Source organism: Vicugna pacos, chromosome 13 (assembly GCF_048564905.1).
Source record: "Vicugna pacos chromosome 13, VicPac4, whole genome shotgun sequence".
NCBI lineage: Eukaryota > Metazoa > Chordata > Mammalia > Artiodactyla > Camelidae > Vicugna > Vicugna pacos.
Window position 1 is genome coordinate 49,143,487 of NC_132999.1, and position 127,176 is coordinate 49,270,662.

The 127,176-nt window shown below is 46.7% G+C and overlaps 6 protein-coding genes across 40 annotated transcripts; 2 read left to right on the forward strand and 4 right to left on the reverse strand.

Annotated features, from left to right (window-relative positions):
• Positions 1-1,539: 1,539 nt before the first annotated feature.
• Positions 1,540-5,190, reverse strand: HMGN2 (high mobility group nucleosomal binding domain 2). Of its 2 annotated transcripts, XM_006196820.3 has the most exons (6): positions 4,973-5,189; positions 3,938-3,982; positions 3,719-3,748; positions 3,310-3,360; positions 2,797-2,892; positions 1,540-2,394 (listed from the first exon to the last, which is right to left on the reverse strand). In XM_006196820.3, exons 1-6 carry the CDS (start codon positions 4,985-4,987, stop codon positions 2,359-2,361), a joined length of 273 nt encoding a protein of 90 aa, XP_006196882.1. In that variant the 5' UTR covers positions 4,988-5,189; the 3' UTR covers positions 1,540-2,358. The 2 variants fall into 2 exon arrangements, with proteins under 2 accessions (XP_006196882.1, XP_015095673.1); XM_015240187.3 differs by lacking the exon at positions 3,719-3,748 and having other exon boundaries at positions 4,973-5,190.
• Positions 5,191-6,265: 1,075 nt separating this feature from the next.
• Positions 6,266-34,429, reverse strand: DHDDS (dehydrodolichyl diphosphate synthase subunit). 6 transcript variants are annotated; one of them, XM_072975054.1, is made up of 10 exons: positions 34,315-34,429; positions 33,700-33,815; positions 31,881-31,997; positions 29,367-29,509; positions 26,501-26,617; positions 25,567-25,668; positions 18,369-18,483; positions 16,106-16,213; positions 10,667-10,719; positions 6,266-8,621 (listed from the first exon to the last, which is right to left on the reverse strand). In XM_072975054.1, exons 2-10 carry the CDS (start codon positions 33,760-33,762, stop codon positions 8,552-8,554), a joined length of 888 nt encoding a protein of 295 aa, XP_072831155.1. In that variant the 5' UTR covers positions 33,763-33,815; positions 34,315-34,429; the 3' UTR covers positions 6,266-8,551. The 6 variants fall into 6 exon arrangements, with proteins under 6 accessions (XP_072831155.1, XP_015095659.1, XP_006196878.1 ...); XM_015240173.3 differs by lacking the exon at positions 10,667-10,719 and having other exon boundaries at positions 6,266-8,618; XM_006196816.4 differs by lacking the exon at positions 10,667-10,719.
• Positions 34,430-37,251: 2,822 nt separating this feature from the next.
• LIN28A (lin-28 homolog A) lies at positions 37,252-81,806 on the reverse strand. 5 transcript variants are annotated; one of them, XM_072975057.1, is made up of 7 exons: positions 81,551-81,806; positions 78,975-79,121; positions 64,600-64,794; positions 49,265-49,449; positions 39,706-39,890; positions 38,854-39,076; positions 37,252-37,432 (listed from the first exon to the last, which is right to left on the reverse strand). In XM_072975057.1, exons 4-6 carry the CDS (start codon positions 49,340-49,342, stop codon positions 38,860-38,862), a joined length of 480 nt encoding a protein of 159 aa, XP_072831158.1. In that variant the 5' UTR covers positions 49,343-49,449; positions 64,600-64,794; positions 78,975-79,121; positions 81,551-81,806; the 3' UTR covers positions 37,252-37,432; positions 38,854-38,859. The 5 variants fall into 5 exon arrangements, with proteins under 5 accessions (XP_072831158.1, XP_072831156.1, XP_072831157.1 ...); XM_072975055.1 differs by lacking the exon at positions 37,252-37,432 and having other exon boundaries at positions 38,113-39,076; XM_072975056.1 differs by lacking the exons at positions 37,252-37,432; positions 81,551-81,806 and adding an exon at positions 80,284-80,431 and having other exon boundaries at positions 38,113-39,076; positions 78,975-79,138.
• On the forward strand, positions 74,772-88,150 carry ZNF683 (zinc finger protein 683). 23 transcript variants are annotated; one of them, XM_072975048.1, is made up of 9 exons: positions 79,143-79,393; positions 80,247-80,344; positions 80,450-80,568; positions 81,567-81,591; positions 82,464-82,591; positions 83,228-83,432; positions 84,851-85,545; positions 86,619-86,747; positions 87,758-88,150. In XM_072975048.1, the coding sequence occupies exons 5-9, from the start codon at positions 82,478-82,480 to the stop codon at positions 88,079-88,081; spliced, it is 1,467 nt and encodes a 488-aa protein (XP_072831149.1). In that variant the 5' UTR covers positions 79,143-79,393; positions 80,247-80,344; positions 80,450-80,568; positions 81,567-81,591; positions 82,464-82,477; the 3' UTR covers positions 88,082-88,150. The 23 variants fall into 23 exon arrangements, with proteins under 23 accessions (XP_072831152.1, XP_072831138.1, XP_072831148.1 ...); XM_072975049.1 differs by having other exon boundaries at positions 82,467-82,591; XM_072975039.1 differs by lacking the exon at positions 81,567-81,591 and having other exon boundaries at positions 82,467-82,591.
• A 1,315-nt stretch (positions 88,151-89,465) lies between these two features.
• On the forward strand, positions 89,466-117,110 carry CRYBG2 (crystallin beta-gamma domain containing 2). Of its 3 annotated transcripts, none has more exons than XM_015240154.3 (22): positions 89,466-89,819; positions 91,832-91,901; positions 93,462-94,201; positions 100,237-102,712; positions 103,137-103,184; positions 103,284-103,396; positions 103,563-103,692; positions 105,588-105,727; positions 106,542-106,668; positions 106,909-106,944; positions 107,312-107,448; positions 107,608-107,734; positions 108,013-108,152; positions 108,250-108,376; positions 108,623-108,655; positions 108,779-108,891; positions 111,859-111,988; positions 113,252-113,391; positions 113,769-113,892; positions 115,515-115,673; positions 116,668-116,827; positions 116,932-117,110. In XM_015240154.3, exons 1-22 carry the CDS (start codon positions 89,704-89,706, stop codon positions 117,018-117,020), a joined length of 5,475 nt encoding a protein of 1,824 aa, XP_015095640.3. In that variant the 5' UTR covers positions 89,466-89,703; the 3' UTR covers positions 117,021-117,110. The 3 variants fall into 3 exon arrangements, with proteins under 3 accessions (XP_015095640.3, XP_072831161.1, XP_031539727.2); XM_072975060.1 differs by having other exon boundaries at positions 100,237-100,336; XM_031683867.2 differs by lacking the exons at positions 115,515-115,673; positions 116,668-116,827; positions 116,932-117,110 and adding an exon at positions 114,736-115,508.
• Positions 117,111-118,511: 1,401 nt separating this feature from the next.
• Positions 118,512-120,200, reverse strand: CD52 (CD52 molecule). Its single transcript, XM_072975825.1, has 2 exons — positions 120,046-120,200; positions 118,512-118,870 (listed from the first exon to the last, which is right to left on the reverse strand). The coding sequence occupies exons 1-2, from the start codon at positions 120,097-120,099 to the stop codon at positions 118,733-118,735; spliced, it is 192 nt and encodes a 63-aa protein (XP_072831926.1). The 5' UTR covers positions 120,100-120,200; the 3' UTR covers positions 118,512-118,732.
• Positions 120,201-127,176: the final 6,976 nt, after the last annotated feature.

The window sequence follows — 127,176 nt, forward strand, 5'->3', positions numbered from 1 at the left end:
ATTATTTTTAATCCAGGTCAGGACTGCCACTGATCATGCTATTATGGCTATCTTAAATGTTCATACCAGGTTTTCATGTCTGGCTTCTTGATTTTGGTCCCGAGTGTAAACCAAGCATTCTAATGGTCCACAGCCAGTCGAATCAGTATTTTCCAGGAAGGAGAAAAAAGTCTAAGCTCACCCTACTCATCCTAATTTCTAGGTAACAGAAAAAGATGATTACTACTGAGTATAACCTCAGCTAGTCACTACACAGGATTGATCCAAAGATTAAATGAGATCATGTGGAAAAACTCCTACCATGGTCCACGGCTCAACACATCTCAACAATCTGAACTCTTATACTGACAAGGTAGCCCCAGCTGTGGCTTTCTCAAATTCTGCAACTTCTGGGCAAATATCAAACTGCCACATCCCTACTTCTAACAGCTGTAATGGGCTCCACTCTGGAAGATGACACCATCCCTAAATAAAAACTAACAACTTATAGCCTAGAAATATTTCAGCAATAACAAGAGGTAAATGCCTGGAAATTGCCTAACTGGGCAAATTTTACTTTACCCAAAATGTGCCCCCTAAAAGAAGTCAATGTCAGAAATTATTTTTCACTAAAGTTGGGGGTTTGAACTGGGACCTTGCTACTCGTGAGATGTACACATAACCGCTTTTCTTTAGATGTGCACATACCCTGGATAGGTTTCTTCATCTGAGCTGTTTCCTCATCTGTAAAAAGGGTGTTAACGCTTACATTACACAATTGTCTCAAAACTGAAGATTGGAGATAATCTATAGAAAACTTATCAAGGAAGAGCTTACCTGATATAAAAGCTCCACCTTTTTGATTAAAGAGATAAACAAAGCAAGGTTTTTTTTTCAGTCTCCAACTTACTTTACTCCCCTCAAACAACAGAGCTGAAAGCAAATCCAAATTGCAAGCATCAACTTATTACAAGTTCTGTTTCCTAACAGATAACTTCTTGCTTCCTAGAGGAAAGAGGTTTTCTGCAGGGTCTCTAAACTAAAGCAATCAGAAAAGTCCCCATTAACACTTTTGTTTCTGGTACAGAGCAGGTGACCGTCAAGGACAAGAATTTAACTAATTTGCAGGAGAGCAGGGTGCCATCTGCCTTATAGATCTTATGGCCATTTGTGTAGACAAAGAAGCACTTTCTCCTCAAACAAGAACTAGAGCCTTATCTATTAATTTACTAATATTACAGAGGTCTTCAATGTGAATGAAATGGAGGCCCTTTTACTGATAGCTACCAGGCCAAACCCTCAGATCAACCAAAAATCTGCACTTAAAAATACGCTTCACGGAGTGCTGCAAAACACAGAAACCACTTCTCTGCTCCCAGCATCTCACCATCTGTCCACTCCTGGGATCTTTCCTAACTTCACATAGCACTGTGTTCTACAGATGGACTATAAAGATTGACTGAACATGGAATCTCTACACCTCACACCAAAAAGCATCCTGTCCCAAGAGACTTGGAGAAACCAGGCTCCCCCACTCCTGGGAAAAGATTAGAAGCAGCATTCCAAGCCAAACTGTATCCAGCTTTATTAAAGATACTTTTCATAAACAATCATGGTATTTCAGGCAGGACATGGGCAGACAATCGTTAACAGTATACAACAACTTTCAAACTCCCTTTTTCAATGGACTACCAAAATCAGAAAGCCACTATAAAACCCAATGAAGTCTTCATGTGATGCTCTGAACAGGGAAAGTTTAGAGTGAGGGTTGACATTTCACATTTAGCATGTTGTTTAACAACTTTTCACAAGCTGACCCTGACTTTCAGGAAATGGAAATGAAAATGTCAGAATTATCAATCTGAAGATCCACAATCTAAAAAAGGAACTGCTGCTCTTTTGAGGGATGCCATCTCAATGGTGACACTGTAAGTCCAGATTGCCCGACATTACTGATAACCAATTTTTGGGGTCCGGTCCCAACAGGTCTCTGGGTTCAAGGGAGTCAAGTCTATGCTGAAGGAGAGGGAGAAGAGGACATAAAAACTAATTTTAGTTTTTCCACACCATAAGGCGTGTGTGCCAAGATGGCTAATGTGTGTCAACATCAAGGAATCCCTCCTTCCTGGGAACCAAGAGGCAGTCTCTCAATACTAGACAGGAGAGGTGTTTTTCCCCCAGCAATCCAGCTTTGGAGACATTCTATTAGCGACATGTGCCCTTCTCCAAAAAACAACAATGAAGTGTTCTGTGTGCTAACAACATAGCTTAAAAAAAAAAAGTAAAACAAAATTCTGCATTTTTATAAAACTTGATAAAAAATAGTATTTCAAACTGTACAGTCACCAGAAGTACACAGTTATCAAAAATGCACACACTTCACTTGGCATCTCCAGCACCTTCAGCTTTCTGTGCCTAAAAGAAAAATAGACAGATTAATACAAGATGTAACTATCTTCATTCATGTTTCATTTATACCATTATCCTGCCCCCAAGCCAAAGTTGAGGTTTTAGGTACTTTGACACTGAGACTCAGTACTTCTCTTGAAAATAACTTTGTAGGTCACCTCCCCATCTGGACCTTACTATAAAACTGGAGAAGAGGGCACACATCAACATTATAAGATCTGAGGTTATTCCCGGCTTGAAAACTATGGTGTAGTATGAGTGTGACACCTAAAGACAGGACGAAGATCTCACACAACAGCTCTCTTTATTGGATGGCAGACTCTTTCAAGAATCCAGATTTAAACTCAGAAAAAAAGAGAAGCAAACGCTGGACTAAAACGCACAATGAAAAAGCAAAATAAGTTATACCTGGTCTGTTTTGGCATCTCCATTTTCTGCAGGATTATTCCCATCCTTGCCAGCATCAGCTTTCCCCTTTTTCCCTTTGGGTACCTTCTCTCCCTTCTAAAATGGGTGGAGGGGGAAAAAAGATCTGTTTATTGTTTCAAATCACCAGGATACAGTCTGCCAAGCTCTGTACAAGGTAGAATTATCTATCATAGATAAGACACTGATAAACTACACATCCTCCCCCAATGATAAAAAAACAACAACTCATCAAAACTAGGCCAAATTATCTATAATTTGCTGTGGTCTTCAATATACAAAAATTTTTATCTGAGCATAAATGATAAAAGAACAAGACAGCTTAAATGCTGGAGTGTTTAAAACGCAAGCGCAGAGTTTTCTATAAATTGATGACCAAGTTCTTAGTTAAGGTCCAGTCCTACTAACTTTTGTCATATATCTCACTTTGTGCCAACAGATGCGCTCAGGCTTTTATGTAACTCCTAGACACACGTGTTTCACTGTCCTGCTCACCTTTGCAGGGGCCTTTTTAGGCTTGGGCTCTGGCTTTGGAGGAGCAGGTTTCTTTTATTTGGGGGAAAGAAAGGAAAAAGAACATTAGTACAATGGACCAAAGAAGACAATCCACAACCAAACCACAGTACCACTGGCACATAAGTTTCTCCTACTTTGTAAAGTCTGTGGCAGGCTTTCCATTAAAACTTCCTATCTTCGGAAGCCCACTCAAGTAATATTCAAGTGTCCCCCTTTGGATACAGTCATCACAATTTCAGAACCAGCAAATTCCAAATGGGCAAGAGTCCAAAGCAAAGTCATTCAATACCAACCACTGAACATAATTCATGGGAAATAAAGGGAATCGTTTTTCAATGCTTCTCAGTTTCAGAGATAAATATGAAAATTTAAAAGCAGATATACTTACAGCAGATAACCTTGCCGATCTTCTCTGTGGCTATTAAAAAAAAATAAATAAATTACAAATAGGACAGTTGAGCCACTTAAAAAAAGTTTTGGTGCCAATTTGTTCTAGACAATATGAACTGAAGAGAACTTACTTAGGAAAATTCAGGACTAAGGATATGGTTAACTATCACTAAAGGAGCCCAAGGCTTTGTGAGACTCCAAAAGTGAGAAGACTTACTTCGTCCTTCACCTTGGCTTTATCTCCTTTAGCATCCCCTTCAGCCTATAAAAAAACAGACAAAAACTAAGAGTTGCAACTTCTGAAGCAATTCTTAATGATTCACTAAGCGTAACAAACTCCTAAGGGAAAAATATCGAAGGGAATCTTGTACACAACTTTTCAAGGACACACAGATCGCCGGTATGTAGCATTCCCGGCTCCTATGCAAAAACCCAAAGTACTGAGAAGCTCTAGGAGTGCTCTTTTGTGTCAGCGTCAATCCGGCCCAAAGCGCGTAGGGACCGCTAGTGTTGGAGCTCCAACCGCCCCGGGAAGCGCGCGCAAAGCTGGAGCAAGGCGCGCAGAGAAGTGCAGCCCGCGCCGCCGCGCCAGGCAGAAGCAACAGCTGCAGAAGCAGCAAACAAACCCCTCCGGAGGCGGGGCCTGAGCACCGTTGCCATGGCAGCCGTCGAGGGAGGGAGACAGGAGGAGTACGCAGCCGGGGAACTCGTGGGCGGCAGCGGCGCGCACCGGCGCGAGTCTGGCGCGCGGGGGCCGTGGGCGGTGCGCGGGCGGAGGTGGGGCCACACCGCGAAGCCCCACCCCCAGGGGCGGGCCCCCGCCCCCTCACGGCGGCGGTTTTTTGGCGGCAGCGCGATCCCCCGCCCGCCAACCCCAAACACCGCCTTCCCGCCCTTACGGGTTTGAATTGCCCGCCCGCGGGGAGGGGAGGGGACCTGGAGACGAGGGGGAGAGGGCGCGGGGCGGGCACGTCGAGCCCAAGGGGAGCGCGATAAACAGCCGCCAACATGGCTCCTCCCGCCGCGGCCGCCGCTCCTCCAATATGGCCTCTGGCGCCCGCGGGCAGCCAAGCTGCGGAGGGTTAGCCCCGGGCCGCCTGACACCGCCTCGAGCTACCGCGCCGGGCGGCTGAGTCTGCTCCAGCTCGGCGCCAATTCTTGCGTCCTAAAGCCGGGGAAGCGGCGGCAGTAGCATTGGTGGTGGCGGCGGCAGCGGCGGCGGCCCAGCGCCTGGGGCCCTCGCGCCACGTACCTTTCTCTTGGGCATGGTGGCGACGACGGTGGGACGTAGACACTGGACGCGGGGATGCAGTGGCGCGCGGGCTTTGGTCGGTCCAGGGGTCGCTCTCGCCTCTTCTTCACACTGCTCGGGCTCCGGGGGGTTTATAAAGTTTTTATAGCGCTGGGAGCCCCGGACCGGTTAGAACCGGATTTCACCTCCCGCCGCCGCTCATTGGCCCAGCTGGGGTCACGTGGGCGGGGTTTAAACTCACCTCCTCTGGAGGGAGTGAGGAGGGGGGTATGGGGGGGAGGGCACGCGAGAAGGCAGGGCGCCTAGGGGGTGGGGGCGCAGTGGGGGAGGCGCGCGTCAAAGGCAATAAATGAGCTGGGGGTGGTGCGAGTCGGCTGGCTCCGGGTTTCGGCTCCCGCCAAGAGCTGGCTTTTGCAAACTACCAAGTTCCTTCCACCTTATGCAACCGAGCTACCCACTTCAAGCCGTGCGACACTTAGGGCTCATCTCAGCAGCTTTCCTTCCTGTTCCCGCTGGGGGCCCCAGAAGAAGGGTTTGCTAGGCCTGGCTGCACTGCCCTTATCCGCTGGAGGCGGGAGGAAGCGCGCGGCTTGGAAGCACGGCTGCAGTTTCCAGCGCCAAGGCTGACGCTGAAGTGGGGTAAAAAGCAAGGAAACCAGCTTGGCGCAGCCGGACGTGCATCCTTCCAAACTGCCACTCGGAGGAAGCCTTTCATGCACCTCACCTAGAAGGCGGTCCACTCGAAGTTGGTTGGGGGGGGGGTTCGAGGAAGAGACTTTACACGCGGAGGTGCCTTTCGGGTGCAGTGGGGCAGGTAGGAGCTGTCCCTTCAGCACCGTTGCTCAGCCGCCTCCCCAAATGCCAACGAAGCCCCCCACAAGCCTGTCGGGCGGCTCCCTTTTGCCCCTGTATTCTCAGACCTCAGAACCCCGCCACAGAATGATGGAGAGTGGCCGCCAAGAAGGCCTACTGGCACTTCCCTCCCCCTAAGCTCCACCCGCTTCAGAGACTTAAAGCTCAGCTGCCCCCACCCGACACGGCCACCAAGCCTGGGAGCTGCAAACGCAGCTGGCGAAATCCCTCCTTCCACACTGGCAGGCTGGCTTCCTTTCACTTACGCGAGGAAAAGGAGCGTGGAGGAAAGCGTCCGGGGATTAGGAAACAAGCAGAGGAACAGGTGTTGCGATGGATGGCAAAAGGGCTCTTCCAGGGCTACCCTGTCCCCAAAGCTAGGGATCCTAGAGGTAGCCTAGCGCACCTGAGGGAGGGGTAGACAACAGCAGCAAAACACGGTCTTCTTCTGTTGCACTGTTAGCAAACAAATTTTACATCTAAGAATTTTTAAAATTCTCTTTGACACCCAAGAGAACACAAGAACAGGATAAATATCCTCAAGTGGGGGGCTTGGCTCACAGGTGGGAGGACATTTAAATAGGACCCACCTAATTTCTTGAGGCAAGGGTTTAGCTGGTTTGTACAAATCACATGGGTATAAAGTAAGCATAATGAGTTTATATTAACTATTTGCAGTCCCTGTTCCTGGGCAGCAATGCTCCCTTAGCCTTACTACTTTCCATTACCTACCGTGCCTCTTGGGGCAGCCCCTCCTCACCCCACCCGACTCTGTACCTTTCCCAGAATACAGGTCCTCAGGCTGAAGAAAGATACCAGCCCCATTAATCACCTCTGCTGTACCCTGATCGTATTAGGGAAAGTCAGACACACAGAGGGGATAGGACTCAACAATCATGCTCACAGGACCGATTCCATTTGCTGCCTCCAGCCCCTCATTCCCGCCTTAATTGTAGGGCTCTGCATTATAGCGGCATAATTTATGCCTCCCTAATTAAGGCTGTCAACAGCCCCATTGTAAAGCTGGAAAATGTACAGCACCTGCTCTCTGGGAACCCTGTGCCAGGGATTGGTAGTGGGGAGTGCCAGGTGTGCACGGGGGACCTGCCAAAGGGTGCATTGATTGGCTTCTCAATCGCAGTGTCTGGCATTTATGCTAGATTTTAAGAGCAGGGATGATGGCCAAGGGGTCTCTTGTGCCAGGTATACAGGCATAGGAAGGGGAGGAGGAGACTGGAGTATATGGAAGTTAGGGGTTTTAGAGCACGCTCTTAGCACTGCTTGCAAGACCCCAACTCTCCCCTAGAGGGAGGTGCTGGGAAAACAGTTTGCAGAAAGTAAAATGGGAAGACCTAACAGAGTAGCTTTTGGTTATTACTGGCTAGTGCTCGCTGCTCTGGGGAACCTGAAGCACAGAGTTGCTCAGGCAGACAGCTCTTCAAAGACACTAATCCTCTCAGCAGCTCTGCAGCGAGGCCTGGCTGGGAGAGGTAAGGGAAAGGACACAACCCTTGACTTGGTTATCTTGTCCCTGCTGGGCAGCCTTGGCCCTCACAAGCTGAGACCCTGCCATGCTGAGAATAAATTGTCTCAGGGCCTACGTAGGGGGCCAGGTCAAAAGCCAAGAGAAGCCTCAAAGCCTGAGGAGGTGGGAAGCAGAGTCTGAGATACTGAGGGCAGGAGGCAGTAATTTGGGAGAAGTGCTTGTTTCTGTGCTCTTGGTCCTGATGTGTTCCAGGGAAGGAAGCCTGTGCTGGATTAGATGCACCAGGGCCTATAGGCCTTCTGTTACCCTGTAGCCATGGAGGGGGCCAGTCTCACAGGGGAGTGGAGCCCTGGCCCCATGCCCTGCAAGAGGAGGAGAAAAGCTTGTGTGGGCTGAGTCGACAATAGGTAATTGGATTGTAATCACCCGCCTGGCTTCCGCGCGCCATTGGGGGCGCTGAGCCTTCCAGTGAGCAATCAGCACTGCGTGGTGGGAGGGGGTAGAGATTCAATAGCAAATCCCAGGTGGAGAGCCAAGGGGGAGGAGCAGCAGATGGGCAAATTTTCTTTCTGTCTCTCCCTCCCCTTCCTTGCCCAGATAATGCTGGCTGTCTATTAGCTATTTACCAGCAGATCCAAGGTGGAGCCACATCTTTTGTAGAGGCTAAGATGGATGGGAAAAGGGCTAGGGTTTTGGGGAGACTTCTCTGAAATTCTGTGTGTTGAAGGATATGCTGGTGGAAAAAGAAACTGCAGCTAGGAGCACTGGTAGAGGTGGAAAAGATGGAAGGAGCAGGCAGCAGAAGTGCCGGGTCCTCCTGCTCTTCAAACCTATTGGTGATGAGAGCTGGGTTTAGTGTACTTGTGGGAGACTCTCACCCTCAACCCTCCCCAGGGCACTGTCCCAAGCAGCCCAGAGGTATCTATGGCCAGCAGATCTGGCCTTTGGGGCTCCCTTGCCAAGCAAAGGAAACACAATTCATCATCAAGAGGGAGGTGCCTTTCACCAAGAAAAGAAAGGGGAGTGGGGCCCTGGAGATAGAGGGCAGGGCAAAGTGGCAGGAGGCCAGCCTCAGGCTGATGCAGTGCCCAGACGTGCCAGCCAGTCAGCCCGCTTGAGCTCCAAGGCCTGCAGGAAGCCTTGGACCCGCTCTTCCCGTCTGGCTGATAGTTTGTGCAAGCGTGTCCATCGGAGCTGAGCGTCCCCACTGGCCTGGAGCCCCTCTTGCAGCAGCTGCTCTGTCACTGCAGCCTGGTCCCTCTCCAGCTGCTGCCTCTTCCGCTCCTCTGCATACATGTCTCGGGCCTTCTGCTAGAGAAAAGTGGGGGTTGGGGTAGGGAGATCATTTTTAAGTGTGGGTGGAATTGGGATAGAGGCGGGGCATAGGACTGGCCAAGTTGAGTGGAACAGTGGGGAGTTTATACCAGATTTGGAAAGGTTTGGAAGTAGGTGTGTAATGGGTGGTGCCCATGTTGTACAGGCAGGGCTGTGGCAGTTTTGGGTCCATCCTGGTTTGTTTTGGTTGGGAGCATCTATATTTCTTGAAATTCTCAGGTTTGTACTTGGAAGGGAACCAGGCAGATATAGGTCTGACTTCTGGTTCCCCCACCACCTAGCTTTGTAGCTTTGGGCAAATCCTCTCCTAACCTCATTTCTTCATCTGTAAAGTGGGGGTTGTGCCTACCTTAAACAGTGGTTTTAAGGATTAGAGATAATATATGCAAAACCCCTCTGGCATATTAGCAGGCTCTCAAACAGAAACAGCAAATTTACAAGTTATTACTGCCCATTCTCTGATGCAAGGAAGGTCCTATTCCTGCCTGGGGCACATCCATTAGGTCATTTCCTTGGGCTTCCTAGGTTGCTCTAAAGGTGCCATCTTCCCAACTCCCTAAGTTATTTTTCAGAGTTTGGCTCCAGAACTGCCTCTCATATGGAGACCAACCTGTTTCACCCAGCAATTGACCCTCCTGTGAACATTCTGTGAAGTAGGTTCAGCTCTTTTAAGCCACTTACGACATTCTGCCTCTAGAGTAGGCATTAGTGTCGATAGTCCACTTTTTCTGTTAGGAAATGAGCCCTTGAACGCTCAATAGAGCCCTCAGGGCTCCTGGAACCAGTTCTGACACCAGGTGGGTGACTATAGGCTGGGCAGCACTTCTTATACCCTGTGTGTGTCTCCAGACAAACCATAACCTCCTAGAGGATAAAGACTGTGGCTTTTCCTCTCTGGTACTTGGAGTGCCTGTACATGTGAAGTACTCAATCAACTGACCATGATACCAGGAGGACAAGGAGGATGCTCCTGGTACAGGAGGGGGAAATCCCTTTGGAGAAGAACCAAGGTCTTGCTGTGTGCCTCACCAATGCTCTCTGCTGCTCCTGCTGCTCTAACAGGCTGCAGAGCCTTCGCACCAGAGTTCCTCCTGCCAAACCTATTCCATGTGTGAGAAACTCCCATTTTGCTGTGGACTTGGCATTCTGTATCCTTGAAGACCCTTACCACATTCTACCCTGTATCGTGGTATTTGTGTACCTGTCTGTGTCCTACTCAGCCTGTAAACACCTGGATTGCTCTGTTTTCACCCTTGAAGGAATATCTTACATATGCACAAGCACTTCATCTGTTGTCTCACTTGACCCTCACAATACATCTAGGGAGGTACTTCCCATCTGTTGGAGACAAATATGGAGGTTCAGAGTAGTGAAGTGATTTGCTAAGGTCTCTCAGCAATAAAGATTTACTGCATGAATAAAGATGACAAGTGAAAAAAACTGGAAAATCTCCCCTCTAGGCTCTTGAATGATTCAGGGGTACTCTTCTGCTATGATAATAAGCTCACACATATGGAGCTATGAAGACTAAAACAAGCTTGAGAAGTTGCTGCTAAGGGTCTCCATCTTGCTGGAGGGGCTTCATCCTGGCTTTGGTCAGGAAGAACCCTGGGTCCTACACACAGGACTTTATCGGGGGTGTGAAAATGCACATGATACAGTCACCACAATCCATGAACTTACAGGCTGAGTGGGACACGAATATGTACACAAATACCATAATACCAGGTAGAATGTGGTAAGGTCATCAGAGAGGCAAGAGAAAGGGACATGTAGTTCAGAAGAGACAGAAATTGTGATTGATGAAGGCTGGGGGCAGTGAAATCTCATGGACAGGCAGAATTTCATCTGAGCTTTAACCAATGGGGGTGATTCAGATAAAGGTAGAGGGTATGGTGGGAGGCCTTCAGGCAGGGGAATAATGGGCAAAGACTCATAAAATCAAAGAACGTGATCAGGCCAGTGTGAATATGCCTGGAGCACTAGGGTTTGAGAAGTTCCTATCCACAGGACTCCCTTACCTCTCTAAGCCGACTTCTTCATCTGCAAAATGGGGATGATAGTATCCATCTCTCTGGGTGGTTTGAGGAAAAATGAGATAATGAATGCCCAACCTGATGGCTGGCTATTAACAGCTGTTCTTCTATCACCACTGCTTATGGCTAGGGCAAAGTAGGCTAAATTCTGGCTGGACAGAAAGGATGAGGGCATCCAGCCACAGAGGGAGGAAATGTGGAGCTGATTAAAATTGCTCCATGAGGCTTAGGCTTCTTCCAAATGGCAGCCCTGGACTGAGTGCTGAGCAGGGAGTGGGTAGCCAGGCAGAGCCTTGCTCCTATTTGCCAGGAATCACTGATTCACTGGTAAGATGACAGAGTCAGAGGAACTCGTAAAGACCACTGGCTCCACCTCCTACTATACAGACAAGGACACCAAGGCTGAGGCAGGGAGGGACTTGGCCTATGTCACTCACTGGGTTGAAGTTCCCTTGGTTCCTCCACAAAAGTGGCTTCTTGAGAGATCTATGAAAAATGTGTTTTGTGCCTCTGGATAAGCTGTATTTTCTAGGAGTGAAGTGGGGAACCAGTGGCCTGCATCTAGAGGCCTCTGTGCAATCTCCACATGGTCTGGATCTACCTCCCCACCTCAGAGACATTCTAAGTTCTTCTCAGGGACTCAGCCTCTGAAAATCTAGGCTAACAGAAGTCCTAATGGTCAATTTCTCTCTTCTGGACTATACTGTCTACTGTCTCTTTAAAATGACCGATCAGAGGTGAGGGCTTTAATACTTCCTGTACAGACCTTATGTGGTCTTGGTGTAGGGACTCCATGGAACTCATTTTGAGAAATGGGGCTCTAATATACTGATCTAAACCTCTCCTGGGCATTAAGCCTCTGTTCCTGTTCTCTCCTCAGCAGAATTAGGGAACAAGATATAATAGCCCCTCGAGTACATAAATCCTCAAGCCCTCTGACCTCAATGGGGGGTGGAGAGAGGATGCATGTATTGGGCTTCAAAACATTCATTAGCTAATGACAAGCCCTCTCATAAGTCCCCATTTGCCATAATCAGTATGCCCAGGTCAGTAGCATGGGGGATGCATTTCGGAGGGTTATCTGAGAGAGAGCACCTCCTGCTGGAAATATGTTCTGACAAGCACCCAGAGTCTCCCTGCCTAGGGAATTGTACTAGGGCCAGGACACCAGATGAGCAGGGCGCTACGCGTCTATGGCTGCAGACAGGTGAAGTCTGATGAAGAGCCCAGAGACACACATGGTGAACAATACTGGCCACTATTTTCTGAGAATAAACTCTGTTCCAGCACCACACTCAACACTTTTAGTGTATTAGCTTACTGAACCCTTATAAACCTGTAAGGCAGGTATTATTGTTATTATTATTACCCCTCTCATTTCACAGATGAGGAAAATGATGCTCTGAAGGGTTAAATAGTTGTCCAGTTAGTCACAAAGCTAGTAGTCAGCACCTTGAGGAAAAGATAGTGACTACCTGAAGAGCACTAGAAATAAAATGGTCGATTGATCCAGCCTGGTGTTTAATCTCTGACAAATGCATCAAAGGATGTTTACTCGGGGCACGTATCTTTTCCCTCTATATCATTACAGATTTTGTGGAGCATTTATTCCTCATCTGTCAATGACCCCTCATGAACCTCCCATACATGCATCTTGTAACTGAGGATCAGTGGCTCTGTACTACGCCTACTCCTTCCCTGCCCTGATTTTCTGTCTGTTCTACTGTTTCATAGTTGAGATTTCTTCCCTTTGCCAGCCCCCATTCTCTAAGACTAATGGGTGACCACCTGGAGACTCATGGTCCCTTTAGATACCAAGGTCTAGCCTCCCACGATTTGTGGCTGAGTCCCTGCTTCCATTAGCATCTGCCCTCATCCCAGTGAGCTACTAATGATCAAGAACCCAACTTACTCTGGCTTCCTGCAGGGAATGGGGACATACTGGGCTGGACTTAGAGACAGAGCAGCTCAGAATTTAATAATGGGAATTGGGAGACAGGGCAAGAACCAGATGGAGAGGTTGACAATGAAAGGGTATGGGCAAAGGAACTGTGAAGAGTCCAGTCTGGTGATGATACACGATATATAAAAGGGAGATATCAGAAAGATAGCTTTCTGGTCTGAGGTCAAACTGGCCAGGATGTTGTTAGTCTGGATTGTACCCTTAGTGCTTCTGCGGAGGTGCTAAGATTTCTATAAACAGAGTTTGAGGGCTCCTGGGTAGAAAAAGCCTGGCCAGAACTCCATGAGGTCTGCTGAAGAAAGGTTCAGGACAGTCAAGATCACTGTTATTACTTTGGTTTCAGCATTCAAAAGAATGGGGGCAATTAATAATAGTATCTACCTTATAGCACTATACAGAATCTAAGTAAAGGATTCCTGACACATGGTAAGAGTTCAATAAATGTTTTAAATTATGATTCTTGGGTACCAAATGGAACTCTTTTTGTAAATTTTTTAAATTTTATTTTTGGGGGGAGGTAATTAGGTTTACTTATTTACTTATTTTTAGAGGAGGTACTGGGGATTGAACCCAGGACCTTGTGTACGCTAAGCATGCATTGTACCACTTGAACTATACCCTTCCTTCTCAAATGGAACTCTTAAATGGTTATCCACAAACACATTCCACCTCATCCTAGAAAACAGCAGAACCAACTGCCCAGGCCAAAACCTAAATGCTTTGTTTCCTAATAACATTAATATTTGTACTCATTTATTTTATCCTACAAGATGCATAAGAGTTTCAGAATTACATCATCGACATTCCCACTAATAAACCTCTCAAGTGATGTTTAAGAGTTTGCTTTCCAGTTTGTATCATCCTTAGAACATATCCCACTAAAGATGTATAATCAGAGAACTGTGTCCAGGTAACTTGAATTAATCTCTTTCTCTGGGGGTTATATTATCAACTTAAAGTTAGTTTCGTTTGTTTCTGTTTTAACATTTGTTTTTCCTCCACCTCCGTCCACACAGCCCTCCCGTTCCCGATAGCACATCCTCTCACCTGGACTATTGTAGGAGTTTGGTCTCTAACTCCTGCCCTCTGAAAATCCTGACTGACTTTTACAAAATATAAGTCAGATCCTGTCATTCCCTTTATCAGAAGCCTTCAGATGTGTCACCATGGCCTACAAAGCCCTAAGTGACCAGAGGCCTGACTCCTATCCAGCCTCATGTTGTATCCTTCTCTCTCATGTATGCTGGACCTTTCTTTGTTCTTCCAAGACCTAAAGTTTATAACCTTAGTATCCTTGCACTTGCTGCTCCCTCTGCAGAGAATAATTCTTTTCCCCCAGATTTTTACATGTCTGGCTACTTCTCATCTAAGGAGGGCTTAAAAAAGACCTTCTTAGAGAGGCCTTCCTTGACTGCTGTATTCAGTACCTCTCGTTCTCCTCAATACTTTCTAGCACATTGCTCTATTCTTTACTGCCTTACTACAATCCAAAATTATACATATATATTTGTTTACTTGTTTGTTATCTGTCTCCTCAAGTGAAAATATAAGCTCCATGAAGGTAGAAATGTTGTCTGGCCAACTAACTGCTGAATTTCTTGTGCCTAATACTAATATAATACTAATACTAATATAATATTATTAGTGCCTGACTCAGACCAGGTACTCAATAATAGATATTTATGGAATTAATGAAAATTGAGGTAACTCCTCTGACAGCCTTGTGGGAATGTATCTGAGAAACCTGAAACTACTAAAAGGCTTCTGAATAGCCAAATTAGAGACAAGAATACCCATACACAAAAAACCTCGTGCACCAAGATACTCTGGGCTTCAGACAAGGCTGGTTTACTCTCACTTTACAGAAATCATTCTAACAAGTTGATTGACTGGTTTCCTTGCCTGTAGCTGATTTAAAATAGTAAATAGGAAGAGAAGGGAAGAAGGGATGCTGTCAAAATGAGCCATTGACCATGGCTGGGAATGAGAGGGAAGGCACAGAAAAATTTACAAGAAACCCCAAAGCCAATTATTTTGGGACCATCTAGCTTAGACAAAGAGTCCCACCATTCAAGGCCACCCTGTACAGTAAAGTGCTTCAAGATGGCAGTTACTATTATCATTATCGGCTTTCTTAGAATGTGATTATTCTAGTCATCATCATTATTAGCAAGTGCCTGGAATACAGTAGGTGTCCATAAATTATGCACAAAATAGATTTCAGGAAGTTTTCTATCAAAAAAGGATTAAGAAAAAGTTTTAGTTTTTAAAGGGAGATTTGGTCATGTGGAAAAATCTGATACTCATTCCTCACTGATGGTGGATAAGAGACTGCTGTTTTTCCCTTCACTTGAACTCAATTTCCTCATATTCTGAAACTAAATGATTAAGCACACGAGCAAACCTTCATGATCTGACTGACTTATTCTAGCAGTTGTGGACTTGGGATTCCTGGAAAGATTTCAGGGGTTATGTGAACCCCTGGAAGTATTTTATGTGTTTCAGTGATTAGTGCAATTCTTTGCAAAATGCCATGTGTTAGAGTGACCTGTGAAATTTTTCTAGGGAGACAGTCTATGGCTTTCATCAAATTCTCCAAGGAAGCCCTGATGTCAAGAGGACGAAGAAGTCCTGATTTACATCGTAATTTCCTCCTGGCCATTATCTCTCCAGATTCAAGAAGCAGTGCCAGCTTTTAGTTTAAAATTCTGTGGCCTTGGGACAGTTACTCTGCCACTCTGTTTCCATATCTGAAAAATGAGGGCACCAAACCTGCTATATTGTTGGAAGGGTTAAATAAGAAAACTTACATGAAAAAACTGAGGTGACTTAGTAGATCTTCAATATCTTAGTGCCACCACCACACACCATTATTATGAAGAGTCCTAATCTAATGCAGGTGACTCTGCCTCCTAAGGAAGCCTGTTTCAAGATCCGGTGATCAAAACTGTGAGCGGAACTCCAAACCTTGGCAGAACATAGTTTTATACAACAGAAAGACAGTGCTATTTTGTTCTTAATCCCTCTGGAAGAATCTTGGATTTTGTATACTTTCACTTCTACAATCTTTTATTAGGCTAATTTATTCAGAGAATAATGGCCAATCTTTCTGAGAAGCCTTTCCTGGGTTTCCATAGTAAAGAGATTAAAGACTTGTAACATGAATCCCAGGTCTGTCTTTTATTGGTTATGTGTCCTTAACTAAATAATTTTGATTTATTCATTTGCATAAATGGGGCCAATAAGACCCACCTCATTGGGTTCTCGGGAGCATTAAATGAGATAGTGCATATAAACTGTTCACAGTGCCTGATATGTAGTAAATACTCAGTAAGTGGTAGCTACTGTCATTATCATTAATATGCTTATTAGCAAGTTCCTGACATATATAGTAGTAGGTGGTCAATCAATGCTAACCCTTTCTTCCATCCCATCCAGTCAGGCCAGCCCTGAACTCTTACCTGAAGCACACTATGGTTCATTTGGAACTGCAGGATGGCCTCACAGAGGTTCCAAAATGTATATTCTGGCCACAGAACAGGCTGGAACACCAAGCAGGAGTGGGAGGTCTGGCAAAAGTGGAGAAGAAAGAGTATGGTTTAGTAACATGATACTGGAACATATCCCTGGTCAGGCTCCAAGGAAGAAGTAGGCTGATCACACTGAGATGAGATGGCGCAAGCATCCTGAGCTGCAGCTGCTGCTGCCGGCCCTGATTCACTAATAGGGGTAGGGATCATCTGAGGCAGTAAGATCACCTGCCTGTAGCAAGACAAGACTAAAGGGAGGCTACATCAACATTTCCACCAGGATTTTTCTAAGAGCCAATTTTAGGGCTGTGAAATAACATCTGGATTATGTTATTGGCTCTTGGCCCTTAGAGGTCATCTGGGAGACACAGTGTCTGATAAAAGTCAGCAATGAACAAATGGTAACTGCCTTTGTTATTTTTAAGTAGCAGAGTAGGCACAGTGGTTAAGAGCATGGGCTCTGGGGCCAGACTGCCTGGCTTCGAATTTTGGCTCCACCACTTAACATCTATGTGACTTGAGAGAAGTTACTTAACCTCTCTGGGCCTCAGTGTCCTCAACTATAAAACTGGGTAATAAGAATATCTAGTTTTTAAGGTACTGTGAAAATTTAACAAGATAACATACATAAAGCACAGCACAGAGCTGGGTAAGCTTTTAATAAAAATCATCCCTCTTGGAACATTCTTGACAGTCACTGCTTGATACCTTTAGTGATGAGGAATTCAGTGCCTCAAGGGGGATAATTTTAGTTGTCACATAGCACGCTAAACCAATGTCACCTTCTCTGGAACTTCTACCAAGGTCTCAGGTCTTTTCTCTGGAAAAAGTTTATTTCTTCTTCAAAGTGACATTCTTTCAAATATTTGAAGGCTAGATTAGAGCTGCTTGCTATCTGTTCCCAAGGTTGTAATGACTTGTTCAGTTTGTCTTTGCCAACAAAGTTTTAAGATAGGAGGGATTATTTCTAAGTTGGTCACTGCCATATTCCCAGCACAAAGGAAGAACTCAGTATTTTCTTCAAAGGGAATAAACTGTCACTATGCTTCTCTTCTCCAGACCACTATCCTTCACTCATTTCTTTTACAGGACATGATTCTGTGTCATCCAGGTTGGCCTCTTCTGCTAAGTCCTCTAATTTATCAGTGCAGTCTCTTAAAACTCAGTGCTCGGGGTGGGGGAGAGGGTATAGCTCAGTAGTAGAGCACATGCTCAGTATGCTTGAGGCCCTGGGTTCAATCCCTAGTATACCATCAATCAATCAATCAAATCTAATTACCACTCCCCAAAAAACCAAACAAACAAAAAAACAAATTGCTGTGAGATATTTCCAAATGTGAAATTGTGACTAATGAATTAAAAATGGTTAAAAACAATAAACAAAAACAAAAACCTCAGTGCTCAGAAGAAAACACTCCAGATATAATCTAAGCAGCAGAGAGGGCCATAGAACTATAAGCTGCACATTACACTTCCTTCAATATAGCAAAAGACTGAAAGTATCTTCAATAGCTAAATATCGTTAGTTCACTTTTAAGACTGTGGTCCATTAAAATTTCTGGCACTTTATCATGTGAATTGCTTCCAAGCTGCATCTCTCCCTCCAGTTTCTTCTTGAACAAGGTTTCCCCTAGCCAAGTGCTACCCAGGAGCCAAGTTAATAGATGATGGAGATTCTCAAGCAGAGATAAATTTATTTGAATAGGAGCTTTTAGAGGACTACCTACACTGGGATAACTGAGCTGAGAGGCAATGGCAGGTACCTAAAAAAGAGTCTGCATATAGTTTATATCCCTGTGGACTGTGCCTGTATAGATACAGCCCCTTTATTCTGAAGGAGAGAGATTAGTAACTGCAAGGCAAGGTTCTAGCACAGAGGTGCTGAGTATGTGGCAGGTTACCATGGCAGAAGCTTATGCTCAGGGACATTAGGCAGAAGTCCAGTTCCTTGAACAGAGGGACAAGCAAAGTTTTCACCCCAGCTAGATAGCCTTGACTTTTCCTCTGGACACTTTAGAGAGCAAGAACCACACAAGCTCACAAAGCAAGGGACAGATGAGGAAGGGACAGAAAATGTTACCAGGCATAGTCTGGAGACATTTCTCTGGATTTTAGCTCCCCCTCCAATCTTCTATGGGTGCAGTCACAGTTTTCAGTTCTGACACAAACAGAACAGTGGTTGGAAACTACCTACCTGCCAGAGGAGGAAGTCGCTGAGCCTCACTTCCCCAGAAGTCCGGATCAGGATGTCAGGATGAGGAGAGTGGTTGGTATAGAGGCACTTATCGAGCAGAGACTCAGAGACATCACTAAGGTGAGTGAGGAAGAGACAAAGATAAGCACATATCTCTTTTTGGATGATTCTCATGGTGAACTTCCTTATATAAGACTTCCCAGTTTATAGAACACCATGAAATACATTGGTCAATACTACCTGGTATGCAGAAGGCCCTCAACAAATGCTTGATAAATTAATGAATGACTTTAATTCTCACACTACATAAGGTATTTTGATCCTCACTTTATAGATAAGGAAACTGAGGCTCAGAGAAGATGAGTAATTTGCCCAGTCATTTTAGTAGCAGGCCTAAAACAAGATGCATCCACTAGAACATGTGTTACCCTTCACTTAGAACATCTTGTTTTTAAAATGCATACACCCTAAGACCCTGCAATTTAATGAAATACTATGGAACTGGTTTTTAATAAAGATAAATCTAAATGCTCTGATTTGGAAAGATGTCTAAGATCTAATATTAAATGAAAAAGCAGCAAGTTTCAGAAAAATACAGTGTGGAAAATATACACACAAACTCTAATACTCACACATGTGAATTCATGTAGTCTAGAAAGACATACACCATACTAATAACAGTGATTACCCCTGGAAGGTTGGATAAGTAAAGGAAAACCATCTCTTTTTATTTCATGTATTTCCATTATTGTTTGAATTTACTATAAAAAATATTTTTAAAACCTTAAATTTAAGTCATATGGACCCTGAAACACTGCAAAAATCCACTTTACTTAGGATTTAAAAAAACAGCAAAATGATCATCCCTCCTGTGTGCGTTAAGAGCTACTCGCTCAAGCAGACACTCATAAAGAAGATGGAATGAAGGAAGAATGGGGACTGGCAGCATTTATTTGAACCTTCTTTTAAACCTTTGTATCCATGGAAAGATAGTATTTGCAAGACTGGTATCTGGTGGTTCCAAGAACACTGTTTATCAATCCTACCAAGTACCCAGAGGCAGAATTTGGAATCTCCAAGTAGTAAGAATTGCATCTTGGGAAGGGAACATTATTCTGGGAGCATAGTAAAAAAAAAAAGCAGACAGATCTGGGCTGAGTGTTCCAAACAAGGCTCTACACTCATTAGCTGTGTGCCTGTGGGTAGGTTACTCCATCTCTCAGTTATCTGTTTGCAAACCACAGAGGAAGCTTTATTTTCTGTACTACCACATGAGAAACAATACTCACTTATGACTGGGCAATAAGAAGGACTCTGGTTCAGATTTCCCTGATAATCTGAGTCTTGTCTTGGCAGAATGGTCTTAATTCTCTTAATAAGAAATGTAAAACTCTGTGTAATCAACATAATTTCTCAGCTCCCTTATTTTTGAAATGGGCACATTTGTCCTATCTACTTATAGGTTATTGTGAGGGTCAAATCAAATGAAATAATAGATTTGAGTGTACTTGGGAACTATAAAGTGCTATATAAATAAGGAAAATAAAAATTATCTCCAGACCCATCACTTTGCTATGGGACTTTGGAACCCCGCTTAACCACTCTGAATTTCAAATGTTCCTGCAAAAAGTTTGTTCTATCTACTTCATGCAGTGGGCAGAATTCTTTTTGAAAAGGAGATAACTCTAAGTGGGTAAAGATAAAACTGACAAATTGAAAATTAAACACCTGTGCTTTGGCCAACAAAAATCTACCAACTAAACAGCAATAGCTGTCTAAGTGAAAACTTCTAAGAAATAATTTGTTACATAAAAGTAAAATACCAATTTTCACCTAAAAATTAGAAGTCTACATTAAAAAAAAAATCTTGGCAAGAATGAGGTGAAATGAACACATCCAGACCCAGATCCCAAAGAGACAATCCAAAATGCAGACAACAGTTAAGGTTATATATTTCATTGTAGCCCTATTTGTAATAAGGAGTAATTAGAAACAGCCTGCATAAAGAGAAAAAAAAAAAAGGCAAAGGAAGGGCTGCAAATGGCAAAATATACTTCTTATGGGTGAGTTGTATTCCATTACATATATATGCTGCATCTTCTTTACCCATTCATCTATTGATGTGCACTTAGGATGCTTCTGTATCTTGGTAATTAGAAAGAATGTGGCTGTTAACAGAGGGATGTATGTATCTTTCTGAATTCTTATTTTGCGGTTGACTTTATTCCTTTGTTAACTATGTAAGAAAGCTAAAGCTCTAAACGTTCTTAGACACAATGAATAGTACATATATATAAATTTTTAAAAATGTGCAGTATCCTGTATATATGTATTTATATGCAATATATTGTATATGTGCAGTCAAATTGTAACAATTCTACCTAATAAAACTGAAAAATGAAAAAAAAAGAAACAGCCTACATAACCAATAGCAAAACAGTTAAGGAAATTAAAGCAAGATATATTCTGTAGCCATTAAAAATAATGATGTGAAGAATTATTAAAACATGGAACATGGAAAAGTGCTCACATTACAACATTAAGCGAACAAAGCATGATTCAGGTTATTAACTGTTCACAGTGTGATTTTTTTGTTATAAATATTTATGTCATAATTAGATTTGTGTTTTAAAAAATGACGCTGGCTTAACTCCCAACCATAGTTGATGACCACTTTTTTCAGTACCTGCTCTGTACCCTAGATATCATATCCCTTACTGTGTTACATGGCATCATGGACTAATTAGTGTACACAGATCAGACTGTGAGCTGCTTGAGGGCAAACCCTTATCCTGTTCTTTCACTGTAGGACCTTCCTGTGACAGAAAAAGACTCAATATATGTTTGAATAAATTAATGAATGAACCATTAAAAATAGATCTCAGAAATACATATTGGTTTTATGAAACTGAATACATACAGGCTAAAGAAAGTCTTTGACTATGTACTTTCTTAACAACCTAGAATCCAAACACAGGTAACAGACATTGTCACAACTTGATGGGAAAAATCAACATAGTAATTAAACACACACACACACACACACACACACACACACACACACATACAGCCACACAGGAAGAGCTGGAAGGAAATACCTAAAATCAAAAGTGTTACCAGGGTTGTTGCTGAGGATAGAATCCTGGGAGATTTAATTTTTCATTTTTATACAGCCTGCAAATTATCTCTAATGAACATGAATGACCTTTATAATTATAAAAGTGTGTATGTATTGGAGGGAGGTTGTATTCTTTTTAAAAGAAGTATTTCTATTTGGGATAATGAAAAAGTTCTGGAAATAGATAGTGGTGATGATTACATAACATTCTGAACGTACTTTATGCCACTGAAATGTATACTTTAAAATGGTTAAAATAGTATAATTTATGTTATATGTATCTTATCACAATTTTTTAAAAATGCATCTTCTGGAAAGATACAAGCATTCAACAAGATAATAGCTCCTCCCAGGAAATGGCCAACCTAAAATAAAATCAATTAAAACCTATAATGGAGATATGGCAACAACTTTGGGAAGGGAGACCTGGCAACAGTGTAAGGGAGAGTAAGAACATGTCGGTGTGTTCCCAGGACTGTCTTGGAAAGACAGATCCTTTCTAGAAGGTACAAAGATACACAGAAATGTGCCCTGTGATAACAACATAATACATTTCTCTGGCATTCAATTTATAAAGAAGATGGTGAAGTACATAGGCTTTCGAGGTAGATGCACCTGAGCTGGAGTCCAGGCTATTCCACTTAGTAGCTTATTTGACTTTGGGCAGGTCTTTAAATCTTTAAATCTTAGTTAACCGGTCTTATAAAATGGGACAAATACTCAATATCTTACGAAAATCAGATGAGAATATGCATGATTAAGCTCTCAGCCTTGTGCCTGCCTCATAATAAGATGATAAATATTAGTTATTGATTTTTATACTGTGTTATTATTCATTTCAATCGTCTGATAAGGTAGTCAGTATACTACAGGCCCTGGAGCCAGGCTGGAAATCCTGGTCAACTATGCGAACTTGGACTAGTTATTTAACCGTGCTGTGTCTTAGGAGTCTCGTCTTTAAAATGAAGATAAAAACAGTATCTACCGCAAAGGGTCTAAGGATTAAATGAAATAATGCACGTGGAATACTTAGCAAGTTCCTAGCACAGAGTAAATGCTTAGTAAATATTAGCCATTATTATTAATATCATTATTACTGTTTTAAGAGGAAGGCAGAAGTCTATAGGGAAGGTGAAGACCTGCTCTAGAGAGTTTATTAACGCAACCTAATTCCTCCTTCTATAATTCCAGACTCAATCCAATTCCTTCTTCTATAATTCCAGACTCAAAAACAATCTATTAATTCGACTGCTAGAAAAAAAGAATACCCTGGAAGAAAGAAAAATGAAGAGTTATTAGATAGTGATGAGAGAACAGAAAAATTCCAGTTATGGGAAGGACTGTAATTAACTCACCGACTGTTATAAATATGGATTTGTCTAAAATCAAATAATGTAAGGAGCCCTGTTTGGGGCCCTGATTAGCCCAGTCTGAGCTGAGCACCAAGCTTCCACAGCAGGTGAGTTGAGGCATCAGCCTTCTTACCTTAGTAACCTGCCCAGCCCATGTATGTCTGTATGACTAACCCCACACAGGCAAGTTACTAAACTACACAGGGCAGAGAAAATGGATATGAGAAAACTTGCTGGGAAAGAAGCAGGAGATAAAGGTCAGTGGCCACTGCAATGTGGTATGAGTATAAATCACACTAGTCCCAGGCATGAACGTATATTAAATGTGCTTGCAACACAGCTTTCTTTCTTTTTAGCATAAATATTTTCCCCCTATTATTTTAACTATATTAGTTAATTTAAACAAAAATTATATAAAACATTAATTGTAAAGCACTAAAAATATAATGAGCAACTATGAAATCATCCTACAAGCCAAGAATTAGAAAATCACCAATACTTGCATCTACTTATACATCTCTCATCTCCTTGTATCTCATCTTCCTGCCCAGCTCCCATGCTGCCAACCTAACCAAAATCTTAATTTTTTCCCCCATAGCTAATTTTCAATACGCATATTAACTGATCTCTCTACAGCTTTTGACACTTGCTTCCAGCAATGCCCATGCCCCACCCCACCTGCATCAACCAATGCCCTTTCTTCTTGGCTTCTGTAATACTGGCAGTCCTGGTTTTCCTTCTACCTTTCTGGTTGTTCATTATCTTTTTTCCTTAAGGCTCATTTTCCTCAACCTAGCCAGTAAAACTTCTGAGTTTCTCAAAACTTCATCCTAGGCCCTCTCTTCTTCTCACTCCAGACTCTCCTTAGATTCCTCATGCCTTCTCTTAGCTTCAGTTACCACCTAAACACAGATGATCTCCATACTGATACCCCAACCTCCCCTTTCAACTATTGAACTTATATCTAATTTCAATATCTACAGTATATCCCAAACCAAACTCCTGAACTTCCTCTTCAAACTGCATCCTCTTAGGGTTCTTGGCACAGTGAAGGGCACCACTATCCACTCTTTTATAAGTAAAAAACCCTGGAGTCACCCATAATACATCCTTTCCCCAGAGTCAGTCCATCAAGTCCTCCAGTTTTATCTGCTTTGTAGCTCCTGATACAGTCTATTTGGTTTATTCTACCATCACCACCATAATCCAAGCTCCCTTCCAAATACTCTCTACTTGAATTATTCCAACAATCTTTGTGCAACCAACAAGCTCCTCATTCTACTGCCTCTTTCCCCAGTTATTACTTATCCTCCCCTACTTCTTAGGTCACTTATCATTTCCTTTGGGGAGCCCTCCCTACCAGGTCCACTCCTTTTATTATAAATTCTTGTTGTACCATGCACCAATGCCTTTATCACACTTATCATCATTATAATTTTATGCCAATTTGTGTAATCTTGATTAATGTTTATTTTCCTTACTAGAGCTCCATGAAAGCAGGAAATACGTGTTTTTCTTCTTACACGTATGTGCAGCAATGTGCCTGGCATTTAGCTGGCACTTAAAAAATATTTGCTAAATGAATAAATGATTGATTAAATGAATAAACTATCTGGCACAAAAAGATCACCCTGCTGTTGGAGGAGAGGGATTTATAAAATAGCTTTAAAAACTGTCTGCTTTTCTTCTTATTTTCATTATCATTGAAAAAACTTCTTGATTTTTAATTTAGTTTCCTAGGAAAATCAAATTATACCCTTGAAGGGAATCAGAAAAATTCCTGGGTCCCAAGATCCCATATAATAAAATTCAAGGCAAAAACTCTGGAATCGGGGTATAGGGGTGGGGAGGGTATAGCTCAGTGATAATCCTGGGTTCAATCCCCAGTACCTCCATTAAAAATCAATAAATAAACAAACAAACCTAATTACCCCCCCTCGAAATAAATAAAACATTTTAAAAAAGAATAAAGGGAATTAAAAAAAAGCAGACTGGAATCAGACAGTTTTTAATATGAAGCCCAGCTCTGGCACTTACTAGCAGGATGACCTTGGGAAAGTCATTTCAATGTAAGCTCAGTTTTCTCAACTGTAAAAGGGAGAAAAGACTTGAATCTTTTACACATGAGAATAATGACTTCATACAGAACATAACACACTGCCTGGGTTATTTTTGCTACTATTATTTTACTACTGGTGTTGTTAGTTTACTAATATTATTACCAAAGGCTACACTAATAATGACAGGAGAGGGACTGAGTAAACAGATGGCTTCTAAAGTCTCTCCTAAGTTCCGATTATTCCACTATGTTGCTAATAATTAACAACTTTCTTTTTGAAAAATACCTGAATCTTGCATGAAACTGCAATGCGAGGCCTAAAGGACTAAACCCCTCAAAAGCTGCATTCCTGAAAAATCATTAGAAAAATTCTGCCAAGGGGCCAGGAGGGCATCATTTTTTAATTGAATGTCACACTGCTGCTACCTGGTATACTGTTTTTCTGGGGCTTCTTGGTGAGTGGTGAATGCAGAGAAATTCTGAAGCAGGCTACAGCCATTCTGAAGCACTAAGTGTGGGGGAACCCCCACCACCACACACACACACAAATCTTTCCACATTCATTCCTGATTTGACTTCTGGCCCAAGTACAGGACTTAGAAGGGATTTTTATGTTTTGGAGTATGCTCGTTTCCGCTATCAGTTACCATGCTGAACAACTGTGGATACCTGGGATCCAGCAGGCCTTGCTCTACTCCCCAGGCCATCTCTCTGACAGCATTGCTGATCTCATGACGGGATGTGTATGCAAAGCAGACATTCAGGAAACACCTGAGAAGGGAAGAACAGAATAATTTACCAAAGGGGGACAGGGACTAACAAGTGAGTCAATGATTACAGAGCACCGCTTCTGTGGCAGAACAAACACACATCAAATGTTAATCATGGATATCTCTGAAAGGTGAGATTATGAATTTTTTATGTTTTCCAAGTTTTCTTGGAAAAAACATATTAGTTCTGTAATAAGAAAAATACTAATTGACCCTTATTACCCTCCTAATCCTCTTCCCTTCTGCTAACACCCAGCTTTCAGAGGTTGTGAATTCACTGTGAATTAGCACATGCAAAGGAGAACAGGAAAGAAATTTGATGTGAAACAAATCTACTGCCAAATATACATTATATGCCTAAGCCACCTATAATGAAGTTTGGATTATTGAATTCTGTTCCCCTTTGCATCTGCACATCTTCCCAAGGTCATCCCAACCACTGGTTAAAGGAGTGGGACAGAAAAATAATTCCTTTAAGGATCTGTCTTCAGAGACAGGGATAAAGTCTGCTGCATTCCCATTCCATCTTCTGTCAATTAAAAAAAAAATACACACATATATTTACATATTAAAATACACATGTTTGGGGAGTAGGCACATAAAGCAGAAAGATGAGAAACTGTATGTGTGAGTATATACACATGCAACATGGTATTGCAGAGCCATCTCTGGTCTGCCCTGCAGTTGGAGGAGAAAGTCTCTAAGCATTCAAAACCACCTCTTCATTACTTCTTACACCAAATGCAGACCAAGGAAAGCCCAGGAAGTCTTCCTAAAGCTGGCAGGGAGTCAAAGATTGATACAGGTCCCTGAGGGGAAATCTGAAAACTTACTTGTTATAGTTCTTGGTGGCCTGCACAGCCTGTGCAATCAGCTCCTGAAGATCCAAGGGCAACAAATGCAGATCACCCAGGACCCGGATACATACCCCATGCTTCTGCAGTTTCTCCCTGATCAGGGCGGAAAGGAGGCAGGGTTGGGAGATGGGACAGAGCGCCTGCTGAGCTGGAGAGAGCAAGGTGCTTAGATGATACTCAACTACCAGTTTTTGTGTGTTTTCCTGTGTGTCAGGCACTATTCTACATGTATTATTTCACTGCACACCCTCAACAACTCTGAAAGGAGTTTCCTACATTCCCTTTTCTATAGTAAGAAACTGAGACTCCAACAGAATAGTCAGATAGGTATTGCCCAAGGTCACACAGCCATCAAGTGCTGTGTAAGGACTGAAACCGAGGTCTGTCTGATTTGAGAACCTAAACTCTTTACTACATATTACACAACCTTGTGTGTCCTTGTTGACAAGTTGCTTTTTCATATTCTGTACTATGTTTGTCCCATCTTGACAGGTGAATAAACTCCTCAAGGGCAGGAGTTATATTATTGGTTACTTTTGTACGCAGACAGCTGGTGAGTAGAAAGCCAGAAACTGAACCTAGGGAGTCTGGTTCCATGGCCTGTCTTTTTAATTCAACATTACACTGCCTCCATGTAATAACTCTCAAACTCTGCTCAGTGACCATGAACTCACTGTTACCCAGCCAGCTTCCTTCACCTGGGAATGCTATGGAGAAACTGAATGACTAATGTTTTGAAAATGGGAGCTTCACAACAAGAAGTATACTGTGGGGTAGGGGCATCTGGCAGGTCCTAGAGAACCCTGATCCAGAGCTGAAGGCTGCACTCGCAGCCCATCCACACTATAACCCTCAACCACATTTCTTCAAGGGTGAAGCAAGATCTAATCATCAGGTCTGAGAGTCTACTGGAGTTATAGTAGACAAATGGATACTCCAATCAAGGCAACATTTGAATGAGAACACCCAGGTTCAAGCCCTAGTGCCACTGCTTACTAGCTGACCTTGAATACTCACTTAGCCTCTCTGGGCCTCAGTTCCTCTTACCTTGTAACTGGGAGTGATAACCATTCCTGCCATGCTATTCTCACTGGCTTGTGTTAAGTGAGACAAAGTACATGAAAGTGTTTATTTTAGACATTAGGCGTGTGACTTGAGTGAGGTCTATAGAGAAGGAGCTTCAAAAACCCTGGAGAGGAGCCAGGAGACCTGGGTTCACATCCTGACTCAGCCACTAGCTTGCTGTGTGACCATGGGCAAGCCTTTCTCTTCCCTTCACCAGGGTTAGTTTTCCAATGGATGAAACTGAACTAGGTCAGTGGTTTTCCAAACTTCATCTAGCCAAACAACTTTTTCTTCAAACCAAATCTTAAACAGAAACCCAATATATAAAACAGATAAATGCAAACCAGCACTGTACACCCTATTCCCTCTGGGTTCTTTGCATGACCATTCCTCAGAACTCTGGGGTTCTGTGGCACATTGTTGGAAAACCACCACTGAAGTTTCTTCTCACTCTGTCCAGGACTTCATAACCTAAGAACATTTTCTCTACTACTGACTTGATTAGAACAATCTCAGTACCACCTCTGTTGCCATGCATTTTGATTGTTCAGGGACTGTAAGATTGCCTCCTGCCTCTTGGAGTACAGCATAGTAGACACCAGCTCAGCTCTAGAGTCAGAAAGAGATCCTGTCTGTCTGACAGCTGTGTGACCCAGGATACACACCTAAACTTCTCTAGTTTTTACTTTCCTCCTCTCTACAATTGGGATAATAGTATTTTTCTCACAGGATAATGTGAATGTTAAATGAGAATACATGTTAGGCTCAGGGCCTGGCACATAGTATAAGCACTTAACAAAGGTAAAATTAGTGTGAAGTACAGAAGAATCTGAATATGTGGAATGTGCCCCCATTATGTCCATCCCCGACCCCTTGAGTGTGAACTCTGAGCCACACAGGAGGGAGTAATGTCTGTGGCCCATAGTCTCATCATCCTAATATGGACAGAGAGAAGCCTGGCTACGCTTCCCTGACCCTGACCCACACAGGGACAGAAATAACAGAACTAGTCTAGGCCCAGCTCTGCTAGAGTTCTAAGATCTCTGTTCTCTCATCTTCCTGATCCTGGCATGGGAGGAGCTGGGCAGAGAATGGTTGTAATGAAGACTTTGGGGCAGTCCTGACTCGAGAAGTTTCCATACTTCAAAGTAAACAATTTCCATCAAACTTCCCCTATCCTCATTCTGGCTTTGTACCTTAAGTTAAGCTTAAACTTAGTAACAGCTAAGATTCGTCCCCATCAAGACCTCTATGCATCATTCTGTCCCTTCCAAGTGAATATGCAGGGAAGCACAGTAGATTTTTAGGGATGACTGCAAAGCAGAAAAAGAGTTTATCAAAGTTTCTCTCGCTCTATGCCTCTGGTCACAGTTTACTGGTCCTGGGGTAGAAATCTGATCTAAGGTGGGCCAATTAAGGGTTTTAGTTCATTCTGGGTTGGGCTGCTCTCTTGAAGGAGACAAAGCTAGTCCACAGAGAGAAGTAAATGTATGAGGAGGCTCCACCTAATTGATTTCAATTCCTGGCTTCAGTTTTGCCTGAGGCTGGCTGTACTTGTCCTTGAATTCTGTGAAATACTTCTATATCCTCAAACAAATGCCCCCTTAAAAAAAAGAAAGAAAAATGAAAAGAAAAACTAGCTTGCCATATTTGCCACTGAAGAGGTCTGACTAACAGTAGAAGGGGTTAGAGTCCCTTAAATAAGCCTCAGAGAAGTGAGTTAGGGTAAGGCTGGAAGTGGTGGAAGAACACGCTCGCCCCTCTGACAGCATCTTACTGTTCTTCCATCAAGCGGCTGAACTTCTGCCGTGCCAGATCCATTAGCCCGTCTACCTCACCCTTGGAGCGTTTGAAGTTCTCAATGCTGAACGCGTAGACCGTCACCTCTAGGACGCCCAGGTTCAAACACCAACGCAGAGTCTGAGAAGGGAGAAGGCAAGGAGCTAGGGTACAAGGAAGAGCAAGAAGGGGAACGGGAGATGCCTCAGCCCCAACTCAGTGAGAGACAGACTTTTCTCCTCCCCAAAATGGGTGAGGCTAGGATAATACCAATACTTCTGTCAGAATAATGAAACAAATAAGCAGAAAGCCACCACTTGAGAAACTGAAAAATGTGGACTTAATGAGTACTACTATGCTAATACTGTCGTGGTTTTACAGGAAAGAACTATTCACAGAGAGAGTAAAGATCTAGGTTGTAGTCCCTGACTCTGTCATGCACTTGCTATGTGACTACAGGCATATCATTTAACCTCAGGGCCTAAGTCTCCTTATCTGTAAAAATGGAATCACAATCCATCCCTCACAAGGTGGCTAAAGAACAATATAAAAACACAAGGTATTATTACTCACAGCATAACATCATTATTCCAGTAGACTGAAAGGCCAAAGAGTTATAAGAATAAAAGCAACAATTGCATAGCTGTGCAGCATTTAAGTCTGTAAAGGGTCACATATATTATTTCATTTAATTCTTCAGACAACCTCTTGAGAAAGGCATTATTGTTTTCATGCCTACTTTATAGATGATAAAACTGAGACTCAGAAAGCTAAAGAAATGTGTCAAAAGTTCACAGCTTTACTTTATGGATCCATTATATGAAGTTCTAGAACAGCAAAAACTCATCTATAGTGACAAAAATCAGAACAGTGGTTGTCTGGAGAGGGGAAGAGACAGGACAGGGTTTGACTGGGAAGGGGAACAGAGGAACTTTCTAGACAGATGGAAATGTAACTGTCAAAACCCAAAATCTGTGCATTCCCCTGTATGATATTATACCTCAATGAAAAAAGAAGTGAAACTCAAACTCAAACTTGGTTCTCTGGTACTGGTCTAATCCAGTATCACTAAAGGTAGAGAACAAACTAGAGCTGAAAATAACTGTTGAGATGGGGAGCCTGGAGGATAAAGGTAGGGGATAGAAGACATTCAAACAGAACTGAAGAAACAAAGCTGAAGAGCTGCCTTTCTAATCCCTTAGCAGACAGATACCCCAAACAATTCATTGCCACCTTAGGAAAATAACCAGTGAGAACCTGACACTCGAATAGGCTTGGGCCCTGCAGATCTTACTAGGCAGCCAACTTGGAGGATACATCTGGGTTGGAACCCACCACTGACTTCAGTCAGTACATATGCTAAAATAACAATAGCTTCAATTTTTTGAGTACTTCCTTTATGACAGGTCTTGTGCCACATGCTTTTCCTTGTGCCATCTTGTTTAATCTTCATATAATCCCATTTTACAGAGGAAGAAACTGAGGCAAAGGAAAGGTATGTCATTTGCAGCAGGTCATAGAGCCAGGAAATGGAGAACAGGGGTGCCAATGAGCTCTGAATGACTATAGAGCTTAAGCACTAGGCAAAACCTGCCTCTTATTAATGAAAGAGAAAGTGAAGTCAACAAAACTAAAGACCTCCATAGAGTGAAGGAGAGAACCCTACAGCCACTCACTCAAGGCAAAAAATATCACTGTCCTGGATTCAGGCCGTGCTCTTATGCCAGGAAGCTGAGATCTGTGGGCTACAGATTGTATTTCCATTCTTGTTAAAGTTAGTTTCACAAAGATTGACATATTTCACTGTTACTGTTAAATTTAATGTTCCCGATTTGCAATGTGTATTAAAACCATAGAATGTTGATGACCTTTGCTTGGAGTGATGACCTGGTTTATGTGGCACTTTTCTTAGTTTAAGAAGTAAAGGCCTGTGTCCTGAGAAATGCCTCAGCCTCAGGATGGGTCGTCACCCCCTACCATTGCTCTCAAAATGGCACATTCAAGAATTAATTCTAAAATAGTACCATTTATAATGTCCAACAATAGCGGAGCAGCTAAACAAACTATGCCAGATCCTCAGGACCTAATATTCTACAACCATTAAAACATAGTTGAAAAGGCTATATATCAACCTAGAAAAATGCTTGCCAAAATGTCAAGTAAAAATAAGGTTATCAAAGCTCTAGATGTAATTTTATAAATGTTAAGTGATGTTCAACATATAAGGACTGGGATGAGGCACAGAAAAACATAAACTGTTTATTACAGTGGTAAGAGAAGACAATTTTGTTCTTACTTCTAATCTTTTGTGATGATTCACTGGATGACTCAATTTTTTGTTAATGTTGACATCAGACCAATAGCTAGCAAACAAGCAATAAAACAGACAAACAACCATTAAAAAACCCCCCAAAACAACACTCTCAAACCTCAGTAAATACAGGGCCTGGTTTTCTAGCTATAATCCAATTCTCCACAGACCATTCACCGGGGGTTCTCCTGCCCAACCTACCTCAGCGAGTTTGTTGAAGCCCTGTGAGTGGCCCTCCTGCCGTTCTACTTGGCACTTCTTGGCATAGCGACGGTTCCCATCCATTATAAATGCAATGTGTTTGGGCATTGGGCCTGCCTGTGAAGTAAGAAGACAAATGAACATATCACATGCTCTTCAGGGAGAAAGGGAGACAATACCTCAAGCTTATAGGCTTGACCTATATGATAAAAGCCCTGAGGAAGGGAATTGGGTATTTTCCACTTCTAGCTCAATATATAGGTATTAAGCACTTTTATTTATTTTTATTTATATGTTTATTGAGCACTTACTACATGTCAAGTACTATGCTGAGCTTTTTACATTTCATCTTAGATTTTTATCATACAAAGATTAATATTATTTTCATTTTTACAGGTGAAAAAATTGAGGCTCAGAGAGGTCAAGTGACTTTCATAAGTCACATAGCCAAGGAGAGGCAAAGTGGGGATTCAAACTGAGGTCTATATTCCTTCAGAGCTCATCTCTTAAGCATATGACCTTAACTACCACCTTGGTTTCATTAGCCTCCAAATGGAAGGCACAGGAAGGATAATGATGGATGTAGTCAAATGTAGAGGACATCCTTTACGTAAGAGAAGCATCCATTCCTCAGTTTTATCCAAGTCCTGCCACACAGGGATAAGGGCCTAATGTTGTTGAATCCTCTTAGTTTACAAGAGAAGCCAGTCAGGATTTTTATAAAAATTCAAGTGTCAGGAGCCATTTCAAAACAAACAAAAAAGACATTTTGGGGCAAACAAAACTTATCTGGCTTAGAGCAGCATTTTGTTGTGTATCATAGCAAAAATCCACTCTTTAGCCTATTTTCTGTCACTCGAGGGGCTCTTCATAGACCGCTTCCCCCGCTCCTCTCTAACGTTTCCTATTTTTGTCCCCTATATGTAGGCATTAAAAAAAAAAATTCTAGTCAAGTCATGCAGCTTGTTCTTCCCAACACACGATGCAGTGGTTCCCTGAGGAGATTATTTCCATTTCCTGGCCTGCCTGAGATCACTTGGCATTTATGTGTGAGAGTGTGTGTGTGTGTGTGTGTGTGTGTGTGTGTGTGTGTGTGTACAAGACTTACTGACTCATAAATTCACTGCTACCTGCTGCTTGACAGCCTGTGGCTGAAAAATAAAACCAAGCTGACTGACTCCAATCTCAAACCTTTCATAAACAGGATATAACATTTTTGTCATTCCTAGAGAAAAAGCTGAAGGAAGAGCTGGGGAACCAGAGGGAGTGTAGTAAACAGAGTGACTGTAGTCTTCAAATGGTTGAAAGACAGCCCCAGTAATAGTAATTAAGAACTGCTAGACACTGTGCTGAGTGCTTTTATGTAGTTTCATTTAACCCTCAAAACTACCATATAAAGTCACATGGTTAATAAATGATAGGACTTTCATTCATGTTTGCCTCCAAAGCCAAATTCTTAACCATTATGCTCTCCTGCCACATTAAAGATGAATTATTTTATCTAAACTTAGAGGACAGTACTAGGAATAATAGATCAAAGTTCTAGGGAAACAAATTTAAGTTCTTTATAAAGAAGATCTAACAGTCTATGATGCCTAATGATATTAGGAGGTTCTGGGCTTCCTGAAAATTTAAGTTAGAACAATAATCTGCCAGAAATGTAGACCTGAAATTTACCTGCAATTCTAAGACTCTTTGATTCCACTGCTAAAGTTTATCACAAATCCGTAAACATCATAGGTTACTCAATCTTAATAACAGGTTTTGACAGATTACCCAACTGACCCAAGGCAAACTGGTGCTGTGGGTCACTGCTCACCTTTATGATGTTGGCACAGAACCGCTCCCAAAATGACAACTCTCCTTCCTTGATCCATGACATAGTTCTTTCCCCAGCAGAAGCAGCACAGGACAATTAGACACCAGCCAGACAACCTTGTATAAACAAGAAAGAGAATTAGAGGTCACCAGGGCCTGCAAACAACGATGGCTGACTTGCAGAGATTCACCAAAACTGTAGGGAGCAGCCAGCATTCGAATCCAAACACAATTGTCTAAGCCTCTAGTCTTTCACTTCCCATAGTTTATAAGCCAATGGGATCTTTAGGGCAGAGGCCATGCCTTGGTTCTGCTTACTTGGTGGACCCCGCTCCCATCCCCTTTCCCTCAGTATATGCACTGACTTTTTCTGAACATCTAAGCTGGCTTCCTGCCATATCGTAGTGCCTACATCCTGATCCTTCACCGCTTCTTCCTGCTCTATCTTCACCCATTTCGGCCCTCCGGGTCACTAACCCCTTCAGTTGTAGCACCCGTTACCTCCTACCTCAGAGGTCTCTCAATTATTTACTCCCTCACTTGTCTCTTCCACTGTCCCCTTTGTCTCTCTCACAGCTGCCTCTCGCTCAGTCATCTCTCTCCTCCTGGTTCACACCTTGAACCCAGCACCTTGACAGGCTCCTCCAGCACCTTCCAACCGCTCCAGCGCGCCGACACTTCTTCACGACGTGGCGCTGGAAGAACACGTCATCGCTGGGCGCTGTGACACGCCCCCTCACCAAATGGGCAGGGCCGGGTTTGCGCCTGCGCACTCAGAGGAGTGGCGCGCCAGAGTGGCGCAAGCATTCTGGGAGGTTCGCTTTCCCGGGTTGGGGCGGGGCGGAGCAAGAGAACAAGGGGAAAGCATGTGACTGGGTGTGGCGGGCGTCAGGGTTCTGAGCCACGTGCTGGGGACCCGGCGGGGGAAGGCGGTGTCCAGACCACCTGGGAGAGCCAAGAAGTTTGTAGACCGTCCGGCATGTTAGGTTACAGGGCAAGAGTTCGGGGAACTCCTCAGAAATGCAGGGATTTCTCTCAGCTGCTGGTGGCAGTTTAGGACTGTTGAGAAAAGGGGTAGGGGAGCGTCTCCTAGCCAGAAGTCCGAAGAACTGGCTTTAGCACTCTGGAGCAAGTCTTAAAAATTCTGGTTTTATACTGTTTTGTTTTATTTAGAGGATTTAATCGTTAGCGAATTTCTTAGCCCTAGTCAGTCTCACAGAGGCATTTAATACCAGTATTTTGTGTTGACTTAAAGCACTCAAGATTTTAGGATTTTCATTCTCAGGACATACCCAAAGAACTCAAAAGGGTTAAGGCCAGAAAGAACTCTAAGAATGACTTCTAAAATATCAGGAAGACCTGACAGAAAAATCAGAGGCATTCGTTCTGTACCAAACCTTTAAGGAAAAGGGTTGCAGGAGTTTGAGTCACAAAAGAAATTGGGAGTTTAGTTTTCTCAACATTAAGAAATATAATTGCCATTTTCAAAGAACCTTCTTGTAGTTTCTTACTTTGGGTTGCAGCCTCATCAAGGAAACAAGGCAAAGAAGAGATACTGCTGTGGTGACCCGCAATTCATTGGGTTTTCCACTTTCTGATGAAAGGGCTACTTTTGACAGAGTAAACCGTCAGAGAAAGCCCTCTGGAGGTGAGTAACCCACCCACGAATAGCCTTAAGCTTTTCCATCCTTTCTGCTTTGCATCTGGGTAAGTTTCTGCCTAGCTGATAACTTCAATTTTGCAGGAAAACCATTTACTGAAGCCCAGTATTAGTTTGCTACTTTTAGCAGCTTCCTTGGTCAGCTTTTGACTTTTGGTATGAAGTCCTTGGAATGATGTATGAAACTTGGCCTTGTTCTGTTAATGTTTCGTTGCCCCTTGTGTAACAATTAGTATGCCTCCAATTAAGTCTTTTTTAAACCCTCCTTCCCTTAGGGGGGGCTAGGTGTTTAAAAATACAATGAATGTTCATTAGAAGGCTAGCAAACTTGGGTTCAAACAAAATGTTAACATGTGTTTATAGCTAGTCGGTATACCTCCACTGGCCTCAATTTCCCCGGTTCCACATATTTCCTTCCCTGGGTTGCTGCACGGGGTTAATTAATTAAGATTTGTAAAGAGCTTTGAAGAGCAGGGGACAAAGTATTATTAGGGTCTCATGCCCCAAACTATGGCCCCATCCTTTCATCCCAGCCAGTGGCACAGGCAACCCCATTCTTATGCATGCCAAGCCTTTAATCCCCTCTTGAATGTGGCAGCTTCCAAGGAAAGGACAAGAGGCCTTAACTAGAAACAAAAATCCACTATAATGAGGTACTAAAAGAACTAAACTCTCAAAATTCACTCCTGACAAAATGGCTGAATAGGAAACTTAATGGTTCTTCTGTAACTTCTGAGTCCCAATCCAAGAAGGTGGGAATAATGGGGGGAGGAGAGCACCCTAAATATCGAACAAGGAGATGACAGTTTCAGTACCAATAAGTCTTTATTCATTGTATTTTCCCAGGGAAAGAGAAGGGAAGGGGAAAAGGGTCAGCATATGTGTTACAAAATGATAGCAAATGGGAAAGGAAGTACCTGGCACAGCAAAATCAACCATCAAATAAACACTCTCCAGATGGGGTCGCCAAAGCCCAGGGGGCTTAGTCTCCCACAGTTCAGGAATGAGGGGAATGGGCGAGGGAAAGAACAGACAGGTACATGCTTTCCTACCCTCCCTCCCTCCCCATAAATTCAAGATTTCACACAAAGCTTTGGTTTCTAGCAGTAAACATGGAGTTACATTCGTCCGTCTCCTATTAAACAATCTTGTGGCCACTTTGACATAAGTTTCTTACACCTGCATAAAAGTTCCTGAGTGACTTGGATATACATTCATCTTCCCTTTCTTGGTCTCCCGACCCCACTTTCTGCATGGAAAGCCCCCTCATTGCTTCTCTCTACCCTAGGATTAGAGATTAAAGTAGGTTTAATCCATTCTAAAGACAGCAGTATGTTTATTTGGCATGAATCACATCAAGGAACGGTCTTGACTCAGAAGATTGGGAACAAGGGATGGACAGTTCTTAGCTTCTTCAGGATTTTTGCACAGATCATTCAAGAATTGCAGACACCCCACAAATTAAATGTATAGGCATATGGGCAATTTTCTAGGGGATGTAGTGAAGGGGGAAATAGAGGAAGGGGTAGGAATCTAGTTTTTAGGACGGGAGTTCTTGTTCAAAATAGGAAATAGAGGAAGGGGAACACAAAAGAAAGTGTGCTTCAAGACCCCTCCTTCAAGAAGAGGGGCCCCCAAGCTTATGTTTCAGATCTTTTTGCCTGGTGCAGAACCTTTTGTCAAAGATGCTTTGGCTATTTTTCTCAATATAAAAAGTTTGTAAACAATAAAACCCCAAAGAACATGGAGAAGACCACATATTATATTTACACAAACTAGGCCACCTAGCAATCACCAAATCAGCTACTTGTGAAGTCCTACAAAGCCCAGACAAATACAATAACTAGGGGGGGCAGCAATTGGGGGAGACAAGAACCCAGGATCAGACACACATCACCCAATGCGTTCTATTGCATTTGCCCCGTTACAACACAGTGAGGTAGGTTTGCAGTGATCTCACAGCATGTAAACGAAACCCCCTTTTCTCCTTTAGTTACCATGACACTAATCACCGCTGCAGCAGGGCAGAACACTGGCTCTGGGAATCACAAAGAAGCCATCACTGATGGTCTCTCTAGAAGCCAAAGAGGAAAAGCCCAAAATTGTTAAAGGTTAAGGATTTTGTCTTTGCTTCATAATATCCATCCCTGGGCAGCTCAAGATGGGTACAGAGGTACCGTTCTTAAAACCTATCCTTACCAACTCACATTTTTCTTCCCCAAAAACACACACATACACCCTGTTGTGCATGGTAGGCCTAGCCCAATCCAGTGAAGGATGGATCTGGTATGTAAATTGAGTAACATGCCTGGGATTAGAGGTCTGGAACAGGAATCCTTTATCACATATACAGATGACCTTTGCCTAATCTTGGCTTCCCCTCTCTGCACCTTTTACCTGGCCTAGCCTCTCCTAACCTCTGTGCACCACATTTTCCTGTTCAGACCAATTTCCAATCTTTCAGTACAAGGAGACCAAATCATGAGGTAACCCAGTTAAAACTTAGTCTCCCATGAAACATTGAAGATGGAGGGGTTTCAAGAGGACACTATGGCAGAAAAGCCAGCTCTAATTGGCAAAATGAGGTAGTTCAATAGGCTATACACTCCATATAGTTGTTCTCTCTGGTGATACAGCAACAAAAAATATTCCTGCTGTGCAGACCCGGAGCTGCTGCCAACTTATCCCTGAGATTGCTCACGTACCTGAGAACACAGTGCAGGAATGAGGGCCTTAGATTAAAATACACAAAAATACAAAACCAGAATATTTATATTACGAAAAAAAAGTTAAAATGCACAAGATACGTCATTCGCACACAACTAGTGCAGTTGGCATCCTGGAGAAAGTGGGACCCAAGGTATAGTCATCCAAGGGAGCAAATAAATAAAATTGTATTGGCCCAGAATGGGGTGGGAGTGAGCTTTGAAGCAGCAGGTCTGCAGCTATTACCTCAACCACCCCTTTTGCCTATCATCACAACCCGCTGCTTGGGACAGTTCTCAGCACGCCATCCCAAGAGTGGGTTATGAGAAGACAAAATGTGGAAAACCCTGCCTTACCCCTGAGATACTCCCTCCCACAGAATGTAGTGGCTTGTGGGCTGGGTCCATCAATCTTGTCTCATGCTGAATCTTTTCACTCTGGCATGGGAAATATTATTCCATATCCTTCTTTAAGAGTGAAACAACTTCCCTATATCCAGGCTGCTTTCAAAAGCTGGAGATTCTTGGGGTGGAGACTCAGATAACTATCATGCAGGGAGGGGCTACCCCTAAAGCCCTCACATGCATTTGGATAGAGCATAATTGGAGTTCCTTTGCCTCACCCCTTCCCCCCACCAAGAGGGAAGAGGGGGTGATGCTGTGGACCCCGGCCTGAGATACATGGCAGTGTTAGCTGCCCCCTACCCACCCTGTCCCCACTTTCTCCATTCTGCCGATTGATGCCTGCTCCTCAAAACTTCCTGATCTCAAAATGATAGCCCCCACCCACTGTGGCTCAATTCTGGGCCTCTGGCAGCATGGCAGGGCTATGGATCTCTTCTTCCTCCTCCCGAAAGTAGGCTGGCTTTCCCTGTGAGCTGGGAGCTTGCTGGGCCTTCAATGGACACGAGGCCACCATATGGTTGATACTCTGGCAGAAGTGGCACTTCTTGGGCTGGGGTGGCAGTTTGCATTCCTTGGCATGATGGTCTAGACCTCCACAGTTGTAGCACCTAGTACCAAGCAAGATGGTAAAGTTGAGAGAGTGAGAAGAAGCCAGAGGCCTTCTTCTGAGTGAGGACACCTGGGTTCTGGTCCAGGTTGTTACTATACCCCCTTCCCTTCCTGGAGACTGTTTTCCCACTTACAAAAGGAGGAATATGACTAGATACCTAAGTCCTTTCCAAATCTAGTATTGTCCAGATGAGATCTTCAGAGTCACATCAACTAGAACATACTAAGATCAAACCAATCAACCATTAGGAGACTTGGTGAAGAAGAAACGTGTATAGATACACCACCCTGTCCCCACCACTTACACATCTATGGTCTCCTTTAGTTCTAAAATAATCATGTGAGATTAGTGTCACGATTCCCATTTAGCAATTGAGGCTAGAACTCACAGAACAACAAAATTACTCGTCAAGTAAAAGAGCCAGGTCATGAAGTACCCTCCTCCCATACTGCCCCCTCTTCACTGCCCACATCTACAGCAGGTTCCCCAACCATCTAGATGTTGCCCAGGGACCAGGCTTTATTTTATCTTTGGCAGTCTGGTCCAAGAAAGGGGCAAGATTGGGAGAGCTCTCCTTATCCTCAGCATGTCCCTACAGACCCACTGAAGCCACCTTCCAGTCCATACCTGTCTCCCTTTGATCTGCGCTTCTGCATGTTCTTCCCTTTGGGCCGCCTCTCACTCCCAATACAGAACACCCCACCAGGACCGGTGACTCGGATAGATTCCAGGCCCTTGGCAGACTTCTTAAAGGTGAACTCCACAGCCTCACCCTCCTTCAGGCTCCTGAAGCCCTCCATGTGAAGCTTACTCTGGAGGAGGGAAACATGGTAGATTTTAATGATAGTCTCCATTATTACACCCAGAACAAAAAACTGCATACACATACTCCTCTAAGGTTGAAAGAACAAGTGTATAATACTTCCATTTCATCAGTAAAGACACTGTGACTCAAAGAGTCGCCACAATTAAGAACAATCTCTATATAAACAGATGCCATAACATTTTTTGTAGCTGGTCTCATGTAAAGTTCTAAGTAGAACAGAAGGGAAATTCTTAAACATAGCATTTGTATGAAATCAACAAATGTAAAATTGTAAAATATAAAGTAACAGGCCTATACACTTAAAAAAAGTCAATCATGAAAGACAAACCCCAAAGAAGTAAAGAAACTGAATAATTAAAAAAAGAGCATGATTCCGGGACTGGATTCTGAAACAGGAAAAGAACACTAGGACAGCTGATAAAATTTGCATATGAAATGTAGATAAATGTGTCAGTGTTAAATTCCCTGATTTTGATCTTTGTACTGAGATAAGATAAGAGAATGGCCCTGTTTCAGAAAATACATGCTGAAATATTTAGAGATAAAGGTGCTTGATGTTTAAGTTTATCTGTACAAAGGAAAATAGTAAAGCAAATGGGACAAAATGTTAAGAACTGATGAATTTGGGTAAAGGTTATATGGGAGTCTTTAGTACTGTTCTTGCAACGCTTTCCCAGGCTTGAAATTATATCAAAATAATGTTGCTGAAAGTTGAAGGAAGAAGACACTGACCGAAGCAGACAGATCAGTAGATTAGAATGAAAGTCTACCGGGAGATTGAAGAATAAGTGAAGTCAACAGGTGAGGAAAACAACTTCATAAATATTATTGATAAAACCAGTTATTCACTTGGAAATGAAACCAGAATCCTACACTTTATATCATATGTATGCAAAATAAATTTCAGAGCTATATCTAAATATTAAGAGGAAAAAACTGAGACAGTTTTTTAATTTTAAGACATAATTAAGCTGACAAAACTACAAAAAGCTACTTTAAGTTAGTAAGAAAAAAGAATCACAGAATATAAGTAGATAATTTACAGGAGGACTTAGCATGACACATGTTCAATATCTTACTGGTTCAAAAAACACGAGAAGACAAAAATACCATGCAGCCGTTAAAAAGAATGTCAGGTCACTGTTTTTGCTCACTGCTGTGTTGATACCTAAATCATGCCTAGCAGATTTTGGATGAATTAATGAACAAGGAGGTAGATTTTAATTATTTAACTTGGGAAGATGATCAAATATTGTTAAAGGAAAAGATACCGAATAATGTGTGGCTTGATCTCACTAAAACACTGCAGGTTTGAACCAAAATTAAAAAAAAAAAAAAAGATTATTCACAGAGCTAGTTGAGTGGTAAAACCAGGTTCAGAAGAACCCAGGGTTCCGACTTAACAGTTTGTAGCCCATTTCACCCTGCTACTAACTGCATCAACACGTTAGTGGAGTGAGGGCCTCTCCCAGACCCTGCCCAGAACAGACTTCATTATAGATAACTTCCAAAACATCCAGAGTGTGTCAAATATGTCAACAAGGTGTGGTCATCACAGAAAATGGCATTCAGAAGCAGGAGGGATCAAGGTGCATCTAGTCCTGGCTCGAGGCAATTTATGCTATTGGGGGTTGAAGGGGTGGAGGCGTTGGATATTTCAAACTGGGACTTAGGTGAAACATGCTCTTTAACCAGATGGGTTCCCCAATTCCTCAGTCCTTTACATCTTTGTTTTAATTTAGATGATATTACTTAATACAAAACTTCCATCGAGGTAACCGGTTAAGAGCAAAGGCTCAGGTGTCAGATACATCCTGGTTAACAAAACGCTGGTTCTACCAATTTTTGTCTTCAGGTGTGACCTTGGTCACTCACCCACCTCTGGGCCTCAGATCCTTCAGAGAATGGTTTAACAGTAGCCGTCTACCTGAGGTTTTAATGAAGAATATGTGGGCAAGAAAACATCAAGAATGTATGCTCAGTAAATATTTCATGTATTATCATCTGTAGCTTTTGTCCACCAATTCCATCAATGAAATATCCTGAAGGTTAGGGATCCTTTCCTCTCTTACTCCCACAGGAACACGGGATGTGGTGACTTTCCCTACCAATCTTGATGTTGGGGAAGGGGTAGAGAATTAAAGCAGAAAATAAAAACATTGCAGAAAGCTGAAAGGCTCATTCCCCCTCATGGTTGCATAATAACCACCCTGAATTTGATGTTAAATCTGACTTGTCTTATTGAGCTGGGACAAGCCAGTGAGTCAGGAGGTGCTGGAGGAGCCAGACCAAGAGCATTCTTGACCCAGGCAAACCCAGCTTCTCTCATTTACCTGGTGGGCTCTTAGGCTGGAACACTCCCAGTTCTCCCTCTGATTTAGAAGGCAGATAAGTGATTAAGAGCAAGAATTTGGAGTCTGACAGCCTCTCCCTGCTATATGTGCTAACCTACAAAATGGAGTAAATACTGATTTTATGGTGGTGCTGTGAGGTTTTATGCATGAAAAGTAGTTAACACATAGCCTGCCACACATAAATCCTGAGTGGCAATTACCATCAACTTCTTCAGACTGGATGAGGGTGGGGTAACAGTGAGAAAAAAGTGTCAAGAGACTTGGAATTTTAACTCTGGTGTTTATCACTTAACTAGCAGTGGAAAATCAGAAAAATATCCCCTCTTTGATCTCCAGTTTACCGAGGACAACACTTTCCTCCATCTACACCTCCCAGGCTTACTGTAAGAACAAGAGGATAATATAAATGGGGACATATGTAATTGACTAGTTCTTTCCGCTCACCCACTCACTGGATCACTGGAGAATTGGAGATCTGCTCAAGATTTTCAAAGAGTAAAAGAAAACAAAGCAAAGCAAAACAAAACAAAACACCCTGCAGGCACCTCACCATGACCAGTCAAGATTTAGACTGGTGGTCTCCAAGGGTGGCTCCCAGCCCCCCTACCCCGCCCCTTTCTAAAACACATACTTTGAATTCCTCTCTTATCAGATAGGTAATCAGCGTGCAGTCCCACTGAGCCTGCCTCACAGGGCCTGCATCAGAAAGGAGCCTGAAATTCTTGCTACCACCCCCACCCCACCCCCAACCACACACAAAGCAGGACCCAAACCCCGCCCCCTCCATCCCCTCCAAAAAAGAAAAGACCTAAGGGGGAGGGGCAAGGCTTGAGCTCCCCCAATAGAGCCCAGCCCTGGGAAACAAAGAGTTGACACTGGTTGGTTCTGGTGGTCAGATTCCTAGAGTTCCAGAGGCTGCAGATCCCCCCTGACTCCCCCCACCCTACACTCACCACATTCATCAGTTCCTTCCTTCCTCTCCATGTAGGGGTTATGGTCACGGTAAGAGAAATGGATACAGAGACACCTTTCTTCCCTAGTCAAGCTTGCTGTTCTGCCAGTCACCACCAGCAGCCATCTTTCCTTCTGACCTGCACTCCCACCCTTCCAGGGATAGAACTAAACAGGATTCACCCTCCCCTCTGTTGCCTTCAGTCAAATCTTTTACTCAGGGACCTGAAGTAAAATATTTGACTTTTTCAGATAAATTATATTAAAGGTGAGAGGGAGGCAGGCCTCTGAACTTCCTTTCCCCATTTGTTCAAGATAGGAAATAGGAAGGTGGGCAGCCTGTAGGGGGCAAGAAGGGAAGGTAGCGGAATACAGTTACAGGAGGCATTTCTTTACCCTTTTTTTAGTTGGCAGGGAGGCAGGGAAGGGCTCAGGTCTTCTGCTTTCCTAAGACCTCACCACTGCCTAATCTAATCTTCCCCTAACATCAAGTACCCCATCCCAGCATCAACTTCTGTTTATATAAGTTTAGTGATGGAAAAGACCTTAAGGGTGACTCAGGGAATGTTCAGTAAAAAGCCCACAAAATCCTGAGTTCCCCTCAACTTGTTCTATAAAATTTGGATAAGTTCTGGTTATAGAATCATTTGTAAGAGCAAGGGATCAGACTTAATCTTAACCATCTAGATCTAACATTGCCCATATTTAGTCACATTGCTCCTTCTGACAATAAGTGATAGTCAGGATTTCAGGGCACTCCCTTTGTTCACAAGGATTGAGGCCTGGGTTTTTGTCTTTTAATAGCCAGGGCCATTCCAGCTCGAGACTACCTAGTGCATGTCTACACCCCCAGTTCTAGGTGCCTAGCAGTGCACAAACATTTGTAGACTAATCTAAGTGTACTCAAAACTGCTAATATTTATTAATGCTTACTATAGGCTAAGAAGCAGTGTTTTAAGCACTATACATGTTGTTAACACCTCACACCGAGCCTATAAAGTAGGCCTTATTGTGACTCCTGTGTTACAGCTGAGGTCATGGAGGCAGAGTGGTTAAACCCTTGCCCAAATTCAGTGTGAGAGCACCAGGCTGATTTCAACTAGCCTGACTATGTCCAACACTATGCAGTAAGACGCAAGATGCACAGACGCATAGACATTTTACAACTTTTGAATAGCTACATTTAAAAAGTAAAATGCAGCTGATGAATAGATGAAAGTAATTTTAATGACTTAGTCCCAAGATGTCCTCACAGTCCAACCTAAGCTTTATACCTGAAGGTGGGGTTTGGTAGGGGCTAGGAAACCAACCGGTTCTGCCAGAAACAGTTTATTTTTATAGTGTGTGTCAGGAAGGGTGGGGAAAGAGATCTGTCTAGAACCAAAGGCTACCAGCAGACAACTCCCCCATCACCTTTGCTAAGACACAGTCAGGACCACCAGCTCCTGCCTGGAGTTCTCCACCAGGTGGTGCTGCTCATCAGCCTGTCTGCACAAAGGCAGTCAGAGGAAGCCAGGAGCAGGAGAGGAAGGAGCTGCCTGGTTCTCAACTGTGAGCACAAGTATTCGCTGATCTTCACAGCTCTTCTCTGTCCTTAGGAAGATGGAGTTGCAAGGCGGCTGAACTCTAAAGATGAGCCACCTCAGGGTAGGTCCCTATAAAGTTGGGGTGTTCATTCCTCACCCCACCCACCCAAAGAGTGAAGAAAGGACCCTGGAGTTTTAAGCCAGAAACCCAGTTTTTCTGCTCTGTTGACAAAAGCCATTTACTCTCTTTTCCAGTTTGAATTAAGTAACTCCAATCTGAGATAATTTAAAATTCATATGTACTAATTACGTTCTATTCTAGAAAGTTTTGTCCTTCCCCACCTCCTTTGACCTCCCAGATTTAACACTGATAGTAATTGCTACTCATGCCTGCAGGAAGAAGGGAGGGGTGATTTGCCTAGGGCTGTTTTTCAAAAAAAAACAACACTGAATTCCAATAGGCTGAGGAGTATGACAGTTTGACTAGGAAGGTTCCAGAAACATTGCCATGGGGAAAGTCACTGAAAACCACTTATATGGCAAGCAGTAGTGTCACCAAAGTTTCTCACAGTAGAAGCTTTGCTCAGGATGGTGGCACAGCCTTTACTTGAGACATTATCTAGAAAGCATGTCTCTTCAGAAAGGGAAGCACCCAAGAAGATGCCATAATGCTCAAACTAACTCAGCTTCTCTACCAACTTCCTAAAAGAATTCACTCATTAAAAACAAACTTTCCTTAAGATAGAAATGAAATAACTGATGAATGACTGCCAAACCTGTGGCTTCAATATCCTATCTGCAGCACAACTGTGATCCACTGACATTCACTCTACAAACTTTCGTGGTGTTTCTACTGAGTGCCAGGCCCTATTCAGACACTAGTCCAGAAAGAGAGCAACTATCATTTAACATTTCCTCTTTATCTCCAGTCGTTTTGTCTGGAGGAAGACTTCTGCTGACAAGGACCCCCAACTGTTAGTGTACTCCAGATTCCTCAGGGGCCCCTTAGTTCTCCATATTCATTTATTCAGCCCACAAAGTGCATACTAGAAAACTAACCAGACTGCTGGTCGCTCTCTTCAAAGAACTTATAGTTTATTAAGGGGAGGGGATGAGAGGAGGACATCAATAACTAAACCTAAGGCTGGCAATCAGAGGCACTGATAAGGTTATAAACCTTTACATTCTCCCTGCCCCCAAACCCAGAGTCCTAATCTAGACTGGCCTGAGTTTGTTCTCACCACCCCCACTCATCCTTCTTAGAAAAAGTAGGCCACGTGGCTTCAGCAGTTTCTCAATAATGGACATTTCTTCTCCTAACTCCAACTTGGTCCCTTGGTCAAATTCGGGCCCTTCTTTCACCTCCAAACCTTCTATGACAGCATTTTAGCCAGAAAGCCATTTTAAACAGATTTGGGTTCTAAGGAGCTGTGGGAGAAAGCAGGGACTCATTTCCTCATTTTAAAATTCTACAAATCTTGGGCGGTTGGGAGTTGAGCCACAGGAAACATGAGATAAGTCAAAACTTATAAAATGGCCATGGAGAACTCAGAATTCTTGGTGAATCTCAGGAAAACAGGATAGTTAGCTCTTTCTTGCTCCAGCTTTTGGTGTTTCTTAACTAGGGGTGATTTTGCCTCCCCAAAGGCATTTGGCAATGTCTGGAGATGTTTTAGGATGTCACAACTGAGAGATGCCCATAATGAGAAATTATCCAGCTCAAAATGTCAATAATGCTGAGGTTAAGGAACCTTTGTTTAAGAGCTGGCCACCTGCCATTATTATGATTCTTAAATTCCTCCAAATTCAGGGACAAGGAGAGTTCTAGCTTAAGACCTGTGGTTGAGTGAAAGGGTTGTTATAGTCTCTTTGCTTTATGGGTTTTATTTACTCATTTCTTTAAGGCTAAGGATGGGTTTTCTTTCCCATTTATCCATTGCTGGCATCGGACACTGAGTGTTTGACAAGGAGCATAAGAGTAGTGAACAGTGTGTTGGGAACCAAATAGCCACAACCTTGGAAGGGAAGAAAATGTTTAATTGCTTTCTCCCTCTTTCTTCTTTCCTTAGGAAAGGGGATCCCTGATTCCCTCCCCTGGCAGATACTATCTTAGGACAATTATCCTTCTCACCACCGACACAGCAACTCCAAGGTGCCCACCAGCAGCAGCCAAAGGGGAGGTTTTCTTGTTAAAGAGAAATGTCTTACTCTCTCGCCAACTTTGGGCACACTCTCCTCCCCCAGGACAATTTTTAAGGGTTGTCCTACGTCTACCTAATTCTTCTACATTAGATCCCCAGGGAGATATTTCAAATTTCTCGAGTGCAAGAGCTGGGATCACTAGTCTAATTGCTGCAATAGGGGTTGAGGATCAACCTAAGCCCCAGCAGCATGCTGTCTAAAGACAGAGCTGCCAGGTAAGGCTCAGGGAATTTCCACCATTGTCCTCTGTGACTGTTGGTGGGGGTGTTAGGGAGACAAACTCTTGATTCCTTATCCCAGCTCAACTTTCTCTTGATAACTTATTCAACTGTGGAATGTCCCTGGACATTCCAAGACCCCGAAGTCCAGATTATCTCCTAGCTAACCCATCTGGAACAGCGTAGTGTGGGCTCCACTCCCCAGACCTGAAGATCCTCCTTTCCTTTATGCCATCCAGTATTTCCCAGCTGCTTTAGATCCTAATAGTAGGTGGGCTGAGGCACAGATTCATTTGCTCAGGAAACCCTTTCTTGGGAGTTGGATATCACCAAAGAACCCCAGAGGGACTACATTCCCCTCTGCCTTTCCTATTTAGCAACCTTTGGAAGGAAGGCAAGAAAATGTTGGGTCTGACTTATTCCAAACCTCCCAAAGTTGGGGAAGCTGTCTCCAGACCAGGAGAGATTTTAATCTCTTTGTGATCAGATAAATGGGAGAGTGGGGGAGCTGGCCACCCTGCTGAGGAGGGCCATTCAAAGCTGGTTCCTGTAATAAAGTGATTTAATAGATCTGAAGAGGCCAATTCCCCTCTTTCTGCCACAATTACTTCCTGTGGGTTATCATTCACATATGTAAATGAGACAGAGAGGGGGTGAAAGCCACCAGCCAGAATTAGGTGTCTGATGGGAAGGAGGTAAAGGAGGGGATTGGGCGAAGCAAGGTGATAGCCAAGCATCCTGCTGCAGACCTTTCTGGCAGATGTACTGGTAGCCCAGTGACCCCAACATTAACTGGTGGGTCCCTATCTCCCTGCATCCTCTATCTCTCTTGTTCCCCCTATTCTGTGTCCTCACTGAGGGCCATGCTCAGAGACTTCCTTGCTGCCTCCAACCAGTCCACCCAGCATCTCCCTTCTCCACCCCTCCCCCTCCAGAATACCATCCCTCAGGCTCCAACCCTTAATCCCCACATCCTCCTTTCCCCTCCCCCACAGCTCCTAAAGCCAACCTCCCCGAAGTAACCCCTCCATGCCCGGCCTGGGTGTCAGCCTACTGGGTCTGGGGTTAGCAATTTCTTCTTAGGTCCTACTCCAAACCTCTAAAGGTGGAGGGAACACATGCCACAACTTCCTTTACATGGTTGTTTTGTGTGGCTGGTGTCCCAGGACCCCAGAAACACTTATAAGATATTCAGGAAAGGGTGGCCACGGAGGAGGAGGGAAACCTGAAGTCTCTGGTTCCTTGTTTGAGGCTGGGACTGTTAGGACAGCAGTCAATGGCTGTCTGGGGCCATAAATGCCAAGCTGAGGAGAACAGGTCCAGGAGCTAGCCTCCCTCCACCCCCTGCCCTGCGACACTGAATTTCACCCCCACTGTGCTGCCTTGCTTTAACTGAGAACTTGGGGTTGTGACCTAACTCCCTCCCAGCCTGGCCCAGGAATCTAAGGCCTGGATTCTTTGAGTTTTCTTTCCTGATAGGAAATGGACAACTAAAGCCCAGCTGGTCAACTGTGTGCCTGAGAGGTGTCCTCTTGGGGAGTTTTCAGGCCCCCAAATTCTTTTAAGGATCTGCCAAATTCACCCAGGCCTCAGAGGTTGAGTTTTGGGTGACCACCTGGGTGAAGAGACCCTGCTAACTTCTCAGCTTTACCCCGTTGGATCCCAGAGTGGTCTCCCTCCCTCTCTCCAGGAGAGAAGCTCAATTCACTGGTTAGTGAAAGGCGCGGATGCTCAGGGCCGTGTTCCAGCCGGGCATGTGCTTCCCTGGCCGGCCTCCTCGCCCTCCCCCCACCGGCAAGCACAATACAACCTTAGTTCTGCCACATGGGGTCACCTCCCTGCCCCCTGCCCAGGGGAAAGAGGTAACAGACACGTGGTAAGCCAGCGGGTTCCTGGAAGGCGATGGGGGTGCTGATAATCGGCTCTGCCCCCAACTCTTGTTCCGTTGAAGTTAACGGGGATTTGGAACTGGTGTGCCACGGCAAACATGGGAACGCACAATGAGGACCCTTGATATGCCTCAATGCAACAGCCGAATCCTTCCGCCCACCCTTGGATGCGCCCGCCAATATCCCCTTACCCAGGCAAAGTTACCAGATTCGGTCTCACCTGGTGCACAAATACATCCACCGGGGGGTCGAGTGCGACCCCGGCACGGGCGGTCATGGACAGGAAGCCGAAACCCATGCGCACGTTGAACCACTTACAGATGCCGGCACCGTGCAGCAGCTGCGGCTCCTCGGCCGCCCGGGCCGCGTCCTCCGGCGCCTCCTCCGGCGCCTTGGCGCAGCCACCTGGAGATTGGGAGGGCGCTCAGCTGGGGGTGGGGGGCCACGGAATTGGAGGACCCTATCAGAGACCCAGCAGGGAGACCCGAGTGTCTAGCCCGTGAGTGGACACCCAGGAGGCTGCAGCTACCAAGGAGCCGGCGAGAAAATACCTGTCCCGGCCTCCTCCCGCGTTCCCCAAGCTTACACTGAGGCCAGTGGTGCCCCGAAAGTTTTGCTCATCTTCCCACAACACGTTGCCCGGGGACAGACGGCCGGACAGGCCCCTCCTCTTCTCTCCCTCCGCCCCCGTAGCCTCGGCTTGCACGCCTCTGGGACACCAGGGTTCCTTGCTCCAGAGGTGGCCCCCTGAAGCTGGAGGCCGCACAGACTTAAGGTCCTTCGGCTAGTCTGGGGGACAGTTCCCCTTCTCCCTTTTATGTGGCTTCCGGGCGTCCCTGCAGCCCAAGGTGTCCCTAGTAAGTCCCGAGGTCGAACCTGCAAACTGCTGGTTTGACACAGAGCCCATGGTAGTCGGCTGAGCCCGCGGCCCCGGGCCCCTGGTCCGGCGGCTGCTGGCCCCAGAGAAGTCCGAAGGCAAAGGGGTGGCTCGAAGAAGAGGCTGCTACATCTTCCCCAGCACAATAGCGGTGGGAGGGCCCACGGCTTTTCAAAGGCTCCCAAATTCTAAAAGACAATGACCCAACCCCCCGCGGGCAGCCCCCCTCCCCTCCCCTCCCTCTTCTTTCCCCTCCCTTTCCCTCCGGCTCCAGCTCTGGCCCTCCCCCACCGCCGCGGTCTCTGACACCTCTGGGGTGTCCCTTCTCAGAACCTTGAGGCTTGACACCCCCTCCCCACACACACATCTGGAAATGGGGGCCGTCAGCCCTAGAAGTCTTGAGTACCCGGGAATTTGGGATCCTGCACTTTAAGGACTCAGTGGGGGTCCCCAAAGCAGCATACATGTGGGGGGGCCTGTGGGGGGGTAGTTTTAAAGCCACGTGACTGCTCCCACACACACTCACACACCACCCCCACCCCCCGTGCTGATAATTATACATTCCAGAGAGTTGGGGGAGGGAGGTGTGAGCCTGGCAGAGCTGGCCAATCAGAGACACAAACCACCTGTCAAGGGAGAAATGGATGAGCCCTCCCCCTCCTCCAGCCCTTGAGCGCCCCTCCCCCTCCCTTCCCCTTCAGGCCTCCGAACTGACCCGGCAGCTCGGCGCTGACCCGCTCTCACCCCCCACCTCCTTGTGCTTAGATAGACCTGGAGTTTAGGACACTAGGAAGCCTAGGGTGGGGTAGCAGAGGGGAGGCTGGAGACCCAGCAGGGCTGATCTCCGGTCCTGACCTAGGCGCTGCCTTTCAAAAGTCTTTCTCTGACTAACTGAATCTGTACCTCCCTGAGTTTCCGACTGAGTTTTTTTGGATCTCTCAAAGCTCTCCTAATTGACTTTGCATACAGAATCCTTCCTTGTTTCCTTCCAAATATGTGTCTAAAACTGACCCCACGTGGAGCTCCCTGAGAGAACAGAAGGAACCCTAAGAGGCTTGAAGTGTGCTCCTCTTTCCGCCAACTGCCTTCATCCCCCATTCCTATCTCTTATCCGTTGCTGGGAGAGGAACTAGGTGGTTAGGTGGGTGGAGGCATTTACTCCAGTACCCTGACACTCAGGTTCCTAGACCCTCCTCTTTTCAGAGTCCCATCCTAAAGTGCGCTCCCTTCCCCATACCGAGGTTGGTGGGGGGACTGGAGTAGAGGATCTCCTCATTTGAAGACGTACCCTCCCCTTCTAGAAGATAAAGGGGGTTGGCCAGGGGGGTGGCTAGTGCCCTGGTCGGAGATGGACAATGGTCCGGGCTCAGTGCACGGCCCTGGCCCTGCCCCTTCACTTCCGGTGCTCAGTTCAAACTGGACAATGCCAGCTCCGGCCAGTTCCCCTCCCCCACTGCTACAACCCATTTAAAGGGACAGAGCCTGCTTTCAGGGGCATCCGCTCACTCTGAATTCAATCTTCTCCACCAAATGTGCAGAACCTCTCGTGGCTCTTACCCTACGCCCGTGTGTGTGTGCTTGTGTGTGTGCGCGCTCGCGCGCATATTTGAGAAAGAGAGAAAGGGGATGAGTTGGGGTAGGGAAGTAGAAGATGAGGAGAGCAAGGAGCTGAGGAGAGAGTATTTCTCTTTCCTACTTGGAGTGCTCTCCAAGAGACTAAAACTTGAGTAATAAGAGATGGAGGATAGGACTTTGGGTGATAAAAAGGACAACTATGACCCTTTGTTACTCAGCCTAAAAAATAAAAATAATTTACAAATGTCATTAACAATGCCCCACTCCCAAGTGAGGACCCTAATTTAAATCTTCCAAGAGTTATGCGAGTACATCAGCCAGTCATTTTTATTTATATAATCCTCCCCACCTAACAGTCTTATCTCCTTCCGTTACTAGCGCCCTTAAAATTTACTCATTCTCTGTATCTCTATTCCTGAGATTCAGGAACAGGTGATTGAGGTGTGGCTGAAGAAAAGAGAGAGTAAGGGAATTTAGCGCTCTGCTTTCTCTCGCTCTGCTCTCAAGTGGGACTTGCTCCCGGCAGGAGCAACCAGCCCCTCTGTCCATGGTCCTGAGGGTTCCGGGAGCTCTGTCCACGGTGCTGAATAAAGCCACGTTCTCCTGGTTCCCAACTCCCAGCTTCGAGAATGCCTTCCTGAGTTCTCACCTCCAAGTCCTTCCCAGCAAACCTGGTTATTCTTAACCCCTCAGTGACCTTGACACATTTTAGAGGAATGAAGAGACTTTCTTGAACTCTAAAAAGAGGGTATTTCCAGCAGTACATGATTCTGTGAGCATAGTGAAGTATCTCAATCTCCCCTTCAGAATAATGGGTATAGTTATGTATGTAGCCACAGAGCGTGAGGAAAGAGGAGATAATATTTTCTGATTCATTTATAATGAGACTAGAAGAGAGGCTAGTCTCTGTTTTCAAATTATTTCTCTAATTATTAGCACTTTCCATAGGAGCACAGGTATTGGAATCCCATTGTCCATGTTTGAATAGCTATTTACAACTCTGAGATCTGGGGCAACTTCTTTAACCTCACTATACCTCAGTTTCCTCCTCTGCCCAATAGGGACAGTGAGATTTAGCAGAGTTATTATGAAGATAAAGTTAAATCATGTAAGTGAAGCTTTAAAAAAAGTTGACATATACTTAGTTCTTAATAATGTAAATTATTACTGTTAATATAGCTATTGTGCACTTGCTTGTCTCTATGATCTAGAACATGCTAGATCATTTGCTCCCTGAGAACTTGGCCATTCATGTCTTTCTGCATCTTTTCTCGTATCCTTACTGGTGCTTAGCACAGTCCCTGGCCCACAGAAGTCATCCAAGAAGAGTTCCCTGAATAGAATATTTGATTGAAAAAAGGAATGTTATTACAATAGTCATAATGCTTATTCTTCTCAGCTGTCTCTCTCAAGTCTAAAGAATACAAACCCAGCAGGGGTCAGGACTTCATAAAGTTGCATATGTGGAGGCAGAGCATGCTTTAGGAAGGGACACATGACTTCAAGCATAACTGATTTCTCATCCCCAGTGGTTTGTTCATGTAGGAGATGGTTACTCTTGACTAAATTTTCTTCGTTCATTGGTCCCCGTCTCAGTGGAAACTTTTTAGGTATCTACTATGATCCAGTCACTGTGCTACCTCACAAGTTTAGTGGAGGAATCAGTTAAGTAATATGCACTAAGTACCGTAATGACCATAAGCGTACCAACGAAAATGTAAAGAAGAAACATTTCCTTCCTTCCAAGAAGTTACAGTCTAGTGAGGGAGACAAGACCTGATATAGCTAAGTATTGCATATTTTCTGTGTATTGGTTTCTGGGAATAATATTATCTAGGAAAATAAATCCAGAGGGCTCTTTAGATAATAGTGTCTAGTATCAACACAAAGAACATCTACCCTTTAAATTACTTTGCTAAGTTCCTCTTGTGTAGGTTTGTATCCTCACAAAAGGAAGAGTTGAAAGAGTAATAGTAATAATAACTCATTAACATTAAAAAATATATTTATTCAGCACTTCCTCTGTGGCAGGCATTGTTCTAAGTGTTAGGAATAAGCAATACAAAAAAAATTTCCACCTTTGTGGAGCTTATATTCTGATAAGTAATACTAATAACAGCTATTATTTATCAAGAATACAATTTTCTTATCTCATTCAAGCCTGCCAATAATTCTGAGTAATAGATATTAATATTCCCACCTTACAGGAGAAGAAACTGAAGCTTAATGAACCAATATAGCTTGGCTAATGTAGCTCAGCTACTACAAGGCAGAGGCATATTTGAACCCACATGTTTGACTCCAAAGCTCACATTCTTTCCACAGTCCTAGTATGTTGTTATCATAAGTGGTACTGTCCCCATTTTACCAATGAGGAACAAAATATGTGCAAGCAAAGGACTGTGGGGAGAGACTATATAGTCAATATGATTAGTAAATAGAACCAAGCTTGTGATTCCTTCTCCCTGGGTCAGAGCTCTAGTCTGTTGTTTCTATCGATCACCTGCCCCAATCTCCTTGGCTTTCTAAATCAAAGAGATGGCCAGAGCCAAAACAGGTCCTCTTTGGAGCAATCATCCACATCCAGCTCTTAATTCTGAGGTATTTTAAGAACACTGTGGTGGGGTCCAGGGTGGTTGTTTGGAATTAAAGCCTTGACCATCTGCTAATATGAATGATGGTATGCATTTGAGGAAAGTATTTTCCACGATGTGTCCCTCAGGATACTAGTCCTATGGGATGATTAATAATCTTACCATTTTAAAACATTTTCTATAATGAAATCGTTTGGAAAATGGTATGTTAACTACGTTTCCTTTGCAGGACTTTGTAAAGCCTGTAATATGGTAATGTGCCCTGTGATTTATCAGAAAGGGAATATGATGTGTGCAGTGTTTCCATTCATTCATCTGTTCATTCATTAAGTCACCTAACAAACATTTATTGAGCATCTATTATGCATCAGGTGGCACTGTTTGAAGCACTGGGGATACATCAGAGAACAAAACAGATGAAGTTCCAGTGCTCAAAGAACTTATATTCTAGAGGAGAGGGACACATAATAAACAAATAATTAAGTAAAATGTGTGGTACATATAGTTCCAGCCTGTTAACTTGCTCTGTGATCTCAAGAAAGGCACCCAGTTTTAACCTTTAAGGTAAAATGAGGAAGTTGGATTAGTTATTAGACAAATACGTATTCCATTTCTGACATTCTAAAGTGATATGATGTGTGTGTGTGTGTGTGAGAGAGAGAGAGACAGAGAGACCCTATTCCTAATTAGGTTGAGAAACAATCTGTTTTCACCCCATGCTGTCATCTTCATCCCTCTCCAAGGACTAGGGCTTCCTACATCAAGCAGGATTGTGCACCTCTCATCTCTTAGGCCTGTTGAACTGGCAGAAAGAAGATGAGCCAAGGGAGTCCCCTTCCTTCTTTCAGTCCTGCTCCCCATGTGGGCCTTGCTTCACAGAGCAAGACGCCAGGCACTTGCTTTCACCAATAATGGCTTCATTACATTGAAAGGAGACTAGAGTGACCTCAGTGAAATAGACTTCCTGACCCCAGCTGACCTTTGACCCTCACCCTGACAGCCTCTAAATCTTTTCCTTCTGACACATCCCCCACAAGGTACAAGCAAGAGGGGGAAATGATGAGCCTGTATAGCCCAATGTCCAGCAACTGTAACTCACCAGGTGTACTCTTGCAGTGGAATTTGCCAGGCCCAACTGTAATTCCCCTCATGGCTGCTAATCTGCTGATCCTTTCAGTGATCCTCACTGTAATGCTAGTCTGGCCTGTGAGTCAGAACTCATCCAGCTGTCATTGACCTGGTGTCCATTTGTATGTGTCCAATGAGTGTCATGTACCATGGAGGCAAGAAGCAGGGTGTCTAACCAAATGCTGTCATTTCCGCAATACTGCTTTAGCCTAGTCCTTAACTTACTCTTTCCTGATACTGCAGTGACTGTTTGAGAACTGATTATATACCAGGCGTGCACTGAGTGCTTTGTGTGTATTGTCTCTTTCTGTCTTCAACCATCCTAATATGATTCCCATTTTACTGGAGAGGGAACTGAGACTTTGTGGAGTTAAGTGACTTGCCTCGACTCACAAAGGGTGCATTCCAGATCTAGCAGTTAAAGTAATTAATGCATGTGGTTAAAAAAATCAATTAATATTGAAAGAATTATAATGAAAGACAACAGTCCCCTGACTACCCCACCCCCTCCACTCCCATGAGGCAACCACTCTTTGAGTCATTTCTTCTGGACGATACCTCCATGTCTCTAAATAATATGCATGTACCTCTGTTCCTTGATTTATCAACTTTAGATATTATCTATTGATTTCCTGTTACAGGAAAATGAGGACTTACCTCATGTACAGGACCCACCCCCCTACCCCCCTTCCTCCCAATACAGTTGAATCACCATTTTAAACTAAATTGATAACCAATGTTTATAGAAATGTTTGCTGCATTGCCAACTAGTATACTTGGACATTTCTTTTTTTATACTGCATTTTATTTCCCCTGGACTCTCTGCCTCTCTCTCTCTTCCACAGCATTTGTCACTGAAATATCCTCAACTGCTTTCAAGGGCTCCATTGTATTATCTCTTCCACTAAGCTCTTACATGAAGTCCTCCCTCCTGGTTGCTCTCTGGACTTGTTTCACAGCTGTCACCCTGTCACTTTCACAACCTCTCACTACAGTGGTTAGAGCCACTGTTTCCTGCATCTTACATTGACCTCTTTCTTGGTTCACACCTGAAAAGCATCCTCAGGTAACCACCCAAGAAAGGCTGCATGGGAGGGGAATTTTCTGAACCTCACAATTCTGAGCATGCTGCTTTTTTACCTTTACTTTTTTTTTTGGTGGGGGGAACATGGTTCATTAGGTTTGTTTGTTTGTTTAGAGAGGAGGTGCTGGGGATTGAACCCAGGACCTTGTGCATGCTAAGTATGCACTCTACCACTTGAGCTATACCCTCCCCCTTACCCTTACTTTTTGATGGTTTCAAAGCCATATTCTTAACCACTCTGCTATGCAGACCCCTAACAAAATGAAGAAAGACACATATCTTGCTTTGAGGATATTGAAGCTGAAGATGTCTTTTTTAGATTCTGAGATTGTGAACCTAGAATTATCAGTGGGGAAAAAATTAAATATTTAATGCTTTTTGAAGGTTTACTATGTGCCAGGCACTGTGCTGAGTGCTTTACATAAATTATGTCATTTAATTTTCACACCAAATTTATGAGATAGGCATGGTTTTTGTTCCCATATTACAGAGAGAGCCAAGCACAGAAGGGTTAAGTAACTTGGTGAAGTTCACAGAGTTAAGCGATAGAATCAGGATTCAAACCCTGGTAGGCTGACTCTGGAATTAACATTCAGATTTGATAATTTATACTTGATTTTTTCTATTAGAAGAGGCTTATAATTTAGTATCTTCAGATTTTGTCTTCTCCCACCCCATTTTGTAAATGTGGAAATAAGATCTGAAATCCAAGTGACTTTTTCAGGTCCCATAGCTAGCTAATAATAATAATTAGAAACTCAGGTTTCCTAGTATTTCTCACTTTCAAACAGGGAACAGAGCTTCAAATTCAGGATTGGTTTCTGAATCTTGATTTCCGTGTCTGTTTAGTGGGGAGAAAATTAGTAGAAAGAACATGTAAAAGAGATATATCCTACCAGATTGTGCCTGGAATCTATTATAGAGGCATATGTAATGCACTATGGAAACAATGAAAGCTGACTCATTTTTAACTGTTATGGAAGGCTTCACAGGGGAGGTGGCATTGCATTGGATCTTGCATAGGAGTTTGAAACCAGGGAGGGCAGGGTATTACAGAGGAAAGGAACAGCAGAAATGGAAGTAAGAGGGCTTGACAGTGAACAGCTTGTTTGAGGAACAGCCACAAAGCTTGGTTCCCACTTTAGGAAGTTCTCCATGACCCTGTGAATACGAACAGAGAGACCTGTACTCCTTTCATTCAATCTTCAATCTCACATTCATTTGACATTCTGTCAATAATAGAGATAGAATGGAATGGTAGGAAAGTTCTGGTTCTAGTCGTAGCTCTATCACTAACTCACTGTGTGACCTTGAGCAAATCTCTTCTGGGCCTCAGTTTTCCTATCTATCAAGTGGGAAGGTAGATTTACGATTTCTAAGGCCTCTTCCTCCTTGCTGAATCTGTGATAACTACAGAACAAGAATAGGACAAAAGGTGTCAAGGTATCCTTGACGCCCCTCCACTAGAGGAAGGAGAGAAATATCTAACCTCTGTGTGCAGGGCATACCCCCTTTAACCACCCTATAAGAGAGATGTTATCCCCTCATTTAACAGAAGAGAAAACTGAAGCACAGGCTGTTTGAATAACTTCCTCAAATTCTCCCAGTCAGTAACAACAACAAAATAAGAGCTAACATGGTTAAGTGTTTACCATGTACCAGACACTTTGTCAAGGCCCTTCATTAGCTCATGTAACGCTCCAATAACCTCATGATGTGGAATTGCTGTCTCCATTTTCAAATAGAGAAACAAGAAGTGTCCAGTGCCTTAGTCTGTGCTCATACTTACTAGACTGTGCATCTCAGTGATGACATCAGAGACAGCACCAAACACTATATAAGCCACTCTGGGGTCAAAGCCTCCAGATGGCACAGGACCATCTCTTCCCACTCCTCACCATTGGGGTCCTGTGGTTTGGCCATGATGGAAGAAGGGCAAGAGAAAAAGAGTTGTATAGAAGTTATCCCTTTTCCCCTTCATTTTCTCCTGAATTCAAGTCACATTTTGAGGTTCTGAGACGAGATGCCCCCACTGCTATTCTATTAAAGGATGGGATAGGGAGCAAACAGAAGGGAGACCCAGAATCCTTGATTCTGTGACTCTTAGAGCCAAAGTGACTTTGCAGATCAGCAGATTCCCTGCCAGACCCCAAACTCAGTATCGACCATTTCCTAGACTCAGCTTGCAAACCTCCATCAACAGAGAACTTACTGCTTCTGGAAGCCTTCCCCATCCCTTCATAGTGGGGATTATTAGAAAGTTCTTTTTTCCATTGAATTGAAACTGACCTGGATAGCCTTTACACACTATGATCTTTAGAACAATTCCCCTCCCTCTTCTGCAAAGAGTCTGGGTCAGGCTTTCCATTCAAACCCCAGTCCTACCCTTTCCCAGTTCTGTGACCTTGGACAAATTTACCAGAGGCTCAGTGCCTCAGTTTTGGTTAATTTCCCACTGTTTCTGTGGAAGTTAGCTTAAGCTGGATTGACCAGTTTGATCCTCAGTGATCCATAGCTTCTTTCCATTGTCTGTGCATTACTTTGTACAATGCTTTTCCAAACACAAAGTGTTTCCCTGGGCATTATCTCACCAGACCCTGGAAAACAGGGCTGCTGGAAAGGAGGGAGGCATGACCGGCATGTGGTTATCTCAGTTTTGCAGGTGAGGCAGGTCTCTGACCCCAATACCAGACTTGCCTTTAACCTTATGGTCCTCACTCCTGTCACAATTAGTGTTCTGGGGCCTCCATATGCCTTGCTCTCTCCTTCCTGGCATTTCCCATGCTTACCCTCTGCCCATAGCACCATGTCTCATACTTCACTTTGCTGATCACTATTCATTCTTTAGACTCCAACACAGATGTCATACTTTGTCCAGGGATCTCTTTGCTTCTGCCCACTCACTTACCCAACACCACTCTTACATGTCCTTATAATACTCTGCACTTCTATAACAGACCATTTGTCCCCACTTTATTATATTTATTATTCATCTTTCTCTCACACTGGCTACTAGAATGTAAACTCCATGAGGCCAGGACTATGTCTGTCTGGTTCATTGCGTGCCCAGCATACAACACAAAGTTTGGACTAGAGTAATTGCTTAAAAAATGTTTGCTGAATGAATAAATGAATGGCTTGCTCAGTATTCCATAATTAATAATGCCCTAAATTAGAATCCAGGTTTTATTTCTAAGTCTAAGAATTCTTTTTACCACCTTCTAAACCTAGCCTAATGCCTACTCTATCTCCTACTGTCCCTGTTCCCACTTAATTCCTTAGAATCTTAGATTGTTTATTTGGAAAGATTGCCAGAGGTCATCTGATTCAACCCCTTCATTTTATACATCAGAAAACTAAAATCCATAGAGGTTAAGTGGTTTGCCCAAGGCCAGACTGCAAATTGTGGCCATCCTTCCTGACTACCAGACTGGTGCTTTCCCACTGAGTTCACCAGTGAGTTTATGGACTCTTAGGGCTTAGTCTTGAGGGTGAGAGTAGTAGTAAATAATTCCATCCAAGTTCCTGCTTTTATGATCTCTAGCTACTCAAAACTCCAGACACAAAAATCTGAGATGCCTCACAGGCAGAAGTGTCAGGCACGACTGGATGGAGGGTGGGTATGAATGTGTGTGTGCGCGTGCGTGTGTGGAGGGGGGATCATGGGGCTCCAAGGATACAGACAGGGAAACCAGGCTGTGCATCACAGCTTCACTGTTGTGGGGTCCCTGGAGGCTCCCACTGTGGCAACATCACTCCCTTTGCCCCTGAAGCTGACCTTTGGGGCCAGAGATTAATAAACCGGACTTTGGCTTTAGCCCCCTTTAGCCCTCCAGTGACCACAGGATGCTTAGAGGAGCTAGTGGGACTCAGGGTCATTAAGTAACTGTCACTCTTCCCTTGCCCCACTTGGGGCACTGCTGGGAGAGGGGCCAGGGATGGGAACCATTATAGAGAAACACAGGTGTGGTTGGGTCTCCCCTCCCCAGCAGAGAGGGAATGAGACATCTATCTCTCCTTGACCCCACCCTCTTCCCCTTCTTACCCTCATCCAAGATTTCCTCTTGCCTGCTCTGTCTCCTCCCTTGTCTTTAGCACTGAGCCCCAACTCCCCTCACTGAACCTCTAACTTCTTCTTTGAGCCTCTGTCCTGTTTGCTGGAACCCATTCCTCCCTCAGTGAAACTCTATGTTTCTCTTAGTCCAAACTTCTGTGATTCCCCGCATTGTGCTATATAATCTGGAGCTATTTTATGCTTTTTCAATCGAGGCAGTGGATGGGAACTTCTCATTCACCATCTTCTAAATATATCATCTCAGGACTTCCCATCCCTCTCATCCCCCCAAGAACAAATCTTTTGTTTTAGCCATAATATTAGTAGGACCCTATTTTGGAAACACATTCACTCACCCCCACCCCCATCCCACCAACTGTCCATGTTCCCTGCCCACCATTCCTTCCTCACATCCATCTGCCCCAATGACCCAGCCAATCACTTTTGATTGATTGATTAGGGAGGAGAAGGAAAGGGGATCGATGGAAGAATCTGGGCCTATTCTTATTCAAAGCTAAAGATCCAGGAGGGAGGGGTATTAATAGTGGGGAATATCAGGCGATGTCACTATGGAGTTAGGGGTAAGGTGGTCTGCAGTGTGGCGGACGATGAGTGCCCTGAAAGTTTGGAGGAGAGTTGTGGTGGAGTTGATAGAAGTGGGAAGGCATAAATCAGTAGGAGTCTTGGCATGAGGTTGGGGGTCCCAAGACTATTCTACATGTAAAAAAATTTACCACCCCATTATTTTTCCCAGCACTGAGAGGAGTCCTGCATCCCTAGTACTCCAAGTGTCCAGCAGGGGGGGCGCTGTACCCATATTTCCCGTTTCCTCACTCATCAAAATCAGGTTCCTTCCTTCCTTCATTTACTCTAAAATATTGTTTGAGCACCACGGTGTGCCAGGCACTGTGCCCTAGACACTATGCCACGAACTGCAAAAAAAATGCAGGCACCAATGAGATGGATAGACAAGTTCCCAGACTTTGTGAGGCTAGCAGGATAGGAGTACAGTGGATAAATAATTATAGTGATTTAATTTAAGGGAAATGAGATCAGACAAAGCCCTCCTGAGAAACTGACCTTTTTTTTTTTTTTTTTTTTTTGATGAAAGTACTGGGGATTGAACCTAGGACCTCACACATGCTAAGCATGCACTCTACTACTGAGCTATACCCCTCCCCCCAGAAACTGACTTCTAAACTGATACTTAACAGATGCCTAAATCTTGAGCAGTGTGGAAAAGAGGTGAAGGTGGGGTCTGTAGGGGTCCTGCTTCAGACAGAAAGAACGATGTGCTTCAGAACCTGAAGCAGGAAAGATCAGGGCCCCTTAAGAAGTAAGGAAAGATGCCTGCCTTGTGGCTACATCCAGCTTTGGTCAGAGGTTTAACCCTTTCCATTGTGGAACACACACAGCTGGAGCCCTCAGCTTTCCAAGGCTCGGTTTTCTTGAGAATTGCATTCTGTGGGGAGAAGGGGAGGAGAGAGAGCCAGCAGGTTCTCTTGGGCCTTCCTAGAGTAACCAAGCTTGGGAAGGAGAATTCCTGCTCATCCTCTTCCTAAGCTCAAAAACTTTTTGTCCAGGAGTGGAATAGAAATCGATTTAGTTTACACTTCAGACCCCCTCTCAAGGTTGTGCGTGTGTGGGGGAGGGTGGGAGCCAAGTCATATGCTCATATATTTTTATAAAATGTGCAGGAATGAAATTTTTTAATCACAGTTAGAAATTTGAAATATGGAGTACCAGCAGCTAGTCGGTTAAAAAGTAGTATAGAGGTATAGCAGGCAACTAGTTAATACAAACAGGTTTTATGATGTTTGTGATATTTTTCAGCTTTTAAAATTTGTGATTTATCTTGACTTCTTTTCTCATTCTTTTAAGAAAAAAATTTTAATGTCTATTTTCTCTGTCCTTTTTTTCTTTTTCCATTTTTTTTTGGGGGGGGCAAAGTAATTTATTTTATTTATTTATTTATTTTTAGAGGTGGTATTGAACCCAGGACCTTGTTTACGCTAAGCACACGCTGTACAGGTTGAGCTATACCCTCCCCTTCTCATTCTAAGTAAATGTTCACTTGGGGTATACATTTTATATCTATAATCTTGTATTTCTTTTCTTAAAAGAGTGTCTCTTAAAATGTAAAAGTTCCAGGTCCAATAAGACCTGCATCTGCCTGAATGCAACTCCAGAGCCCTACCTACTGGCTCCAGGCCTTAACTGGCTCTTGGACTCTTCCTGTCCTTCTGATCAGTCTCTCCTACCTTGTGGTCCACACCCTCCAGTGGATGGCTCATGGGGAATGGGAATGCCAAGGGGATAGCGGGGCCTTTTGTTTCCTGAGGAGAAGCATGTTGAAGGCTGCAGAGAGTTGGAGCTGCCTCTCCTCAGCACTTTCTGAGCTGGCCCCTAGAAGAGGAGCCACCTCCAACTATCCAAGTTTTTTGGCCAAAATGAGAGTCTATGTGAGTGTTGATTCCATTCATCCACTAGTTCATTCCTTTACTATGGTGACCCATCCAGCAGCTCTAAGGGCCTTAGGGGCTTTGATGTCTACTTCATGGGTGTGTGTTAGTCCTGACTCAGGGGCATCTACATGGACCCCTTCCCAGGTAGTGCTGCAGACAAAGGGGACCCAGTCCACTTGAGTTGCTTAAGTATTCTGAGATGAGCAGAGGGGAGGTGAGAATGGTTTGAATGATGTAATTTCTCAAAATAGGGCCTAAGAGAGGAGTGCATCCCCATCAGGTACTGGGACATACTAATCCCGCAGACTCACATGGAGAGCCTCTGAAGCTTAGAGATCTGGGTTCAAATCCTGATTCACCACTAACAGTTTGAGCAAGTACCTTCAGTTCTCCAAACTCTTGTTGCCCACGTTTGTAAAATAAGAATGTGATAGAATCTTCTTTTTTAACTTATACACAAAAAGCCAGAGATAATTGATGGTAAAATATTTCTTTTAACTTTTTATTTTGAGATCATCTCAGATTCATAGAAAAGTTGTAAGAAGAATAAAAGAATTCTTGTACACCCTTCCCCCAGATTCCCCAAATGTTAAAAATTTACCTAATTTTTTTGGTTATCATTATCTCTTCCTTCTCACTCCCTCTACATACTTCAATATTTAGCTATTTCAGAGTAAACTGCAGGCATTTGCCCTTACCCCTAAATACTTCACAGCGTGTTTTCTAAAAATTCAAGGACATTCTCAGACATATTCATAGCACAATTATCAAAGTCAGTATAATTGCTACAATCTACAGACTTTATTCGAGTTTTTTCCATTATCCTTCTAAGGTTCTAATAATGTCATTTCTTGTCCAGGGTCAATCCAGGATCACTTATTCCATTAAATTTTTGCATCCCTGCCTTTTTAATATGGAATAGTTTCTTGGTTTTTGTCTTTTGTGACCTGACATAAAAAAAAAATTGGCTAGTTATTTTGTAGAATATCCTTCAATTTGGATTTGTCTGATGCTTCCTCATGATTAGGTTGAAATTTTGCATTTTTGGCAAGAATATCACAGAAGTGATATATCTTTCTCAGTACATTATATCAGGAGATAAATTATATTAATTTGAACCATTATATGTTGAACTTGAATCACTTGGTTGAGGTGTCAAGTTTCTCCACTGTCAACTTACTTTTTTTCCCCTTTGTATCATGTAGGGACATACATTGTGATGACCTATCCTGTTTCTCATAAACTTTCATCCAGTAGTTTTAGCATCCATTGATTAATCCCTGCCTAAATCAATTATTATTTTGATGGTTACCAAATGATTTTCTAATTATATTATCTTTCTACATAGGTTAGAAGAGCTTTCCCTTCTCCACTGGATTCCTCATTTTTCAATACGCTATAGTCCATTACTGTCAGTCATTTTGATGCTTAAATTGCCCCCAATTTGGCCAGTGGGACCTCCTTCCAACTGGCTCCTGGGCCCTTGTGTCCTCATCATGCTTTGAGCACTTCTTTGCTTTCTGGCACTGCAAGCTGTCCCAGGCTCCCCTATACTTCCCCATCCCATTCCTGATGTCTTCAAGGAGCCAAGTGTTTCATAAACTGAAAGTGTTATGCAGGAGCCAGTTCCTAGTAGTCTAGTGTTTTAAGTTTGTGAAGTCCAACATCTCATGTTTCTTTAAAAGCTTTTGCCCTTAGAAAGAGCTGAGCTTGAATGTGGAGTCTGCTTATTGGCTTTATCACCTTAGGTAATACGAAATGGGAACAATAGTGCCTACCTCCAGACTTGTTGTGAGGATGTAAACTCCAGGAGGGCAAGAATCATTGTCTGCTTTTGACTGCAGTATCTTCAGCACCTAGTGAGGGCCAGAGAGCATTGAAGGCTGCGTAGTAATCTTCTTTTTTTTTAATTGAAATTTAGTCAGTTACAATGTGTCAATCTCTGTTGTAGTAGTCTTGATGGAAGGAATGACCTGAGATGACAGGTGTAAAGCATTAGCATTCTGCCAGGCAATTGCCCTGCCTGCAGTCAGGGGTGGCCGCTGTTACCATTTACAGGGTGTGGTCTGTTTTGTAGACCATCTGTATAATCTCAGATTTGGAGCTAATTATCAGAAGTGCAACGGTGATGGGTTAGCTAGAGGCCTCTACCCCTTTCAGAGGAAGAAAGTGTTCTGATTGAACAGATAAAAAAACAAAACAAAACAAAACTGATTTAAGTGTGTTGGGAAGGAGGCTAAAGACAGGCAGTAAAGTCCAGAGGAAGCTGCAGCTGGAAATCAGCCGGTGGCTCTGGAAGGAGTGTGGCAGGGCTGCATCCTGGGGTGGAGGACAGGGCAGGCGCAGATAAGAGGGAGGAGGCACTGAGAAAGGCAGACTTCCAGAGATGGGAAGAAGCTTTGTGCTAGAATTTGGCAGACAAGTGGACAAGGCTGCATTTCAGAGGCCCTGCCTGAGACTCTCTATCTAATGCAAGACACAGAGCCCACACTGTGGGGCTGCCTCATCTCAAGGGGAGACAAGGACACAACCATCAGGGAACCTCTAGTCAGATGGGGGAGGCACAGGCCCTGCTCTTGGGGATCTCATACCCTGACCCTCTCACCACTAACCTTGCCCCTTCCTCCTGATTCTGTTCCATAATCCCTCTCCAAATCTGGTTGGATTTTTAGACCCTTGGCTTGTCTCCCATCTGTCCAAGAAACCTAAGATCTTGCAGCAGGCTGTATTTCTGAAAAGCCCCTCCTTAACTCAGCCTCTGGGGGTTTCCTGGAAACAGGGTGGTGGTGAGAGTCTGCTTCAAAGTGGCCACCAGTCTCTCTTGGGGGGTTATTCTGGAAGGTCACACCTTCCCCCTGCGTACCACAGTCTCCTCCCAGAGCCTCCCCCTCTCCCAGCATCACAGTTGCTATGACAGCTGACAGAGGGAAACCACAAGACCAGAAGTTGAGAGGTCTGCTTAGGCGAAGCCAGGAGTAGAGGGTGGTGGGGAAAAAGGTCCCTGCTTGGCACACCCAGGTGGGCACAAGGTAGGGGGCGCAGAACCAGCCAGCTTTGTTGCCACAAAAGTGGCCACATTGCCCTAGAAATCTTCTGCCCAGGAGTCTGTCTTTAAGGGGCTCTGAGCAGCAGGTTCCCAGAGACAGTAGGAGACTCTCTTCCTTGCACCCATTTTAAGGTGTGGAAACTAAGGAAGTAACTTGAAGAAGATCCCACAGTAAGTTAGTGACAGAATCAGGCTAGAACCTGGATCTCCCAGCTCTGTCCTGTGTTCTCTTTCCACAATGCCGATTTTCCCTTGGCCAGGAAACCATGGAATCCAGAATTTTCCAAAATGTTTCCTGAGACTTCAGTGAGTGTTCTTGAGGTGGGAAGCCCCATGAAAAGACCGGCAGGACCCCCAGGCAGGGCCACTACTTTCCTACCAGCACCATCTTATTCCCTGGCCCGGCAGCATTATCTCCCCTTTTGCTTCTGTAAAATGGCTTGCTTCTAAGAAAGCGAAACTTACCCCTAAGATTCTATTGGTTCCCTAAGCTCACTCCTGATTGGTCTGTTTGCAATACCTCATTTGCATAAAGTCCACTTCTGATTGGTCCATTTGTATCACTCCTGATTGGTCCATTTGTTACATCTTATTTGCATATGATGTTGCAAAATGTTGCAAAGTCTAGACTAGTAGCCTATAAATGCCTGTGTAAACCTACAGACAGGGCGGGAGCTTGGAGTGTTAACTCCTTTGGGCCCACTGGCATAATAAAGCTGAGTTCTCCAACCCTCCAAGTGCTGCCTGGTCTCTCCTCAGGATCCAGGTTGCTGCCACAACTGAGCTGTAACACTGAGCTATAACACACTTTGCTGCAACATTCTGAAAACACAATTAAGGCTAATGATACTTATTTTTTTTTAAAGCATTGGGAAAATACTTGCATAATAAAAACTAGACACATTTCAGTGATTGGTCTTGTGGTGATATACTTATTGCCCTTCAATAAATGGGATGCCATACCCAAGTGCAGTGCATGCCCCAACCATAATGGCTGAAATCCATCACCATGTTCTCTCTGAGGCCACACTTCCCATGGGTTGCTCCCAGGCAGTAACTGAGCAAGGACAGAAAGGCAGGAATATCCTGGGAGACAGGGGATTCCTGTAATGGGTAATTTTGGATTGAGGACTCCCATTGGCTCTGCTGCAGCTTCCTTAGAATTGCACCACAGTCTAAGACATTTCCTGCCCAACCTTCCTTCCTTCCTCTGTCCTCCATGGGGGTTTCACCTGCACCGTGGGTGAAATGTCCATGGAGCTCTTGACATTTGCTTCTTGGAGGGCCTGAACTAACACATCAAGAATTCTTACAAGATTCACGATCTAGTCTCCAATGTGTAAAAGCCTTATTTCATTTCAACAAATATTTCTCCACTTTCATATGAATGTATTCACCAACCACATATTGAGTTGCCGTCAAGAGATTTGATCTTTTACTATATCTTGCAATGTATCTCATAATTTCAGCATGTGACTGTGATACTCAATGCTTATTGTCTATTCAGAACAGGAATCAATGTTTGATCATTTCTTGTAGCAGTTAGTTTGTGACACCTCTGCTGTTTTTGTAAGAGGCCGGCTGTCTCCTTTAATCTGGAGGTCATGACCTCCTGGTAGTGTTCTCTAATATATTCTTCCATAGGAAATGAGTTTGGAAAGAGCGGGCCTGGACCCATCTTGAGTGTGCCTTCTCAGTTCCTGATACTGCTCAAGGCAATGGGCTTTAAAAACTCCTTCTGGGTGAGGGCAGAGCAGAGTCTGGTATTGCCATAATCCACAGGGAACAAGTCTTCCAGAATTTTCCAGAATCTGTGCCTGCCTATCGTGTCCAGAAAGGAGGACCCTTAGTTTTGTAAGCTACCTCATGTTGACACTTTTGGTCTCCTTTGATGTGTTAAGAGTGACCAAATCTAGAGGTGATATTATCATTGGATTCCTTCAGGGTTTTGATCAAGATGAAAATATTTTGAAGGTAACTCAAAAGACAGTTACTATGAATGTTGTCTTTAATTTCTCTGATGTGCTTTCCAAAGTATATGAGTATGTTACAAGTTGCTCGTTTAGTTCTTAAAATGACTCTAATTCTGAGAGCACAGGTTCTGGGGTAAGGTCTGGGTTCAGATTCTAGCTTGTTTTGTGAACTTAGGCAAATCATTCACATTCTCTGAGCCTTATTTCCTTTTCTGTGTAATAAAGATGCTATCTCTTCTGGCAGGATGAAGTGAGGTCATGTACATTTTAGTGGTGGGCTGGGCAGGGGCTGCACAGACAAGGTCTCATAGGCTAAAGTGGGGGTTCCGAGAAGCCTCTGAAGCATTTTGAGTCATTAGTGAAATGGTGAGATTGCCTCCCCTAGTATAGGCAGAAGAAAAACTCTCTGCTCTGTGCTCCCGCAACACTTTCTCTGTTTGTCTCTTAAAGGTCTTCTTCATCATCTCTTATTGGAGTCTTTTCTACCAAGACTGGGAGATTTTGGATGACCAGAAGCAGGTGTGGAGTCTACTGGGGTTCAGACATTAAAGGCTGGCATGGATCCCTGAAGTCCACGTGTACTGGGACTGAGGATCCTCAGGAGAATGAAATGGCTGTGATGCTGAGAGCCACAGTGTCTGGTTGGTCAGTAAGCTCACTTGTCAGAGTCGAAAGAGATGCTACAATGCAGGGCGCTGACATATGGGAGAGCAAGAGGTGACATTTTGGCTCCCCGACCCTCTGCCGGCAAAATGAGACCCAGAGTATGAGTGGGACACTCTTTCTGTCACTGAGAGCAAAACATGTGGTAGATGTGACTTGCTATCTTACTGCCGGGGGAGCCCCAGGAGGTAGCACCCTTGGCACACCATGGAGGCAGTTGGTGGCCTCCCTCAGGTGGCATGCTTGGGAACCCATAATGCCATCCCCAGAACCTCCCAAGGAAATCCTCCTAATAGCTCATTCATACAGCCCTTACTCAGGATGAGGTGCTGGGTTAAGCACCTTCCATGCGCAGTCTGCTACAGTCTTCATTACAACCCCAAGACCTGGACCTGTCATAATTCTATTTTGTACCCAGGTAAGGAAACATGCTGAAGTATGTTACAGAACTTGCTCAAGGTGCAAGCTAGAGTGGCAGAGATGGGATTTGAACTTAGTCTGGTTGACTTAACCCTAGACTCTGGTGCTAGGAGGAAGCTGTCTGGCTTTGGCTGTGCCTCCTGGCTGGGGCTCTGAGGTCCTCCTGGCCCCTAGGATGAACACAGCACCTTAGTATCACAGCATCACACCTGTGGTCCTACATCCCTTGCTCTTTGTAGATGAGCAAAGATGGTAAAAAGTTCAACAGACTTGGCTTATGATTCAACTGTGTGGCTTCAAACAAGTTAATAACCTTTTTTTTTAATCTGCTAAATAGGGAGAAGAATATCTACCTCATAGGGTTGTGGTGAGGAATGAATGAGGGAATAGATGTCTAGCACTGAACTCACTAAAAGAAATCTATCATAACAATAGAAAATTTCCAGTTCTCCTCCTCCTCCTCATTATCATCACTATTATGCTGTCTCAATTCTGTAGGACCAGACTCTTCCTCTACAGCCTGCTGAAGAATATTCTGGGTCCCCTTTCTGGGTCTGAAGATGGAGACACCCAGCTCAGCTGAGTACTGCAGCTTGCACTGCCCATCCTTGGAGGGCAGACCTGCCCCCAGGGAGGCAGGTTAGAGCCAGATCTCAGAGCCAGGAGACTTGACTGAGTTCTTCTCTCAGCAAGGCCAGCAATTTGCCGTGGGATCATGGGCCAGTCACTCTTTCTCTCTAGAGATCAGTTTCCCCATTGTTGAGTAGGGAGAATTGTATCTGCCCTGCTCACCTCACTAGGCTATTGTGAGATTAACACAGAGGCATGAAAGCCTTTGTGAGGGGTCGAGCCTTGCAAGAGGTTAGTGTCCCTTGAAAAAAGAACAGGGAATGCAGGAACCCAGAGGAGCCGAGCCGTCTCCCGCTGCCAAGCCTTTGACCAGAACTCTTCCTTTTCTTTGCCTGTTTCATTCATTCATTCAACATAGATTGATCAAGCACCTACTAGATACCAGGTAGTCTTTTAGGTGCTAGGGACACAGCAGTGAACAAAACAAAAATCTCTGCCCTCATAGTCCTTCTATTCTAACATCCAGAGGGACACAGACATTAAATGAAGTCGGAAGAGACCCCACCTCCTCCAGGAAACTTTCCCTGACAACTCTGTCCCCACCTCCCAGGTTAGACGCCTCTCTCTGGACTCCCAAAGCCCAGTGTTGACACTGGACTATAATGCCTGACATGTCTGTTCATCACAGACTGTGGGCCCCTCGGGGACAGGGACCTTGTCTCGTGTTTTATATCCCTGTTACCAAGCACAGGGCTTGGCACCCAGTTGAGACTCAAGATGCATTTGTTCAACAAACAAATAAAGGAAACAAATGAAGTGAGTGATTTAGTCCATAGGCTTCTAGTTGTTGACTCATTTGACAGGTTTTGTCAAGCAGCGTCTGTGTGCAGGTGTGGATGGGTGTGGTTGTGGATAAAGAGATAATAAGGTGCTGTCTCTGCCCTGGAGGGTGGTAGAATCTGAAAAGAAATGGCAGGAGAAGAGCCAGGAGGAGGGTATGAGCATCTATTGAATGGGGGTCCCAGTCTATGCTGACCTCTCTTTACCTCTCCAGCAAGTTAGGTATTAGTAACCCTGTTTTACAGGTGAAGAAAGAGGTTCATAGAGACACAATAACATGCTAAGATCACATAGGTACACTGGGGCTGATGTAGGTTTGAGGTCAGTCCAGGCCTCCTACTCTTCCCACTGTACCAGGCAGGACACCAGGCAGGATTTGCTGTGTCCCTGAGGAGTGGTCTGTCTGAAGCGATGGCTGCAGACCCTCAGAGGTAGGAGAGGTTGCTGAACTGAGCTCTGGTCTTAGAGGAGGAAGTTGCCCAGTAAACCTTAAAAGTGGGTGGTTGGTGGGATGGAGATTGGTGGGACGGGCCTCTCTGAAGTTGTGAAAGCTCTGGGGCCCTGGGGAGAGTATCCTTGGAAAGCTCTGGGGCCTGCTGATAGGCTGGAGAGGGTGGAGTAACTTCCTGCCTGGGCTCCCTGCTAGAGTATGTGTTCCTTCAAAGCTCCAGGTCCTCCGCCCCGCTGCAACTCCCTCAGCACCTGGTGCACTGCTTGTTCTTGGTCATTGTCATCTGAATCATTAGCTCTTTCTCTGCCGACTCCTTGGGTGAGCAATCAGGGTTGTCATCTCAGCAGATCCTAGCAAAGGACCTGCTGCATTCCAAATGCTCTTTGTGGTACCCAAATCGCCCCAGTTTTCTAGGCTTGTGTTCCTGCCTACTGAGCATTCCAGAGGGTTGCCTGTCAAGACAATTTCTCGTTGAAATGAGGTTGCCAATTCCTGTTCTCAAGCTGAGTGGGGAGTTGATTGCGTGCTAAAGGTAACAGGTCTGTGTACAGTGTGCTGATGAAAGGACTCACACTCTGGAGTCAGACAAAAGTGCCTTCAGATCCATTCTCTGCCTTCATGGCTTGTTGATCTTAAGTCCTTTATCCTCCCTAAGCCTCAGTCTTTCATCTGTAAAAGAGAGCTGCTGGTACCTAGATCACCCAAGTTCCAACTGGTGGTCTGTCCCCTGCCCCACTGTCTCATAGCTGACATAACTAGACTTATACCACTTGGCTCTGAGTTTTAAGGATGCCGAGATAGGAAAGATCAGGGCAGACTTCTAGGAGAAAGGAGGATACAGACTGAATCAGTTTGTTACCTCACAGGGGTACAAGCTGTGATAACTCTTGATAAAATAACCAGATAGCTTCAGTTCACAAAACTATTGTCAAGTAGTGTGCTAGGTACTTAAAATACTTCATATTTAATCCTCACAGGGGTATTCTTACTTCCATTCTAAAGATGAGGAAAGGGAAGCTCAGAGTGATTACATGTCTTCATGCAAGAAGACTTAGGCGAAGTGAGCATATACCTAATGACTTGGCTGCAAATGACGTAAATTGCTATTGCCACGTGGAAAGGGGTGTCATACAGGCATGAAATGCTTCCAAAATAACTGGAAGGGACAGGGAGCTGGTTCTAGACTAGGCCTCCAGGAATAACTCCAAAACAACTCAACAGAACTGACCAGCCTGGGGAGCTGCTCTCTTTGCTTCACTCAGAGAGATGGAGAATCTGTAAGTGCTAGCTCCACAGCCACATCGTGTGTGTGTGTGTGTGGGGGGGGGGCTAAACCTTGACTCTGGGCCCTCTGTTGATACTGTTGGAAATAAAAATGTTGACCTAGAGCCTTTGACCTCTTCAATTTCATCTTCCAAGTTTCACCCAGATATATCTGGATTAGCAGAACTATATTCACACTCAGCAACCTAGCTGCAAGGGAGTCTGGGGAACATAGTTTTTTTCACTTTCCTCCTGTGCAGTATAGGAAGGCATGCTAGGAGTGGGGCAAGGGATGTTGAGTGCCAAGCCATCATTTCCACCACCATTTCTGCCAATGCAGAACCTGTGCGTCGAATTACTCTTGCTTAGGGCCTGCTCCTGCTCACATACCATTAGGTTGATGGTGTGAGGAGGCTGACACATTGGTTTTAATGGAGACTTCTCTAAATCTCTCATTTCAGAGAGCTCCCATTCCAGCAGGAGGCATTGATGGGAAACTCCAGGAAGGCGTTCCAGTGTCAGGAAGGCAAGAATATCCTTGTCTCTCTCTCTTTTAAACAGCTTTAAGATATAATACACATACTGTACAAATTCATACATTTAAAGTAGACAATCAGTGGTTTTTTAGTATATTCAGAGTTGTGCAACCACAACGATCAATTTTAGAACATCTTTATTGCACTAAAAGCTGCCTCCCCGATCTAGGCAACCACTAATCTATTTTCTGTCTTCATAGATTCTCCTGTTCTGAACATTTCATATAAATGGAATCATACAATGTATCACATTTGTGATTGGCTTCTTTCATTAACATGATTTTTTAATGTTCACATTGTAGCATGTAGCAGTTCTTCATCCCTTCTTACAGATAAAGAATACCCCATTGTATGAATATTGCCACATTTTGTTTATCCATTCATTGATTGATGGACATTTGGGTTGTTTCCACTTTTTAGGTATTTCAACTAACGCTGTTATGAACATTCATATACAAGTTTTTGTATGAACATATGTTTTCAATTCTCTCCAGTATTTATATCTAAAAATAGAATTGCTGAGTCATATGAGAACTGTTTAAATTTTTGAAGAACCACCAGACTATTTCCCACAGTGGTCCACCATTTTGCATTCCCTCCAGCAATGTATAAGGATTCCAGTTTCTCCATATTGTCATCAACACCTGTCTTTTATTATATTTTTAAAATATAATAACCATCCTAGTGAGTGTGAAAAAGTAGTTCATTGTGGTTTTGATTTGCATTTCTCTAATGGCTTACAACGTTGAGCATTTTTTAAAATATGCTTATTAGCCATTTGTAGATCTTCTTTGGAGAAACGTGTGTTCATATCCTTTGCCTATTTTTTGATTGAGTTATTCGCCCTTTACTATTGCGTTGTAAGAGTTGTTTATATATTCTAGATACAAATTCCTTATCAGATAAATGATATGAAAATATGTTCTCCCATTCTGTGGCTGTCTTTTCACTTTCTTCTTTTAAAAAATAATTTATTGAGGTGAAATTCACGTAACATAAAATTAACCATTTTAAAGTGAACAATTCACTGCCATTAGGACATTCAGACCATGTACAACCACCACCTATATCTAGTTCCAAAACATTTCCATAATTCCAAAGTAAAATCTCTTACCCACTAAGCAATTTCTCTCCATTCCCTCTTCCCCTAAGCCCCTGGCAATGACCAATCTGCCATCTCTATGGATTTATCTATTCTAGACATTCATTTAAATGAAATTATATAATATGTGACCTTTTATGTCTGATTTCTTTCACTTAGCATAATGTTTTGGAGGTTCATTCACATTGTATAATATTCCCTTGCATATATATACTGTAATTTATTTACCTATTCACTGTTGATGGACATTTGGACTATTCCTACCTTTTCGCTATTGTGAACAGCACTACTATGAACACGCATGACATGTACTTGTTTGAATACCTGTTTTCAATTCTTTTGATTTATGTCTAAGAGTGGGATTTCTGGGTGATATGATAATTCTTTAACTTTTTGAGGAACCACCAGACTGTTTTCCATAGCAGCTGAACCATGTTGTATCCCTACGAACATGTTTGAGAGTTCCAATTTCTCTACATCTTTGCCAACACTTATTTTCCTTTTTTTAAAAAAAATTATAGCCATTTCATTTTTTTAGCCTTTTTATTTCTTGATGGAATCCTTTGGCTCACAAATGCTTTTAATTTTATAAAGTCTAATTTACCCTTTCCCCCTCTTCATTGCCTGCGTTTTTGGTGTTGTATCTAAGAAAGCTTTGACTAACCACTGTCACAGAGGTTTGTTCCTATATTTTCTTCTAAGAGGTTTATGGTTTTAGCTCTTATATTTAGGTCTATGATCCATTTTGAGTTAGTTTTGTATATGGTGTGAGAATTTTGTTTGCATGCGGATATCCAATTTTCCCGGCACTATTTGTTGATTTTGTATCCTATAAACTCGCTGAACTCATTTACTAGTTCCAATAGGTTTTTGTGCATTCCTTAGGATCTTCTATATATAAGAGCATGTCATCTGTGTATAGAAATGGTTTTACTTTTTCTTTTCTAAACTGGATGCCATTTACTTCTTTTTCTTGCCTAATTGCCCTGGCTACAGCCTCCAGGACAATGTTGAATAGAAATGAATGTCCTTGTCTTTTTCTTGTTCTAAGAGGGAAAGCAACAAGGCTTTCACCATTAAGTGCAATGTTGGCCACAAGCTCTTTGTAGATGTCCTTTGTCAGGATGAGGAAGTTCCCTGTTCCTAGTTGGGTGAATGTTTTTACCATGAAACAGTGTTGGATTTTGTCAAGCGCATTTTCTGCCTCTATTGAGATGATCATATGTTTTTTGTCCTTTATTCTATTGATGTAGTGTATTACATTAATTGATTTTTGGATGTTAAACCACTTCTTATATAACTCTTACTTGGTCATGGTGTATAATCCTTCTTTTGTGCTGCTGGATTCTTTTTGTTTGTTTGTTTGTTTTTGTGTTTTTTGGGGGGAGTAATTAAGTTAATTTATTTACTTATTTATTTTAATGGAGGCACTGGGGATTGAACCCAGGACCCATGCATGCTAAGCACGTGCTCTACCACTGAGCTGTACCCTCTCCCCTATGTGGTGCTGGATTCTGTTTGCTCATGTTTTGTTGTGGATTTTTGCATATATACTCATAAGAGATATCAGTCTGTAATTTTCTTGTAATGTCTTTGGTTTTGGTATCATGGTAATACTAGCCTCATAGAATGAGTTGGGAAGTGTTCCCTTTTTTTTCTATTTTTTAGGGAAGTTTCTCAAGAATGTCATAGAAGTCATGTGGGTCATATCCTTTGGAGACAGCTGGAAACACAAAAAGAGTTAGCGCTTTGGGACCTTGGGCAGAGGCAGCTGAATCTGGTACAAATATCTATCCTGATTGGTGAGCACTGTTTTAAAACATTTGAATCAACTTTTTTAAAAATCTAGAGATTTTCCATAAGAATCCTGACTTTCAGATTCTCTAGAAAAGTCAGAGCCTCTGGTAGCACTGGCCTCTAATTATGCTGAGTTATGGTAAATGGCCCAGGCTCTCTGGTTTGCTTCAGTCTCTACCCTCCCATATTAATCCTGACCCCAAGGCTGAATGTTAGGTATCATTTATATCATACTTATTCCTGGACCATTTTTTGTTAACTGCATGGCCATTGTAGGTATTTGAGTCGATGCTACCTGGTTTACCCTTGCTGAATCTTTGTTTGCTCATCTATGAAATGGGGGCATTAACAATTCTTACCTTGGAAGATTTTGAGGAAGATTAAGTGAGATGATTGCAAAGAGGTTTAGCATATAGGAGGCACACAATATATTTACCCCCTGCTTTTTCTTGGCTGCATAGTATTCTGTTCACAGATATACATTCTATGTAACATTCCTCTAATGGTGGGCATATAGGTGGACTTCAGTTTTTCCCTGTTTTCACACAAGGCTGACAGGACATCCATGAATTTGGTAGGCAGTGTTGTACGGTGGTTAAGAGTATATTAGCTGTTATACTTCAATTAAAAAGAAAAGAGTATATTATCTGTACTGCATTTGAATCCCAGTTGTGTGATCTCTTTTATCTCCTGCCCTCTTGGAATGGTTGAAATGAGAGGATGGGTGGGGTGATCTCAGATGTCATTTGAAGGCATATCTGTAGTTTTGTCCACAGACGAACTGGAAGGTCACAGGTGGGTGCAGAAGAAGTTGCAAGAGTCTTGAGGCCCCTTCTGCAAATATGAGAGCTGGTGTGCCCTATCTCAGAATCTCCCCACCCTAGGGTGTGAAGCCAAAGGCCAACTTGTTGCATCTGACTGACAGCTGGGCTGTCCGGGGAGATGAGATAAGTGGGTGTCAGGCAGAAGGAGGGAGGTGTCAACCACAGAACAGAGTAAGGCAAGAGCACTGTGAACTGGGCTGAGCTCCCCACCCTCAACGCTGTCCCAGAGTCACAGAGCTGCTTAACCCTCTGAACGAATGATGGTCCCAGGTCCCCTCTTGACCTGGACTCCTGACCTGGTGCTCCTCAAAATTATCCATGCAACAGAGTTCCAGGACCCAGGCACAGAGCCAGCTAGGAACTTAGCTGGCTGTCCTCAAGGTTGGAGGTGGCAGTGGTTATGGATTGGAGAAGTTTTTGAGGTTTTCAAAGAGGAAGTGGGGCTTCTGCCTGTGGTTCCACTGTGTTTCTCTTTTGACTACATGAATCAACCTGATAGTCCTGGCTCTACTTTACTTCCCAAACCCCTTAATGAATAATAAACCCTGATATTTGCACACAACTTTTTATTGCAGCAACATCCTGCAAAACTTCTTATAACTGGATTATAAATTCCAAGGTCTGGATCATGTTCCTAGGGGCTAAATTCCCAGAAACTAGTCCAATGCCTGATACATAGTTGGCAATCAATAAATATGTGAATGAATATGTAAGTGAATGAACGAATGACAGGTTTTTACAGTAACTGCAGGGTGTCAGGTGCCAATTCCACACTTTATTTCCCCAGACCTTAACTTGGGCTTCTGTCTATCTTTATTTTTCTGGGGGTTCTTTGGTCCCTAAAGGGAATCCAGACTGTATTGTACCACTCTAGTAGCCTTTTTTGTACCTCTTCATAGGTGCCTTTCCAACAATTCTTCCCTGAGCTCTCCTTCCCCTCTGGGAAATCGCACCCCCAACTTGGGTCATGTGATCTTAAGCTAGTCACTTTCCTTCTCTGAGTTTTAGTTTTCTTGTCTGTAAAACAGGAATAATAGCATACATATTGCAGGGTTTTTGTGCTGACTGAGTTACACAAAGCATGTAGAAGTACTTTGTTGGGTTCCTGGCACACAGTGAGGACTCCAATGCCAGGAGCTATTACTGCGGTGTGTAGACTGGTGTGGGGGCAAGACTGCACTGGATGAGAGCAGTCGTCTCCAACCAGGGGTTAGTGAAAAAAGTGATAAAACTGAATGTAGTTCATCTCTCCAAGTGTGCTGCCTAAATTCTGTCTTCCAAAGTAAACCAGGAATATCCATCAGCAGCTTTTAGAAAGCTGACTTGCAGATACATACCTAACTAGGCAAAGACTGATGTACAATACTAACAGTAATCCACATTTGTCAGATGCTTGCATTGGGCCAGGCACTGTTCTAAGGGCTTTACATGAATTATCTTGAGGAATCATTGAAAGAACCCTGTGAGGCAAGTGCTACTATTATCCCCATTTGACAGATGAAGAAATAGGCACAGAAGTTAAATGATTTGCCATAATCACAGAGCTGGGATTAAATCCAGCAGAGCTAACATTCTTTTTTTTTTTAACATTTTTTTTCCGATTCTTTTCCAATATAGGTTATTACAAGATACTGAGTATAGTTCCCTGTGCTATATAATAAATTCTTGTTGTTTATCTATTTTATTCATAGTGGTGTGTATCTTTTAATCATATACTCCTAATTTGTTTCTCCCCGCTCCTCTTTTCCCTTTGGTAACCATAAGTTTGTTTTCTATGTCTGTGAGTCTGTTTCTATCTTGTAAATAAGTTCATTTATACTGTTTTTAGATTCCACATGTAAGTGATATATAATATTTATTTTTGTCTGAGAGCTAATGTTCTTTTTCTTCTTTTTTTTTTTTTTTTTTTGGCTTTTGGGTTTTTTGGAGGAGAGGTAATTAGGTTTGTTTGTTTTTTTACATTCTAACAGAGGTATTGGGGATTGAGCCCAGGAGCTCATGCATGCTAAGCAGGCATTCTACCACTGAGCTATACCCTCCTCTTGAGACCTAATATTCTTAACCACGCTGCATATTTTCCCTGTATGAAGATCATTTGCAGTCTTGTGTGGAACAGGGGGAAAACTGGAGTCCACCAACAGAGAAATGCTACATATCAGGACATAAACATGGTCTTTTGCAGTGGGACACTCTACAGTCAGGCAAAAACAGGAGGCAGAAGTGTATATTCTGGCATGAAATGATGGCCACGGTAGGTTGTTGGATAGAAAAAGCTGCAGAACAGTATTATCATATAATCCAGTTGTGTATAAAATTTAAAAGTTCATTTACTTGTTTATAGGTTCATGGATAAATGTCTAGAAGGATAAATACCAAATAATTCACATTGACCACCTGGGAAACTGGGAAGGAGGAGAGCCTCCATTTTTTTGGTCTTTATCTTCTCTGTTGCTTGAATCATTTACCACTAGTCTGTTTTGTAATTAACAGAAAGAAGAAGTAAGAAGTGAGCCAGGAGCCTGAGGACCCCTGTCCACCCCTCCAGCTCTTGTCCCCTTGGCCTTTTCTGAGGCCTCCCTAGTGTCTCCCATTTACCCCTGAAGGCCCCTCAATCCTACTTTTCCCCCATGAGCACTACCCAAGCCCCCTCTGGTCTCTGAGGACTTGCCTTGGCTTGGGTCTCTCATCTGCGTCCAGGCATTGGTGCAGGTTCCCCAGTGAGGAGGCCATGGGTCCTACCCCGTGTTGCCCCTGGGGGAATGTGGGATTTGGTGACATCACAGTTAGGCCGGTGGCATCGCAATGGACCTGGAGGCTGACAAGACAGAGGACCTGGCAGGGCCCAGGAGATGGGAGCAAGGAAGGAGTTGGCAGGTGGAGGCTGTTTCAAGTGGGAACTTGAGGGATTGTGCCCTTAGCCTGCCTCCCAGGACACTGCTAGCCTAGTTGTTCAGGGATTGGAGACCTGGAAATCTCCAAGGCCTTTTTCCTTTTTGTTCCTAACCAAGAGGTTGTACAGACTTTTCTGAGAGTTGAGAGCAGGGTGTGATGCCAGGAGGGGGTGAAGTTGGCAGATGGAAGCCAAAGGTGTGTGTAAATCCTCCTAGGGGGTGTGGGTGGGGTCTTCCGTGGGTGCCCAGCGAGACTCTTGCTCCTCTTGATTCCAGTGAGGCTGGAAGGGAGGCAAGCTGTGGCTTGGGAGTCTGGGAGCGCTCTAGCTTTGGGGGGCAGAGTGTTGGTGGATCAAGACGGCAAGGAGTGCATGGGAGAAGTTCCTCATTAATCTGAAGGATGCTGAGAGGGCAACTGAGACCAGGCGAAAGGGACACTAGGGAGGGTTGTCGAGGTATTGGGAACAGCACGTCAGAAAAGAGCATGAGGAACAGAAACAAAGCAGTAGAGGTAGCATTGGAGGTGGGTTCACATTGCCAAGAGACCATGGAATCTGAGGGCTGGCACTAGAGAGCTCTTGACTACTTGCTGTGTGACTCTGGGTGAGTTGCTTACTCTCTCTGAACTTCTGTTCCTTTATCAAAGGAATAATAAAACCAACCACACAGGCTTGTTGTGAAGATTAAATGAGATAATGCTTACGAAGCTCCTAGCACACTGCCAGGCACATAGTGAACTGTTTGTAAAGGTAGCGATTGACTCTAATCCTTGGAATATTCCAGCCTGAGCCTAGTGTTTCATCGTCTATTCTGGGTGTGTATAATGTCAGGATTCTTGGTTGTAAGCTGTAGAAACCACTTCAGGAGGATTTAAGGAGAGAAGGAATTCACTTAAAAGATGTTGAGGATGCTCAGAGAAGGTCTGGGAAGGCTGCAGAGCCAGGCTTGGAGAACTGGCTGGATCAAGGGAAGCTGGGAGCGCCAGAACCACACAGAGAGGACTCTGTGACCCCCTCTGAACCCCTCTCTTTCCTCTGCTGTCCTGGAAGCTGATGCAGCACCATGTACAGAGTGGGTACCACTGACCTGCCACCTCAGGGCCACCAGCTTCTGATCACAGACTGGATGGGCACATCTGAGCAGCCTGGTCCGTGTCATGTGCCTGCATCACTTGTTGGGGCAGGGAGGTCGGAATGAAGCATGTGGTCATTTTGGCTATAAAAGTGTTAATATGCCTTCTGCCTCCATCCAGACTCAGGTGGGAGAAGGTTCCAGATGCTGGACATCTAAAAAACCTGACAAATGTCTACATGGGAAACAAGAATAAGTAGAGAGTGGTCCCTGCCCTTGAGATACTCATGATACATAGAGGTCAGTTATATGGGTAAATAATGATAGGAAGTGATGGAGGGCAGAGTGGAAGTGAATACCGACCAGGGGCTAAGCTGGCAAAGTGACATGCCCCTTGCCCACAGTGGAGAGTTCAAGATGTCCCTGTATGTTCCAGACCACCTGGGGACGGGGCATGCCAGGGTGGAGTTGGAGGCCTGGGGGACTGTCACACTGGCTCAAACACTGCAGACACACCAACTGAGCAGAATTTGTGGGAAGCCCGAGGGTGACCTACCCTCTGCTCACAGGAATGATCAAAGTGTTCAGCCCGAAAAGCTGTTTCTATCCTAAGGGGCCTCCCTTTTGATACCGAGTCATGCCTTACAAGCATTTTGCTGTCTTTGAATTATCTCTTGCCCAGTGGGGGCCTTGGCATTTTATCAAATTAGAAAAAGTATTCCCCAGGATAGAGAGATCAGAGATGGGACAAGGAGGAAGATGTACTTGCTGCCTCCTGGGCCTCTGCTCTGTGAGATCAGATCCCTGCTCTCTTCCTTGTCTCACCCTGTATCTTCCTATGTTGCCTGCTCTTGTCTCTGCTTGTTCCAGTTCATGCCATCACTGTCACTTTCTTCCCTGTCATCATCACTGCCATCTCTGTCCCAGCTGGATCCCCATCCCCAGAAGGACCCCATCTCCAGTCTTTGAGCTTTGCTCTGTCCCTTTCTTGCTCAGCCATCTGGGTCCTCTGAGAGCCAGAGCTAACACCCCCATCCTATCCCACCCCCACATACTGAAGTTTGAGTAGCCCCAGTACACTGTGGTCCAAAACTCCTGCAGAGTTGTCTTGGGGAGGTAAAGGCTGGTGGGTGGCTCACCCTTGTCAGGTCTGCAGGGCCCTCTGCCTGCCTGCCTGCCCCCCTCTTCCTATTTGTGGCAACTTCAAATGTAGCGTCTTCCTGTCATCTCACACGCACGGGGGCCTCAGCCACAGGCAGAGGCTGACTGCCCGCCTGCCCACCTGCTTCCTCCTCCAGCCAGCGGGGACTTCTGCAGAACCAGGTGAAGAGCCTCACACAGGCGTCCCCTCCTTCTCGGGTGTTCTAAGACCTGGGGCAGGGCTGGGAGGAATCTGGAAAGAGGGAGAAGAGACAGGGTTTTGGAGGGCTGAGACACTCATGTGAGGGTGCCAGACCCCAAGGGCACTTGGGCTTCAAGAGGGGAAGAGGAAGGGCCTGGGGACATTTGCCGAGACCAGTGTTCCCCGTGCTGTGTGGCCTTTGATGAAAGCAGCAGAGAAGTGAGGTACTGACTGAACAGACAGCTGAGACAGGGCCACCTGTAGGCCAGTCAGAACCAGGGGACTCGGCCCACTCTCTCCTGGGAAGTCTGGGTAGCGGGACACTGGGGCTTTCTCAGTTACCCAGAAAGGCTGTGTGAATGAGCTGGGATGCAGGGACAACCCTTGGTGAGCTTGTGGTTGGTAGAGTCATGGAGTCATGAATCCCTCCCAGCATGGAAGGGAGTAGCTTCTCAATTCCCTGTGGCCTTGAGGAGGTCTGAAATGTTTCCTCAGATCTCTGAGCTCACTTGGAAGTAACCTCCATAAGGACCTTCCTCTCTCCTCTCTCTTCCAGGGATGGGGATCAGGCCAGCTCTGCTCTTCACCTCTGATTGGCTAATCCCCCCATTCAGTCCTCTTCTTGAACCTACCAGGAGAGCATCATTGGTTTCTAAATGTCAGCACTGAGAGAGTCCTTTTATATCAGCCAGCCAGTCTAATAATCCCATTTTGCAGATAGGGAAACTGAGGTCAGAGGGGGTAGTTACTGGCTCAAGGTCACATGGTGGTTTCATGGGACAGCCAGTCCTCAAAGCCAAGCTCCTATTTGGAGGACCTTTGCTGCTCACCTGGGATTGATCTGTCTTCCCAGCAGATAGCGGGGGCATGAAGGGAGAACCTGCCCCAGAGTTGGGTTGTTGCCAGAAGACCAAGCTCCTTGGGAGCACAAGGGGCTCCCTGTCCCCTAGCCTGGACTTCCAGCTCTGCCAAGGTGACCAGGTAAGGTGAGGTCCTAGCCCTATCCTTGAAGCCAGGCTACTTATGGAAAGAGGGAGAGGACGTTACGAGGAAGTGGGGAAATCTGAAGGGAACTAGATTCCTCTGGTCCTGAGTATTCCCACCCTGCCACATCATGGGGATGTGCCCTTGAGGGGCCAGAGACCCTCTCCTATACCCCAGGGACCAGACTCTCCCGTCATGAGAAGGGTCAAGGCCATGCCGGAAGCTTGGCTGTACGTCTGGGACCTAGGCCTTGGGGTGGGGTGGGGCTCAGGACCATCCTGTGGGGTTTAGAGTCTTTGATGAGGAGTTTTTCCAAGTTCACCCTTAGCTCCATTCAAAACACAGTAGATGATCTGAGACGCAGTGGGGTGAGGGTGATCAGGAAGGATGGGTGGGAGGGAGAACAGGGCTAGGGACAGAGGAGGGCAATCCTGGGGGTAGGGGTATAACTCTCTAGGGAGGAAACTTGGATGAGGGAGGGGAAGCCATTTGAGTGACAGACATGGTGGGTGGGTATATGTGGGAGGGTCTTGCTTCTCCTCCCTCTTTGGAAACCAAACCAGGAGTGGGACCTTCTCAGGGACCCAGGAGTCCCAGCCCCCAGCCACCAAGCCCCTTCCCCCTGCCCTCCAGGTCTTCCCAGCCTGCAGGCCACTTCCAGACACAGTGGATGCCCATGGCTCATCCTGTGCAAGCTGGCTGTGCCCCTTGACACTGGCACCAGCCACATCTGCCCTGCTGGCCTGCCCCCAGGGCCTGGACCTGTACCTGTGCGCCCTGCAGTCAGCACCCCTAGGCACAGCCTCACAGGGTCTCAGAGAGGATGCCTTGAGCACAAGTAAGCCCAGGGTACAGGGCTGCACCTTGTTGGAGGCTGGAGGTGGGGGGCACTGTTAGGTTTGAGGACAGGAGACCAAGGGGACCCAGTGTCACTGGTGAGGACAGAGCCTCAAACACACTCTACTTCCACATTTTGGCCTGGAGCTCTGGCTTGAAGTTCAGGGGGCTTTCATGTGGTGACACCTGAGCAGAGGAGGTGGGCAGTGGCTTTCTCAGGCCTGGGTATGGGGTCTGGTGTAGGTGTAGTCAAAGCCCCGGGGGTTGAGGATGGCGCTTTGTCTGCATAGAACATTTCTGCTAGGGGGATCTTTATTACAAGATAAGAGCACTGACTTGGAGTCAGGGAGTCGGGGGCGCAGTTCTGGCTCTGCTCTTGCTAACTCTCTGACCTTGGGCACATCCCTGAGGCCGGTTTCTTCTTCCACAGAAGTATGATCTCACTATACCTATGTTCCACGTTGATTGCTTACAATACACCATTTCCTTATGCAACTTGACCCGGAGGGCAGACTGCACAGGTTTATTTCCCCAGCACAGAGTAAAACAGCTCAGTAATGTTGGTTTAGTGAATAAATGAGGATCCAAGCAGACAATCTACTTTTTAATATTTATATATAATATTTATATATTTTAATATATTATACATATAATATTATATGTATTTTACTTTACATCCCTCCTAGTTTAACTCCTCCCTCACTGACTGTTGCATCTCAGTCTCCCTTGCTAGCTCTCTTCTACTTACCTCCTAAATATCTCATGCTCAGGAACTAGGTCCTGAGCCTTCTTCTCTTCCCTCCCTTCCCCTCCTCACCCTTCCTCACCCCTCCTCTCTTCTCCTCTCCCCTTCCTCTTCTTTCCCCGCTCCTGTCTGCTTCTTTTTATCTACAGTAGCAGTTTGATATAACTTTCTGCCATAATGGAAATGCTCTATGCCTGTGCTGTCTGGATACCATACCTCTTCAGCCTTTTAAATGTGCAGCTGAGGAATTGAATTTTTAATTGTACTTACTTTAATTAATTTAAATGTAGTCACATGTGTCCAGTGGCTCCCATTTTGGACACAGCAGATCTAGTATCATCCTTTATGGGATCTCCTGTGGGCCCATGATACCCAAATTTATGTTTCTAGCTCAGATCGCTCCTTTAAACTCCAAACCAATTCATCCAGCTGCCCTCTTGACTTCTCCACCTGGATGTCTAATAGGCTTCTTAAATTGTTTTCTCTCCCTGAAATTGTTTCTCACTGCACAAATACTAGCCACTTTTACTGACAAGAGCAATTGCAGACCAGAAAGTCCAGAGAGGGGAGATGCCTTTGTAAGCTAGAGTTCTCTCCCAGCTCCGAGCCAGGCAGGTTAGATGAGGAGCAGAACTTTACTAGGGGTCCCTGATCATCTTCTGTTTTCTGCTCAGGGCACCAGCCACCAAGGCTGCATGCCGGCTCCTCCAGTGACGAGAAACTCAAAGCCAAGTACCCTCCAAGCAGGGACGAAATGGAAAGCCAGCCGGAAAGAGTTGGCGAGGGGCCCCCCTGCCCATCCCTCTCTCCTCACAACAGCTCTCCCCCAAACCCCTGGCAGAATAAAAAGAGCCCCAGCCCCCTGGCTTTCCACTCCTGCCCCCTGCCTGCTCCTATCTCCAAAGAATTCCCACCCCACCTGCACCCATTCTATCCTGCATACCCACTTCTCCTGCCTCCACCTTACCTGGTCACCTATGAAGGTCTACCCTCTGTCCAGTGTCCCCCACTCTTCATGCTGCCCCAAGACACCTCTTTTACCACCATGGCTGTGCCCGGCTTGCTGATGAGTGTCAGTGAGCCTGGGCACTCCAGCGCCCAGGGGGAGACCCTGCATCTCTACCCAGGGGCCTCTCAAGCCTCTGGCCAAACCCAAACCTCCCAGGCCCAGAATCCAGGCCCTACAGCTGCCAGGACCTACTCCACAGGGTTGGAGCGTCCTGGCAGGGTAGTTCCAGCAAAGCGGGCCCCACCAGGCTCCCAGGCAGGCTCTGCAGCGCTGCCTTACCCGCTGAAGAAAGAGAACGGCAAAATCCTGTACGAGTGCAACGTGTGTGGCAAGAGCTTCGGGCAGCTCTCCAACCTTAAGGTACCTGCCTCCGGGTTCTGCTGCTTCTGCTCAGCATCCTTCAATGACTCCCCTCCTGGCCTGCTTCTAGAATCAGAGAACTTAAAGCCAGAAAAAACTCCAGGGCAACCGCTAGGGCCTTGGCTGATTCATTTGGACCCTCAGTTTCACATCTCTAGAAAGAAGTCCTCGCCACACTAAAAGACTGCCTAGGAGATCATCTCATTTAAGTTAAAAATGGGGAAACTGAAGGAAGGGTTTGCCCAAGATTACTTTGATCTAATGGTGCAGCCAGGCCTTGATCTCAGTCTCTCAACATCTAGTGCAAAGTCCTTTCTTGAACAACCATCCTCTCTGATTCCCAGTTAAGCCTCCTCTTGTTTATTTATTTGAAGGTGAGGTTGGGGAATGGATACATTTTAGTGAGTGTAGACTACAGACCTGACAACCAGACTTTTTCAAGTGGGATCCCACACATCCGCGCTGGTGCTGGAGCTGTCATTATAGGCACTGTCCAGCAGGAGGCAACCATGGACGCATCTCTGCGTATCAGCAAAAACTGGGAACTAGGTGCAATCCGGCACCTGCTAAATTGAGGAAAAGCTATGGTTATTGGAGAACAGCCCTTCTGGATCCTCTAGGGCATGAGTTCTTAAACTTTAATGAGCCTTAAGTCACCTGGAGAGCTAGTAATGCAGATTCCTAGGCCCCGGCCCCAGAGATTTTAATTCAGTTGGTCTGGGATGGGGCCTGCGAATCTGCATTTCTAACATGCTCCCAAGTGATGCTGATGATGCTGGTCTGTGGACCACACCCTGAGAAGCACTGAACAAGATGTATGTGTGTACATATGGGGTATCCCTTTTCTGGTCTGCTGACCACTGCCATCTCCCCTGCTGCAGGGCCGCAGAGAGAGTGGGGTGAGGGTGTCCTGGGGAAAGGTAGATTGGGAGATGATACAGAGGCAAGGGGATTGAGAGGCTTTGATGGCAAAAAGGGGTCCTTGTGGGGAAGTGGTTAGAGATTGAAGAGGATCCCTGGCCCTACTGGGGGGCTTTGGGCAGTTGGCAGCATTTCTCCTGCACCTGGCTCAGGTCCATCTGCGTGTGCACAGTGGGGAGCGCCCGTTCCAGTGTGCCCTGTGCCAGAAGAGCTTCACCCAGCTCGCCCACCTGCAGAAGCACCACCTGGTGCATACTGGGGAGCGGCCCCACGAATGCCTGGTGAGACCCTCTTCCCCCTCCCCTGTACTCCTGCAGACTGGTGAGGAGCTCCAGGCCCCTGGGGGGTGGCACCTGTGGCCTCCATTCCCCAATCATCCTGAAAAAGTGAGACAAGACGGGAGGCAAGGGTGGGGACAGGGAAGGAAGTGGTCGGGAAGGGCTGTGATGTGATATTGGAGGTTACTCCCTGGGCCTGGAGCAAGGAATAGAGATGTATGTCTGTGAGGGGAGAATAATGAAGTTGGGGGTCCTAGGAAGTGAATATCCATTGCCCACTTCACATCATAGTTGGAGGGGTTAACGCTATAGTGTGTGCAAAGCATATAAACACTGCTTATAATGTCAGTTTGATGCTAGCTCTCTCCTCTTTGAGCCTCACCGTCTTTTAGGAGGTCAGAAGGGTAGGGACTCGTACCCTGTTTTACAGAGGCAGAAATGAAAACAGCATAGTGGTTATGAGTCTGGGCTACTGGGTTCAAATCCTAGCTCTGCCTCCAACTTGCTGTGTGAGCTTTGGCTAGTGGCTTCCCTCCTCTGAGCCCCTGCTTTCTTACTGTAATATCTGAGTAGTACTTAGTCCTGCTTCTCCAGGTTCCTGGGAAAGACTGCATGAGACCAGTTCCTGGCATGTGGCAGCTCTCAGTAAATGTTAATTATGCCCACTGAAGCTGCAGCCCCATGCATGAGTTCTACGTGATTATCTCATTCAGTCCACCATACCAATGAGGTTAGGTACTAATAGTCTCATGTTACCAATAAGGAGAGCAAGACTCACAGAGGGGAAGTCACCTATATAAGGTCATGCAAGGAGTAAAAGAACCATGATACTAACCCAGTCTGTCTGGCTCCAATGTGCCAGACACTGGGCCCCAGGGAAGAATGATGGGGGAAAGCTTCCAGGCTTGCACTACTGGGAGGTAGTAGGAGGGCATTTCTAAGATGGGGAAAGGGAGCAGAGGTCCTGAGTCAACCAGGTGGGCAGAGGTGACGCCAGTGTCCATTCCCATCAGATGTGCCACAAGCGCTTCAGCAGCTCCAGCAACCTCAAGACGCACCTGCGCCTGCACTCAGGAGCCCGGCCCTTCCAGTGCACTGTCTGCCCAAGTCGCTTCACCCAGTACGTTCACCTGAAGCTGCACCATCGGCTGCACGCCCCACGGCCCTGTGGCCTTGCTCACACCCACCTTCCCCTGGTGTCTCTGGCCTGCCTTGCCCGATGGCACCAGGGGTCATTAGATCTTGTGGCGGCACCATCAGAGAGGCAGATGGGCTGGGATGTGGATAAGGTCAACTTGTCCTCTGCATCCTGGCGAAAGGAAGGACAGCCAATTTGAGCAATGATGCTGGGACTGCCATGGGGAGGCAGCAGAGACAGAGAAATTAAAGGGTTTTCTCTGTGATGAGTTGAGGCCTCCTGAGCTTCAACGATGGAGGGAAGGTCACTATGTATTTGTGAAACTTCACACCCTCCAACCTGGGAGCAGGTCAAGGGGACACCGCCAGGAAGAGACTGCGCTGCCTACCACATGGGGTGGATGCCTGCAGCCATCTGCCTCTGGCTGGGTTTGAGTTCCACTCTCTGGGACCTATCTGGGACTAGTCCCTCCATCTCAGCTTGCCGATGGACAGTCCAGCCTTCTAGGACTCTGCAGGGTGCAGACTGTGCTGCCAAGCACAGGACACGTTGCCCTCTTTTCCGAACAGATGTTCCAGCACCTGCCCAGATGTCTATCTGCTGCTTCTCATCACCTTCTTGTCCCACAGTTCCTAGAGGCCACTGTGCCCCCTCAGCTGGTACTCCTTGCCATGATCAGATGGGGCATGCTCCTCCCTCTGTACATGCCAGGATCTGAGCTCCCCCTGTGGGAGGGACACGATCACAAGGATGTCAGTGTCCATGCATGACCCAGAAGCATCATGGCCCCCTGTGTGTCAGGACCAGTCATCACAGAGGGCAAAGGGCTAAGGGGGTGTCGAGCTCAAGGAAGGGGTTGAGGTCCTACAGGGACTGCAGGCAGGTAACAATTGGCAGAGAGAGCCTGGGGAACTGGGACCATCCTGATGGTCTTTCTCCCTGCAGTCCGAGAGGATCCACTCAAATGTGCAAGGTGCGCCCCTCCCCCACCTCTAGAGTTAGGCGGCAGCAGGTAGGAAAGAGTAGGAGGCGGCCCAGGTTATAATCACCATAGCTGGTCAACTTCCAGCAAGGGCGCCGTTCGCAATCCTGTGGGTTTCAGATTGGCTTCCCCAACAGGGTACTGGGCGAGATTCCCGCTGGGTTATAGGGTCTCGGGACCGGGACAGGGACCGAGAGCTCATAAAGGTCCACCATGGCAGGGTGAAGACAGGGTCGGTTTCGGCCCTCACGGTCCTGGTTTCCAGCTCACCCCGTCCCCTTTTTGGCCCCGCCCAGCATGCCAACCGTTCAGGCTAGGCCCCACCCACCTACAAGACCACACTCAGTCCTTCCCCTGGCCTCGCCCTTACGTTCTAGCTCCTCCTCCTGAGGGGGCGGGAAAGACACTTTGCTCAGTCCAGCCTCTTGGCCCGTTTTAGCCCCAGGCCTCTGTTTCCCCGCCTACCTGTGGCAGGTTCAGCTTGGGGGCTGCCAGCCTCCCTCAGGCCATTGTCGCCTCCGGAGGCCTAAAGAAGTAGCACGGACAGGACCGAGAACTAGGCCACGGGGACTGGGGGAGGTGGGGGCATCGGGGGGGCGAGGGCTCAGGAAAGTGGCTCGGTTGAGGATGACCCCTGCAGAGCGCACCCTCTGCCCTGGGGCATGGGTAGCATCTGGATCGGTACCCCCAGCCCTCGGCTCCCTGCGGGCGGGGCACTATTTGCTCAGGGAGGCGGGCTGGAGGAGGCGCTTCTCTGCAAATGAGCGGGATCCGGGTGGACCCGGGGCCTGGAGCAGTCAGGTGACCCGACACCCCGAGCCCGGGACCTTGCCCTTGCCATGGCCGAGGGGCGCGGGGGCCTGGGGGCCCGTTTGGCCCGCCACCTGGCCAGGCTAGGGGCCCGGAGGAAGCGCAAGGGGAAGCGGACCCCGGAGGAGGCCAGATCCCAGGATAGGTGAGGAGTTTGGAGGAGGAGGGCCGCGTGGGGTGCCCCTGGGCAGAAGGGTGTTCATGTGTGTCTTGAATGTAGTGGATGTTCAAATGAGCGTGTATGAGTGGGAGCATAAAAATATACCTATTGGTGTACCATGATTTTGGATATGTGGACTTTATAAAGTCCCTGTGCTTTTTTAAAACATTAAAACAAATTTTGTAATTTCCTAAGACTGGCAGGCGGCCTGCAGACAATGATTTCCTCTCTGGAGACTGTTGAAAGGCAAATATAGCTCCTCCCGCCTCTGTGGACTTTGATTCTCACATCACAGGCTAGTTTAACTCTGGTCTTCATGTCCCTTTGTCACAAGTGTGACAGGTTCCTAAGTTGGCTTAGACTGCCCTGCATTTACCCTTAGATGCCAGGAAGAAGTTTCCCCTGTTACCCCAGATTGTAATACCAATAAACTTTTATTTGCCACTTGCCTGGTGCCTTACCTGTATTATCTCAGTTTATCCTCACAGCAGCTGTACGAATCAGGTATTTTGTGTGATTCAGATACGTAAATGGAGGTTCAGAGAGGTGACGTCACTTCCCCAGTCACACAGCTGGGAAGTGGTGGAGCTGGGACACAGGTTTATGCAACCTGACTCCAGGGCTCACATCCTGAAGCACTGGGCTGCTCTGTTGCCTGGAGAGATTTCAGGACTGCAAGCCAGGGGCCCAGAGCTCTGTCCTAACCCTAGGTGCCCCTGACCACATGACCTTGAACAAGTTAATTCATCTCTCCTAGCCGGTTCACTGGTAGCTGACGTCTGAGAAGGAGGAAAAAATCTTTGTGAATGGCCAAGCTGAATGGCTGCAATGGGGTAGCAAATAGGACCCCAGTGGCTCACAGTCCCTATATCTGTAAAGAATGTGGGGTGTGCTCTCAGGCACAAATGTTTGTATGTCTATGCAGTTACTGGGCAATTTGTTCTGATCTTATCATGACATAGCTGTCTTCAGCCTGCCCTGGGAGGGTTGGGGGCGTGGTGGGGCCAGGGTGAGGGGAGGGGTTTGTACTGTTGTCTCACACCAAACAGAGAAGGGAGGGGAAGGCCTAACTACCCTATGCCTGGGTGCCAGTGGTGCCCACACCCTGCCAGTGCCCTGCCTGGAAGACACACCCCCTCCCTTTACCCTGCCTGGCAGGAACCTGCCCTATAGGCCAGAAGGCAGTGCTCCTCCCTTTCCCCACTTGAGAGGAGGCAGGGTGGGGGTGCAGGTGAGTCAGTAGTGCAGGTGAGTCAGTAACGAGGAGGGCAGGGAAGAGACTGCGCATGCTCCTGGGCTAACATGATGGTACATTCCATGTGGTGTGTACACTTGGACTTGGTTCTCACTGGCCATGAGAATGGAACTCTGGCACTGAGGTACAGGACTTCTATCTCTGCTGATTGTCTGGGATGGGGGCAGAGTGCACAGAGCGGGCAGCCAAGGCACTTCTCCATCTTGTCCCCGTTAGTGTGGTGATGACCAAATAGTCTTTGTAGTGGAGCCATCCTAGTGTCTTAACTCCAAGGCTTACTAGCTGTGTGACTCCAGGCAATTCACTTACTTTATATCTTTCTGGGCCTTGGTTACCTTATCTGAAAAATGGGGACACTAATACCCACCTTTTAGGATTATCGTGAGGCTTAAAGGAGATTATGTAGGCATAACATGTAGTCCTAAGCCTGGCATAGGGAGAAGAGCCTCAGCAAATGGTGAGCTTTTGAATTATTAGGGCACTGTCCTTTTTCTGTATTCTGGCCCTGATACAGGCCTCGTCTCCATTTTGGTCCCAAGTCCATCCCTGTCTCTCTGTCTCTGGGGGTGCAGGGGGAGAGAGCAGAGAGGAGGCTGCTGCACAGACTTCCTCCTCCCAACAAGGTTTTAGGAGCTCATCCTGCCCATGAGCCCTGAAAAAAGAGAGGGGGCATCACCAGGTCCAGTCTGGGGGTGGGAGAGGAGAAAGCTACTTCATTCCCTTCCCTGTGCTTCCTTCCTAGGCCCTGGGGTGGCCAGAGCTGCCCTGACCTGGCCCAGGGCCAGGGCAGCACCAGCAATGTCAGCCTCAAGGTAGGAGAGAATCCAAGTGTGGGGGAGGGGAGCAGAAGCTCTGGGAAGGGCTGGGCTGGCCTTGAGAACCCTGACTTACAAGCTAGGCAACTGGAGTGCTCTTCTCCTTTCTCTGCCAGGGATTCATTGTGTTACCCTGGGCAGATCACTTCCCACCTCTGAAACTCAGTTTCCCCATCTGCAAAATGGAGACAACAGAGCCTCTTAGGTGCTTTTGTGAGAAATAAGGTAACTGATGTAGAACACTCAGCATGGGGCCTAGATGCTTAGGAAACAGCTGCTTAATGTTGGAGCCCCTCAGGGAGACATGTAAGGCAGTGCCTCTTCTCAGGACCCCCTTTGCCACACTCCCACCTTTAGCTTGACCTTCTCTTTGGCCCCTTTTCCCCACTTCCTAGCATGGCCCCCAAGGGTGACGCTAGACCAGTGGCTTTAACCTTCTAGCTACAGTTTCTCCATCTGCAGTGGGGACCTGAGCCATGGATGGTACAGAGACAGGATGCCCCCCCCCACCCCGGAGGAGCAGAGGGCTTCTTCTGGAGGTGGCTCAAGCAGCCATGTGTCTCTCTATGGTCCTGAATACCATCAATAATTACTAGTGTTTAATTGAGTACTCATTATGTGCTGGGTACTCTGCATGGATTATCTCATAGCATCTTCACAGCACTCCCAGGAAGCAGGTACTGTTATTATCACACCTACTTTACAAATGGGGTGCAAGAGGTATTGCAGCTAGGAAGTAACAGAGCCCAGGTTGACTTGCTCTCGGCCCCCACACTAATCACCCAACCCTCCTGTTTCTTGAGATGTTCAGCCCTTGGGGAATGAGAGGCTGCATCTATTTCATAGATGAATAAATTGGTGCATTTGGGATCAAGGGCCCCTGCTAGGAGGAATCTGACCCCAGACTTGGCTCCTCTGTTGCCAAGAACAAAAACCTTGGTTTTGAGGGGCAGTGTCCATATGAGTCTGGGGGCCTGAGCCCTCTCCCCTCACTGCCACATCTAGACTGTGCCTCCGGAGAAGACAGTAGACAAAGGTCAGTGTCCCAGGAACATGTCTGTGTCCAGGTACCTCCTCCCAGGTGTGTTTGGGAATCTCAGTCTGGGAGGGCACTGGGGAGGTGGCTGCAGGCTCTCTGGAAGCCTGGGGTGGGCAGAGGCCATGGGCACTTGTGGCAGGCATACCTATACAGCCCCTAATCCCCAGGGCAGCTGGTGCCAAAGGGCCAGAGGCCAGTGGACTCCTGGGAAATTAGCAGTTGGCCTGAGAGTCAGGAGCCCTCACTGTGTGACTTTAGTCATGTCAGTGTCCTCTGGGCCTCACTATCCTCATATGTAGAATGCGAAGGGGTGAGTTAAATGCTGAAGGGCCTTTCCAGAGATCTGCTTCCTTGCCCAGCTCTTGTGGCCCTGGAAGCCTCTCCTTATGGCAACTCTGCTTGTTGTCAGAGCTCGGCTCAGCTCCTCCTGTGTCAAGGTGGGCATCCAGGAGTGTTGAGGGTACCCAGAGGGCAGGGGGAGATGCTGTCACCAGGTCCCTGCTTCTGCTTTCCCTCAGGCTCAAGTCCAGAGCCTCTCAGAATGGGACATTCAGGCAGGGAGCTGTGGTTCCTGGCTTTGGAAGCGACGACACAGCTCAGGGGGGCCTGCTGAACCTCTGGGACGCCTACAGAGGCCAGCTGTGGGCAGCGCCTCTGACCTGGCCAGGTATGCCTCCATGGGGCCAGAGAGCCTCGCCCTGGCGGTGACTTCAGCGGAGCCTGCTGCAGCCAAGTGCCCCTCATGCTTGGTGCCAGCTCCTGGACATTTGGAACAGAGATCTCCAGCCTGTGCCTGCCTGCAACCCCTGTACACAGCCCTGAAGTTTCCTCTGAGGCCTGAGCCACTCAGCAACCTGGGAGACATGCTGCCCCGCCCAGCATCCTCCCCCAGGGCAGAGGGGGCAAAGGGCGAGACTGCCAGTCCGGGGCCAGCCCTGTCAGAGCCAGCCCAGTCCTTACATGAGCGTCCCTGTGCCAGGAGGACCCGCTACCACATCACTGTCACCATGCGGGGGCGGGGGCAAGCACCTGGGGAGGAGAGTGAGGAGCCCAAACCGGCCCAACCAGCTCCCCACCCCTGCGGCCCTGAGGAATCCAGGGGCTGGCAGGAGCCTCCGCAGGGGCTCCGCCCCATCACAAGGTGCCTGACTGACCCGCCCCAGGAGCCCCGGCTCAGAGCCCCACATCTACATCAGAGGAGCGCGGCCCAGCGGCAGGAGCTCCAGGCTGGCTGGCCGCCTGGGTCCCCTCACAGACGGTGAGTAGACTTCAGCCTCCATGTAGGGTAACGTGGGGAGGGGAAACTGGCCTGGCTGCCCTCTCTGGGGTCTCTATCTTGTCTCTGAGCTTCTGCAACTAACAGCCCATTCATTCAGCTCCCTGAGCTTGAGCTGACTGCCATCCCCTCCCCTTCCCAACTCTGCCCTCCTTCCCCTCCCCTCATCCACAGGCTACCTCCTGGGACCCACTGCTGCTCTCCTCCTCTGTCCACCTGAGGAGGGGATATCCTGTCATGGAAGGAATGAGAGAGGGGTCACCTTATCCTTAGCAACACCTACCACTGCCTGGGCCTCTTCAGGAGACCACATTCCCAGCCTGAGAAAAGACACTCAGTCAGAGTGCTAGATGTCCTGGGGCAAGTTGCTTAACCTCTCCGGACCTTGAGTTGTCAAGTAGATTTGGTAGCGTGAGATGAGGAAGGAGGAGGTGCTTACAGGAAAACACTTTGAACTCCAGAGAGTTGGGCTGTGGAAACAGCAGGGATGCTTATTAATAACGCCTCAGCTGCAGTAATAATCACCCCACCTGGCTTTGTGTTGGCGGCCACGGTGCTAAGGTTCTCAAGCCTCAGCTTTTGTTTGTGTTGAGATGACTCTCCCAAATCTGCCTGGTGGGCTCCGAGGTGGAAGAATGGGTCCCCTAAAACTCACTGAAGAGGAGGCAAACATGGAACCTCTCTAGAACCACCAGGAGGGGTATTGGGCCTCCAACGGGGCTCTGAGGATTTCCTTCTGATGATGGTGGTGACTGTCATTTATGGTTTGTTTTCTAAGCATAATTCTACTTAATCCTCACTATCCCACCCCAATTACAACTGGGAAACTAAGGCTCAGACAGGTTTCAGCACTTGCTCAAAGTCAACTAGAAACTGAAGGGGCCAGAATTTGAAGCTGAGTGCTTGTGTTCTAATTCCTTCTCTACGATGCCTCTCATGGATGCCCGTGGGCCCAGTGCAGACAGTGGAGGGATGAGTGTGGTTGCTGTGCAGACTCAAGGGCTTTCTGCGACCTGTGAGTGGAGGCGGATTTGGCAGCACTGTGCTAGCAGAGGCAGCAGCAGGGATGCCCAGGCCTCTGGGCAGGAGTCAGGGTAATGATCTTGCAAGGAAGAGAGAGACGTGGGACCCAGGCTGGCTCAGACACGCTGCAGGGTGTGTGTGTGCTCCAGCTTGGGGAGGACCGCAGAGAGAGGGAGGGTGGGTGGAGGAGGCAGGCCCTGGAGAGGGTCAAGGAAGGAGCAGTAGGTTTAGCTGGGGGACTCGGCTGCCACTCCCAGGCTATTTTGGGTACAGGTGGATAATGACAGACGCAAGGAGGCTAGCGCTCACTTAGAGAGGGAAGAAGCGAACCTTCAGGGATGACGTCCTTCTAGGTCTCCTTTCTGGGGGTGGGTTCTCTGGGCCAGGATTGGCAAATACGAGGCAGGACATAGTTGGGGCTGCAAGTGGGAATATGTAAGCTGTGTATGCATCTATGTGTGTACACCTGTCCAAGTGAAGGTAAATTTCAAGGGGAGGTAGGCTGGGGGCTGTGAATTGACCATGTGTTTATCATGAATGTGTGCATGTGTCATTGTCTCTATGTGTTTCTGTGTGTGTGATATGTGTGTCTACTGTGTCTATCTCTGATTGTGTGTTTGTGTGTCTGATTGTGTAGGTCTGGTAAGTGTCTGTATATGTTTTTGTGCCTTTGTGACTCTGTGTGCCTGTGCCGTGTGTCTGTGTGTGCCTGTGTGTGACGCAGCATGTGCTGTGGGCCTGTGGACTGGTTTGGCCTAGTTTGGGGGTGACTCACAGGTAAGCAGAGAGAATCCAGGACTTGTTGGGTTAGACAAGGCTCTTTCCCACACTCCCCCCCCATCCCCTCCTCAGCCTCTCCCTTTCCCACACACCTGGTTTGGAGGTCACAGGTTATCCTGCCGACAAATCCACCTCTGGTCCAGGGCCCTGGAGAAGAGACGGCTCTGGGAATAGGCATTTCTGCTGGCCTAGGAGAGCCATCCTGGGTCACTGGGGTGTGTCTTCAGAGGAAGAACAAAACAGAGGAGCTATAGGCAGGCATATTCCTGCATAGTTTGAAGAACATTCTAGCAGTCATGACTCTCCAGGGATGGGTCAGCTGTCAAATTGTGACCTCCCTGTCCCTAGAGGTATGCTAGCAGCAGAGAATGACCACATGTTTGTGAAATGACTACCAGGGGTGTTGTCCAGGGGCTGGGTTGAGAGAGGCATTGAATTCTGATTGTTGAGAGGTGACTGATAATATCTGATCTGATCACCGAAGGCTTCCTTTGAAGCTGCTCTCCTGTTGCTTTGCCATAATCTATGGGGTCTTCCAAATATGGTTCCTGTTTTTATGCCTAATTCTTTGACCCCTGGACTGCTCGGATACCAACTTCAAGAGAAAATTGGCTTTAAATGAATCTTACCAGGGCCTAGGGCATCACTTAACACAGTTAGCACTGAATGAATGAATGAATGAGCAAACAAGTGAATGAATGAATAAATGACTTAGAACCCAGGCTTTGCCCCTTACTATCAGTACCATCAGGGACAGGGAATTTTAGTGAACGGTAGTTGTTAATGTTTGTCAGAAATAAAGTTGACACGTGGGGGAATCCGCCAGGGCGAAGCTCCATGAGGGACCAGTCCTAGCAAGGAGGACAGGGGCTCTGTTGGAAGAAAGGGGGCTCCCTAGTGAGGACAGGGAAGAGGGTTGGGCCTCAGTAAAGGGCTACAATCCAGGGCCTCAAATGTCTTATTGTGTCACTGTCAGGAATTTTGGCCTGAGGAAAGGACTGGGCATCCATCTCAGCCCCTCACCTCCCCCATACACAAGGCTTTTCTGGGGCCACTCAGATCCTGTCCCAGGCCAGGCCACATGCTCTCATAGCCACCAGTGGTCCCGGAATCAGGTCAGGCTTCCCTGGGCCTCAGCCCCATTCATCTCTGCCCTTATAAAACCTGAGTCACTACTGAGGCCACAAGACAGGGTCAAAGTTCTGGGTTCCACCAGCTTCTCAGGAGGACAGGAAATAGAAGGGGAGGGAAGTTGGGGGCATGGGTCCATTTCTGGCCTTAACTTCCCTTATAATGGTCTGAGGGCTGCATCAAGGAGAGGTGGAACAGATCTGAAGACAGGTTGACCCCTCAGGCCCTTGAGAACTGAAAATAGGATTGCCCTGCTCAGTATAGCCTGCAAGTCGGAGTTGGGGCTGCATGGCCCCTCCAGGACTGCTGTGGCCTCCTTTAGAAGTAAATCTTCAAACCATAGAGTCTCAGTTCACCAGATGCATTAGGGAATTTGATTTGGTGGTTAAGCCCTTAGGGTTGAGTTCTACTCTTGCCTCTGCTACTGTGTGACTCTAAGCAAATTTCATAACCTCTCTGAGACTTTTTTCCCCCTCATATGCAAAATGGCAATGTTTGTTTATAATTTACTAATAACTTATTCTCTTTTTTTAACTTGAAGTATAGTTGATTTACAATATTGTGTTAGTTTTAGGTATACAGCAAAGTGATTTAGTTACATATATATATATATTTTTCAGATTATTTTCCATTATAGATTATTACAAGATTTTGAATATAGTTCCCTTGCTGTATAGTTAACCCTTGTTTATTTTTTTCTCTCTCTATATTTTTATTGAAGTATAGTCAGTTTACAATGTTGTATCCATTTCTGGTGTACAGCACAATGCTTCAGTCATACATGAACATACATATATTTGCTTTCATATTCTTTTTCGCCATAGGTTACTACAAGATATTGAATATGGTTCCCTGCGCTATGCATTATGAATTTGTTATTTATCTATTTTATATATATTAGTATCTGTAAATCTTGAACTCCCAATTTATCCCTTCCCATCCCCTTCCCCTCTGATAACCATAAGTTCATTTTCTATGCCTGTGAGTCTGTTTCTGTTTTGTAAATAATTTCGTTTGTCTTTTGTTTGTTTGTTTTAGATTTCACATATAAGTGGTATCACATGGTATTTTTCTTTCTTTTTCTGGCTTACTTCACTTAGAATGATGATCTCCAGGTCCATCCATGTTGCTGCAAATGGCATTATTTTATTCTTTTTTATGGCTGAGTTCTATTTTATATATAGTAGTTTGTATCATTAATTCCATACCCCCAGTTTATCCATCCTCTCCCCTTTTCCCTTTGATAACCATAAGTTTGTTTTCTATGTCTGTGAGTCTGTTTCTATTTTGTAAATGAGTTCATTTGTATTATTTTTTAGATTCCACATGTAAGTGATATCATAATATTTGTCTTTCTCTGTCTGACTTACTTCATTAAGTATAATATTCCCTAGATCCATCCATATTGCTGCAGATGTCAATATTTCCATTCTTTTTTATGGCTGAGTAATATTCCTCTCTCTCTCTCTCTCTCTCTCTCTCTCTCTCTCTCTCTCTCTCTCTCTCTCTTTTTCTCCCTCTCTCCATGTATATATCTTCTTAAGCCAATTTTCTGTTGATGGACACTTGGATTGTTTCCATGTCTTGGCTATTGTAAATAGTGCTGCTGTGAACATTAGGGTGCATGTATCTTTTTGAATTAGAGTTTTCATCTTTTCCTGGTATAAACCCAGGAGTGGGATTGCTGGATCATATGGTAGCTCTATTTTTAGTTTTTTAAGGAAACTCCATACTGTTTTCCATAGTGAATAATTTATGAGGCATCAAATGCATGGGATTCTCTTGAAGATTCAATAGGACAATGAACAAAAAGCAGTTAGCAAGATGTCTGGCACAGAGTTAGCCCTCAGTAAATGGCTGGTGTTGTTGATGTTACTATTATTAAAACAGAGAGATTCATGGGAGAGTTTCTAGGGAACTTAAAGTTCCTCTTAGGCAGTTGTTATTAGTATCCCCTATTTGGTAAAGGAAGTAATGGAGACCTAGAGAGATCAAGGAAGGGTCAGAAAAGAAGTAAGTCCCAGGCCCCACCCCTCAAGGAGTAGAGGTGAGATGTACTTTGCCCAAGAGGATCACAGGAATAGCTGGGTGTGCTCGGAGACTTGGCCTCAGGGGCAGAGGGGAGGATGCCTGAATATGGATTCAGATATGAATTCAAACCCTGACTTCGCAACTTAGCAGCTGCATCATCCTGGACCAGTCATCCCTCTTCTCTGACCCTCAGCTTCTTCATCTGTACAATGGGGGAAATAATCTTAGAGGAGAAAACTGAGGGAAAATACATTCAAGTCCAAAATGCTGCACCCTGTGGTGCTTCATTCAGACCCACAGATGTGCACTGAGGCTCCAACACAAGTTATCACCACATGCTCATGCTAGGACCCACATGTGCACACCTCATGTTTGGTCACAATTCTCCGAGGTGACAGTGGGAAGCTTATGAGCCAGTGTTTTAATTTATAAAGTGAGTTTTCATTCTTTCTCTCTTACTGGGTCCTGACAATAACCCTGTGAAGCAAATACTCTTGTTATTCCAGTTCTGGGGGCCCTGAAGCTTGACGGGGAGAAGTGGCTGCCCAAGGTCATCCTGCTAGTGAGTGACAGGGCTGGGGGAACCCAGCTTTTCTTGAGCCCAAAGCTATCTTTCCTTCCCGTCCCTTGTAATGGTCAGAAGCAGGGTCAGAGCAATGCTTGCCTAGTTCTTAGCTTTCCAGTTCTCTAATTTTTGGCTCCTGGAGGACTAACCCCGGGGTTCCTTAGGCAGAGTCACAGCCCATCCACAGACTAGTGGGCCAGACACATATACCTTTCTGCTGTCTCCCTCCTTTCTCCTTCCAGGCTTAGGCTTCAACTTCATCCCTTAAAGGACCCTGGCATAGGAGACCACCTGAAAATGGGGAGAGGGGTGGGAGGGCTGAGAGGATCATGCCCATTTTACAGATGAGGAAACGAAGACCCAAAAGGTCAATGACTTGCGGGAGGTTACCCAGCCTGACTTTGTCAGGGGTAGTTGGTCTGTACTGCAGAGAGCCACCCTCACCACCTCCTGACCCTGTCTCTCTTCTTCCTGGCACCACCTACAGCGAGCTGGACCACAGTGGGCCAAGGACACCTCAGGACAGGTTGCCGGGGCCCAACATGGAGGAGGCAAGTGGGCCCCTGGCTCAGGACAAGGCCCGAGTGGTGAGTGCCACACTGACATGGCGGCAGCGGCCCCCTGCCCAGGAAGAGATCAAACACCGTTTTCACAAGGTGTCCCTGGTATCAGGGGCCCAGTTGGAAGCCCCCCAGGAGGAGATGTTTGAGTATAGCCACCGTCGAGAGGAAGTCAATGGCTTTGCTGTACAGGAAGAAGAGACTATGAGTCACCAGGGCCCCAGGGATGGGGCTGGCTCCAGGAGCTTCCAGAGCCATGGGCCCATCTTTTCCAAGAAGTATACACTACCTATCAAGGAGAAAAGGCCAGTGGGAAGGCCCAAGGGGGCTGTGGACCAGGGTGATGGCAGCCCTCAGGACGCCAGGACTGAGCCGCCAAGCCCGGGAGGTGTAGCCAGGACTGAGTTTTTGGTGCCGGTACATGGGCCCCGTGAGCCAAGCCCCCACCCAGGTGTGAGTCTCAACAGTGGGAGCCCCTGGAGCCTCGAGGAACGGCGGGTGACGCGCACTGTGCGGACCACCATGGTGGTGGGAGGGCACGTGGACCGACGGGTGACCAGCTCTGTGACCAATGCTGTGGGGCCAACGTTCTCAGGCGAGGCCCTGCCAAGGGGCCGCAATGCTGTCCGCACGATACGGGCAATGGTGGTGAGCCCCCGCGCTGAGGGCTCACCCAGCCGCAGTCAGGCCCTGGAGCTGCTAACCAGCCTTGTGCCTGCTGAGCGTAGCCCACTTGCCAGCCGGCTTCCCAGACCCACAGCTGTTGTGCCAAGGAGCCCAGATCTGGGCAACTCAGAGGGTGCAGCCCTGGGGCAGCTGCCTGAGACAGGGGCAGCAGAGCCAAAGGACAGATCTTCCCAGGCCCCTGCAGGCATCCCAGAGGGTGCTCACCCACCTCAGAACCAGGATGTCCTTGCAGCCCACCCAGACCAAGACCAGGACAGAGCCCAGAATGCCAGGGTCCCTGAGGTCCCGAGGGTGCAGAGTGCCTCCAGACCCACCCAGCTCCCTCTCCAGACCTCTCAGGACCACGCACCAGTACCCTCTTCTCCTGGACTCCAGACCCCAAATCCCTCCCTGGGCCTAGTTCACCTGCCAGATAAGCCTGAGGTACCTGTTCATGCTAGGGCCCAGCTTAGTCTTGAGCCCAGGGTACCCCAGGCCCTGCCCTCTGTAAAAAGGGAGGGGCTTCCAGATCCCCCTGCTGCCACCATCCTGCCCATGGTGAAGACTGAGGTGGTTACAGTCCCTGGACAATCTCTTGCTCCATCCTCTGTAAGAAGGAAGGCTGTCACCAGCCAAGGAGGTCTTTCTGCTCCATCCTCCCCAAGGAATAAGGTTGTTCAGGACTCTGAAAATGTCCCTATCTTCTCCCTTTCCCCCCAGAAAGAGGTAGTACAGGATCCGAGTGCTCTTGCTGCCTCATCCTCCAAACCAACCAAGGTTGTCCAGGGCCCAGAAGGCAGCCCTAGCACCCAAAAAGAGGTTGTCCAGGGTTCTGAAGGCAGCCCTGCCCCTCCCCTCACCAAGGAAGAGGTTGTCCAGGGCCCCGGTGCTTCTGCTGCCCCATCTTCTGCCCAGAAAGTGGTTGCCCAGGACCCTGCTGTTCTCCCTGTTGCCTTCTCAGTGGGCAAGGTGTCTCCCAGCCCAGGAGGCCCCCTGGCCCCAGCGCCGATGAGAGCAGAGGCCAGCCCAGAGTCCCAGCTTGTCCCTGACTCCACCAAGGGCAAGGCGCTCCTGGAGCCATCAAGGGAGGAGGAGGAAGTGGCCCTAACGGCAGACCTGGAGATTTTCCTGGATACCCTACGGAGCATGGAGCCCCCTGAAATCCTCCGCACTCATCGGCTGCCTCGAGCCCCCCGCTCCTCCTACCTGGCCATGTATGCCACGCTGCCGGCCATTGAGGAGGACCAGCCTGGGCCATGGGTGCTGGGACCCAGCCCCCAGGAGGTGCCCACACTGGAAGAAAAAGAGGACGAGAAGGGAGAGGAGGAGGAAGAACTGGAGAACCCCTACCTGAGTGACGATGAAAAGCTCCAGCGCAGGCAGGAGAAAGCCGGGCCCAGCCCTTCCCACCCTGCCCGGCCCCCCCAAGTCTCTTGCTCTCCTCTGGAGATGATGAAGAGGCACGTGGCAGGTGCCAAGGGCTCCCTCCCAGAACTGGGGCCAGAGTGGCAAGCAGGCAGCAGGCCCACTTCCCGTCTTGGAGGCAGCCTTCTCTTTGGGGGTCTGCTGCCTGCCCCCAAGGAGACCCCCACCTTGGAACCATTGGGTGCAAAACTATCTACTCTGCCACCTCATGGGGCACCAGGGGTCAGGAAGGTGGCAGGACAGCTGCCCCTGCTCTACAGCGAAAGGCCACCTCCAGAGAAGTCCGTGCGTGCCCAGCCCCCGGAGGGGTGGGTGAGTGAGGCCTTGGGTGGGTAAGGGAGGGGGCCTGGTCTCACCTGCACCAGGGTTTGGATGGTATAAGGATCTTGGCACTGGGAAGCAGTCTCCAGGGGCCAGAGGCTTGGGTCTGAGGTCTAGTTCAGTGTGATCACGTTTATCTGGGCCACAGTCTTCTTATCCGAAGAGCAGGAGATTCGGATTCCAAAGAGCTTGGTGGTCTGGTATCTTGGAAGCTGGGGAAGGGGAGTGATAGACACCCAGCTCCTGGGATAGGGTGATGAAGCCCCTGGGGGTTGGGAACAAGTGTAGCATCCCCTGTGGGCCACCTCTTTGGGGGTGGAGGCCAATAGGGAGGATGTGGGATCCCTGGAATGGCCAGTTGTGGGAGGCAGTAAAGAGGCAACCCCATAAGACTTATCACCGTCCTTCATTCCAGAGCCCAGCATTGAAGACCCAGGGCAAGCTGAACACCAGGCCTGGAAAGGTAGGGGGTAGAGGGCAAGTGGGTGGGGCAGCAGGAGGCAGGGGCCTGGGGCTAGGGCCTGGGGCTAGGGCCTGAGGACCCCTTCCATGCCTTCTCCAGATGATCCTCTTCTCAGAGCCTGGCTGCCAAGGCAGCAGCAGGGATGTTTGGGAAGACACTGCTGATGCTTCTGGTTGGGCCTGTGTGGCCTCTATACGGGTGGTCCGAGGCTGGTGAGTGTGAAGTGCCCTGCGGGGTTCTTGCGTGTGAACCTGGGGAATGTGAGGGCAGTGAGAAGTGCCCAGGCCAACCTGGCAGAAACCTCCTCAGCTACCCAGAGACCCTGCCTTGGGGTACATCCTCTCCCCACCCAGTGACTCTGGGTCTCTGTGCCCACAGCTGGGTGCTGTATGAAGAGCCGGAGTTCCGGGGCCAGAAGCTGGTCCTCCCTGAAGGAGATGTGGAACTCGGAGCCCCCGGGCCAGCATGGAGTACCCAAGGCATTGGCTCCCTGAGAAGGGTAGTCAGAGTGAGTAGTTGTGGGTAGGGACCAGATGTGCCCCGTCTACCCTCAGCCCTGGGCCCTGAGGAGGGAGATGGCCTCAGGTACCTAGAGTTGAAATTTCTGGGAAAGATCATACGGGGTCGGAGCCTGAAGGGGGTTTACTGTGGACTCACCTATAGATTCCTGACCTTGAAGCCAACTGGAGAAGAAAGGGGTTCTGGGGGTGCTCAGATTGGCTTGGGGAGGCAGGGGCCAGACAAAGGCCAAGCCTCAGTTTGAGAAAGCAGCCTGGGGGAGTTTGAGCTAGTGCTGGAGAAGGATTCAGTTAGAGCAACAGAAGTGTGTGGGGAGTGGCTGTGGGAGCTCACCCCCGACCCAGGGCCCAGGCTTTCAGGCCCACAGCCAGACCCCAGGTGCCACGGATGTGTGTTGATTCATTTGCTCACAGATGCTCATTAATGTCTGCTGTGTGGCAGGCACTGTGCCAGGCAAAGAGCAGGTGGGGGAGACCTGCTCTTTGCCCCACAGGATTCACGGTCAATACAGTATGAGGGCTGGATTTGAAGCAGGAATGCCATATAACCAGATTAGAGATTTATAAACATCCCTCTGGTTGCCAGGAGGAGAAAAGATGAGGTGGGGATCCTGGAGGCAGGAAGACCAGAAAGGGCTGTGATTTCCAGCCGAGGGGCACCCCTGAACTCTGAGGGAGGGGTACATGGTTTGAAAAGACATTGTCCATACTATAATTTCATATCTGTAAAGTGGGGGAAAATAACATTGTTTTCATAACACAAATTTACAAACTACTAAAATTAAGCTTGAAAAAGCCACTTTGGCCACTAGAGAGACCCAGAAGAGAAAGCATAAGTCTAAAAGCAGGGCCTAGCGGATGTTTTTGGTTTTTTGTTTTGTTTTGTTTTTTCTGTTTTTAATGGAGTTCAGAGCTGTTGCAATCCTCCCGGTAAGACAGGACGAGTCTTAACTAGGGCAGTGGCCCAGCCATGCAAAGGAGAGGACAAGAGTTTTCAAAGCCTCCCCAGAAACACACAAATGTTTGTGGACAATTTACTGTGAACTTCTCACAATAAATTCATCTTCATGTGGGAGGTAATGAGGTACAAGAGAAAAACAAGGACTTTTCTGAAGTCAGATGGACCTGGGTTCATTTGATTCATTCAGCCTAGTGTGTTCCAGGCATGTGGGAGGTGCTGGGTTGCAACAGTGAACAAAAACTACACTGCTCTGTTCTTCGCCCTGCTACTTACAGGCTGTGTGCCCTCAGGCAGGCTGCTTAACTTCACTGAGCCTCACTTTCCTAGCCTGTGAATGGCGTAATAACTCCCATTGGGAGGACCAAATGAAAAGGGGTAGGACAGGCCCTTAGCACATGACTTGCACTTAGTAGATGCTTCATAATCATTTGATGAAGGAGTTTGTAAATGAAAATGATCCTGGGGAGGAAGAAACACCCAGAATGCAGAGAGGAACTGCTGGTTCCTGGGATGAGTTGCAGGTGGAAGCCAGTCTGGACAGGGGCAGGAACTATAAACAAAGGAAGGGTCAAAGCTAGACCTCAGGAAGTGGTTGTCCATCATGCCCGTCCAGCCAGCAGCCTGAAAATCAGGCTCCCAGAGCCAAGGCAAAGAGCAAGGCACTTGGCAGGCTCCTGCTGGGAACTTTGGTCTCAGGTCCCCAAGGGCCAGCACCAGACCAGCAAGGTTTTAGTCTCAGGCTTGTCTGGCCAACCTTGCAGAGAACACCCCAGTCAGCTTTCTGGCTTCTGAGGAGATGGCCACAGAGCTTTCCCAGAAGCCCCCAGGAGCCCCAGCTAGGCAGACTTAGGGAGGCAGATGTGGTCGGGGGTAGCTGCTGCAGGGTGTTGTTTTACACTTCATTTTTCCACCCTTCTTCTGCAGGACTACATTACCCCAGAAATCAGTCTGTACTCTGAGGAGGGCCTCAAGGGGCAGCAAGTGAAGCTTACTGAGGCCTTGGAAGACCCCCAGCGCCTGGAGAGGCCCCTGCAGGTGGCATCCGCCACTGTCTCTGCAGGACTGTGAGTCTGCGCTGTTCTGGAAACCCTTCACTAAACATTTACTGTGCTGGGTGCTAGGGACACACAGGTGACAGGGCATAGTTCCTGCCCTCAAAATGTACTAAGTCTACTGGTGGGGCCAGGCAAGCAAGCAGACAGTAGCAATCCAGATTTCCAGGATGGAGGAGTATGGGGCTTCAGGAGCAAAGAACAGCACCAAAGCAGCCTGAGATCAGAGAAGCCTTCCTGGAGGAGGAGACCCCTCAGCTGGGATGAGTTAGCCCCAGGAGAATCTAAGCTCCATGAGGGCTGGGACTTTGTACATTTTGTTCACTACTGTATCCCAGATGCCTGAAGCAGGGCCTTGGCATGGGGTAGATCCCCCTAAATATTTGTTAGTTGAATGAATGAGGAAAAGAGTATACTAGCAGAGGGAACAGCACCTGTAAAGGCCCAGAGACGAGAGATCTAAGCTTTGAAAGTTCAGTATGACCAGAGAAAGCAGCAAGTGGGGAGATGAGAGGCCCAGGAGGAAGGCAGGGGGACAGAGCAAAAAGGCCTCTTTGTGCAGCTGGTCTAATTGTGAGGCTAATGGGGAACTACCCAGGTATGGGTGCTAGAACTCTCCAGCTGCTGTGTGAAATTAGAGTGTGCCAGGTCAAAGGAAGGGAGATGAGTGGCTGCTGCAGGAGATTATGGGGGCCTGAAATGTCCCCCAGGGTCCCCTTGAGGGGGACCTCTCCTTCAAAACCTCCTCCCTTCTAAACCTTCCACCCCATCCATAATCTGTGTTCCTGGGAGTCTGGGGTGCAGCTGCCTCTCTGCCTCTCCCCAGGTGGCTTCTATACCCCAAACCCTTCTTTGAAAACACTCCCTGCATCCTGGAGCCTGGAGAGTACCCCACCTCAGAGGCATGGGGTGCATCAGACCCCAGTGTGGGCTCCCTGAAGCCCATGAGATTGGTAAGCAGCAGCTGGTCCCAAGTAGCCTTATCCTGTAGTCTGGGGAAAGAGGCAGGGCCTGGGAGCTCCTACTGGGAATGGGATTGGAGAAGAGGGAGGATTAGTCCAAGGGGATGGGGGAGAGGGAGGACATGGGTTGGCTATTTTTAGGAGTCTCTGGAACAAGTAACCCCTAGGTCACCAGCCCCATCTGCCTTCCCCCACCTCTGGGCTGGTGTCTCAGCTCCATATCCTCTGCAGGGCTGCCCGAGTGTGGAGAAGCCAGGGGAGCCCAAGGTAAGAGTCTGGGCTTTAGTGTCAAAGAGGGCCTTTGGGTGGCTGGGTGGGGAGTGTGTGCGTGTGTGGTTATCATGGTCTGGACTAGAAGATGGGAGAGGAAGGTGCTGCAGACCAGAGGCTTGGTCACGGTCAGGGAGACCATGGAAACGGATGGGCTCACTAGGAACTGACTTTTGATATGTAAGGATCAGGTCAGAGGCTGGGGAAGAGACAGGACTTGGGTAAGGGCATGGGGCTCAGTGAGGAAGTGGGAGGGCTTAGCTCTGGGCTGGTGCTAGGTAGAGTTATTCTGGGTTGGCTGGATATGTCTGGGTCCAGATCCCACCAACCTTAAACCACCCCTCTCCCCCACCTCGCCCCCCAGGCTGTGGTGTATGAGGCCCCAGACTTTCAAGGCCAGAGTTGGGAAGTGAGCCGAGACATCTATAACCTTCAGCAGCCAGAGGACAGCCAGAGCCCCCACTTGGCCTCAGTGGGGTCCCTGCGAGTTCTTGGGGGCTGGTGAGACTCAGGACCCTTCCTTCTACCCCATTCTCCCCACTGGCCTCTATCCTCGGGGGTGGGAAGTGACCTGGGCTGCCTCGGGGTGGGGGCAGCTATCTCACACATCTATGGGCTTCCTGCGACTGAGTCTGTTCGTCTGCTTCCCCCTTCCCCCAGCTGGGTGGGTTACGAGAAGGAAGGTTTCCGGGGCCACCAGTATCTGCTGGAGGAGGGGGAATACGCTGATTGGTCACACTGGGGAGGCTATAACGAGGCGCTGACCTCCCTGCGGGTCATCCGGACGGTAAGCAAGAGAATTGGGATATCTCGTCTCTGGCCACAGCCATACTTCCCCCGGTACAATTTGTTGAGGGAAGAATTTGTGCCCCCTCTCCGTGTTCTCCAGAGCACCTGAAGTGTTCCCTGAGGTCTAGCCTCTCTCCTTCCTGCTCCCCTTCCCCAGGCCACATTGATCACCTCACCCGAAACAAAGTCCCCTGGTGGGATGCGTCCTTGGGGCCTGGGCACTCCCAGGGGTTTCCGTCGGTGGGCAGGAGAAACCTGACTGTCCCTGGGGTCCAGGACTTCGGGGACCCGGCCTTGGTGCTGTTTGAGGCCATGGACTTCGAGGGGCACGGCGTGGAGGTGAGCGAGGCATTGCGGGACGTGGAGCTGGCGGGACATGGACCCCGCACGCAGGCCATCCATGTGCTCAGTGGCGTGTGAGTGACGGGGGCTCCCGGAGTGGGACAGGCCAGGGGCGGTCCCAGCAGAGGTGCCGGCTCCGCCTAGCTGACCCGCTCCCCGCTCTTCCTGCAGGTGGGTGGCCTATCAGGAGGTGGGCTTCTCGGGGGAGCAGTACGTGCTGGAGAAGGGGGTGTACCGTAACTGCGACGACTGGGGCGCGGGCAACAGCGCCCTCGCCTCTCTGCAGCCGGTCCTGCAGGTGCGTGCCCGCCGCGGGGGCGGAGCCTCTTGGGGCGGGGGCGGAGCTTGGGATGCGCCCTCCGCGTAAGGACCTGGAAGGACCAGGCTCGGAGCTCTGGGGGCGGGTTCTCTGGGAAGGGACACCGCTAATGCAGACCCGGTCAGTTCGGCAGCTGGGAAAGAGTCGGAAATATTGAAATCAGAGGAACTGAGGCTAGGGGCTGGTACCCTCCTTAAGCCTCGAAACTTTGGTCCTTCCCTTCAGGTCGGAGAGCACAATCTGCACTTCGTCTCAAAGGTAAAGGAGCTGTTGGGGTCCTTTGTTTCTTCTTCCCTCATTTCAACTGTCTCTCCTTCTTCCCCATTCTATCTCACTCCGTCGCTCTCCTTCACTCTCATCTCTTCCCGTCTCTGCCGCCAGATTCAGCTTTTTTCTGGCCCCGACTTCCTGGGCGACCATATCTCCTTCGAGGATGACCAGACATCTCTGCCCTCCTCTTTCCAGCCCCAGTCTTGCCGTGTCCTCGGCGGCAGGTAAGGACCTGAGGGAGAGGAGATGAGGTGCACCTGCCCTGAAGCGCTTAACTCAGATTGGAAGTCGGGTCTATAGGAAGGTCTTTCTTTCAAATGATTTCTTTCATTTAGTTTCCTTGAGATTAGCTATTCTGTCTCAAATCATTCAATCTTAAAGCAAAATAAAATTTTAATGGAAAACGTAAAACTTGTAGACAGTATAGTATAAAGAACCTCAATCTTGTTCCATCTATTCCTTTTCCCTTTTTTATTTTTAAAGTGGGCTATTTTAAGTCCCCGACCCAAAATAAAATTTCACAGGTAAATACTTAAATGTGCGTCTCTAATAAGAAAGGACCCCACCCCCCACATATCCACAAGTTATTACCACATCAAATCAAATTATCAGTAATTTACTATTACCTAATACCCAGTCCATGTTCACATTCCTCCCATTGTCTCAAAAAATGCCTTTATGAAATTGGTTTGTTTTTCTCAGGATCCAGACAAGGTCCACGCATTGCATTGGATCTGTTTGATCTCTAAGGTATAACAGTCCCCCCCACTTCATTTTGTTTTACGACATTTATTCGTTTGAAGAAGCTCAATAATTTGCCCTGTAAGTTTCCCATTTTCTGTATTTGACTGATTGCTTCCTGGCGTTGTTTCTAACTTGTTCCTCTGTGTCCCATATTTCCTGTAAATTGGTATTTAGCTCTAAAGGCTTGATGAGATTCAGGGTGTTTTGTTGGCAGGAAGACTGCATAGGCGGTGCGTGTACTTCTCACTGCATCACATCAGGAGCTGCATGTCTGGTTGTTCCATTTTAATGATATTAAGATCTATACATTATAAGATTCCTCATTTACCTTTCACCTAATGATTTTTAGCATCCATTGATGATAATTGCCTAGATATATTATTTCTTTAGAGGTTACAAAATTATGATTTCCTAATTTTTGTTATTCCTTCTACATGTATTAGCTGGAATACTTCTATAAAGAACTTTCCCTTTTCAACTATTTGTTTACCTAAAATGCTTCATACAAAAAAGGCAGTTTGACCTTTTCCCAAGAATCAGTGTTTGCCCCTTTCTCGTCAATTTTCAGAATAATTTCTGAATTAATGCCCTAGCAACCTCCAAAGCTGACCAATGAGGATTTTTTAAAGTATTGTTATAACTCATGGGTTTTTAAGTATTTGAAGTGCTCCATTCCATGGGAGTCAGTGCTCTTTTGTGTACTCAAATTGTTTTATCTTTGGCAAATGGGAGCCCCTCCAAGTTGCCTCCTGGGTACTTTTGATATGACCCCAATAGCTTTTTAAAAACTTCCTTGTTTTTCTGGTACAATAAGATGCTTCAGGATCATTTAGTACATCTTTTTTGCCTCAAATCTGGAATCAGCCATTTCCAAAAGAACCCTGGTTGCTTTTGATGGGTAATGCTGTTTAGAGGCTGAAATCTGCATGCTAGGTGTTTCAAAATTATAATGCTATTATTACTACTAACAGTAAAAACTAGTGAATGCTGTTTGAGCTTTCTGTTGTTCTTTTTGTCCCCAGAACATTCACCTACATCCCATTAGGTATGTACAGTTCAAAATATTGGGTTTTTAAGACATTTGAAATAATCCTTTTTTCTGTGTGGTTATGCCACCAACCTGATACATAGTAAGGTTCATTTGTTTATTTCAGTTTTTAGGAATACTTCTTACTTATATTTATTTCTGTTTTTTAATTGCATAAAATGTTTACAGGGTTTCTTTCTTTGTCAACTTGGGCTACCATAACAAAATACCATACATTGGGTGGCTTAAACAACAGGAATTTATCTTCCCACAGATCTGTTGGTTGGGAAGTCCAAGATCAAGGTGTCAGTTGATTCAGTTCCCTGATGAGGGCTCTCTTCCTGGTTGGCAGATGGCTGTCTTCTTGGTGTGTTCTCACATGGCTGAGAGAGAGCTCCTATCTCTTCTTACAAAGACACTAATCCCATCATGGGGACTCTACCCTTATGACCTCATCTAAACCTAATTACCTTGGAAAGGCCATCACATTGGAGGTTAGGGCTTCAGCATATGAATTTCAGGGAGACACAACATTCAGTCCATAACAGTTCCAAAGTCAAGACTTAAAAAAATAAGTTTTCATCTCTGTTCCTGCTACCTTTCCCCCTCCCTCCCTTATAGGTAATTTTTTTTTTAGTGTTTAGTTTATTCATCCATTGTTTCTTTTTGAAGAATATAAGCACATATACACTCATACAAATTTACATATAACTATAGAAACCAAATATATTTTGTTTTCTTCCTCCATTTTCTTACACAAAAAGAAGCATACAACAACCTGGTGAATATACTTAAAGAGTACTGAATTGTATACTTTAAAGGAGTCAGTTTTATGGTATGCAAATTATATCTCAATTTTTTTAAAAGGAAGCATACTGTAAACATTGTATGCACCTTGGTTTTTTTGTTTTTTTGTTTGTTTGTTTGTTTTTACTTAACAGTTTGGAGACCTCTTTATAGCCCTTTAAGAGCTCTTCCTCATTCTTTTTGACTGCTGTGCTATATTCCAGACTGTTAGTCTCTTCAACCAATCCCCTATTGCTGGACATTTGGCTGCTCTCAGTCTGACACTGTAAACAGTGCTGTAATAAATGGCCTTGTATATGTGTCATTTCATGTTTTTTAAAGGTGTCCTTGGGATAGATACTGAGAAATGGGATTGCTGAGTAATTGTGCATGGAGTTTTGCTTGATGTTGCCAAATTTCCCCCTGTAGGGCAGTATGATTTTATTCAGTCCTTTCTTAAGTCTGACCTTAGTCTCTGCTGCTGCAGTGCCTGTTCATCCTTGGCCTCCCCTGGACAGGGGGAACCCTCCATCAAGTCTGCATCCACTCTGCTATATCTCAGGGGCACCCAGGCAGGCTGAGGACAGCGTGGGCTCAAACACCCACTCATATCCTCCACTCTTCCCTTCCCCAGCTGGATCCTGTTTGATGAGAAGAACTTTGAGGGTGAACAGCACATTCTCTCCGAGGGCGAGTTCCCCACTCTCACAGCCATGGGCTGCCTGGCCTCCACAGTCCTGGGCTCTCTCCGGAGGGTGCCCCTGGTGAGTAACCCCGTCCAGTTCCAGGCACCCCCTGAGGCAGTGGTCTTTTTCAGAACCATCCCAGGTCCCCTTGACCCCAGGGCTTCAAAGCTAGTTGAACCTACTAGAGATCTATTAAGCCCTGGCTGATATAGGTCCTGGGGATCCTGAAATAAATCAGAGACAGCTTTGCCTTCAAGGAACCCATGGTCACATGGACAGAAAGGTGACAGTGCAGAGTGGTGTGTCCTGACACCCAGGTGGGACGGGGTCAGGAAGGGCTAGCACTCAGGGGTGGGCTGGGGGCAGGGGCGAACCCCTGAAGTGGTGGTTCTGGGCAGGGAGGAATGAAACAGAAAGATGGCCCTGCTGCGTGGTCGGTGGGGAGGGGAACAGGTGGAGAGGGGAAGGCGGTGGGGCTGCTGCTACAGTCATCTGTAACAAATGATGATGTCCTAGACCAGGAAGACTGGGAGAGAAGTGACATGGGCTGAATTAAGGAGCTGGAGTCTGTGGGACTTGGTGACTGACGGGGTGGCCAGTGGGGGCAGCCAGTGGGGGGGGGGGCAGCACATTTACTGTACTTTGCTCCAGGCAGTGTTTAAAAGGCTTCCCATGGACTCAGGCATTTCATCCTCACCACAGCCCTATGAGCTATGTTACTTATTATGGTCTCCCTTTTTCCAAAGTGAAAACCAAGGCACAGAGAGGTCATGCGACTTGCTCCAGGTCACACAGCTGGCAATAGACACAGCCAGGTTCTCCCAAGGCAGCCCAGCTCCAGAGTCCAAGCTCTTTACAACTACACGCTGGGCTCTGAAGACAGACCTGGTTCTGAAGCGCAGCTTTAGGGGCCTGAGCAAGTGGGTTACCGTCTCCTGCCTCCGTTTCCCTCTACGTGGGGATAATAACAGCACCTACTGTAGAGGGTTGTTGAGAAGTTCCAGTGAGATCAGGTAGAGCACTTAGCACAGAACCTAACATGTAGTAAGCCCTGAGTAAACAAGAACAGCTCTAATGATCAGTATAATTCTTAGCACTTTCTTAGAAGTGCCATTTACTGTGGGGAAGAGGTTTGAGGGGCAGTGGACTCCGTCTGGCACATGCTGCATCTGAGAATCCTGGAGAGCACCCAGTGGGCAGTGTCCAGGAGGCAGGGGCCCTGTTGGGTGGAGCTCAGGAGGAAAAAGGGCCTGAAATACTGGGAGTCAGGGGTCTGGAACTGCGGGGCTGAGTCTGGGGCTCTCATGGCCTTCTCCCTTGTCCGTGCCCCTGGGCCCACAGCACTTTTCAGAGCCGTCCATTTTCCTGTACGGACTGGAGTGCTTCGAGGGGAAGGAGATTGAGCTCAGCAGGGAGGTGCGGAGCCTGCAAGCCGAGGGCTTCAACAACCACGTGCTGTCTGTGCGGATCAAGGGGGGCGTGTAAGTGTGTCCTGCGGGCGCGGGGGCTGCCAGTGAGTGAGGGGGTTTTCCAGGTCTTCCCTCCCACTTCTACTCTACTCCCCTCCAAGCCAGGTGGGAGGGGGGAGAAGTGCAGGCTGAGAAACGTCACTGGCACTCAGGGCTTGGACCCCAGCCTGGGGGCCTTTCCAGGACCCTACTCTGCCCTGCAAACCTCAGGTCTACTTCGCAGCCCCTCCCTCCACCCTTCCCAGGACAGAAAGATAAACCCTAGGCAGAGGAGTCCCAGCATGAGAGAAGAGGAGGTGGAGAACGTTCTGATGGTTGTGCCTCCTCCTCTACCTGTTTGTCTGTCTGTCTGTCTGTCTTCCTGTGTCTCTGGCTCTTGCTGGGCCCAGCTGGGTGCTGTGTGAGCACAGCGATTTCCGGGGCCGCCAGTGGCTGGTGGGCAGCTGTGAGATCACCAACTGGCTGACGTACAGTGGGACCCAGAGGGTGGGCTCCCTCTACCCCATCAAGCAGGTGGGTAGCGTGTTGAGTGCATCTGGGCTGGCCTGTCTGGCTGTGTGTCTGGCTGTGTGTTTCCCAAACTGAGCATTTGTGTACTTTTGTGACAATTTTTTGTCACACCATCATTCCTCTTGAACTATTATCTCCTTAAAATTTTCCTCTTAATCAACTCACTTTTTTTTTTTACTTTATCCTTAGCCCAAGGAATAATATCCATAAAATCATGGGGTTTGATGTGTATGTATGATTTTTCCTTAATAGACATTGTGATAAATACATTACCATTCAAATTTTTTAATTTTAATTTTATTTATTTTTTAATGGAACTACTGAGGATTGAACCCAGGACCTCATGCATGCTGAGTATGCACTCTACCACTGAGTTATTCCCTCCACTCATTACCGTTCAATTTTAACAATAAGTTTATCCACTGAAAATTATCTCATGTACCACCAACCAGTAGTAAGCACATCTCACTTTGGGAAATACTGTGTCTATACCTGTGTTTCCGTGTATCTATGAGTGCATGTCTGGACGTGTGTCTCATTTGTGTGCACGTGCATTTATGTGGAGGCGTGGCCGTGTGTGTGTGTGCGCGTGCGTGTGCGTCCCTTCGGAGGGCATTTTTGTGTCTATGTATCCATGTGTCCTCTGGAGGTGACCTCTGGGGGTATGTGTGTCACCCCCTGTACATCTGTGAGAGTGTGTTTGTGACTGCATGTGCCTGTACTTGTGACACTGTTGAGAGTGTGTGTCTTTGTGTGAGGATATTTGTGTGGTCCCTATTTCAGTCTCCTACAACATCATTGCTAGAAAAAATCTTGGGGATTATCTCCAACCCTCGCATTTCACAGATGGGGAAATAAAGGCTCAGAGAAGTGGACAAGGATTTGCTCTGCAATCTTGGGCAAGTACTTTACCTCCGTGGCCCTCGGTTTCCTCATCTTTAAAATGGGGATAATATGTATGACAGAGTTGTTTTGAGGACTGAAGATCATAATGTATGTAAAGCCCTTAGACCAGTGCTTGGGGGTTTAGCACTCAACAAACATCAGCTGTGATTATTATTATTGCTATTATTACTGTCACCACCATCCAAGACCCCCAGGTGGTTCGTGGCAGAGCCAGGTCTGATACCTGACAGCCCAATGCCCGCCCTTCCGTGGTGCCTTAGCAGCGTGGGTGGTGCATATGTTTCTCTCTATAAGTGTGTGTGTGCACATCTGTATTCTTGCGCATCTGTATTCCTGCATGCATCCAAACTTGTAGCAAACAGAAGTGCCTGGCATGGAGTCAGCTAGGGGAACAGAGAGTTTGAGTTTGCACGGCTGCGTGTATCCATGTGTCTGTGTCTGTTGTGAACTCCTGTACAACCATGTGGGCCTTGGGTGTATCTGCCAGTGTGTGGGTGTCTCTATAGACGTGGAACTGTGTGGGTGTGCACTACGTATGTGCCCTCGTATATGTGTGAGAAAGAAGGGGTGACTTAGAAGCCGGGTCGAGGAAAGTTTGGGGCAGGAGGAAGGGCTTGGGAGCTTGGGATACTGGCGGGCCCTGAGTTGAGAGTGTTGGGGACCTGAGTGGGAACATCCCTATCCAGAGACCCCTGACTCTCAGCTCCCCCTGTCACCAGCGCCGGGCTTATTTCCGCCTCTGGAATGAAGCACTGGGGGGATTCTTGGCAGTGCCAGACCACGTGGAAGACATGAAGGCAGGCCGTGTGGTGGTCTCTGAGCCCCGGGCCGGAGGCAGCTGCATCTGGTACCACGAGGACGGGCTGCTGAAGAACCAGGTACTGGCTTAGGGGCTGGGACAGGGACACCAGGGCCCCAGACACTCACAAGGCCACTTTGCAGAGTCCCAGTCCAGTCGGGAACAGGACTCTGCCTTGGACCAGAGAGACAGATACAGATACGCCAGGACCCTGGGAAGATGCAGAATGCAGGCTGTGTACCCCCTGGGCAATTCGGGCTCTTCTCTGGTCTCTGTCTCCTCTCTGCAAAGCAAGAGTGTTGAAACAAATGCTTCTAAGGGACGCCCAGCTCTGATATCCTGTGACAGACGTGAATCCTCTCAATCATGATAGATTCACTCCACAAACTCTTCCTGAGCACCTGCTCTGTGTCAGGCCCTGTTCTAGGTGCTGGGAATATAGCAGTGAAAAAACAACTCTTGCCCTCCTAAAGCTTGCAACCTAGTGGGGAGAGAAAGAAACAGTTTAAATGAGTAAAATATGTTAGTACCTTAGATGATGAAAAGTGTAATAGAGGAAAAAATAAAGAAAGGAAAATAGGGAGTATCAGTAGCTCTGACAAGGGGAGCCCTTCCTGAGGTGGCATTTGGAGGCACCTGTGCAAATGTCTTCACGTGAATGCCTCATGTAATCCCTAGAGGGCACTATGGGGCAGGTTCTATTATACTTCCCATTTTCTAGGTAAGGAAACCAGAGCACAGAGAAGTAACTGGCTGAAAGCCACACAGCCAGTAAGTGTGTAGAGGCTTGTCTGCTGCTAAAGCCTGTACTTCAAGAATCAGTCACGGAGGGCTTCCTGGAGGAGCTAATATTTTTCCAGCTCTTTTATGGTTTCTCACATTGAACCCTCACAACAACCAGTACTTGAAGATTCCTATCCCTGAGAAAACCAAAGCCCAGAAGAATTAAGAGATTTGCTCAGAGTCATAGTCCATAAGAGCCAGGAGCCAAAGCTGGGTGTGTCAAGGGTGTCTTGGGTTTGGTTGAGTCCTGGTGGGGAGGGACTGTGCCTGACAACTTCCTGGGGCCTCAGGTGGCCCCCACCATGAGCCTGCAGGTGATTGGGCCCCCCAGCACAGGCTCCAAGGTGGTGCTATGGGCTGAGAGTCGCCTGCCCCGCCAGACATGGAGCATCGATGAATCAGGCCACATCTGCAGCCAAATGTTCGAAGGCCGGATCCTAGATGTGAAAGGTAAGTTGGGCATATGTATGGGAGAAGGCACTTTGACAGGGCCAAGGGCAGTGGAGTCTCCAGCTCTCTCTAACCATCTCCCCATCTCTTACCCCCTCCCCCAGGTGGCCAAGGCTACGATCGGGACCACGCAGTGCTGTGGGAGCTGGCCAAGGACAGGGCGTCCCAAATCTGGGCTGTCCGTGTGCTTTGAATATCCCCTACCCCCTCAGCCCTGGAGGCTTTCCCTGGGATGAAATGTTTTTACAGAGTTTTTTGTTGTAATATAAACTGTTTTCTAATATGTTCCCAGGTATCCTCATCTCTGAGCACCTTGATATTTGGGGGTAGTATGAGGGTTTGTGCACTTGCCTTCTTCCCTCCTATGCACAGGTGGTCTTCTTTCCTCCCAGCTCATTCTGGGGCCCTGGTGTAATGCCTCCTTCCACCACCAGAGGGAGCCCTGGGACCAGACTAACTGCTGAGTGTGGTCTTGCACACAGTCCTCCAAAATGATGTGTTCTAAGCGCCTGCTCTGAGCCAGGTCTGACAGTGATCTGCAGGGCACAAACATGAACCAAGCCCCTTGGTCCCCACCCTCAGGCAACTCACAGTTCAGTGGAGGATTCTGACAGGTGGGGTGATACCCTCAGTGACAGGGTAAGAACAGAAGTGGAGGGGTGCACAGGGGAGGAACCTAAACCATTTAGGGTGCAAGGCAGGCTGCTCAGAGGAGGGGACCCTCAGCTGAGATGTGAAGGATGAGAAGGGTAGAGGCCAGACGGTGGCAGAGGGATGCAGACAAGTCCAGGGGTGGAAACTTGGACATTCAGGGTGATGGAGGCACAGTGGGCCAGGTTCGGGAAGTGAGGGGGAGCCAAACCCCAAAGAGTCTTCCCACCAGGGCTCCTCTCAATTTCCCCCAACTCTGGTCTCAAGGTCTGAAAGTTTGGCTTCAGTCAAAGAAGACAGGACAGGGGCTCTTTGTCCCTAACCCAGCTCAGAGAGGGCAGGACATAGTCCCTCAGTCTAGCAGACACTTGACCCCTTGGTCAAGGTCCTTCAGGAGGAGATAGAGATGGTCAAGGCCCCTGGAGCTTCTCCAGGGTTCCCTTCCCACTCTGCAGCTCCCAATTGCACCACCCCAAATCCAGGATGGGCAGGAGTGGTAGAGCAGCTGTTTGTCCTTCCTGCCTTCCCAGCCCATGGGTAGATGGAGAAGAAATGGACAGCTGCCTGTTCGTCTTTCTCTGCCCCCAGTGGTTGGAGACATGAGGCCAGGAGGATGGCTGGGAACCCCTAGAGACTGGAGGGAAGTGTTCTCTCTGAATCTGTTGTTCTGAAGACACTGAGGTAGTGGAGTGGGAAGCTCTCTGAGCCTCTGCAACTGGAGATGTCAAGGGTCTGGGTTGGGGTCGGAGGGGTGGGTCCTCTGGGACCATCATTCCCAAACACCTTGGGACTGGTGAAGCAAATGTAACTACAGGGGAGGTGAAGATGGCAGGTTCTGGGCTGTGTCCCTGCAAGGTGATCCAAAGGGGAGGGGCCTCATCATTTGGACTTTGGGGCAGGGAAGGTGGGGTGATAGCTCCCTGGTACCACCTCTCCTGCCAATGGGGACATGGGTGGCTCCTTGGTGCTGCTGCAGACCTGGCTTTTGGGGCCCAGTGATGTCCAGTGACCACACACAAGACCCTGCTCCAAGTATATGACAACTTTATTGACCCCTGGCTGGGTGGTACCTGCCCCTCCACATCAGTACCTCCCTGTGTCGGCCATTGCCCCCAAGGCACTGCCTGTCAGTTCCCACAACCCGGTCATCTCTGGCATCAACCCCTCCCAAGGATTTGTGGGGGGCACTTCTCTTGCTAGTGATGGTGGCAGCTGTCTCAGGGGGCACAGGGCTGTGGCTGAGGCGTGCCCCCCTCAGCTGAGATGGAAGAGCTGGATGAGGGTGCTGGTCAGGAAGAGAAGGATGCTGCCGCCGCCCAGGCTGCCAAGAGCTGGGGCCCCACTCATGGGTTTCTTGGTGGTGGTCTGGTTTCCTGAGATTCCGGTTTGTATCTGCAAGAGGAGAAGTGGGGAAAGTTCAGGGGGCTTTTGAATCTTGTATTTGTTGTTGAGAGGTGCAGTTCCCCCACGCAGATACTACAGTCCTCAGTTCTCTGTCCCCATAACCACTTCTGCCACAAGGTCCTGTGGGGACGGTTGGCTGCTTCCTGCCTTGACACAGACAGGGTTCAAGCTGGTCCCTGGTCCATCTCCCATGGAATCTTCCTTTCATGTCTGCCAGTTCACTAGCTCCTCCAGCATGTAGGAGTTAAGGGAGCCTGTGGCCCCAGCCCTTGACTTCACTAGTCTGGCCAGGGGCTTAGCCTCTCTGAGCCTCAGTTTTCTCATCTTGTGAATGGGGAGAAGAGCCCATCAGAGTTGGGGGGGGTCACATGAGACAGGGCCGGTGAGAAGGCACCTGACAGCATGTGGGTGGGCAGGGAGGGTGCAACTTCTTTCCTGACGAAATGGCCAGATGGTGAGCAAACTGTTCTCAATGCCTGATCAAACTGCAACTAAGCTGCCCATGGTGGAGATTAAGGTGTTTCTGATGGTGATCAAGCTGTCCTTGATACTTGATCAAGCTGTTCTTGATTGAGAACTTGATGGCTCCCATCTCCTATAGGAGATAAGATGCTGCCACAGCTGCTTCCTGGAATAGCAGTTGATTTTGGGACTCCAGCTGTTTCTGGAGTGGGAGATTTCTGTCTTCCTGGCATTGCTGAACAAACAGGTTTCTCTCCCAGAGGTTCCCTGCCACCTCCAGAGCCAGATTAGGCTCCACGTGAACATTTCCGGGCCCCCTCCCAACAGGACCATCTCCCCAGGTTCCCTGTAGGTTGATGCCACCCTCAATCAGGGCTGTCTTCCCAAGTCTCTTAACTTCCTATTATTCCACAGCACCCCTTGGGTGCCTCAATGTGCCTGGCTGTCTGTAAGTGCCTCCCCAGGCTTGGGTATAAGAGGCAGCCCTGCTCCAGGGCAGCCCTCAAACAGTCTGACCCCAACCAGAAGGGCTGGGAAGGCTGGGAGCCAGGCCCCCTGAGCCTTTGATTTCCCTGCTAGAGCCTCTGCCCCCCTGGGAGAAGGCTGGGTGCCCAGGGGCCTGCATGCCCCCCTTTCAAGCCAGGCAGGTCTTGGTGGGGGTCCCAGGTGGTGGTGCAGAGGCTCTGAGGGGCTGCTCTTACCTGAATCATAACCAGGAGGCTGATGATGAGTAGGAGGAAGAGGAAGCCCTTCATCTTGGGAGGTTCTCGGTGGCTCTCTTGATAGCAGCTTTTGGAGGTGATCACAGGGCTGTCTGCTGGCCTCTTTCAACTTGGCTGCTTTTGAACGAGGAGGTAGGGAGGCGGGGTGGAAGGGGGAGGAAGGAGGGCCTATGCGGCAGGGTGGGGAGCTACTGCTTTTCTGCAGACCTTGGGTTTGAGGATACCAGGCCCTGGATTCTATGGTCCCAGCAGATGATGGGTTCTGGATAAGGACTGGGGCAAATCCCAGGGAATGGGAGGAGGGCAAACCAAGGGGGCACCTGTGCAGGGGGCAGTAAATAGGGCCCTGGGTTTGGAGCCAGCATCGTGGGAAGTGAATCTCGGTGTAATCACCGATCAACTCTGAGACCCTGGGTGAGAAACTACCTCTCTGAGCCTTTAACAAAAGAGCTGCTGGAGAATTAAATACAGTATAATTAAAAGGAGATTGCGGCGGGGGATAGGAGCTGAAGGAGAAAAGGCTGGGTTAGATTTAGGTTTCAAGATAATGTTGTAGATGGCTCCACAGGTTCAGAGTGAAGGCTTGGGGAACACGAAGATTTGAGGAGGGGGTAGGTTTCTGGGAAGAAGAAGGAGCACTGCATTAGGAACCCAGAAACCTAGGTTCTAGATAAGCCCATCTCTCCAGGCCTCAGGTTTCTCACTTCAAGTGAGAAGACAGAAGTGCATTACTTCTAAAGTTTATTAAGACCTAGCATTTTGTGATTTTGATAAAGAAAATAGCAGATGGGCTATATCAATCTTGGATGGATGGGAGAGGGCTAGTGGAGAGACCAGCAGGTGACTAAACTGCCGGGGAAGAATTTGGGGAGGGGGGATGGCTATGAAGATCCAGCTAAAGGTCGGGGATGAGGTGAATCACAAAGCTGTTCGGACGATGCCCCATTCTTCAGACATCCTCTTGCTTTGTTCTCTCAGAGGAGCTCTGCAGTAGGTTTTACAATTATCCCCATTTTGCTGATGAAGAAACTGAGGCTTGGATATTAAGTAACTTGTCCAAGGTAGTAAATGGCGGAGCCAATGTCATGTAAATTTGAATCCAGGTCTGTCTGAAACTACAGCCATGTATGTAACCTCTGGGACTGCCCTAGAAGTCACCGATTAAGTCTTGGTTCCCTGTCCCCTCCCTCCTGGAGTACTCAGGTGTTGGCTCTGTGGCTTGTCTCCAGCTTCACTCACTCTCCCTTCTTTAGTCTCATTTGCATGCCAGATAGTAAAAGAAATTCCCCTCTCACTTCCCTTCTATGGTTTTGGGTCTCAGAAAAACCTGAGTGGGCCCATAGGGCCTCCAGCTCTGGCTAAAAAGAAACAAAATAAAAAGAACTGAGAGTCAAGGCTGGTGAGAGAAAGCCAGGAAGTGGAGAGGGAGGGACAGGAATCTTGAGGCCCTGGGGGTGGGTAGGGAAGGAAGTGGGTACAGCCCTCAACTACGTGTCCCTGTCCACCCCCATCAGCTCTCTCACCAGAGGCTTCTCCTGACCCTCCACTCAAATCTTGGCTGCCTTTGGTGCACCAGTAGGGATGGGTGATTCTGGATTCAGATGCTGGAAGGGGGCTGGCCCAGGAAACAGGAGGCCCATGTTGAAGTCCAAGATTGCTCTGCTGAAAATTGGCTCCATCACGCTGGGTAGTTTTACAAAAAAGCAGCAGGGCAGGCTAATCCCAGCTGGCCCATGCTCTAGATTTGTGTGCAGATACTTAGATGCCAGTCTCACATTTGCAAAAATTTTCTTGCAAACACCAGAAAATTCATTTCTACATCCTGAGCCTCTGCTATGGTTTGAGTTTGAACTGCTAGTGGTAGGGGGTCTGGCGGGTGCTGAAAGGGTTTTAGGGTCATCAGGGTTTGGGGCATGGAGCGGTGCCTGGAGAATGTCAGTACCTGAGAGAAGTGGGGCTTCACACCTCCTCTCCTGCCCTCTGAGCAGTTTCATTCTGTCTTGATAACATCTGAATAGACAGAACCTGGTCACAAAGCTTACAGAGCTTAGAAACCCCTATTTTACAGATGGGAGAATGGAGGGCCAAGAAGGGCAGATTAATGGCACAGCTGGAGATAGAACCTAGTCATCTCTTCAGTGTCCTCTACAGCTTCTCTATACCTGACTTCTGAACCTTAACTAGCAAGATGGGAAATCTCAGTCCACATCCCCTACAACTCTTCCCAAGAATCCAGGCCAGACTCTTAAGTGTGACATTCAAGGCCCCTGTTTTCTTCCCTAGCCTCTGTTTTGGGTTCCATAATACTTCACCCCAATATCCATATACACCACACCCTAGTCCGCAGCCACACCTACTTCGAATCTCCCCAGCTGCCCCATGCTCTTTTACGCCCCAAGTGTTTTCTCTGTAAGGAAAGCTCTTCTTTAGTTATTTTATCTGGCAAACTCTTCCTTGTTCTTCAAGACTTAGCTCAGAAGCAACCTGCTCCTGGGAAACTTTCCATTTTCCCCCAGAAACTCCTTCAAATTGATGGAGTTCTTGGTGTTCCAAGGCTCCTTCTGTTGGTCACTGTTCTAAAGGTTGTGTCTGCTAAGAATATGGTCTGATCCCTTGACCCAAGACCAGGTCCCTCTAGGTCTTGCCACCTCTCTAACCCAGGACAAAACAAAACATGGCTCATATAGGTGTCAGACAGCTGAGTGAATATAAGGCGACCACGCCCACCTCCAAGCCCTGCCTGCCTGTATTCATTCAGTCAGGAAATGCTTATTATGGGGCAATAGCAGACTAAGTACTGAGAAGTTACCAAGGAAGAAAAGAATTAAGGGGAAGAGAGAGATGAGCCCTTCCTTTGGGGCTGCTTTTCCCCTAAAAGTATTTGCCACTTTCAGAAAAGACAGCTTAGAAACTGAGCACAGCTTTCTACAAATGTACGGAACTGGGGAGAAAAACTGTAACTTAAGACCTGCTAAGAAAGGGGAAACTTGATAAACTGCCCCCCTCCATAGGCTTTGGGGGGGGACCATGAAAGTTTATATGTGGGGGGTAAGAGTGAACAGGAAACAATAGCCCAACTCTAACAGAAATGGAAGACAACCTGATCAAAACAAACAAACAAACAAACAAAAAACCCAAAAAACAACAACAACAAGAGAAGCAACAGGTGATAGAAACAGTTGCACAGAAGAGCTGGATAATGGAATTATCAACCAAACTTTCAAATAACAATGTGTAGTCTGGAAATTATAGAAAAGAACCAAATGGAAATTCTAGAACTTAAAAATACAATAATAGAAATTGAGAACTCAGTGGATAGGTTTAACATCAGATCAGACACAAACGAAGGGCTAATTAGTGAAGTGGGAGATAACAAGAAAACATGATAGCATAATAGATTAAGTGTCCGCTGTGTGTCAGTTATTGCACACACTGGGGAGACAGAAGTGACAAAATGAGCATAGTTCCTCCTCTTAAGGAGCTGACATTTGAATGGGGGAAAACATACAAAATAATGATAATTTAAGATTTCAATAAATGCTAGGAGGAAGTCAAAAGGGTCGCATAAGAAAAGAGAAATGGGAGGAGGACATATTGTAGGTTAGTGTTGAGGGAAGACCCCTTGAAGGAAAGGTTTGTGTTGAGACCTGCAGAACAAGAGGGGCCTGGGTGTGTAAAACCCCCAGTCCACTCCCCATCCTGGTTTCACAGTGTTCTTTAATGACTGTTCCCAGGGCCGAGCACAGCCCCACGGTGGGCAAGTGGTCAGTATGTGCTTGAGCTCAGTGACGGGATGCAGCACCTCAGGGGTGGGAGGAGAGATAGGGGGTTGCAGCACGTACCACAGGATGATCTGCCCTGTAGCTTTCATTTGCATTGAGAGACGGTTGTGATCCAAGAGTACCACAGAGCACCCCAGGGGAAGTTTTCATCATTTGCCCATCTGTCCATCCACTCGTTTCAGACAGTTTATTGATACCTACTGTGTGTCAGGTAAGTTGAATGAGTGAGGATCCCTTCCCTTGAGGAGTTCATAGTCCCAGAGGGGACCAAATACTGAAAAAGTCACAAAAACTGAAAAAGGAAATACTATACTGGCAGCAGGGCTGTTAGAATGTAGAGAGGGTAATTCCACTTGCGGGGAGTCGGGATATTCATGGAAGAGAGGACATTTGAACTAGTTCTTGAGGGATTGAGGGGGATTTTCCCAGGGGAAAAGGCTAAAGGAGGATGTTCCCATTGGAAGGAGAGGCCTGAACATAAGAGAGAGCATGAGAGTTTCTGGGACACTGAGAAGGGTGAGGGGCAGGACACAGAATATGAAGATCCTCAGTGTCTACAGGACATGGAGACGGCTTGACCCAAAGCACCTGTGATGTGGGTGGAGAGGAGGGAGGTGGGAGAGAGAGCAGATTTTTACTCTGAAGGAATGCCTGGACTTGGTGACCTCTTTCTCCATTATTTACCTCTCTCTCCTGAGCTGCTAAAACCTGATAAAGTCTTTTTTCTCAAAGAGTCAGGACTGATAAGGGTCCTTCAGGAAATGACCTATAAGCAAAGCGGACTCTGTCCATTCTCAAGAATGCAGACCTCCAGAACCCTCTTACTCCAGGGCTGGGGTCTACGTCCTCATCCCACAAGTGGGAAAACAGGCCCAGAAAGAGGCTCCCTCCTGTTGTTCAGGACCTCCCTCCTCCCACTTCAGGGCCTTTCCAGCATTGTCAGGCAGTGAACATCCACCCCAGGATGGAATCCAGAAGAAGCCAAGTGGCTCCCACCCCCCAGAAGTCCGGAGGGAATCCTGGGCGAGCTTGGAAGCTGGACAGACTCTTCTTCAATGTCCTTCCAACACTCATCTCGTACGTGAGCATGGAGATCTTGGAAAGATTTCCAGAACCATCTAAGATGGGACATAGAAAAATATGTCAGAAAAATAGCTATTAGGTTAGCTTAGGCTCTTGTTTCACTTTTATAACTTTTTTTAGGAAAATACCTTTTAAAAACAGTAATACGACAATGTTATGAGAAATTCGATTTGCACAATAACTCTACCAGGTGGGTTCTATTTGTATCTCTATTTTCCAGATACGGAAACCGAGCCTCAGTGGAATAGCTGGAACAGGAACAGCCAGCTAGGAAGTGTCAGAGCCCAGCCCCATAGACTTGTCAAGTCATGCTGGCTCCTAATACATTCTCAATAAATGATGGCTATTATTATTTTCCAGATTTCTACGATGACAATGTATACTTTTGTAATAAGGCTCTGACTTCTCCCAATAAGTGTTACTAAACAAATAATGAACTGCCTGCTGGGTTAGAGGGATCCCACCTCCCTCACAGGAACTAGCTATTTGCTGAGCCTGCCTCCTTGCAGAATCTCAGGCCAGGCTTCCAGCCGTGGGTAGGAGGGACGTATGTTGTAAGTCCTAATGCTTGGGTAAATGCCAATTCATGTCCCAGTCTTGCTGAGGTGGGAGGCAGTGGGCAGAACACAGCAGGGCCCATGAGGCCAGGGCCCCCGCCTCCCATGCTGTTGGGCCTTGCTTTACCTTCAAGAACAGAAGGAACATTTGCAAACTGACAGTATAAGGTTGCTAATCCCCTGACTATGTCTCCAACCCCCCCAAAACCACTTGGCCCCAGCGTGACCTCAGACTTTCTCATCTTATATATCTCAAGCCTCAGAGAAATTTCTGGGAGCAGCTCAGTGGCAAGAGAGCTCCCCTACCTGCAACTTCCAGTCATACTTTCCACCTGAACCCTTCCCTTGGCCGTGGGCCTATAACACCTGCGCCTTTGCTTTATCTTTGCCTGCCTGTTTTACTCAAGTGGGAGCTTCTAGAAAGAGCACAGATTCTGGAGGCAGACAGTTCTGGGTTTGAATTCACTTCTACTACTTTCTGCCCCGATAGCCTTGAGCAAGTCACTTTACTTCTCTGAGCTTCAGTTTTCTCTTCTGTAAAGCTTATAATGTTGGCATCTGGCACTTGGAAGATACTCATCAATTGGTAGCTTCCTTCAGTCTCCAATTGGTGTGTAAAGAATACTTTAAGGAGTCTGCTCACCCCTAAATGCAGTAGATTAAAGGCAAAAGGAAAATAGTAAAAAATGCAGTCTGAGACCTGCAGAGAAAGGGCTTTGGTGGTTCAGCCAAGGCATAAGGAATTGGTTGCCAGAAGTCAGAGTCCCAGCCCACCACAGCCGGAAGGTTGTGAGACAATGCAAATGGTAGTTAAAAGCAGGAAATGTTTTGAAAACTTACTCTGTATGGGTATTGTAATAGGTACCCTGTATGCATTATTGCATTTAATTCTCATAGCAACCCAGCGGCATGGGTATTATCCCCATTTTACAGAAGGAGAAATTAAGGTGAATAACTTGCCCAAAGACACACAAGTCAGGAGCCAGAACTCTTGAGGCCAAAGTGCATGCTCTTAACTACCTCTAGTTGCTCTAATCCAACACCTTACTTTTTCGGGTGAGGCTCAGAAGGGGAAACATCTTATCCAAAAGCAGGGCGAGTCTCATTTGAAGAATTTTTACACAGAGGAAATAGAATTTGAGCGTCCCTTCAGAGCGCTGTTATCAAACGTGGGCCAGCTGCTTGCTGCTCTTTGAATCAATAAGCAAAAGAGGCAATGTTGATAGAAAGGAAAATTGCTTCTAATCAGAATGTGACAATTCAGCGAGATGATGGGCTTGTGTCCTCAAGGACCATCTTTGAAGATTCTGCTCAGCCATGGAAGTTTTAAAGGGAATAAGGGAAGTAATCATTGAGACAGGGGTCAGAGTCGGCACCACCCCTCCAGACAACGTGTGGTCGGAGTGGCCATCCCCTGTTGTATGAATGACTGTCAATTCTCTGTGAATTTTCTTTAGATGCTATCTTGTTCACAGAATTTGTGAGATTACCGAAGGGGAAGTTGAGGAAGTGATCTGGTCATCTGTTGATTACTTATTCTCCATTTCTACTTCTCTGATCTAGGTAAGAACTAACAGGTTAGGCAATATTGTGTGATCAAAAGAAAGGCATGGTGGGGGGTGCCTATTTTAAGGTTAGTCACAAGACCAAGGGGCCTTCTGCAGAGAGCTCTTTCTTGCCAAAAGCTG

What these genes read in the sequence shown, in the direction of transcription:
- HMGN2 (XM_006196820.3), bottom strand. An exon ending in AAGCCAAGGTGAAGGACGAA is followed by an intron (nt 3,749 to 3,937) that starts GTAAGTCTTCTC and finishes TTTTTTTAATAG; the next exon opens with CCACAGAGAAGATCGGCAAG. An exon ending in CTAAAAAGGCCCCTGCAAAG is followed by an intron (nt 2,893 to 3,309) that starts GTGAGCAGGACA and finishes CACCCATTTTAG; the next exon opens with AAGGGAGAGAAGGTACCCAA.
- DHDDS (XM_006196816.4), bottom strand. Translation starts at nt 33,762, where the DNA reads ATGTCATGGATCAAGGAAGGAGAGTTGTCATTTTGGGAGCGGTTCTGT. An exon ending in GCCACCAAGAACTATAACAA is followed by an intron (nt 25,669 to 26,500) that starts GTAAGTTTTCAG and finishes TTCCCTTCTCAG; the next exon opens with GTGTTTCCTGAATGTCTGCT. An exon ending in CAAGGCCTGCTGGATCCCAG is followed by an intron (nt 18,484 to 25,566) that starts GTATCCACAGTT and finishes CACTCACCTTAG; the next exon opens with TGATGTCTCTGAGTCTCTGC.
- LIN28A (XM_072975057.1), bottom strand. Translation starts at nt 49,342, where the DNA reads ATGGGTTTCGGCTTCCTGTCCATGACCGCCCGTGCCGGGGTCGCACTC. An exon ending in TGGATGTATTTGTGCACCAG is followed by an intron (nt 39,891 to 49,264) that starts GTGAGACCGAAT and finishes TCCCTCCTCCAG; the next exon opens with AGTAAGCTTCACATGGAGGG. An exon ending in CGCAGATCAAAGGGAGACAG is followed by an intron (nt 39,077 to 39,705) that starts GTATGGACTGGA and finishes GCTTGGTACTAG; the next exon opens with GTGCTACAACTGTGGAGGTC.
- ZNF683 (XM_072975032.1), top strand. Translation starts at nt 79,355, where the DNA reads ATGCCAGGAGGGGGTGAAGTTGGCAGATGGAAGCCAAAG. An exon ending in TTGGCAGATGGAAGCCAAAG is followed by an intron (nt 79,394 to 81,566) that starts GTGTGTGTAAAT and finishes TTCCTCCTCCAG; the next exon opens with CCAGCGGGGACTTCTGCAGA. An exon ending in GGGGACTTCTGCAGAACCAG is followed by an intron (nt 81,592 to 82,463) that starts GTGAAGAGCCTC and finishes CTGTCTTCCCAG; the next exon opens with CAGATAGCGGGGGCATGAAG.
- CRYBG2 (XM_015240154.3), top strand. Translation starts at nt 89,704, where the DNA reads ATGGCCGAGGGGCGCGGGGGCCTGGGGGCCCGTTTGGCCCGCCACCTG. An exon ending in GCCACTGTCTCTGCAGGACT is followed by an intron (nt 105,728 to 106,541) that starts GTGAGTCTGCGC and finishes GCCTCTCCCCAG; the next exon opens with GTGGCTTCTATACCCCAAAC. An exon ending in TGCCGTGTCCTCGGCGGCAG is followed by an intron (nt 108,892 to 111,858) that starts GTAAGGACCTGA and finishes TCCCTTCCCCAG; the next exon opens with CTGGATCCTGTTTGATGAGA.
- CD52 (XM_072975825.1), bottom strand. Translation starts at nt 120,099, where the DNA reads ATGAAGGGCTTCCTCTTCCTCCTACTCATCATCAGCCTCCTGGTTATG. An exon ending in GCCTCCTGGTTATGATTCAG is followed by an intron (nt 118,871 to 120,045) that starts GTAAGAGCAGCC and finishes CTCCTCTTGCAG; the next exon opens with ATACAAACCGGAATCTCAGG.